Source organism: Phoenix dactylifera, unplaced genomic scaffold, assembly GCF_009389715.1.
Source record: "Phoenix dactylifera cultivar Barhee BC4 unplaced genomic scaffold, palm_55x_up_171113_PBpolish2nd_filt_p 000397F, whole genome shotgun sequence".
Taxonomy (NCBI): domain Eukaryota; kingdom Viridiplantae; phylum Streptophyta; class Magnoliopsida; order Arecales; family Arecaceae; genus Phoenix; species Phoenix dactylifera.
Genome location: NW_024067841.1, coordinates 1 through 120,675, shown reverse-complemented (window position 1 = coordinate 120,675; position 120,675 = coordinate 1). Strand labels below are relative to the sequence as shown.

Genomic DNA, 120,675 nt, shown 5'->3' with positions numbered 1-120,675 from the left:
GGCGAGGGTACCAGCAAAAGATAGCTCAGTACTACAACGCCAGGGTCAAAATCAAATCTTTCAGACCAGGGGACCTTGTCCTCAGAAGAGCTGAAGCCTTCCGACCTGCTGAGCAAGGAAAGCTGGCCCCAATTGGGAAGGACCGTACCGAGTCACGCGCGTTCGCCGGCCCGGAACTTACCAGTTGGAGTCTCCAGACGGGACGCCCATTCCGCGGAGCTGGAGCTCTGAAAACCTCCGCGTGTACCATCAGTAGAACCCTAAGGGGTTCCCCATTATTCAATTATTGAACCTCGTTTTATGAATTCCATTTTACAATAAACTTACGGTCCGTATACTCATTTTGAGCTCACCGATTTTTCCTGATTATCTCATGATGTCAGGTTTATCTCTCCTACCCTGACCACGGTCAGGATGCCCTGCCACAACGGGATGCCCCGATTCGTCGGGATGGCCCGATCGGCAATGAGTTAGCGGTCCTCTCTGACCGGACGAGCTCGGCTCGTGCTCCATCGGCAATGAGTTAGCGGTCCTCTCTGACCGGACGAGCTCGGCTCGTGCTCCTACCTTGAGATGTCAGGATGCCCCAATATATTGGGATGCCCCGAAACGTCGGGATGCCCCGGCTATAGGGATGCCCGAGACGTCGGAATATGAGTTAGCGGTCCTCTCTGACCGGACGAGCTCGGCTCGTGCTCCATCGGCAATGAGTTAGCGGTCCTCTCTGACCGGACGAGCTCGGCTCGTGCTCCATCGGCAATGAGTTAGCGGTCCTCTCTGACCGGACGAGCTCGGCTCGTGCTCCTACCCTGACCACGGTCAGGATGCCCCGAGACGTCGGGATGCCTCGATCCGTCGGGATGCCCCGAGACGTCGGGATGCCCCGACTATAGGGATGCCCGAGACGTCGGGATATGAGTTAGCGGTCCTCTCTGACCGGACGAGCTCGGCTCGTGCTCCATCGGCAATGAGTTAGCGGTCCTCTCTGACCGAACGAGCTCGACTCGTGCTCCATCGGCTATGAGTTAGCGGTCCTCTCTGACCGGACGAGCTCGGCTCGTGCTCCTACCCTGACCACGGTCAGGATGCCCCGAGACGTCGGGATGCCCCAACTATAGGGATGCCCGAGACGTCGGGATATGAGTTAGCGGTCCTCTCTGACCGGACGAGCTCGGCTCGTGCTCCATCGGCAATGAGTTAGCGGTCCTCTCTGACCGGACGAGCTCGGCTCGTGCTCCATCGGCAATGAGTTAGCGGTCCTCTCTGACCGGACGAGCTCGGCTCGTGCTCCATCGGCTATGAGTTAGCGGTCCTCTCTGACCGGACGAGCTCGGCTCGTGCTCCTACCCTGACCACGGTCAGGATGCCCCGAGACGTCGGGATGCCCCAACTATAGGGATGCTCGAGACATCGAGATGAGTTAGCGGTCCTCTGACCGGACGAGCTCGGCTCGTGCTCCATCGGCTTCAGCCAACGAGTTCGGCCCGCTCTTCGTCGTTGGATATCTCTGTCGACGCCATCCAAGAACGGAGTCCGAGTAGAGAAGCGTCTTCAGTCGCCTCGGCGCCAGGACGCACACGGTACAAGGTACCTATTTATTTAATGTCTTTACATTACCTATTCTTGGATTTCTCTGTCGACGCCCTCCAAGAACGGAGTCCGAGCAGAGAAGCGTCTTCAGTCGCCTCGGCGCCAGGACGCACACGGTACAAGGTACCTATTTATTTAATGTCTTTACATTACCTATTCTTGGATTTCTCTGTCGACGCCCTCCAAGAACGGAGTCCGAGCAGAGAAGCGTCTTCAGTCGCCTCGGCGCCAGGACGCACACGGTACGAGGTACCTATTTATTTAATGTCTACATTACATTACCTATTTTTGGATTTCTCTGTCGACGCCCTCCAAGAACGGAGTTCGAGCAGAGAAGCGTCTTCAGTCGCTTCGGCGCCAGGACGCACACGGTACAAGGTACCCATGTATTTAATGTTTCTACATCATTTTATCTATTTCTCTGCCGATGTCCTCAAAGAACGGACACCGAGCAGAGGAGCGTCTTCGATCACCTCGGCGAAGGAGTGCTCATGACACCGACACATTGTACTAAGTCCGGTGAATCCCCGTCACGAGCTGACGAGTATTCAATCCATTTGTAAGGGAAGAATCCGGTTCGCCCCGGCAACCCGAGGCTCGGATTCGAAGTTCGCCGCATTAAGAAGTCCAAGTCCTAACGACCGCCCTAGGGCTTGGTTGAATTCTGGACTAGGCTCGGAAAAACTCTCCGAGCCCAAATCCTTGGTATAAGCACAAGCGTTGCTATACCACTAGTCAAAGAACCGAGCAATGGAGCTCGGCAAGCCAAACTTAACTCAAACCCTGTGGCGGGAAAAGCTGAGGCCCTAGAGCCCATATCCTCGGAACCTAAAACGGATCCGAGCAGAAAAACTTAGGCTACGACAGACGAATTTCCAAAAAAGAAATGTATATTCATTTCAAAAAGGCCCGTAGGCCAAGTACAAAATCCGGGTTTGGCCCTTACAAGTATGGGAGGCCATCCCGACTTTACAAGAAATAACAAAAATTACATTAAAGGCTCGAGCTCGACCACCTCGGCCTCGGCAGTACCAGGAGTGGTTGGCTCGGCTGCCGGGACCTCTTCGATGGCCTCGGCAGCAATAGGAGTGGCCTCTGGAGCGACCTCGGTCACTTCGGGGATAGCTACGGCCGCCTCCGCCTCCGGAGTTTCTGCCTCTGCCTCCGCCCTTCCTGCTCCCGGCTGGAGCAGGTTAACATCAAAATCCGGGAGAAGCCGCCGCAACTGGTTGCGGAAATCTCGGAAGCCTTGGATTAGCCCGTTCACGCCCTCCTCAGCCATGAGCTCGCAAAACTCCTCCGACTCGCGGAAGAGCTTCACTGCGTTTTGGGCGTTCTCCCGGGCCTCTATCTCCCGGGCCTCGTGGTAAGCGGCTCTCCGCTCGAGGCCCCTCAGCTCCTGCTCGAGCTCTGAATGTCGGAGGCGGGCATCCCCACCTCCTGCTCGCGGGAGGCCAACTCCTGTTCGGCTTTGGCCAATCGAGCCTCTGCGGCGCGCAGCTCGGACCTCGCCAATGCGTGCGCGCCCTTCTCTTCATCGAGCTTAGCGTCAGAGCTCGAATCTTTTCATCAGATGCTCCGACTTTCCCTTGGAGCACCTGCTGTTCGGCCTCAGAGGCCTGGTATTTCTCCTCGGAGGCCAGGTACTTCGCCTCGGCGGCCATGTACCTCTTCTGGGCCTCCTCGTAGCCGCGCTGGCACCTCCGGGCTTTCTCCCGGTACTCTTGAACCAGGTGCATCAGCATCTCCGTCTCGTGCAAATGCTGTAAAAGAGAGACGTAAGGCGCCACGAGTAAAAAATCTCTACAAATCACGTAAGAGGAAAATTTTACTCACCCGGACGGTATTGCAGCGGGTAACGTCCATGAAAGCGTTGTAGCTCATGGACTGCATCATGGCCCGGTCGGTCGGGAGCAGCGCGAGCCGAAATATCTCGCGCGCCACTTGTGGGTTTTCGAGGGCTGAGTCACCCTCGAACACTGACCAGGTGGGTGCATAGGGCACCCGTTCCTCCGCGCCTGATAGGCCCGGAGGGCCAGCATCGGCTGGCCTAGGCAGAGCCGACCCCGGGGCTCCCTGACTGCTCCCCGTCGCGGAGCTAGGGGGCTGGGGTTGGATGAGCGGCCGATCTGACCGCCGCACGACTATAGCGGGGCGTGCAAGCACAGGACCCGCTGAACTCCTCCCCTGGTCGGCCACTGGAGCGTCCTGCCGACCAGGGACCTGCGTCAAGGGCGCCGGGCATGGGGGCGCCATCGGGGCTCTGGAGCCCGAGCCCCCGGAACCCGCGCCCTCTCTCCGATCAGCCTCAGGGCGCGCGGGCTGAGAAGGCCCCGCCTCGGAGTCAGCGGGGCGAGAAGGCCCCGCCTCGGGATGCGCAGGGCGGGAAGGACCCGCCTCGGCCACCACTGCCGCCGAGGGAGTCGAGGTTGCCGAGACCTTCTGCTTCTTTCTCGGCTCCGCAGGCTCCCCCGAGAGCTCGGCTGCCCTCTTCTGGAAGTGGGCGTAAAGGACTTCGCTCTTGGTCACCATTTTTGCGATGTCTGTAAAGATAAACAAAATTAGAACATTAGAACAATAAGGAAATAAAAAGTTGCTGCAACTATCCGTACCCTGAGGACGTGCCGAGCTCAGGCCCACGTTCACCAGGGCGTCCTCGCTAATGAGGCCGTTCAGCAAAATCCCGTCCCCAAGGCTGCGGATGGTGTCGAAGATCTCCTGCTCACGCGGAGAAAGCTGGGGGAGCCTGTTGATGGATTTAAGCTGGGCCGGCCTCCACCTGGGGTCAAACCCCCAGGACCGTTCAGAGCCCAGGAAGAAGAATTTCTCCTTCCAACCATGAATGGATGAGGGGGCACCATGAAAAAGTGGCCGACCCGCCCGGAGGGCGATGTAGAGCCACTCCCCGTCTCCCGGGTTCGACTTAAAAATAAAAAGTCGCCGGAAGACGTTGACAGAGGTAGGAATCCCCTGCAGTAAACACAGTGACAGAAAACCCATCACTGTCCTCCAAGCGTTTGGAGTGAGTTGCGCCGGAACCAACTGGCATACCGCCAGCAACTCATTCATAAAGCTATGGAGAGGAAATCGGAGGCCGGCCCAGAGTGACTCCGAGTGCACTCCGATCCGGCCTACCGGAGGATCGGTTACCCGATCCCTTCGCCTGGCGGGTTCCAAACGGAACCCGTGAAGAGGGAAAAACCACTCTTCGGCCATCTCGACCTCCAGGACACTCATGGTGGACACTACTTCACTAGGCAGAGAACCCATTGTAAGAGAGGGAAATCAAAAAGAAGGGGGACCTGGGAAAGATGCCGGAGAGAAGGGACTTCGGTCTGAGGAAGACTGGGAGAATAGGAAGCTGGAAGCAGAAAGCAATAGAGAGAGAACAGGGGGCCAGGGGAGAGTTTATATAGACCTCCCCAACGGCCCGGATCAGCGAAGAAAGCGCTGCGTCCTGGTTAGATGATAACACGTGTCGGTCTAAAAGACAGAACGACGCATTTAATTAGGGCTAGCGCTTCGAACGCCGAAGCGCCCCATCGGATCGTGCGGAAAGGCGTCCGCAATCGAAGATCGTGCGGCCCCATCATGAGCCCACGACGCGAGGACGCTTCGCAAAAGGTGTCCCAATAATGAGGCTTTTCGGGAAAGAAGAGACGCCGCCTATTAAAGGCACCTCGAAGCGTTCGATAACTCAAAACGCGCAACGAATTAAAATTTTCGGAACCCGTAATACCCCAACTAAAACTACTTCCCGCGCTCCAGCTGGAAGCCAACTGGAACTCGGAAGTCGGGGGGTAGTGTTGGGGGAAAAATCCCTAGTCATGCCATAACGGAGGCGCTCGGCCAAAGAGTGCCGACCGGAAAGGCGCCTGGCCAAAGAGCGCCGACCAGAGAGCTGCTCGGCCAAAGGATGCCGACCAGGAAGGCGCTCGACTAGAGGGCGCCGACCAGAGTGCGCGCCAAGAGGTGCCCAACCAAAATAAGCTGCTCGGTTAGAAAATGCCGACCAAGGACAGCGCCGAGGCGCTCTGCTAGAAGGTGCTCGCCTAAAGGGCGCCGACCAGGAGTACTCAAAGCAGCCCCGCCACAGGGCGCCCCATTGGGCGACCAGCTCGGCTCGGCACCCTTGCCGAGCCGATGCCTTAACCAAATGTTCAACCTCCGCCCAAAGTCCAAGGGACTTGACAACTCCTACGGCTTACGACCTGCCACTATCTCCAAGCCATCAAGGCATAAGATCTCCGCAGGCATTCGGCACGACCTGCCATTAATGCATGAGACTCCCTCAAGTCTCCGATGCACTCAGGCATTTAATGAACACGGCCCAAGACGATCTCCGGATCACTGAACCATCAGAGCGCATGGCTCTACCTGACCGCCGGTTCATTCGGTAATAAATGCACTTACCATCCACAGACCCCAGGCCCGCCACGGCCGGCGGTTCAACCACTCCAACAGGTCCGATCGACCGTGACAACTCCCTGGTTCCGGTTTGATTCGGCCCCGTTCTCCACTACGCCATAAATGGGCCAAATCGTGCCCAATTATTACGGACAGGGACAAATCCCCCGGTCACCTCCCAGGTAACGTAATCCCCTCCTATAAAAGGGAACCTGGGGAGAACCAAGGGAGGACAACAACAAAAACGGAAACAGACCCCCGGGACTGAACCCTCCGGGAAGCACAGACACAATTGATGACATCATTCCCTTCGTCTTCTTGATCTGATAAAATACTGTGTTTTCTCCATACACTTCCTCTTCCCCGCTCTCTCCACATACTTGTCCCCTCTGACTTAGGCATCGGAGGGCCGGCGCCGGGGAGCCCGGCCACCGGTTTTCCTTGCAGGACTTGCACACCCCCCGCGGCGGAGGACGCAGCCAGCCGGCGCACCGCCGTCCGCCTCCTGCAGCAGCGGAGCTCCTCCTTCCCCGGCTTCACGGCGGCCTCCGGGTCCAATTTCCAGCAACAGATACATTACACATATGATTCATTATGAATAATTTATGGAGAGCAATAATTCTAATAAACACCTCGAAAGTATCAATTAATATATATGCCCCAATCGATTGCCTTCTAATAAAATATTGACATTTATAATAGCAAGGACATTGAGCTCTAATAAAATATTGACACATCATTCACAATAGCAAGCCGATGTGCGCCGGTGCAAGGCAGCTGAATGATTTCTTTTCACGCTTTTCTGCGTTTTATGGTAGCCCTTGGGAAAAAAAAAATATAATAACCCATCCAGTGCTGCACCAATAATTTGGCAAAATAAACCGTTGGATCCCGAAAAGTCCGCTTCGAGATTTGTGCAGCGGATGAAGAGGAAGGTTGGAGTATTCCGATAGCTGTGCAAGATGCGATCGAACGGTTGATTCTTTCTCACAAAAAAAATAAAAAGACCGAGTGATGGTAAACACGAAGAAGTGCGTACTTTGACGCACCACTTTTTGGACACGCAAGATCACACCCATCCACTAATATGACATCCAGGAAAGACAGCGTGGGTGAGGCCCGCGTGAGTCTTTCTCCGTTCTTCAAAATTGGTGCAAATAGATCCATAACTAATCACGAGAAAACCGCATGGCTGTCCTTAGTTTCATCTGGTCCCTTCTTTCCCTCTCAGGTCTCATCTTTCCCCTTTATAAAAGAGTTCTTGGAGGGAGAGAGTTTTCTCCTCTGTGGGCGAAAGCCGAAAGGACGAGTAGAAGGACTAAAAACTCGAGCGCGAGCGAGCGAGCGAGCGAGAGAGAGAGAGAGAGAGAGGACCTCGTTTCTGCTCCCAGTGCCAAGCCCCATTAGTTCTCAAAAGGCCTATATCGCCTGAGCGAAGTTAAAGGGTGCTGCCGTTGAAGAATCGCAGATGGGGTCTCTGCTTGGCGACTGGCCCTCCTACAATCCTCACAACTTCAGCCAACTCCGACCCGCCGATCCTTCTGCCCAGCCTTCCGTAAGCCCTTCCTCTCTATTTGATCAGGATTGTTTCCCTCTGTCATCTTTTTTCTAGACTTCTTTCTCTATTTGATCCGGATTGTTTCCGTAAGTTCTTCCTCTCTATCGAACCGTTTCAAGATTGCTGTGTTGCATCAAATTCTTTATTTGGGGCTCTGTTTTAAACCTTTTTGGCAAATCTTGAGAGGTTCTACTAGAAAACCTTTAGCCGGCCGTGAAGGTTAGTCGGAACCGATTTGGATTCGATTGAAGAAGCTTTCCTCTTGGATTCAGATTTATTTGTACTTTGCAGGTAGAAATTATATTATGTTTTGGAAGAATAATTAGAAATTGCATATTGAGCTTCAATCAGAGAAGAAAAAGGTTGAGGAACAAATAAACGAGTGCTGGAACAAACAAATGTTCGATCAACCGAATCACCAAAAAATTTTCTTATTTAGATTCCTTTCAGCTAGTACTGATAATTTTTGCTTTTCTGGTAAAGCTGAACATGGCTGCATGTAAGCATGCGTGCGTGTGTGTTTTGATATGTATACATCAGCCCCCAACCATTGTTTACTATCTTCCACAAGAATTGCTCTATGCAAAATGTGGACATGGAAACTTCTCCTTCTATGCTGCTTTTATGTGGCGCGCATCCTTATCATGGGGTTTTCTCTTGTGTGCCGCTTCGAATATGATTTCTGCTTGTTACTAAATGAGTACAGCCTATGCTAATAGTAATGCCTAGGCTTACTTTGATAATGATCTCACCATCTGTTGTCTTTGGTCTCATAAAGCTATGATTTGGGAATGTTAGTAAACAGCCCAGATCTCACACCCCTCGAGATTTCATTAGGATCAAGTCCATGAGATATTAGTGTCAAGAGCATGCAACAATTTGGATTTGATCCAGCTAAAGAGCTTGCTTGCTCTCCAAACTCCTTAAGCGAACATTTTAAAGAACTTTAAGAGTCATTAGAAAGTACCTAGGTGTCATATTTAGGGTCTTTTGACTCCTAAATTATGATGCCTTTACTTACCTTTTTGGTTGTTATTTTTGAAGTTTTGAATGTACTTGGAGTTTTAGGTTGATTATGAGTTCCTTCTTGAGCAAAGTTTGTTGGAAGAGTCTTGAGAGACATAATAAGCAAGATTAGAGCCCTTTTAGGATTGAAAAATACTTTCACGGTGCTTGTCAAAAAGTATCATGAAGAATCTAGCTGTCGTTGCAACCTGACACATTCAAAAACCCAGATTTTAAAGTGCCTGGATAACAGTGATTTAAAGGTGCTGTGTGGTTGCATGATTAAGGACAAAGTGATAGAGAACCAAATGAGATGGTATGTGTGTGCACAACAAAAATATGAGGAGTCTTCATAAGGAGAGTTGCTTGAATTCATATTAGAGGGTCTAGAATGAGGAGAGGAATACCAATGCTTACATGGTTCGAGTAGCGAGAGTGCATTCAGAAAATGCTTATAGTAACACTGGAGGACTATTAATGTGGGTTTCTTGATTTGTTGGACACTTGAACCCTTCATCATAGTCCTTAGCACCAAACAATCCAACTATCATGTCATCACCATTCATGTCAATGTTATTACTTCTATGTGAAAGTCATTAATTCTCACTCAACGTTTTGCAAAGTGATTAATAGTTTTATCAAACTAGAGAACTATAGGGCCAACTAACTATATATGATCGTACATCTTTGCATGTTTAGAAAAAAAAAAGATATTAATATGGCCCACGTAAGTTTTCTTGAAGTTTCTCAGTTGAAATTCCTTGAGAAATCTAGACACCAATCGCTAATGTCGCTTAACACTGCAAAAGATTGTGCTTAATAGGAATAGTTGGTGAATGAGATTAGTCTTAGTTCTTAGATAAGCCATTAGAACTAAATGGTCTTATAATTAGAACAGATGAAGTGTTAAATTAGCTTCTCATTTTCAAGGTGCCAGGTAAAACCCTTCTGGCAATGAAATGAATAATGCCACTACTCTTAGCAACTAAAATTTTAGCTGCATTGACTGCTTTAAGGGCGAATCATCAGATGCTGTTGAATCGAGAATTCAAGTTAATTGGACGGATCTAGAGAAGCAAAACATGAGTAACATAGAGAAAACCAAGGTAACATTTGAAGTATAGGTGCAGTCAATGGCAATACTACTAGCACTGAGCCAATGGAAAGTATATTGCCCTTTAGTTTCATTACATTATGCTGCCCATAGGTTAAGTGAGTTAGCCAATAGAAGATTCCATATGAGTAAATGACATTGCTCAATGTTGTGTGACTTGTTTCCTTTTGCAAGAATACCAGTCACTTGGGCTTTGTAAGGTAATTTTTTGTGGTAAAAACTCTTTTTCTCCTACTTAGTCATTATTTAGTTTAATGTGTCTGTTTTGAGCATCAAGTAGTGTACTATTAGAAATTGTTAGAGCACTTAAAATCGTCATTTTATATATGACTAGGTGAGGCAAAACCATCATCTTGATGGACATGATGGTAGAAGTTCAGCTTAAGTGGTTTCAATCCTAGAACAGCTCAAGTTATGTGGACACTAGGCATGAGCATATATGATGTAACAGATAGCAATAGAAGTTGATTTTGAACATGTAATTGAGTTTAGATGATTAAATGTCTGGTTTCATAGATCAGGCACGGCATTAATTAAATACAAGCAATATGCCCCGCTATGTAGGGGGAGGAGGAGGAAATCTAACAGAAAATAGTAATTGTAACTACAACAAAAACACCAATATTAAGAATTGAAATAAAAATTAGAGAACAAATAAAATAAAATATCTTGCCATATTGAAGTGTTAAGAATAAAAAAAATAATGGTACTTAGAGCATTGAACAAAGAGTAAATAAAAAATTAAGTTTAAAAGAGTGAGAAAATTGAAAACAAAAATCATATAATATAATTTTTATAAAAAAATTCAAATGAATGAGAGAACTTAAAAAACTATAGGGGCTCGTTTGGTTCGCGGGAAGCATTTTTTTGATTCTTTTAGTTACTGATTTATGGATCGGATTTCATTCGACCCATGGTTGGGAACTAATGATTGGTTCGGTCTACAACGATTTTGGATTGGTTCATAACGATCAAATTATATCTACTCCTAAGAATATGATTCCTGGGAAGCAGATTTCTGGGAAGAAAATGTCTGAAAAAGTACTTTTGGCATGTTTGGTTGACAATAGGAAAGTGACAGATTTGCACAGTGCTTATGTTTGGTTGACCATCTATTTTTCTAGAAAAGTTGTGTAATTCCTATTATACTCTTAATAAAAATTAGGTCTTTAATGCCTATTTAATGCTGAAGGGTTTTTTGGGAAAAAAATAAAAATAGAGTGATTTCCGGCCCATGGGAAAGTAACTTTTCCACATTTCTCATGGGAAAAACTTCTCCATGAAACATGGAAATCATATTTCCATGGGAATATAATTTTTCCATCTCTTTCCTTTGAAAACTCCAACCAATGATTTTCATGGGAATATAATTTTTTCATCTCTTTCCTTTGAAAACTCCAACCAAACAAGAGGCATCTCATTACTTTTCCGTTGACCACACTCCCCCCCTTCTTTTTCCGTGAACCAAACGAGCCCTAGATTTTCTAGGAGGTGGGGAGGGGGGCGGTGGTTTCACCAGTTGGACAACAGAAGAAAAAGAAAATTAAGTAGATGATGGGGGAGAGAAATAATGAGTCTTCATTAATTGAATCTATTAAAATGCTGAATCTAATAGGAAGAAAGTTAAGAAATGATTTAGAGAAGGAATGAAACTGACATGGCATGTGGGTTTTTCTATGATTTTTAACCATTGTTATGGTGTTTGGATACAGGGGAACTTTATATGTTGATAGAGACCAATTGTTTAGGGCATCCTGGTTATGCCATTATTAATTTTAACCTGGACTGAAGTGGGAAATGAGCAAGGAATGGCTCTTTTAGGGTGTTACTGTTCATATTTTCTGATATCCAATGCTATGTATGTTAATGGAAGCAATTTTCTAGTCAAAATGTTTCCTAGTTTAGTTCCATACGGTGGACATTCCTGACTTGTCGGTCGTCATCCCACATAATGATATTAACAATTTCTTTAATTGCATGTAGGGTGTACTGAAGGGGCTGTTAGTCATTCTTGTGCACATTATTCACATACTTGGCTGTTGATCTGTAACTTTTGTTGCTAGACTTAGAGATTAAATTTTTTGCACAACCGTTCAAAGAATTTTCTTTTTGTGTTTTTCTGTAACAATTTCATGTATCTTTTCAGAAACTCACGCCTGTCACATATCATCCTACTCATAGCAGGACTCTTCCACCGCCTAATCAAGGTAATTTCAATGATCTTCTCAGAGAATTAGCTATTAGTGGCTCTTGTTTTGAGACATTGCTGCAAAAATTGATTTTAGATCCTATCTATTTAGAAAAAAAATCATGCAATTGCTTATATATCTCAACCACCATGACATGTAAAATATCTAATTGCCCTTGTCTTTGATTCCAAAAAAAAAAAAAAAGATACAATAGGATACAAGTGCTTTTATTGAAGCACCTATTATTTGTTTTTTTTTTTTTTTTTTGTGGGGGGGTGGGGGGGGAGGATTGCAAACATGCTAACTGTCCAAAGTAGTCTATGTTCAGATGATTCATGCTTCAACGATTGGATGCAAATCTGTCTCAATTAACCCATCTGGCTCAAGGGTTCATACTCCCCACATGGAACTAACAAGGGAAAAATTCTTCTTTAAAGAAAAAAGACTTCTTTTTTTTTTTTTTTGCTTAAAAATGCATGATTGAGTTGCCTTCAGCATCAAGGTCCTGAAAATCCTAAAAAAATTTTGCATTCCTCCTCAGCTTTTTGGCAGCCTCTCTTCCCAATTGTCAAGCTAGTCCACTGGGTTGTTTCCTTTTGCGCGAGTATGTTATCTCGCCATTAAAAACTGAGATTAAACTATCTGAATCCATTATTAACAACCTGCAGGATATTATTCTTAATAATTTGCATCTGCAAAAAGAAGACTATCTATTATTGAACCTGACTTTATGCAGATGTTCTCCTTTCTCTGTGAAGATGTATGAGACCTACTTAATTTCCCTAGCCTTTGCCACGTGGATTCTCACCTCTTAGCTGCAGTTCTGGATCTTTTTGTGATTGTTTCTGAGAGTAATACCAGATGCTCTATGGTTTTCCCCTTGAATACATAATGTACCAGTCTTTTTTAGCACAGCCTTTCATTTAACAGAAGCTTCTTTTTTGGTAGAAAGGGTTAGTATATTACCATGTAGTTAACTTTTGATATACTGAACCATTACTGTCAGCTGTAATGAGAACAAAAAGCTCCTCTGATATGGCTTACTCCCAAACTAGCTTCATTCCTTTTCTCAATCTAGATACCTTTAGCATATTAGCATTCTTCTTCATTCCTTTTCTCAATCTAAGAAAGTTTGGGCTTGGCGAGCGAGGCATTCGCTACTTCCGAATCGGAGTCTGAATTTTCCTTCTTTGGCACTCCCAGATCAGTTACGTCGATCGGCCATAGAACCAGTTTTTGATGAGTGATAGGTTGCCCCAAGTTCTATTCCTTTCTTAATTCAGGAAGTTTGAAGTTGAAATGGTTGGACAGAAAATCAGCTTCACATAGGATCGTGCCAGAATTTATGCGCTTTCGATTGAAAGCTCCTTCACCATTGGCACTGTGGGCTCATCTCAAAGCGCCTTAAGAAAGGACTTTAGCTCGGAATTGCCGTATATAAAGATATAGGTATACCCCATAGCTCCAACCAAGACATTGTTAAGCTAAACCTCGAGAATCAATTTCGTATGCAAACAAGGTATAGCAAGGGGCATGTCTGATGAAAAGTACCATCAGTACGTAGATGAGACGACACCCCCATCGCCCAATCATGCAAAGGCTAGCTTCTTAGTCAGCAGCATATGCGGTAGTAGTATCAGCACATCCAGTAGCATCCCTAGCTTGCTTCCGTAGCCACCGAAACAAGTAGCCGGATATGTATGGAAGATCCAAAGCTAGCATGAGTAGATCCAGGTCTAGATTCAGTCGTTAATCCAGCTGACCAAGCCAAAGCTTCAGCAGTGGCTTTTGTCTATTCCGCCGATCCAGTCGCAGCACTGGCTATAGCGGAGCATACTGTTTATTTATCTGCATTTCCTTGCCTTGGGAACTGCTATGAATTTTTGCTCTCCCACGGTATACACGATCCAAAAAATCTTTTTAACCGATCACGTACTTACCCCTGAGGTTGCAAGTACGTACATGAAGAGCAAGGTTTGATTTTCCAAAGGTAGGAAGATGGAAATTCTATCCCATGCCAGTTTCTGGAGGAAATGTTGTTCAACATTACTTGGATGTAGTATTAGTCTAATGATGACGGATTAGATTGCATTATAATTTATTTATTCATAAATAATTCACGTGCACTTCACATGCCCCAAACTAGTGTTCTAAGTATTCTGTACTTACTCTCCTATATCAGTGCCTTAACTAAAAGTTCTCTATGGGAATATATATCTTCCAAGCACATTTTCCATCATATGTTATCCACCATTTGGAATTGCATTACTCTCCAACATTTGACTAGGCAGTGGAAAGGTGACAAGGTTGGGCAGTGGACCTGCAAAAAAGTGGAGATTCAAACTTTTGTGCCCATGTAGATATTTTTATCAGGTATTTGGATAGTATCCATGTCCTCCAACATAGTTCTGAGAGATATTTCAGCTAAGCTGCATGTTCGTCTTTCTAGCAATAAAGAAATAGCCATTAATCGAAATTGTAGCATTTTGTCAGTCTAGGAGTTAGATACTGCTCCTATTTCCAATACTTTATTCATCTTCATATTGTTATTTCTGATTAGGACAGAAGGGAAAAAGGGTAGGGATTTGCTAATGTCGGTTTCAGATATTAAAAGAGGTCATCCATATGTAGATCAGGATCTGTCCTTGTTTTTCAGAGACATTGTTCCCCATCCAGGACTGGCTTCTCTCCTTCTTGCGGCTTTTAAACAATTGCTTGGATTCAGAAACATTGACTGGAGCAACCTCGTGTTTTCTTATTGTTATCCATATTTGGATATACTAAACTCATCCTATTCTTCTGGGCACATTGACTTGCAAATCTTCATTCATTCTGAGATCTTATGTTACATAAGGTCAACATAACTAGGACATTCTAGTTTGACAGAGCACTAAATAATGAGAATATAATTGCATTTTACATATGCTAACCTACCTGAGCACAGTCAAGCAGCATGAGTTGGGCAGACTGCCTAGTTTTGCTGAGCTAAGCCTTGTGAAAGACTATCTCCAATATCTTCCTTCCAGTTTCAATCGCTTCTGCCTGGATCAGTGCATATCCAGCTATCCTATCCCAACAATCACATATGTCAATAGAACTCAATGTTGTTGCATGCTCACATGTTTACAACAATTCTCTAATATTTAAAAATTACTACGTCGCTGTTAGCGTCAGAGCTTTGAATTTCATCATGATCTCTGAAATTTGAGGCATAATATTGATGTCATGTTGTATTACTGAGCAGATATTTCCCATTTTAACAGTTTTAACAGCCTTTTTTGTCCCTCTTTGTAGTCATATCAACTGAAACCAGAAATATCCTTTTGAGACAATTCTATCAGAAACCAGAGGAAAAGGTGAAGCTACATCTTAGATATTCTTTAAGCACATTTCTACATCTGCTCTGTGTCCTTAATTTCTCATGCTTTATCTATTATGCAGTTGAGACCAAAAAGGGCTGCCTCGGATAATTTGACTCCTGCTCATGGCTCCAAGCAGCTTAGAGGGGCCTTTGCAGATGGTTCCAACTAAGCTTCATCACATGGTCTAGGTTTTTTTTCATATGTCCAGTGTGCCTACTCCTACCTTGATATCTTCATCATATAGCAGTCTTGATGACCATTCTTTTTTTTTTGGTCGATGGATGTTGCATGCTTTGCAGGCATGTGGTGTATGTGAATAGTTATAGTTTCTGAATGGATGAATTAATAAACAGGGAGGTAGAATTCCCATTTGTGATATGTTGCACATCTCAGAGCATTCCAGTGTATTTTTTTTTCCCTTTCTTAGATTGAATTTTAACGGGTTTTTGGTTGTATACCACTTATCGGCATTTAATTTCCATCTGGAAGATCCTTCTAGGCTGTTATGACAATGGCTCATGTCCATGATACTCAGCAATATTCCAAGTACAAGAAGAAATGGTATGTAGGTCAAAGAGGAAATAGGCAGAGGAAACAACTACCCAGATTTAATCTACTAACATTTCATGGTCCATCCTTTATGGAACCATAAAGGTTAAACTGGACTACAGTCTCGAACTTTTGCAAAAGATTGTAGTAGTTTGATGATGCGGCTGCATTGTTGAATTGGGGTTTGCCCAATGCTCTGACCCCTGCTTGGGAACCGGAGATTTTGGTTTCAATGTGAGGTGGTGCTTCTCTAAATGTTAGTTGGTATCCAGGCAATTATTATAAAAAATAGTTATTTTTTTTACTTTTTCTGTAGCACAGTTCTCAACCAATAAAATAATATAGTATATAATAAAGGGCATAGCCTTTATTCGTATTTGAGATACTGATATTGTTAAATTTTCAGCCTTTGGCAAGGTATGGTAGCCACTAAGATGCTAATTACAATAAAGATTGAACCAAATGTATGATTCCACATCAGACAAGGCATACTAACTCATCACTTGGATACATAATTTTTGATGCTTGCAATAGTTGGGTGAGTCTATACGTTAAATAGCAGCTTGAACAAATTGTGAGGATCTGTGTGGGTGTGTATTTAGTTTCTTATTGATTATGCATTGGATAGATCTTGGTATTTGTACAGGACTAAAGAACCTAAATAACACCTTCCATCTAGCCTTTTTGGGTGAAATTCTGGATTGTGACAAATGGTATCAGAGTGGACTTGACCATAGCCTATATGAATTAGGAGACATTGTAGCACCGATTCATGAAGGCTAACCATAGATTGATCGTGGTGCTTGTGATTAGATTTTGAATAGATTTAGATTTTTAACCTGACAAGAATATTAGAGCTTAAGTAAGAAAATATGTGAGAATCCGTGCGGACATGCGTATAGCCCCCATATCGGCTATGCACCGATGGACCTTGGGTACTTGTACAAGGCCAAGAAACCTAAATAATACCTTTCGCTTAACTTTTTTTAGGTAAAATCCTGGATTGGGACACAATTTTGATGAGATTGAAGCTAATAAAAACCACAAATGCCTACCAAAATGCAGCCCGAACTTTCGGCCGGTATTTCTCGCCAGTCCACGGAGTAAAACTGCTTATAAAATAAAATATTTATAGGTTCCATCCTTCAAGGATTAAAGAGAAATGAGGTACATGCATTACTTTAGCCCAAAATACAAGGACAGATGCATAAAATAAAATGGTAACGGATATTAATTCTGTGACATTTTGTTGGGTTGAGTCATCTAACCTCGTTAACCCAGTAAGAATTAAGCACCCTCAGTCCTCCGAACATACGACCAGCAGCTATCCCCTCAGAGACTGACCTCAAGTTTCGTCTCTTTATATAACTTCATTCGTGTAATGCTCTGGTTCTTGGGCTTTTCACAAACAATACCCTTTGGGAGTGCGACTGCTCTCTTTCTGCCTCCACGTCTGACACCTGTACATATCCCTGCATGTTATGGAACAGACCAATTAAAAAAAAAAATGCAAAGGAGGAAATCCTGAAGACCTAAAATTGCAGTCGATGACAAATATATCTCAAGCAGAGAATAGAGTACGTACAGGTTTACTCCAGCAATAATAAAAGAAAAGTGCATGAAAACAACAACCATAAAACATATATTTATGGAGAACTGCAGCCAAACATAGTTTCTGATATGATTGAACAAACTCAAAATTTACTTTTAACATAAGGATGACTCTTAAATCTCATCTGAAGATGAGGGAGTGATATGAGAAAAGAAGTCCACTGGCTTTTGATTGTTGCTTAATGTGGTCCTCTATGCTTGTTACTGGGTGGCATTCAAATTTGAGAAAACTGGAAAATGGAACTGCTTTATATGAAAATTTAAAACCTGTGACTACTGCAACAGCCAATTGTCGATAGCTCCTTTTGATTAAGTTACATCATATGGAATACTTACAAATCGAAACTCCATCTCTAAATAGACAACCTATCAGAATTGTGGCTAGCATGCAAGTAACACACTGTTGGTTTGACACCCCACCTTGTTATATCATGAATTTTTTTTTCTAAGCACATTTCTAAATTCTACCTGATGTCTGGAAGATAGAGTTGTCCGGAAGAATTCTTTTACTTTGATTCCAAGACATCATCAGATAAGACTGCCAATTTTTGGCTATTTCATTTTAGGCACCTCCCTTGCAACAATATGTGTCCACCTTCAGTATGCACTACCAAGCGTGTTATCCCTTGATCCTAACCGAAGTGAGCAGCGTCTCATGTCGTTCAGGGCTTCAACAGTTATCTCCAAGCAACATATGTCCTCATGCAAGCTGAAAAAAATTTTATGTTCTTGTTGTTGCTTCATAAAGTCTTCTTCTTTTCCATGCAGTACCGGATTTTTATACCATTACCATAACCCTCAACTATTTGTGATCGGTTCTACAAATCCTCACTGACCAATTATTTCAATAAAAAAATCTGGAATATAAACAATTCATTTTGGATGGATTAAATCAATAGTTATTTTTATTCATTGATCTAAAACCTTTTCTTTATACATGGATTTCATAAATTTACAAATAATTACTTTTTAATTGTTGGGGGTACATGTGCATAAGCTAGACAGAAAGGTGCAAAAGTCCACAGTTCCTTAAGGATCCTGTAAGAAATAAGGGAGACTGTGACTCTCCCCCTTTATTTGTTCTATATCAAAGTAAAAGAGGGGCTCTAACTAGCTAAGATATAAATACTCCATGCCGGATGTTATTAAGCAGTCTCCTGAAAAAGGCTTGGCTTTTTTAGCAGTGCCCACCCATTCTGTCTCGCCTGCCTTTCCATTCCTTCGCAAAGCGCATGACATGCTTGTCTTTTCTTCCCCAAGAATTTTGCAATCTCTATACCATTCATTTTATGGCTTCCGTTGGTCACTAACTTAGACATGCTTGTCTTTTCTTCCCCAAGAATTTTGCAATCTCTATACCATTCATTTTATGGCTTCCATTGGTCACCAACTTAGACCTTTATGACTTGCTGAGACCAGATTGTCTTCATTTTAGTCTAAGGGGTTGGCGGGTTTGGTCCTTAGAGGGCCTCCTGCAAGCCAACCAAGCTTCTTTAGGAGTAGGTCTTTCTAGCACAAGCAATTTGTAAAAACAGGTAGTCCTTCCTTCTAATCTTCAAGCAGCTAGGAGGAGCTAAGTAATAAAGAAAATGCAGCTAGGAATTTAATGCAAGACATCGTGATGGTTGATATAATTACAACATTTGGTCAAGTACATGCTCTTTCATCTGTTTTTGGTTAAAAGAGTGATGACTTACATACAATCTTATGAAAGAAATACATATAAAATTAAGTACGGATCCTTACATACTCTTTCCGTATCTCCTAGTCCACATAAGCTATGGGCCGAGTTTGCTTTAATACCATTTGTAACAATTTAGGATCTCATCCAGAAAAATTAATCGAAAGTTTTTTTTAATTTTTTTTAGTTTTGTATAAGTATCCAAAAATTCTTCGGCAAATAATCATTGTAAGACTAAACATCCGTTCGTACGGATCCTCACACAAACTAACTGAAAAACCTTATTGGTCAGGAGATCAGCTGCCCGCCGCATGATATGGCGATAGGAAAAGTTTGAAAAAAAATGGCACATATAGTTCTAATATTTCGAGGTACGGGATGCTAAGAGGAGCCATTGCCATTGATCCAAGCCACCCCAATTTGCAAATCTCCCTCTAAAACAATTCTGTCATATTGAAAATTTATCACCGCTGATCTCAACCCATACCAAGCCCCTATTACTTCCGCCGTAGGCAGTGAATCCATTGAAAGTGGGAACTGCAGCGGCTGGAAGAGCTTGGCCATCCTCATTCCATCTCTAGGCGGCTAATGAGATAGCGTTCCCTAAAACTCTTGACCCGACGACCCACAAGCGGGCCGGACTGAAGGTAACATCCGACCGCGTGCATATGGCGCCAGAGTTGGTCTGAGCGGGTTCGTCTGCGTTCACGTCCGCTAGAATTTTACGCCGGCTGTTTTGAACCCGGACCCTACTTTACGATCACCATCGCTTTCCCTTCAATCATAAAAAAAACAAGAAAAGAAGCCGTGAGGCCCGTGAATCGTTTCCCCGATTGCCCCTCTCTCTTTCTCTCTTCCCTTCTCACCCAGTTGCCGAATTTGAGGGCAGGAACAAAGAACCCTCGTCGTCTTTTTGCTGTTCGCCCTCCTCGCCGGCGCGCCCTATTTCTCCCTTTCTATGAGACGCCACACCGCCTGATTTCTTCTTTCCGCCCTCAAATACCTCACTCCCCCCCCTTACCGTCGGTTGTGGAGCAGCGGAACCACTGGTAGTAACACACTGCACTGATCTTCTCCTCCTCCATAATGGCTCTTCCTTACTTGGAAGCGGTTTTGGGTAAGTTTTTCTTGCTCTTTATCCTTTTTTTTTCCTTTCACCTAATCTTTTCTCCCTTCGTTGAATCATCCACTGGTTGATGATGATGATGATGGTGGTGGTGATAATGGTTTCTGTATTCTTGATTTGATTTTTCTCTTTTCTTGGGTTTTGTGGTTTTTGTCAGGTAGTGCTTTTGGGGTATTGATTTAATTTGTTATGAATGTATGAATTTATCTGTTTTTCCGTTATGTTGTTTTGTCCGTCTCTTTCAAGAAAGTTTATTTGGGGTTTCATAAAATGATGGTCAAGAAGCTGTTGAAGGATCTTTCAATAATGTGAGCGAGTGATGAACTATGTATTAACTCCATCAATCACCTGGCTCAAAGAATCTCCTTTGTATTGGCAGTTTGGCACCGTCGATCACCTGGCTTAACGGGTCTTGCTGCTGAAACTGTTGATTTACTTATGTTGTCTTTTCTTTTCTATTGTGGTTTCCTAGGCAGTCCACCTAACCATCTCAGTGGGGTTTTGCACTGTTTAATTTACCTGGACTCCATCACAAAACACACACGCACATGGTTGAAGTGGTTAGGGTAGGATTCTGCCTAAAAGTAGTTGTGATGGGTAAGTGAATGATGTCTCGAGGTCGGAATAATGCTACGAAAGGTACTAAAACAGTTGAACCTAGCTGTCACTTACTAATAATGTACATGGGACTTTCAATCTGATGATCATTAAGTTCTACATTCTTGTCTGTGTGGTTAGTTAGAGTATAGACACTTTTCTTTATTAAAAATGGCATTCATAGAAAACAATGTTTCATGCAATTTAAACAGTAAATTTTAAGGAAAAAAAGACTTCCATGAATCTTCAAACCACTTTTCATTGTCAACAATTAAATTAATTATTGCAGCAAAATTATAGAATAAATAACAAGCTTGTTTTTTTAATAGATTGTACCCTTTCAATTTAAATTGTGAACTGAAGCATTATATAATTTACTAGTAATTTATGGCAGGGATCGAGCATGATTGTCTTATGTTCCGAATGATAATAAGATTCCATGACATTTATTGCAGAATTTTTTTTGTTTTGCTCGACATGGATTTTTTTTCATCATGATGGCATGAACTCATTTGATCTTAGTCTTCTTTGATTTTTAATACTACACTACTTTCTAATATTATTTGTTTTTTAGATCATGGTCCACTTCAATTATTATCCCACATAATTTCAAAATATGCATCCATATAACACTCATAATAAATAAATTAGTAAAATTATATGGTAAAATCTAACGAGCTTGGCCTCTGAATTTATGATGGACTAATGGGATCATAGCCAACCACAAATATCCCTTTCAATTTAGTTCAGGTAGTTCTTAATTTTCCTTCAATTAGTCACATGCATCAATAGATTTAACATAAATTGAAAACAATCAGATTTTAAATTAGCCTAGTCCCAAACATTTCATGTAATCATAGCTATTCATCTGTACTCTGTCTCAGATAAGTCATGTCGATCCCACTCCGTATCAGTCTATTCTCCAATCTGTTGGTGGTGGCAGTCCTATTCCCTTTCTATAAGAATGGAGATAGAGCAAGAAAGGGACTAGAGGAAGACAGGGAGAAAGCTTGTCGTTGGGTGGAGAAACGAATTCCCTGCTGCGATGGTGCTAGAGATGGGGGAATGTGAAGGACGGAGGCAAAGAAGTAGAGCCAGTGGAGAAGGGTGTTCTTGAATAGAGGTAGGGGAAGAGGATGGGGGAGCATGAGCAGAAAAGTTAAGGGAGGAGAAACCAAGCATTAGTGGACATTACTTGACTGTTTACAATTTGCTTTTCTTAATACAACGATCAATGGTCTTTAAAAGGAAAAAAAAACTAAGGGCCTCTGTTTTTTCGGTCTTACTTAGATCTGATGGCAATAAATTGCATGAATAAAAGTTAGAAAACTAATAGTAACGGAGGCCTGGTGCTAGAAATTTAATATATATTTTATCTCAATTACTTTCATCTGGACTTTTCTTTAAATTCAATGGAATAGAATCTTGACAGCAGTACTATTGATGCTATTGTATGTCATATCTATGCGCTATTAGATAGTGTACATATATGTCCATGTATATGTGCGCATATGTGTTGTAACTTAAATTTGACATATTACTACATGGATATATTCTTATCGTGGTTTTTTGTTTGAAAGAATATATGTGAAACAACATATTTATAAAATATAAGAACTATAAGATACATTTTTAACAAAATCTTATGGAACTCTAATCAACAGCCTTTTAAGAAACTTTGACCAATTATGTCAGAAAAGCAGAAAGAACATTGTCAATTTAAAAGAATATGAACACATCCTTTTTCTAGGACAAAATTTGACTGCCATGTGCTTTCTACTCTCTGTAGAAATATGATAAATTTTAATCTGACCGAACATATTTTCGAACTTATGATGATGCTTTCAGAACATCATTGACAAGTTCAAGTTCATATTTGAGCTACTCAAATTACAGGCACTATGCAGTGAATGCTGGCACCAGTATAATATGGTTGTACAATGTTGTCTCTGCAATATGTTCTCTTGTGTCCATATGGTTATTATATATGCAATCACCTTTCCTTTGGTTCCTTATAGAAGGTAAATAATTTTTGATAGCAATGGAGCAGGTGATTCATCATTTATGGTGTTTCATGATAGATATTATCTAGAAGTTGGAAATGTTAGGTTCATAAAGATTAAAAAGCTGACATTAAAAACTTGGGACAGGATTTGATGGTTGTGGTTATGGTTCTTGACTTCAAGAGTTGTCTAGCAAGTATCTTAGAGAATACATATCTTTTTGCAGGCTTTATGATCTTAATGTACATTTTGGAGACCTATTTAGACATTCGACAGCATGCAGCTCTCAAGCTGCCCAGCCTACCGAAACCATTGGAAGGTGTGGTTGGTCAAGAAAAGTTTGAAAGGTCTCGAGCTTATAGCCTCGACAAAAGGTTTGGTTTCTTCATTGATGATTATTCTTTTTTCAGCAGATCTGTGTTTGTGTGTGCTTAATGGCTGATCTTTTAATAGCATTTTACTCAAATGAGTTATGATTCTTGAACTAATTCAATAACCATCGCTTCTTCTACTTGAGAATAGGGTTTTGATGCGCTAAATAGTTCCCTTCATTAAATTATTATGATTACTATTATTATTATTATTATTTTTAGTTTCTCTCTTCTTATGTCTTTTGACTTTCAGCCACTTCCACTTTGTTCATGAAGCTGTGAGTATACTGATGGACACCGCAATTTTGTATTTTGGCATATTACCTTGGTTTTGGAAGGTAACTTAGCAGGCCTTGTGAATGTGTGTTTTAGATTTTTCACTTCCCAAATATTCATAATTCATTTTGCTACTTCTTTTTTTTGCAGAAAACTGGAGACTTAGTGGCATACATGGGCCTGAATGCAGAGAATGAAATAATACACACACTTTCATTTTTAGCTGGTGTTATGGTTTGGTCACAGGTCTGAATGAATTTTTCCATCTGAAAATATTGATCTAAACATCATTTTATTGATGAAACATCATTGGTGTTGTGTTAGTTTCTTATTCATGCTTGGTTAGAAAGTAACTTTGCACCTTCCCATATATTTTACTCAATGTTCATGATGTTTGCATTCATTGTAATGCCAAATTGATAGGGCGTCCGCGAAAATGTTCATGGGGATAATAGTTTTATTATAGACTTATTTGAGAAAAGTAAACTATTGTGGCAATTACCGACATCATCAAGATTATGAGTATGGATCCTTCTTGCCGCCGATTTGGTTTGAGAAACCTTCTTTTTTTGCCAACTCATCCTTTATCACATTTTTTTTATCTGCTTGACATGTGTAATAAAATCTTTATGTGCTTTCTTATGTCTTCCTTCATGCAATTGCCTAGGATTATTCGTCTACTTGATTTGTTTTTCCTTTCTCGCTTTTTCTAATGAAAACTTAATTCATAAGATAAATGTGCAGTTAGACTTAAAAAAATAACTTTCCTTTTATCATATTTCTTTGGCTTTGACCATTTTGCATTCATTCAACTCAGAATTCAAATCACTATATTAGTGACCAAATTTGTTTGTGAGTGCACTTGCAGCCGTCAGTTGCAACTTGCCTTGGGGGTAATGTGCAACCCCTCTTATCCACATTGCACACCTTGTATCAATGTAATATAATATATCAGTATACCAATATAAATTATTCTATTATGTAGAAGTAATGTAATAATATTATATTATCTATGCCAACATCCGAGCATGTGCAATGTAAAAATAAAAATAATGTTTATGATTATAAAACTAAAACAACTCTTCACATAAAATTTTGAATCCATTGGATGCTTTGTGGTTTTCTTGTTTCTCCTGAGTGGTTTCTTAATTATGCTTTATTGTAACATAAGATAGGATTGCATTGAAAATATTCCATCTATCAAAAATGTTGAATTATAGAAATAAAACAGCTCTTCACGTAAAATTTTCAATCCATTGGATGTTTGAGGTTTTCTTTTCTTTTTACCTGAGTGGTTCCTTAATTATACTTTATTGCAACATAAGAGAGGATTACGGTGAAAAGATTCGATCTATCAAACTTAATGACCAAAATGGCCATTAAATTTAGTTTATAAAACTTGTTAGAAAATGATATATTCAAAAAAACTTGCTAGCAAATGATATATTAAATAGGAATATTAACAGTTATGATGTGCACGCATTGAAAACTTTCTGCTAATGCAAGAATCCAACAGAACTTCCTTCCTAACAGCCTCCTCATCTATGAAACGCTCGAGCATCCTTGAGATTTTTATTTTTTAACAATAAAGATCCACCTTTGACCGTTAAAATTAATTTATTGGTTCGAGATCTGTTTTTAGTTGTGGATAACACCTAATTCATGTGCAGTGGAAAAAGCAAATTTTTGTCAGCAATTATCCAAGAATTAGTTAGTTCTGGGTTCTCTGGAAGTATGTGTGTCAGATGAATGTACAATTTGTTGAAAAATGAATACCCTTGCATGGAAGCGTCACCTAGTTCGACTTGTATTCTTGACAAGGATATATATATTGTATCATATCCACAATAGATAGCATAGCTGCAAATTTACAGCACGACACAGAGACATGCATTTATGTTAAGTTTATGCCAAATTTTATTGTTAGAGAAGAATCATTTTATGTATCTTATGTGGATTGATGATTAATTGCTGAACTTCAATTTTGTTTATTGTGGAATCATGGAAATGCATCACACATTGTCATTGTAAGCATCAATTTGGTTCCTTCAGGTTATCCTCATTGTACAATTTTTTTCTTTTCGTTTTGCTTCCTTGGCATTTTATGTATGTTAAAGTTGTTTTCTTTAATTATGATGGTTGAGAGTTATAAATTGTATGGCGAAGTTTCAACTTATTTTTTATCTTTTGGGAGTAATGTTTTTTTAGGCTGACAAGTTTCTTGGTACTATACAGATCACAGACCTGCCATTTTCTCTTTATTCAACATTTGTGATCGAGGCTCGTCACGGGTTTAATAAAGTTTGTCCACCTTCTTCTTTCTCTTCATATCTATGCTGCACTTGTTTCAAATTCCGAATTCCTCTAAAACAAGCTTCTGCCTTTGGTTCTTCCATTTTATCTTTATTGACTGTTTTAATTCTTAGCTGTCTTATTGAATGTTCAACAGCAAACGATATGGCTATTCTTCAGGGATATGTTTAAAGGAATTTGCCTTTCAATCTTACTTGGACCACCAATTGTAGCTGCAATTATTGTCATAGTACAGGTATGGACATTCTGGTATTGACTACTCATATAATCTTTGGATATACTTGTACATCCAAAGATGTTTCATTCACCTGCTTATTCTGTGGTTTGCTGTGTCCAGAACATTTTACTTCAAACCTTATTTCTTCTGTATTAATTTAGAGAATGATCTGCAATATGCATCATTTTACTAATTCTCTTTCCTCTATTGCTACAGAAAGGAGGTCCTTACCTGGCAATATATCTATGGGCTTTTATGTTTGTGCTCTCCATTGTAATGATGACACTGTATCCCATTTTAATAGCTCCTCTGTTTAATAAATTCACTCCTGTGAGTATTTGGTTTTCCACACAGCAAATTATTTACCTCATTTTTGCTTTTATATGTCAATTGAGTTTTATGCAATATAAAAAGGAAAATATATTATTTACCTATCTTTCCTTGCATCTCCACAACCGATATTTTCATCATTGTGCTTAAGTGGGTCGATATCATATCTTTCTGCTCACTACAAAGTGCATATTCCTCATACTTTTATGCAATTATGCTAAACAGCTTCCTGAAGGAGAGCTTAGAAAGAAAATAGAGAAGCTAGCAGCGTCGCTTAAGTTTCCATTGAAAAAGCTCTTTGTTGTTGATGGATCTACAAGGTCAAGCCATAGCAATGTGAGCATTTTTTTCTTTTTCTTTTTCTTTTTTATAAAGTTTGATTTCATGATTTTTTAATAGAGAATTATTGATGAAGTAGTATCCTTATAATTGATGATTACTGTGATTATTGATGATTATTAGTATAATCTTATGCTGCATAAAAAATTTATGGAAGATGGCTAAACATGATAATTGTGTGAAATAGGAAAGTAAGTCAGTTCTAATTATTTGTGTCAAAGAAACATAAAAAACCACAGGCAGGCACATTTAGTCATTGAAAACATCATCATCATTCTTGTTATTGTTCTCATCTTTAATATCTTCCATCTTTAATGCCAAATTTACCAATTTGGTATTCTCTGAAGTCTGAAAAGTGCCCAGATACTTTATACAATCAGCCAATCCAACAGGAAGTTATAATTTATAATTATAAATTGATCTTATTGCACTCCACGCTCTGAATGATTTATGCTATACTCAATACTATTTCTTTTGCATGGCAAGTTCTCACTATTACGCATCATTAGCTTTGTGCAGATGTCACATCTGTCCATTTCATCTGTTCTTGTTCAGTTCTCTGTGCTGTTAACTATGTTATGGAACAGCTTCTAATGGGGAAGGTGCCAGCATATCCTGCTAGAAAAGTCTCTTGGTGGTGGTACTAGATACCTGGCCACAAATCCCGCCTTTTCTAGGGCTTTAGGGGTGAGAGGGTTTTTCAGGAGAAGGCTCCTCCCTCATTGTAGAGCCACAAACTGCCATTATGATCTTAACGATCATCTTTTGCTGTCATTTTATTGCCCATGCATTGGCATTTCTATGTAATGTTTTCACTGCTATCTGTAGTGGGTTTCTTTTGTATCATTTCTATGAACTTATGTGTGGTTTAATATATATATATATATATATATATATATATATATATATATATATATATATATATATATATAAATTATTATGTTTTATCTGACAGGCATATATGTATGGATTTTTCAACAACAAACGCATCGTTCTCTATGACACATTGATTCAACAGGTATGCTCTAATCTTGCGAATTATGTGTATGCTTATTTGAGGTTATATAAATAACAAAATAACATTGCTATAATAAGATGACTATCGAGGTTTTTGTTTGATATACATAAAAACCTTTATGTCCGGTCTTTTTATTAAGAGTATATATATGCATTTTATTCTTTTGTATGATATCTTCTTAATTTGGGTTACAAGTCATAAAGTACTTATCAGAAAAGTTTTTTTTTCTTTAGTTGCTGCAACTTTTTGTTTCAGATGCTGCAATATGTGTCCCATTTCATCCTTGAGGATGCGATATAAACTTTTATTTTCTTGTACTTGCTTTTGCTAATGGCTCACCAATTTTAATTTTAACAATTTATTATTTCCTTTCGATAGATACTTGTTCACACTAACCATTAGGTAAGTTGTTTCATGATATTATCAAGTAGGACTCTGTTAGTGCAAATACTTCCCATCCTCTCTCTCATCCCATTCTTGCGTAGGCATGTTTTTCTATCATCCTCCTGCTTGCGCAGCTTTGTAACCAGCTTTTTCTCTCCACTGGAAAAACTAGTATAGTATGTGGAACCTAATGTTGGCCAAAACACCTTGTCATTCACAGTTTGTTTTGCAATTTCAAAGTTATTGCTATGATAGGTTTTAGGGTTTTAGTGCAACATTTAAGGACTAAGTAGAGGGTCCAAGTTTTTGTTTTCAGGAAATCATTATTTTCACTAAGTTATTATCAGTAGAATATAGGAATTAAATTCTTTTTGAATCAAAGTATTTTAACATAACTCTTAGGAACATGGTAACCTAGGTTTTAACCTTTTAGATTCACAATGTATTGCTCTAGGCTTGTTATGATGCTTCTAACTCAAGTGACAACTTTGTGCTGAGTGCTGACTAGTCAGTCAAATTGATTAAGTTTATTTTCAGTGATGGTGAACTCCCAAAGCAAGACCTGCCTCATTTGGCTGTTCTACATTCAGTATGCTTCTTCTATCCCTTCTGGCTTGTGCAAAAATAGGTTTCTTTTATAAAAACTGCAGTTACATTCAAGAATGTTGACCTAGAGTATGTAGGGTGTGATTTAGGTTAGAGAATAAGATCAACTTTGGTCCCGTGGCTGAATTCTGTCAGGCTGAAGTTTGCTGGATTGAACATGTTAAAGAAATTACTATTGATATGCTGGGTCACAGCAGGAGGGAGAAAGTGTCTTTGAGGTTGACAATGGAAAATTAGTCAAAGTGATAATTAGTATAGAGGAGATAGTAGAGAATAGAAGGGAAATTCTAGGAGTAGATTATGTTGGAAAATAAACTTTCTAGCAATCTCAAGATGTTTTGAGACTTTGAGTAATATTTGTATGTGGAGTCATCACCATCAAGAGACCTACCATCCTCACCACAAAGAGAGAGAAATCCACAGAGTGCAGTTAAATTCAATATTGAGCATTTGAAAATGAATCCCTTAGGAGACCCCATTCAAGGTGGCCACTGACATGACTGCCTCTTTTCATTTAATCTCTTATTTACATGCCTAAATAAAGAGTTTCTCTTCTTAAGTGCTAGTGGAGGAATTATAGTGAGAAGATGGCACTTAGATAGTGGATCTTGTTGCTTGAGAATCATAAAAGGGGCCATTCAGTAAGCTCCTTTCCATTGTAACATAAGCAAGAGCGAAGAAATAGAATAAATATAAAAGATAAAGCAAAATTCTGAAATGGAAAGGGATTGAATTTTATTTGTACTGTCTAAAATGCCCATAATGCCTTTACAAGAACGGAAGAGACCATCTATCGGTTGCACTCTTCAAATCCAGCGAATAACCTTCCTTAAAACCAACAAGCTGAGTATGCTCTTCCGTGAGATGTTTCTTTTCTTTCTCAGTTAGGCAGCAAATGAAAGAAAGACAGTGCAGGTTGGGGAGAGAATGAACGAATTATACAATTATAGATTGATTATGCTGGTTGGAAAGAGGGAACATTCGCTTAGACTGTTTGATCAACTCTGATTTCAGTCAAGTAGGGGTGGTGATAGGCTGGATTGGGGTTCGATTCAAGAAATTTTTTCTTGCATGCTTAACTTTTATCCTTGTCCTGCTTGTCATTTGGTTGGAATTTCTTGACCAGTAGCAAAAGCCATAGGTCAATTTCTTGGACTCCACCTGACATGATGTAGTAGTATCTTACATCATGTGACACAATCTAGTATTACCTTACTTCAGCTTATGGAAGAGAGACTCATGAGAAGAAGAGGCAATCTAGTATTACCTAGCTATTGGACTAGCATCCAATGGCCATAAAAGCCTTCTACACTGATAGATGATTTTAGGCCTTTAGTATTTAGAACAAAAGCAAAGGAAGAGGGAGCAATAAATGGGAAATAATCAGATTCTTCACTTTACTTTTCTTTGAGTTGTGGGCTTCAACTAAATCTTGATCTCTCTTTTTTCCTCTGCTCCTTTCTCCTTCTGGGATTGATAGAAACCCTCTTATTTTGTGAAAGGTGAACTTTATTTTGGAGTAGGCGTCTTTGAGTAGAAAAGTTATTTATGAAAAAATAATCAATCAAATATTAATTGCCTATGAGACATCATGTGCATATGAAGAAGTGGTCTAGTATTACTTAGCTATTGAACTAGCATCTGATGGCTATAAATGCCTTCTACACAAATAGATGATTTTAATCTGTATATTTAGAATAAAAGCAAAAGAAGAGAGCGCTAGATGGAAAATAATCAGATTCTTCACTTCACCTTTCTTTTTATTGTTGGGCTTCATCTAAATATTGATCCCTCTTCTTTTTCTTTGCTCCTCGCTCCTTTAAGGATTGATAGAATCATTTTCACAAAGATGAATTATATTTTGGAGTGTTTAAAAGGGGCATCCTTAAAGTTATTTATAAAAAATAATCAATCAAATACTAACTGCCTATGAGATGTCATGTGCATTTGCAAGTGCTTAACACTCAGATGGTGAATTACTGAATTTAATGTGCAAAAGGAAGAACTCTAAAGTCTGTCGATAGAAAACGAGTGCCACTTCATATTTATCGTTGAATTTTATCTTGTCAGAGAACAAAGCATCTTAAGAAAGTAAGCCTTCTTAATGCATGTTAGCAAAAAAATGGGTCATTACATTTGTTGCAGGAACTTGTCAAGCAAATGGTACCATTTGCACCTCAAACTCCACATGTAGACTTCCTCATTGCAGAAGAACAAAAGCATATAGCAGTTACCATGAAATCTATTATATCTAGAGAGACCAACAATGTTTTATAATTTGTATCTCCTCTTAATCCTTTTGAAGTATCATTATAATATGATTCAGTACAAATTGTGCCACTATTAAGCACATTATTGGACATAAGATTTCATGCACACATGCTAGATAATAAGATGCACCAAAACTATCACATAGACACGTGGACCGTTGACTAACATTAACACCAAAAGAATTTTTATGTTAGATGCATACAGGACCAACAAAATGGGAGGGCAAGGAGTGATGAAAGCAACTCCCAGGACTTGGGAAGCCGAATCTCCTGGTGGAGTGGAGGAAACATCTATTAGGACTTGGAACCCAGTACCTTTGAGTCAACGTTGCTGCATTTATTAGCGTTATGCTGTTTTCTCTGTGTTGTTGCATGTACCTCCATGATCATCATCACAAATGCAAGTCGTACAACAAAGAGCCAGCATGCATTAGACTTGGCTACTGTGGAGAGGTGCTATGAAGCAGCGAACTATATAATGGACTCTTTTAGTGTCTTACATGAGAGTTCCTTTTTTATTTTGTTTTTCTAAAGGATATGCAGATAAAGAGAATAAGCTGCATGATATTTTTATATCCTTGCATGCCGTGGTAGAACAATAACAAAATGGTTTGAACCTATTGTTAGAAGTGGGATTTTAGCATCGTAAGATGCCATAAAACAGAGTTCTTGAGAATAGAAAGCTAGTTGCTCATCCCATGAAAACAAATATAAAAAGTGATGTTACGTAGCAAATGCATCTCATGGGACCTCTAAGAGCTCCAATTATCCACACTCAATGCAGCATTGCCACAAAAAAAGGGAGAAAAAATTGCATGTTGAGAAATAGGTGTTATTATTGATGAGGGTGAGCATAAAATGAACACGCACACATGTTGGGTGGCATCTTCATTTTTGGATTGAAACAGGTTTAGCTCGATATATACTCCATGATGGGAATTTAACAGCCTGTGTAAATCTCTCTCATTCCATGTGTGTGACGAAAGCAATGCAATTTGTGAAGGCTATTAGATACTACTCCATGCCATGTGGCTGTCATCCACATCATGATCGTATTATGATGTGAGGTAACTTAATAAATAATAATACCACATGCATTGTACGTATCATGATGACAATTATTTATGGAATCATGTACCACATTGCATGATCGTAAATGATGTGATCGCTATTGTCCATCATTTTCTCCTTTCAATTGGATACATCACTGTGTTGGGATCATGGCCATCAATAAAATTAGTACACGCATCACATGAGGGATGAGGACACTGTAGGGGAGCTGTTGGATCCATGACCTTGTGGTGCACATGGACAAACATGAAAAGAAGATGCTGTCATCATGATATTTGCTGATCCTATGTTCATCTCATGCCAGTGCCTATCAACATCTCAACTATGCCTCAACAAACGATTCTTTTTGGCTTTCTTTGCATGTAAAATTTCCACGTGGTATGGACTATTATAACTCTTGATGCTCCAATGTGATTCATTTGGTCATTGCCACTCTTAATCTCCACTCTTCTGTGATGAGCAACTTGCTTTCTATTCCCATGAGCAGGGAACATTATCAGAGTGGTGGTGCAAGATCTAAACTTTCTTCACCATTCCATATAATTCCAAAACACATTATATGTCAAGTGTGGCGGACTTCTTTTGGACAGATTGGCGTTAGGGGAACTATAAGTTATTTTTTTTGACAGAAGGAGAAAAGCAGACCGCCCATTTCCTTTTCTTTGTCAAAACTTAACTATGAAGTGCCTAGTCTATGTTAAGAATTCACGATACTAGTTAGCCATATGCTCCTTTGTCCCTTTTTTATTTTTTAATTTTTTTTCTTGGTATTTGCACTATGTGTCTGCATATTATAACTTGACCAAAATGATCTCACAAGATAATATTCATGCTTGTTTCCAACCAGCATGCAGTAATAGAAGTATTAGGACCTTCATATTTTCTGCTGCAGATATATAATACCAGCAGTGCAAGCTGGTCCTCTTGTTTTAAGTATGTTAGCTTGCAATGGCAGTATGCTGATTGTGATGCAAGTGTAGAACAATTATCCATTTCAGCTGATCTAGGCTTTGAAATGTAGTTGTATGTTTATTGGATTATAGATATATGTGCAGTGCATATGCATGCATGCATGCATGTGTGTATTTAATAAGCATCGACTTTATGCATTTTAGGCTTCTAAGTTATCCCAACATTTTCAGCAACTGTTTCTTTTCTGCAATTTAATGTTATAGCCATTACCTTGCCAAATTCCGTATCAAACTTGCAACCACATTTACTCTTGTAGTGGTGACAAGCTGCATGTGTGTAGTTGAAATGCCATTTCCGTTCCTGTTTGGGCACCTGTATATCATTCAGATTACTGAATCCATATTCATATGACTTTTTTGCAGTGCAAAAATGAGGAGGAAGTAGTTGCAGTTATTGCTCATGAACTTGGACACTGGAAACTCAATCATACAATGTATTCTTTCATTGCTGTTCAGGTAATCCTGTTAGCTATTCGTTATAACTTCTGCACTATATCATGTCTAATCATGCTTCCTAGAATGAATAAGTTTCATGTTCAGAAGTTGGATATAATATCCTTCCAAGTCTATATACAAACTTTAGGTGATGTTAATGCATGGATAGATACTAGAATGAAGTCATGCACCAAGCTTGCAATTATCGAGTATCAAATTCATATCAAATCACTTGATCCTTCTATGTGCAGACACTGGTATCCGTGTCTTTTGTAGCTTCGGTAGGCAACAAGTACATAAATCTCTACTATTTACTGTAGAAGTGCATCAAAGAGGTATGCACACACATACATACATAAATGCAGACGTACATTCATGCATATATACATGCTCACATACGTACATGCATGCATACATGCATACATACATGCATGAATAAATGCATGCATGCATAAATACATATATGTATATATTTGTCTATGAGACTTGAAGAGCACTGAGTTTTATACTAACTAAAACGCAGTTGTGAATATTGAAAATTTACTTATCCTCGTTGCAGAAGTTAATTTTTCATTGTTGAGCAGATTCTTACACTTTTGCAATTTGGAGGATATACTCTTGTAAGGAATTCAAAGGATCTCTTTCAAAGTTTTGGCTTTGATACTCAGCCAGTACTTATTGGCCTCATCATCTTTCAGGTACCTCCTTGTTACTTGCTGTTCTATTTATAAAGTAATCATTGGCATCCTTCTCTTTGTTCTTCGTAGATTCAGTTCTACATGCAAAATTTATTTTTTATCAGTTTATGTTTCTTTTAGTTAGTTTCTATCAGAAGTTATTTTTATGACTTTTCATATCTACCAGTGCATGCCTTTATCATTGATGATAGTTTCTTTGTGGACACATAATATAATGATTATAAATTCTCATTTACTGGATTAAATGAGTGAAAGATTTTTTTCCTTGAACATGGATTATTGAAATTTTTCGATGTCACATGACTCTTTATGATGGGCCAGCTGAAAGTTATGAATTTCAAAATTTTTCTTGTGATGTGGTAATATTGATTGGAATGCCCTGTTGTTATCATGATTTCACTCTCGGTACGGGACTTTGTACCGGTAGCTTGCTAGTATTGGTCAGTTCGGTACGGAACACCTCTAATACCAACATAATCTATTGTGCTAGAGGTGCGATAACATCTGTAGCATGTTTCTGTACGATATCAAGCCTTTATAATGTAGTAGTACTTTATCGGGTCGGTATGGTATACATGGCATCGAGCAGTATAGGTTGGTGCTGAAAACTTTGGTTATCATAAAAGAAAGCTGGATTATCATTCAGTCATGCTGGAAAGGTGGTATATTGCTGATCATTGGTTCAGAGAGAGAGAAAGGGAGGGAGAGAGAGAGATTCTATCAAATTAATCAGATTCCAGGTTCTACTTTCTACCACTTATCTTTATGGCTTTTATTAAGGAACAAAATCCAATATATTGAATTTTCTGTCCTTTTTTATATGCCTTGCACTAGACCAGCTCCCACATATCGAACACCCTTCCCTTTATCAGACCCAACCACTGCCATGCCCACCCTTGCCTTTGTCCGTTCACTCAATCTACCACCGTACCCCATTCCATCCCACTTTTTCTATTTCTGTACCACAACCATCTTTCTTCAACCACTACTACTGTCCATAATATCAGATCCCTTACTAGTTCATCCACCCATCCCATTCTAAGCTCACATGCCGGTAACCTTTCCTTATTTTTCCACTCTTGTATCCTAGAATTATCATCAGTCGTCTTTAGCTTCCTTGCCCGTTATAGTTGCCTACCCCCTTCTATAGATCCCTTGCATGTGTTGGTGTTGGATAATAGTCTATTAGGCATGATTATGTTGCTTACTGCAGATGGTTCAGAATAGTCAGGGAAAGGAATGTGTATAAAGAGGTGGGTAAAGGAGGATATTTGTGTGGTTCAGTGACAACAATTGCAATTGGGTCAAAATGGGAGATGAGAAAGAGGGAGAAAGATGAGCCAAAATGAATCGAATTTTTAGGTTGCAGGGTGGAGGGTTGTAAAACAACGTTTATTTGTATTGAATCTCTTGGATTGCATGATCTAATGGCCTTTGGGTCCTATATGTACTTGGCAAATTCGTTTCTTTTTGTCCTTTTGCTAGCTGACTGAAGTGTTTCTTCTGGCTGTGACTACTCATTGTCTTATCTCATTACTCATCTTAGAATTATCCTTCCAAAGTTTCCCAAGTCAATCCTGCACTCTCCTAGTCTGTAATTTAGTGTGCTTTATTTTCAATTGGCAATGGGTGCTAAGGTGCTCTTTGTATCCTATTTAGTCAATTTAGTATTATCTATAAATAGCTTCATGCCTTTCTCTGTCTTTTGTTGACTCCTGACTTGTTTGTCAAACAAAAATGCTGTGCAAGTTGATTTTAAGCCAATTCACAGCTTGTTGGTTTGAAGGACATGTTACGCTAGTCCTGTTCAACGCTATTCTAATCCGATGGTTTTGATTTGCAGCATACTGTCATACCCCTCCAGCACCTTGTCAGCTTTGGTCTCAATCTTGTCAGCAGGGCTTTTGAATTTCAGGTATTTTGCGGTCTAACTTTCTTTGCATCATTTCTCAAATCTGTTCAGCAGATGGATTTAGTTCTCAGACAGGCTTATAGTCCCAAGTAACTTATTTGGTTATCATATTTACACCAACCCATGTGACTACTATGCTTTCCAGGCTGATGCTTTTGCAAAGAAACTGGGTTATGCCACAGCACTTCGAGCAGGCCTTGTGAAATTACAGGTTTTTTTTTATTATTCATATTGTTTGCTTCAGTTAAAAATTAATTACTTCCGAATGATCTAGTACCTAGTCCTCCTGTAGGCCATGACAGTCAAATTGCTATCTTTCAGTTATTTCCTGCTCTTCTAATCCAGATTTGCATCCATTCCTGTTGAACAAGGACGAGGAGTGCAGGTGGACTGTACTGATTCACTTTCAATCTGAAACTGGTCTGGAATTATTCCGGTCCAAACCCAAACTGAAGTGGATTGAATTAGGCTTGGATTCAAAAACATGACCCTTTCCAAATTTGGATTGAATTTGGATCACTAAATTCCTAATCCAATCCCAAACTGACCAAACTATTCCAAACCCAGGATAATATATATTTCAGAAATTAGAACCCTCATTGAATATAAGAAATTAGTTTTCTTTTCTACTATAGTTACTCAATAAATTGTGTTGTCAATTATACATATATAGCTATCAATCAAAACTTATGTAGAATGTGTTTTTGATAATGTATACATTTTGCTTACTATTATATAATTATGGCTTGTGTTTTGAATACAAGTTGACCTGAAAAATCCATTGGATTGATAAAATTAATATTATTCCTGATACAGTCCGAAGGGAATTGGATTGGGTTTAGGTTCTATGTTTTGACCAGATTCATAATATGGATTGTATTTTGGTTCTTGCGGCAACTTGATACACTCATCTATATGCATTATATATTCACAGTAATTGACATAAATAATTGTGTTTGTTTTCATTTTTGTTATTACTTTCAGGAAGAGAACTTATCTGCCATGAACACAGATCCATGGTATTCAGCTTACCACTACTCCCATCCACCACTAGTTGAAAGACTCGCTGCTCTTGAAGAACCTGACAGGAAGAAGGAAGACTAGTCTGAGGTAGGTACCTGTGATCTCATTGTCGAACAAGAATACGTCATCTTGGTGGGTGTACAATCCTGAGTATTTTACGGAAAGAACAGCAATCATGTGCTGGAGGTCGGGCATAAATCATTCTCCACTGATGTTGATTCAGAGGAAATCAACCTATAAGAGCCTCTATCAGGAATGTGTTTTATAAGTATCTTCTCCTGAATTTCACTATATTGCTTCTGACGCATGCCATACTTCCCAACTAGGATTCTGTATATGAAATTGCAAATCATTTTCTAATACATGTACCTGCACACTCTGATCAGAAAAGTAAACTCAGCTGCATGCATATAAGTGAGCACATCTATATACTTAAATCGTGCTGGCTTGCTCATTCAATTGTTTTAACATTCTTGTTAAATGATTTGCATATTTGATTTTTTATCTTGAAGAAATCATTAGGTGTTCTAGTGCTACCGGGTTGATGATTTTGCTGACATGTTCTTTATGTAGAACAGTGCACTAGATTTACCATTAACTGTCTATTGTCTGCTACCTATTCAAAATGTATGTTAATAATGATCACCAATTTTAGAGGCCTTTGTGATCATTGAAGTTGCTTCTTTACTCCATCCACCAGCTAATTCTCGATTGCAGTTGAGTTGCCCTGACAGATCATTTTGCTCTAGCACATTTGAAGGAATATCCAGAAAGTCAAACCCTTTTTAAGCCTTGCATACTATGTTAAACAAACATCATTTTAGAAGCGTTGTCTCCAGTAAGTAAATGGCTTTGAAATGACTTGAGATTCTCATTTCTAAACTATCCTTGCTGAACTGGGACAAACTAACCTTTGTAAAGGGCTGCAATGAGAATTTGACAATTGGCATAGATGAAATTAAAGAATTTATTTTCCTCAAAAAGAAATTTAAGAATTTACCGTGCACTAGTCACACTAGCTTTGTATCATTTACCAGATTGTGGAATATTGGATGGTTTTGATCCCTTGAACTCAAGGTTTACCATGAAGAGACCTGGCGAACTTTGCCTGCCATGAAATAAGGAGAGTTCTAGTCGTGATCGTATGCTTATTTCTTCACTACAAGTTGTGCCATGCTTATCATTTTTTTTCTGGGTTATTTGTAGTTTCTTCTACTGTCTTGTTATTGAAACGCCACTGGTGTGCTTATTTATATCAGGTTCTAATATTGGTGATCATTGCCTATGGAAGAGCAGCCAGCAATGATGCTTATTTGTGATATATATAAAAAGAGACTGCGAGAATCTAACATCGGTGATCCAAGCTGTCGGACATGATCCATTTTTGAACTGATTACACATTGAATAATATGATTTAGAGATTCTTACCAATATATATATATATATATATATATATATATATATATATATATATATATATATATATATATATATATATTATTTATATTATTTATATTATTTTATATTATTTAAACTGTTTTATTTTTTATTACTTAACGAATTTTTAAATTATATAATTTTTAGTGTGTAAATAGTACAAAAATAGTAAATTATATCTAGTAGTTTGAATCATCGATGGTAGTTCCTCATCATCCTATTATGATCTCTCTCTCTCTCTCTCTCTCTCTTAGTTATATACTTTTCTTCATCCAATTTTGATGTGATGTTGCAAGATATAGAAGGCGAAAAAGAAACTTCAGATTGGAAAGAATTCATTTTGGCATTATCTCATCATATGATTTGGAAGTCACGGGCTATAATGCTAGAAATCTGTCCTTGGTTAAATGATCTCTTACTATTTGAAGTTATGGAACTGCCCGTCTACAATCACGCTCCCTTGCATTATCTCTTCCTTCTAATATTGTCCAACTACAGAACTTCTTCTTTTTCATTACTTCCATGGTCGTGCCTCGTGGCACGGCAGCACCCGTACTATTGAAATGGTTCGAATAAAACCTTTGGAGCTTGATATTTATCATAAAATTGCTGCCCACTTATTCAACAAGATCTTATCAAAAAACTAGAATTGTTTGAGATGAAAAAAAATCCTTCAAATTTTGGGCTTTAAGACATACAAATAATTTTAAAAAGCATATGTATTATCATAATAGATATAGGCTTTTATTTACGTGATTCAATTTTAGGAAATACTTTTTGATAATAAAATAATAATTAGCTATTGATGCAATGGCTAGTAAACCTTGAAATAAGAAAGAAAAATAAAATATATGACAATCTTATTAGCTTGTGATTACAGATGAAGGTGAACTAGATAATATTCATTTGGATCCATTTTTGTATCCGAAACAATTCGAATATGGATAGAAATTTGAGTATCCGGCTAATATTCATATTCTATCTGTCAGAAAAAAAATGAATGTGGATATGGATAAACAATTATCCGATCCGTATTTGAATATCTAATTTTATTTATAACTCTATATAATTTTATAGAACATCCATAAACTTTTAAGAAAAATATATAACTACACTAACATACTATTAATTTGATTTACTATTTATCATAATAATATTTTTAATTTTATGATCATAAAGTTTAATTATCTATATCCGTTTAAAATAAATATAAATATGAATTTTTCATCTGACTAATATTTATATTCGTATCAGTATTCGTCAAACAAAATAAATATGGATAGAGATATACTGGTATCAAATCTGTATTCAATCTGGTTTCAGCCCTACTTGTGATCATTCAATTATTTGAATGTTATTTTATGAATTGATATCAATTAAATTTGAAAAAATCATTAAAATCATATGTTATGTGGATTTAAAAAAATATTTTATAATCATAATGTATATCATGGAAGGAGAAGAAAAATACAATACTAGTAAAATCTAGAAGAAAAAAAAAGAGAGAAGATATTTAAAGAGCAACCAGCATGGCTCAAGTTTTCTTCATCGACATGATGTCAACTTCAACTTGTGCACCCAATTGATGAAAAGTTGTTAATACATCAATTGTATCCTAATCACATGAATTCTTTTTGTAACCTATATTTTATTTTGGATTCACTAAAGTTGCCTAGTTGGTGGGGTTGTTTGGCTGGATTCTACTTCATTTTTCAGAAAAGATACGGTCATTAAATGAGCTTTTCGAAAAATTTCAGTAGGCTTGCTCATCCACTCTCTAAATTAACTCCTCTCTTAAATAAATAAGCACATAATATTTTCACTTTATTCTTATCTTTTTAAGATTAAAAAAAGAACATAAATCCACTTATCTAAAGAGGGGGTAAACTTATATAAATATTAGGAAATATTTGGAGATTAACCAACCGTATCCATCCTAATTTTTCATTGGCATTTTAGGTGCCTGATATAGTATATAAATTTTGCATTAAAGAATTCACTTACTCATTTTGCTAGAAAAGAATGGATACAATAGATACCCAAAGGATGGATACAGGTCCTTCAAAATGGGTCGGGTCGGGTTGGAATATGGGTCAACCCGACCCATTTGCAGCTGGGAAAGTAATAACGGGACGATGCGCATAAGTCAGGGTTTTTATTCTGTAATATAACGGAGTACGGAGGCTGCGAGGCCGTCATAACGACCGTAATTTTAACGATGCTCGGAGGTCACCTTCTTCCCGCCTGCATCCAACTCCATGAAATTTTACGATCAACTTCCCCCCTGATACGGTAGAAGTTCTAAAATACCAATAACATCCATTTCGCTTCCCCCTAAAACAAATCCAATGTCACCCATCTCTTTGCAGCTCCCGCCTTCTCCTCCTTCCCATTCCCGTCCTCCGTCTCACCCAAACAACCTCTTCCTCGACTCAGCTGCTGCCGTCCATCTCCTCAACTCCTCCGCTGCCCAAAGAGATCTGAGGCTTACCACCTGCCTTCATGCTGGCCTCTTCAAGTCTGGCCTCCATTCCAACCTCTTCGTCGCCAATTCCCTTCTCGATGCCTACTCCAAGTGTGGCCGTCTGGACTGCGCCACAGAGCTTTTCGACCGAATGCCCCAAAGAGATGTAGTCTCTTGGACCTCCTTGATATCCGGTCACTGCCACAATGGAGCAGCTCATGCCGCTGTCCGTGTCTTCTTGAATATGCTGTCAGAAGGAGCGGCCCCTCTTCCTAATGAGTTCACCGTTGCGGCTGTCCTTCGGGCTTGTGCGCTGCTAAAGGATGAGAAATTGGGGAGGATGATGCATGGTTTCCTGATCTCTAATGGGTTTCATGGGGATAACTTTGTACTCAACTCCTTGATTGATACTTACTCGAAGTTAGGGTATATAGCGAGCGCTGAGAAACTTGTTAATGGGTTGATCTGCAGGGATGTGGTTTCTTGGACTGCGGTGACCTCGGGTTGTGTCCTCCATGGGATGTTTGAAAAGGCCTTGGTTTTGTTTATAACGATGTTGGAAGATGGCATTCGACCGAATGAGGTGACGATGTTGAGCGTCATTCAGGCTTGCTCGTTGATGAGTGATTCGAGTTTGTTTGGTTGGGTTCATGCTTTGGTTATGAAATTGGAGCTGGATAGCAATGGTTTGGTGGTAAATTCTCTTGTGGAGATGTATGCGAAGAATGCGTTGGTGGCCGAAGGGATAAAGATTTTCTTTCGATTCTATTTCCCAAATGGAGATGTCTGTTCTGATCCTGATGTTGTTGCTTCCCTTGTCCATGGTTGCTCACATTCAGAATCCTTGGAGCGTGGGAGGGAGATCCATGCATATTTGATTAAGATGAATTACTTCCCATGCACTATTATTGCGAACTCCCTCATGGGTATGTATGCAAAGCATGAGCAGGCCGCGTCGGCCCATTCGATCTTCAGAAGAATGGAGAACAGAGATATAATATCTTGGAATACAGTGATCTCATGTTTTGTGAAGAATGGAAGCATTGCAGAAGCTTTGCAACATCTCAGTGGAATCCACGGCACAAGTGGAGGCGCGCTAGCGCCTGATCATGTAACAATGTTGAGTTCAATACAAGCATGCTCTGATATAGCATCGCTCCAACAAGGCCAGATACTACATGGATACGTGATTAGATCAGGCTTCGATCACGATGTATTTATCTGTAATGCTCTCATAGACATGTATGCAAAATCAGGCAGGATAGACTTAGCAGAGCAGATCTTCAAAGATATGGATATAAGGGATCTTGGCTCCTGGAATTCAATGATTGCAGCTTATGGGATCCATGGAGATGGTAATTCTGCCCTCAATGTTTTCGCTGAGCTTAAGAGCAGGGGAAGGCATAAACCAAATGGTCTAACATTTGCTAGTATTATTTCGGCATGTGGTCATTCGGGATCGACAGTGGAAGGCTTTGAGTGCTTCAAGAGCATGCATAGGGACTTTGGAATTGAGCCAAGCATGGAGCATTATGCTGCGGTAGTGGACCTTTTGGGGAGGTCTGGGAAGCTCGATGAAGCAGTGGAATTCATTAAAACTATGCCCATTAAGCCTGGACCATCAGTGTGGGGATCCCTTTTGGGTGCTTGTGTGCTTTATGAGAATGTTGAGATTGCGGAAAGAGCTGCGGAGGAGCTTTCTGTTTTGGAACCAGATGGAAACGTCTGGAGGGTGGCATTGTCAAATGTATATGCAGTGGCTGGAAGATGGGGAGATGTGGTGAGGTTGAGAGCTGAGATGAAGAGAGAGGGATTGAGAAAGGAGGCTGGATGGAGTTATGTCGAGGTTGGAGGCATGGAGAGCTTTAGGTTTGTAGTGGGGGATACAAGACACCCACAAACTGAAAGGATTTATGAAGTGTGGCACAGTATCAAGGAGCACATGCTAGATGCTTGTCCAAAGGCAGTTTGATGGAGTTGGATGGTAAAAATTGACGTGTTTCATGCAATCAAGTTTTGTAAAATTTAATGAAGAATTTAAACTAAACATTGTCAAAGTTCTCTATCATATTAGTGATGGAAGGGGGAGGTGGTTTGGTTGATTGAAGAAATGAAGATTGGAGTGGTCGAGAAAGCAGGACATGGCACCATTGAGGTAGAGGGAAAGGACACATGCATGTTAATTAAGAAAGGGAAACTATAGGCGCAATGATAAAATATGACTTAAAAAAGGATAACTTAGAAGAGAGCTTTTCATCACCATCCTTGGAATAGATAATCATCCAGACTACATGAAGGACCGAATGAATTCCACTTTCGGTTTGGACAGTTTTGAAAGTGTAGGTCATGTAAGATTCAAGCACCTAAATGTTACATGGGGTATGCCAATATTTTTGTTGAGAAGTTGGCTGTTTGTTCCTTGTCGATGTTTGCTTGACCATCATGCATGCATGATGCATCGTTGTACTGACTAGTGAGCTCTGTAGAACTTTTTGATTTGTGTCCATTCTCCAGCCATGCTGATGCTGCCCTGAGGTAACTTTGGTTTAGTGGACCTCTTGTCTGCAGATAGTATGATGGTGTTTTGGATGGTTGCATTAGAAGCAATTTATGGTAATTGATAATGCTAGATTTCTATTATGGTTGGAGGCTTGACTGTTCTATTCTTTTGTGGATAGGTGGTCAGTTAGGATGGCAAATTGTTCTACACTCAGAAGGATATCATGACCCAGACCTAAAACCCATTGATCATGACTGCTGCCTTCATTTACACGCCTCCGCGCCTTGAAATAACCCTATCCTACAATTATACCGGGTATAGCCTATCGAAAAATTATTAGATGGACCAGGTTTAGTGGACCGGTTCAAATCGTGGGGCACGTATAAGGTGGATAACAGGATAAATTCTCACCCCCCCCCCCCCCCCCCCCCCCCCCCCTCTTTTTTGATCTTGAATGGTTTAAATACTTGGGGCACATGCGGCGGATAACAGGATGAATTCTCAACCCTTTTTTGATATTGAATAGTTTAAATACATGGAGAGGTAATCTGGCAGGTGACTATTGGAGTGGTGCACTGGACCTGGTCCATCTAACAATTTTTCTAGCTTATAAGGTATTATAACTGGTTCATCATTCATATTCTTATTGCCTACATTGCGTTCACCATATGGTTGTGCATGCAGCCAATGATGCCTCCTTGATGCTTGATTCTCGATGCACCATCTTAGAAATTAGTATCGTGATTAGCTGCATGCATGGCTATGCTGGTGCACTTGGTGTAGGCAATAATTTCTCAAATGGTGGGCAGATTTCTAGTAAGCTGAGACATCATGTGGCAGTTTCACTCTGTGGATCTGGAATCGTAGAGGATCAAAATTGACGAATGGATTTAAAACAGTGGCACTTGGACAACTGCAAGTGTTTGTGGCTTTATGGCAGTATCTCGGGTAATAGTAATGGGAAGGTTCCTTCTTGTCGTGTCCTCTCGGATCAACCATCAGAGTACTTCGTGCACCTAATAATTACTTCAGAGTCTCTGTCGTCATAACAAATGGATGATTTCGTATATATTGTCGACAGAATTATTGCCAATTTTATGCTTCTGTTTTCCGTGATAGGAACAATTTCTACTTCGTCAAGCTATATGTTGTCCACAGCGTTGTTGTCAAGGGCATGCTTCTATTGCCTCGATTCCAGCAAGCTATTTTTTTATAATAGTTTTGTCCCCCTACCCTGCGCGGCCAAAAAAAAAAAATGGTTATCATCTATAGAACTTATAACCAAAAAAACGTAGTAGTTCGTGTCAAGGGCTAAAAGAAGTAGCTCATTACATATTTATTTATCCATCTCTTGTTTGCATGTGAATAAAGCATGCTTACAGATATTTTTTTTCCCCGTGCAATGAACTGCTTATTGGAAAACTGTCAAAATTGACCAATTTATATTCCCAAAATATGGAACCAGGTGGGAGATGTAGAACAAAAATCATGTGGCAGGATTATAGAATATCGTATCGGACAGAATTCTTATTTTGCTATATTTTCTCTAGCATTCATGTTAAAGTGAAAATTCAAAAATCAAATAGAAATAGGACTCCTACTACTAACGAAGTCCATCAACCTTATAATTTTTTAAAAAAATAAAAAAAAATTACACGCCTAGAGAGTTCGTTCATGGAGAAAGATTGTCTGCACCATTCTTCTTCCTTGTTCAGTCTCTCCATTTATCTTCTTCTTTAGAAAGACTGTCTATCCCATTCATATGGTCTTCCTTCTCCTTCTGAGTCCCTTTCTCCTGCTACAAATTTCTCTCTTTTCTAGGATCTTAGCACCCAAGATTTTATGGAATTTAATGAATGATATGTATATAATTTCTTATATTAGACAAAGCTAGAAAAATGTATATTGGTATTGATGAGTACTATGTTCTGAAAACTAGATATCAATTTATCTAGAGGTGTGTATTAGCTTGCGAGATGATTAATTTGATCACCTGACCATATAGTGAGTACTGGTAAAAAGTATATTTTGAAAACTGTGTCAATTTACCGAAAGGTATGTATTGGATCACTACTAAGTATATATCAAATAAGCTTGCAATCTATATTAAGAAGTCGACGAGTGTGTATATTCTAAAAATAATGTATTAATTTATCTATAAGTATGTATTGGCCTGCGAGATGATTAATTTACTTATGTAGTGTATATTAGTAAAATGCATGTTATGAAAATTTTATATCAATTTATCTGAATGTATGCATTAGATAACTATTAGGTGCGTATCAAATAAGCTTGCAGTATGTATCAGAAAATCAACGAGTGTGTATCGCCGGTCATGTAGTATGTATTTATGAATATGATATTCTAATAACTGTGTATAATTTGCTTGACAGTGTGTATTTGTTTGCTAGATAGTTAATTTGAAGTGTATGCCATTTGACTGTGTACTGTGTACCAGTAAATACTATGTTCTAAAAACTATATATCAATTTATCTAGATGTGTGTATTGGCTTGCTAAATAACTAATTTACTTGGTTGTATCACTTGATCATATAGTATGTATTGTAATTTTTTATTTTTTTTATTTTTTTAATCATAGGACTAATGACTCCATTGGTAAAGAAATCTATGACTTTTGGGTTTCTTTTTTAACATGAGTAACGGAGAAGACGTGGCAAAATAGGAAGCCTGCCCTATTCTTTTTCTCTAGTGCCTGCCCAATATATCTTTTGTTCGGAGAAGCATAGCAATAACGTTTCAAGATCTTGGGGGAAACATATGGGAAATGTACCCGAACATTTTAAAAGTAAAAGCAGCCATTATTAGCTAGTTCTGCTTAGGAAAAAAAAAAAGCAAGAGATAAAATATGATTATCAGATCATTATGTTTTCCCCCTCTCTTTTTTTATGAAGATATTTTCCTCATGTTGAACATTGACCTTTCCCATGTTCTAAATTAAAAAATTCTGCTTAACTTGTTCTCCCACTTCTAGACTGCATATTACCTCTCAAAACAATTTCGAAAGTTACAACTATGGAACATAGTAAACATACTTAATTGTTAGCATTCTATATTGTAAGTTTCCCATATCACAAAAAGGTGACCAAAGGTTACTGTCATCGTTTCTAGCACTTCTTGTCTCCATGGAAGTTTCCTTTACATGTTATTACTTGCTACAATCTTTTATAACTTCAGTGAGACAATGAATTAACCCTACCAATAATTATCCATTATTTTTTTTAACTTCCTGTGGCCAAATGTGGGTGTTGATATCTGAGAAGAGAAATTAATTAAGAACCATCAACTTCTCTAAAGGGGAAGCCAAAAAAAACCAAAAAGGAAAACCATTGACAGTGTTATTATTGTTGTTCAGGGTATATCACTGCAATTATATCACCAGCAAGATGATAGCATCATCACACCGGCTGTGTTTCTTGATTAACATACTGCTGACTCGGGGCTATCAGCATTCATTTGTAGTACAAATTTATCTTCTTGATTTAATGATGATAGCAGCACCACTCCCAATTGATTCCCAAGAATTCTTCTTATTTCAATATCATCATCGCCAGTTGTGACGGAGATCGCGAATTTCTCGTAAGCATCATCCAATCATGAATATGTTGAAACCTCAGTCTCTGGGACCGCAGGTTGGAGACCTCTTCGATCGCCATGTTTGCATGAAAAACTGGAAGCCAAAGTTTTCCAATAGAATTACTAATCTCACTTTCCGTTTGGCAAATCTCGTGACAGCCCGAGTCTCATCCTTTATGTTCTCTTCTTTTTGTCTCTTTTCTCTGTAACGCGCCGGTTGGTCCCTACTCAACCGAATTAGATCTGGAACTCCCCCCACCCTCCTCTCTTTTTATTAGTATTATTTTTTTTGCCGGTCCGGCAACTTTCGCCTTCTACTGTCACAGGAACATGTGGGACTTCTCACTTCCCCCCCCCATTTGATCCTAATTTATCCACAAGTGTCGAAATGTCTTCAACTCCCAGTTAAATCCCCACCGGGTGTACCCGAGGAGCATCACGTGATTGCATTTACCGAGGTTGGTTTATATTTAAAGAACCAGTGCTGTGCTTTTGTCCCATCTTGGCTGTGGAGTTTCCTGAGGAACGCTAGCTTTTTCCATAATTTTGGAGCACAATACCGTTATGCATTCGAACCCATCCATCGCAGATAAGGTCGAAGTGGGAAAGATTCTCCATCCAGCAGCCTCGACTGTAGTTCTGGTGGTGCCGGAAACTGTGGGATGCATCATATTATAGAGAAAAATGTTTCCAAGCACATGATAGGATGGCAGTGTGTATTAACCTTTCCACTAAACCATGAGAAGAACACAAAAAGTTTGTGAGAAATGGAATTACCTTCATTTTTTCCCAAAAGAACAGCAACAATAATAGATTTTTACAGTACAATATAATACACTGATCCAGGTATTCATAGCGTACAAGTTGTCGGTAGCCAATCTTAAGAAAGGTTAATAGTGAATGACTCCACAAGATACATCTCAAGAGAGGGGACCTAAAATATACTCTCTCTACTAAGGCTGAATGAAAGGGAAGGTGCTTCTGGTTGAAAAGTAGATCGACCAATACTAGTCGGAGGACTAATATGGAGGGTGCAGTGGAAATGTTAATCATTTTGTTACTTAAGGCCAATGAAGCAACCATGCATGGATACGATCCAGCCAACAGATACAGATGGATTTTAAATGTAGAAGGTCCAGGGACAACATGTGAGCACACATGCAGCCATTTATCTGTTCAAGGTATTCAAGCATAGAAGGACCAATTCAGTTAAAAGGAAATGAGGCACAATCAGAGAAGCCATTTATAAAACCCAGTGGCAATAAAACCACATGAAGAAACTCATTGTATTGAGAAAAAAAAAAATCAAATCAAATCAACAGCATCTACTTGTTGATCATCTATATTCCATATTACTGCTATAAATGATGTTTCTTGAAATAAGGGCACAGAAAGACCACTTGGAAGCAAGAGACAAAGCCATGAAGGACATTTTAGGTTCCAGTGGTGAAGAGGCCGCATGCAGAGGAGACCATGACAAAATAAAATTCGAGTCAGACAACATCCACTTGTAGATACAAGCTGAAAGATATCATCAAATATTATTTCCATAATTGGATGTCCTCAATAAGAAATCATTTTCTCAGCACAGTTCTGAATGCAAGATGAGAATGTAACGTGAAACGGACGAGAAGGGAAGAATTCCATTATTGTTGCAAATTTACAAGCTCAAATTGTCAGCCACCTACTTGATCCTGTCATCGCCAGCTTGTCTGATCATGCCTGCGGAAGCTTCCCTCCTCTCTTTGGTTGTACCGGTCTGATGGCTGAGAAGATGCTTCTCGCCCGAGTTTACGATCCTGTGACAGGGATGCAAAAAACAAGGAGGGGTCAAGCAGTGAAATGATTTAAACGATAGCCAAAGCAATGTTTTCTGAGTATTCTATTGCAAACGATTGAGTGGAATATGGAGCTGGGTCAGATCCATGAAAATAGATTGGGCATACATCATGAAATAGCAACTCATCCATTTCAAGCATATGGATCACATGTCCCATTTTAGGCCGTTTTTGCGCATCAGGGTCGACACACCGCAGGGCAACTAGAAGTGCCCGTTTGAGTGCTTTGGGAGATGGCTTCTCTGGCATCTTAGGATCCACAACCTGCTCAGTTTTCCTGCCTCCGACCATGGTCTTCAACCATTCAACCAAATTCACCTAAGAACAACACAAAAGGTTCAAATTTGGCTCAGTTGTTTTAACAGATGATAGCTTGGACAGATCAGTCTGGTGGAAGAAAGTAACCTCCCCAGATGGTCTTGTGTAATCCACAGGGGCTCTCCCAGATATGATCTCCATGACAAGCACCCCAAAGCCGTAAACATCACTTCTCTCATTCAGCATCCCAGTGCTAGCATACTCAGGTGCCACATAGCTGCAATAACCAAAGAGAATAAGGTCCCATAAATCTCTAAACACCGCAAGGAAAATGTAAACATATTGATTAGGAATTCAAACTAACCCAAAAGTCCCCATGACGCGAGTTGTTACATAACTCCTCTCAGAATACAAGAGCTTGGCAAGCCCAAAGTCCGACACCTTTGGATTCCACTGCTGGTCAAGTAGTATGTTGCTGGATTTGACATCACGGTGGACAACCTTTGGTTCAAGCCCCTCATGAAGATAGGCCAACCTGTAAGCCATGCCATCAATATCTTAAGATTGATGGTTCAATCTGACAACTCAATTGAACTCAAGAAAAAAAAATTGAATGATTATGACAGAAAAGTTTGCTCGCAAAAGGGAGCACCATAAAGTGTAATAATTGGATTGGCTTAATTAGTTATCTATAGATATTCAAAGACAAAAATAGGCTATCATTTAGAAAAAGGAGGCATGCTTTATGTACACAACCATGTAGGTTTTTCTCACCTAAACGCAGCACGAAGCACATCCTTCCCCTCTTATGTGCAAGCCCCATGTGATATACAAGCTTGGTCATTGAGGCTTATGCCTCATGTTGTTATGACAATGAGTATGAGTGCCATGCCCTACAACTTCACCTTTCAAATCTAGTACATAGTGCCTACAATATACTTCATTGGGTCATCTATATCCATTTAAATAAGTACAGTATATGATTGTTCTATCAAAGTATATGTGGTAAGATAGCATATTAGACAGTCTTTCTGATATTTCAGATATTTCTTATAAAATGCTCGTGGTTAATAACCCACTCCTCAATTTAGACTTTTTTTCAGTATATTGGCAGTAAGCTTCCTCTGTTAATTTCTATAGACAAAATTTTTGAAGGAAAAATTCTGTTGCTAATTTGATTCCCTAGTTGAAGATAAAAGGAAACAAATATCATGGAAGAAATGCTGTACCCTTTTGCCGTTCCCAGTATTATCTTCATCCTGATATCCCATGTTAGCGGACTCACTACTCCGACATCCCCATGAAGCCACTGATCCAGATTGCCATTGTCTACATACTCATAGACAAGCATCCTAACCAAAACAGAAGGATGTAGATAATCAATTAAAATATTCGGTCCACAGATACTCCATCTTAAACATTGCACCGAACTGCTTCGAGAATTTAAAATAATTTTAACAAAGTATGATTAGCAGATTGATCCAGGTAGAATACCTGTAAGCCCCCTCAACACAGTAACCAAGCAACCTGACCAGATTCTTGTGCCTAATGCGCCCAATTGTATCAACTTCTACTCTGAACTCCTTTTCTGCTTGACCCCTGAGAGAAGAGAGAAAAAAGAAAAAGGCCTTTTCTTTTTACAGGTCCTCAAGAAATTATGTAATTACACTACATTGAATGAAACCATACCACTATGTGCTGAGAGGCATCAATCACTTCAAAGAAAATTTTATGACAAAACAATTCGTCGAAAAGTTGAAAGAGAACAAAAAACTCAGCATTATTTTTAAAAATATATATATATCACAAACCTGCAAGCGAAATGGGGTGAATCCCAATCTTTAACTAAAAATCCGCCACCTAAGTCTAGAAACCAACAAGTTACCGAATTTTCTAGATAAACAAACAAAACAAGCAAGGTGACAGAACACCTAAGACACATAAATCTAGAAGTGAAATGTCAACAGATTTCCAAATTTATCCTAAAATTCATAACCAACCAAACTGTGATTTAGAAAGCAACAAACTACCGATGTTTAATCTACATAAATAAAGGAAGAAAGGGTAAACAATTAACTGAAAATTTTCACTTTCGAGTAAAAGAGAGCAAATTTCAAATTTTTATCCTATATCCACCAGCAATTGCAGAGATTCGTGATTCATCGATGCATATGTGGTTTTTATAAGTGCACGAACCTATTATTGAGCAAGTTCTTAACGGCGACCATGGAGTTATCGGCCAGGAGCCCCCGGTACACGATCCCATAACCGCCCTCTCCGATGACATTCTCCTCCGCGAACCCGCCGGTGGCACTCTCCAGCTCCCGCAGCGTGTACCAGTGTCCCCACCCCAGATGCGACACCTCCGGTGGGCCCCCGCCCACCATCGACGGCGTCGTCCCCTCCGTTGTCCCCCGGCTCTCTCCACTGGCCGTCCCCGTCGTCGACGACGAAGGTGGCGCCGGCGCCGGCGGCCGGTGTTGCTCGGCCAGCACCACCCGGTGCTCCGCCTTACCGCCGATGTCGATCTGGACATCGGCGAGGGCGGCGGCGGAGGATGGGGCTCGGTGGCGCTGCTGGTGGTGGTGGACGATCTCGGGGATGTCCTTGGAGACGGGCGGGGTGGGATCCTGGAGGTGGAGCTTGAGGGGTTTCCCGGTGGGGGCGGCGGGGCGGCAGCGGCGGGCGGTGAGGCAGAGGGAGAGGAGAAAGAGGACAAGGACGATGGCGGCGCCGACGCAAATGCCGATCACCACCCACAGCTTCAGCCCGAAGATGGACGTCGGCTTTGCCAGCTCGCTGTTCAGAAAATCGCCGTTCCAGAACGACATTCTTAAATTATTCTCTCTCTCGTTCAATGAGTTAAAGTAACAAGAATGAGAAAGAATTCGTGGAAGGGATATGACAAAAAAAGGAGTTTTGGAGAGTGAAATGGAGACTGGGGAGGGAGACGGGGAGTATGCGAGAACTGAGGGCGGAATGCTGGTGGCTGACGAGTGGAGAAGAAAATGGGGGCAGTTAAGAAGAGGAGGAGGAGGGGAGGGTGCAAGAAACGGCATCTCTCTTGTTTCGCTTTTGGTTTTTTGGCTTTTGGTTTTTCGAATGCAGGTGAGGGGGGCTGACTGCTGACGTGCGTGTCCAAAGATCCGGCAAAGCCGGTTAACGACATAATTTACTGTGGGGAATTTTGAGAGATTATGCTTGTACCAAATTATTATTATTATTTTGGACAAATTTCATGTCTGGAAATTATGGAGATCTCTCCTAGATATCAAATAATTGGCCAATATGATAAAATCAAGATTCGTTAGCAATTTTTGAGATTTGATTTTACTATTTTTATATCTAAATTATTTTAAAAATAGTAAAGAATATTTGATCAATATGTTGAGATGTTGAATTGGACAATATCCGAGAATACATTAAAATTGATGAAGATAGAAAAGGTCTAAGATTTGAGATATCTCGATAGGTTCATGTATTATGAAGATGATACTTAGGTACATCATCATTTTAATGCTATCAAATTGGTGCTAAGTGGGTTGTTGGTTAGTGGTGCTGGGATCTGGTGTTCAAATTATTTGTGTGTAGAAAAAAAGGATAGATTTGACCAAGATAGCAATACAAGTTTGAGACATGCATTCCAAGACACGTGACATGTTTTATTATCAAAGAATAATCATAGCAAGTTGACTAAATTTTGAATGGAGGATAGATATCAACATTTATCACTCCTATTGTACATATGTACTCCAAGTTGGCAATCAATCTCCACAGGAACTAGTCTTAGGAGGCTCCAGGTTCTTGAAAAAGGCTCATGTGAGACTTTCAACCTTTATCAATAATACTCAATTATGCACTTCTTTACCAAAAATTAACATTAAATTCTCAATTTTCGATAATATATAGCTTTTCCTTCTTAATTTGCTTAAAATGAATAAAAGATTAATGTGTGGTGGAAGCAATTTGTTTGTTTCTCCTTTCTCTCACTTTTTGTTTAGCCCATGACAATGGCTCTTCCTCCAAACCAATCAACTATTCCAACAAACTTGGTGACTAATGCTCTAACTTTTTCGCTCAGTTCAAGCAACCTCAACACCCAATTCTGCTTGTGTACCAATTTGAGCAATACCTAGTTTTGGCATCTCCTCTAGTCCTATTAGCATTGTCCTGTCCTAGCAAGTCATAGTTAAGCAGTGGAGCTTAGAAAGAAGATTCTTTTAGAAAAATTAAGAGATCTTATTTTGCTGATACAACTTTAATTTGTGATCCATATTCTCTGTCTTAAAAGTGACATCCTTTAGATTGCGCCACTGTATTCATACGTGCTTTATTGACAGTGGCCAATACTTAGATATACATTGATATGAGCTGTAGATACACCACCATTCTTTTACTTGGTTATGTATTTAATTTAACTGATGCTCTCGATCTTCATTGTTCAGTTGATCGCAAAGTTTTATTTGGTTGATACATACATCACGTTATCCTTCACTACAGATCATATCCACTTGGTATTATAAGCTCTAGGTGTCTGTACAAGAAACTTCAGATTGAATCCCAGTTCTGTCAGGGTTAAAGGGTTCGGAGTTATCAAGAAAGGATGTTACTAACCTGAAACTTTGTCTATGGAACTCAACTACACAAATATGGAGCAGCGAAGGGCAGAAAAATCTGCAGATGTATCCTAGAATGGATCACTTGAAAACAGGACATAAAAGTTTTAAAGATACCTACCACAGCTTGTAGTGCATCAGAACAGCTTGCAAGCAATGTCAAATTTAGAATTTCTTTTTTTTTTAAAAAAAAAAATCCATCTTTAAGTACAAAATGCATGCTATTTTGGTCAGACGTGCATCTTGGCATGATTTTGCAGGTAAGCACAATATGTAAGATCTAGTGCTTTGATCTTCTCCTTCAGCTTGGAATGATGTTTTTTATGGGAATCTGAGTAATCCAGACTTGCAAAGCAAAGCCAGTTTCTAGATTTATCAAATTATGGCTTTGGAATCACTTTCAATAAAAGGGTTGATTCCTGTACTTTTTCTCTCATAATTTGAGAAAAAGTTGATATCATATTTAAGCCATCCAGGATACCTTCAAGCTCAAGCAAATTAATATTCTGGCACATTATCTGCTTGAAGGTTAGACACATATTATCACCCCAGTATTCAGCAGTTCATGCCTGGAATGGGATTCAGAGAAAAAGGGGCACTAAAAAACTAAAAACGAAAAAAGAAAAATGGCTAGAGTAGAGGTTTAGGATTAAGATTGCAGTCCCACTTCTCAACAAGAATAACACTAACTGGCTTGTGATTGCAGGAGTACAGAGTTCATAGCTGAGGACTTATTCAAACAAGAATCCAGTGTCTAAATGACGTTCCTGATTAAAATGTTCTAGAAATCACTCATATCTGTAACATGCCGAACCATACTTTGACTAGAGAGAAGGTCATAAATGTTATGCCAGAGGATTTACCACTGTAGATGCCTGATTGTTAGGCTCCCGTCCCTTTAATTCCTGAATTCAAGTCCAACAATCAGATTTGAGTTACGGTTCCTCAGAATTCATATAAATAGCTTGAAGTTCCCTCGTGAGTGCATATTCATAAGTGCTGAATTCCCTGATCATCACATAAGCAGTTGCTTCTGATAGGCATCTCTGGATCTGATGTTTGGAGGAGCTAATATTCTCATGCTAAAATAGGAGGAAAGAATATTTGAGTTCTTATCAACAAATGCACAGGCAAGCAAATTGAGATTAAGGAATTACTTTCTGGGGGCAAAAATAAGTTCAATCAGGTACTTTTGTTATAGCTCTAACTTACTGTCAGGGACAGCCTGTCAGAAGAGACTAAGAAATCAGTATGGCTGATTACTTTTAAGTTAGGCTGACAGTACCATGCCTCAGATTATTCAGGAACAGGGTAAAAGTTAAGAAGCAAAATCATTCAAGCTATTTGATTCAAGAGTTTTAATACAGTAAACATGAAAATTTTCTGAGCAAACAGAGTGATTCATGATGCTTCTTTACCATCAGAGCAAGGGCAGTAGCGTCCAATACCTAGTATATGACTGATAAAAACATGCAGCATCTTCCCTTGTTATGCAATGGCATCACTTCCTCATCAGAAGAACCACAGTATGCGCTGCTATACTTCTATTTTCTCCAAGACTATCAACTTTCTCGTGTGTTTTTGCTTTGAGGTTTATGACTGATGGGTTGGCTCCAAGCAGATCACATAAGTTGGTCCTGATGGCCTCCTTATGTGGGCTCAGCTTTGGCTTTTGCAGAATTAAAGTGGCATCCAAGTTTCCGAGCTCGTAACCTGCCTCATGCATTAGCTTTACCTGGCAGGGAGTCGTATTAGTGAGAAACAATATTTCACCAAGTTATTTTGATTGTTTGACTAAGAAGAAATAAAATTTGATAAGAAGATTCAGTAATTACTTCAGTTTTAGATGAAGCCATGAAGGTAAGGGGGTCAAATACTGAAGGTGGAAACAAAGATGATTACAACAATACATGTGAGCATCCTTTTGGCGATGGCAGAAAAGTCTAAACTGAAGCATACGAGAAAATAAATACATGATTTGCGAGATTACACAAACAACATTGATCATCAATCGGTAGTCTTCCACCTAGCGGGAAAGTACACAGTGAGAAATGACAGCTTTAATTCTTTCCAGATAAGAGAACACGAGTACCGTGGGAGTCCTGCTGAAGCAGTCGATTGACTGCTTCAGTTATTAGCAGTTTCCTAATGCTCCCAACTCACATGCACCTTTTCATATTCAACTCAAAAGACCCCCGGAAGAATTTACACAGTTTCCCTTCAATACACACAAAATTATACATTCCCACCTCCCCAATCTGAATTGGCAATGCAAAGCAGCACATTTATGCCAGCCATAACACATAGCAGGCAAAAGCCCATCCTAGGAATTAATGACTACTAAGAAACATTTCACCAACAAGCATGTACAACCATAATCAAGCTCTAGAACAACCGTCTTATGGCATCTTAAGAGTGTCCTTGTGCACGAGGCTCCCACCACTACTGGGTCTAGGGAGGTCAGATGTACGCAGTCTTAGCCTCACTTGTGAAGAGGCTATTTCCGTGTTTGAACTTCTGAAGCCCAAGTCACGTTGGAGCAACCTGACATTGCGCCAAGGCCTGCCCTCAAATGTCTTACTGTTTCTTGTTGCCTTAAAATAACGCATGGAATAGTTTACCATTTCATGATCAGTTTTGGTCATTCCAGGTGTAATTAAAATAATGTTGTCTAAAACTTATTAGTTGATGTAAAAAATAATATACACTGTATGCAGCTTTTTCTTTTGCCTTTTCACCCGTCTCTTGGAAGAAAAGTGGTGCAAATAAAGCCAAAATCATCTGGTTGAATTGGACCTTAAGAGCTCCAATCTGAAGAATAGGAGCTCAGAAAAAGATCAATTTCACCCTAGAGAAGCCCAAACATGCAGATATGGAACTGTTCATATGTTTCTGACTATTAAAAATGCCCAAACACGCAGATATGGAACTGTTCATATATTTCTGACCGTTAAAAAATATTAAAAATAACAAATCTTCTTGGATATTTTCAACGAATGAAAAGTTATTAATATGAACACCAATAGTTATGCTTGAAACATTAGAACACTTGCATATAAGCTCAAACAATAGTAGCAGATGAGAACATATTGGTGGTAGGAAGAGTGAAATATAGAATTAAATAAATTTCATATACAGTTTGAAGCTTCCCTTGAAACTGAACCAAAACTATCCCTTAAAGTGGTTTGATACCTTTTATTGAGCATTATTTAGTTGATTATCATATGTGTATCATATCTTCATTTCTTTAATGCTAGAAGCACTTCTTCAACTTAGAGATGGATTTTTGCCACTTTCAGTAAATCAAAAGAAGTTAGGAGTTGGTTATAAGCAATTCAAGAGAAATATAATTGGCCTCCATGTAAAAGACCTTTTCAGGTTTCTGAAAGATTTTTTTAAGGGGAAAGTGGAGAAGGCTCTATGCAGTAGATAAGCCACTCACCCACTATATTTGCATTATTTAAGTTCTTATGAATCATGAACTTGACCCTAGCTTAAACCAAAATTGTTTACCTCATTACTAGCTATGAATGCCATTGGATTGAATGCCAGTGCACTCCCATAAATTGCACCAGAACATGCCCCAGAGATTGCAGTTCTTAGGAGAATTAACAAGTGCTCATCTAGATCCACTAAGGTCTACACCTAGATCCCCCAACTCATGCACTTGCATTCAGTGGTGATTGTCGGTAGCAAGCTAAAACTTTTTTAAGGTTGCCCACTACATGTAGAACGGCATGCTCCTCGGTGTAGATCGAACATACCAGTTCATGATCCAAAATAATCACCAATTAAATCAAGCAATGGTGGTGGAAGAAAAATTTGGAATAGAAACAATTTATTCAAAAGAAAATAAAGGCCGAAACAATGAGTTCAGCTCCCACTCTTAAAGATGCCTCAACTCACCAAAAAGAATTCTCTTACTATTCCTCATGCAAATCTCTCCCCCTCTTAATAAAACCGAACTCTCTCTCCCACTACAAGACAAAAACACCATCATCTCCTACTAAAAGGAAAAAAACATCACTATGACTGGATCAATACAAGACTCTTCTACATGATTTTACTCCTCAACATGGATCTCTATGACCGGATCAATTCTAGCGTCATGCTTGTGTGTGTGTACATGAACGTATATGTCTTTATCTGTGTACCCACATGTATGCATGCATACATGGATTTCTTCACAAAATAGTAAGTTCTTCTATGCAAACATTTCATGGAGGTTGAAGCATTGGACACCTTGAAACAGCTCAACACTCAATACTGGAGTGTAATGAATCATGCCTTTGAAATGTAGAAGAATTGACAATACAATACAAAACACAAAACAGGATAATGCTAGTCAGGTAGTAAATTTCTTTGGGTCAAGCAGGGGACCGGATCTATTCAACTATATATGGAAAAACCATGGTCCGTTACTGCAGGTTGCACAAGGTGTCATGAGCCTTTATCTGATCATTAACAGACAAATTCAATTCAGATTTAGGACAACGCATTCCGCATGCAGTACTAGAAGCAAGCCACAACTCTAGCACAGAATCATCACATCAAGATTGCAACAAAATTCTATGGTAAAACCAATAAAAGGAATGGAAACTCACAGCTTCTCTCACGAAGACGGAAGAAGCCGCACCCCTCCACTTTGGGTCCGAGTCAGGAAAAATCTGGCCTATATCGGGAAGCCCCAGCGCCCCCAAAATCGCGTCCACCACACAGTGAAGCAACACATCCCCTGCAACAGAAGCAATCAATAATAAAAAAGCCATAATCAAAATCAATCTAAAAACCCTAAACGAATCTCACCCCCAACTGTAACCAATAATTTGTGCTAATTACCATCGGAGTGGGCCTCGCACCCCCGGTCGTGAGGTATATCGATGCCGCCAATGATCAGAGGGAGACCTGGCTCGAGGCGGTGGAGATCGAATCCGTGCCCTATCCGGAAAGGGAGGGCAGGAGGAGGAGAGGAGGGCTGAGCCGCGGGTTTGACGGAGTCCTGCTGCTCCACCGAGACGGCGGCGACGGCGGTCAGCGGCCGGGAGTTCGGCGGCGGACGCCGGAGGGATCGAGGAAAGGCCGAGATGGAACTGGGAAGAGAGGTGGCGGAGGGAAGAGAGAGGGGTCGTCTTTGGGCGGGTTTGGAGGGGAGGATTGGGGAGGCCAAGAAGACGGAAGAGGAAGCCATGGTCGAGCGGTAGGAGCCTGAGAGGGAGGGAGAGAAAAGTCGCAAATAAGGGGGCAGGTGGTATATTTTAATTGTGGAGGCGAGAATTCCTTCAAGTTTTTCTTTTCTCGGTTCGATATTGCTGTCGCCGGTTCGGGGGTTCGCCCGGTTCACGCCTTTTACGGGACGTGGTCACCGCGCCTTGAAGTATTGGTCAAATTGGACGTGCAGACATTTCAGCTTCCTGATTATTTTAGCTGCACATTTTCCACGTTCGCCGCTGGAAAACAAACATGGATGTCACTAATTGTTACTTGTTAGCAAGGTATGTTTGAATGTTTGACCAATATAGCTATAAAAATTCTTGCTATATTTCATATATATATATATATATATATATATATATATATATATATATATATATATATATATATATATATATATATATATATATATATAACTTGTACTTTGCATGGAATACTGTTCTTTTTTTAAACTGTTATTAAAATATAATACAATAGAAAGGGTACAACTCTTTAAATTTTAAACCAGTAGATAGCATGAAAAAAAAAAGATACAATTAATCTTGAGGGAGAAAAAATGAATTTGATACAATGAACTAAGACTCAAATATTGAAAGAGCATAATTTCTCGAATCTAAGCCAATCAATCAAAACCCATAATAATTTTTCAGTCGCTTGGATAGAAATTTGACTGAATATAGCAGCAATTTTAACATTTGCCAAGTTAAAGCTTTCGTCATTAATACTAATATCCATATGACAAATTTTATATATATATATATATATATATAATATATATATATATATATGTATGTATGTATGTATGTATGTATGTATGTATGTATAATATATTATAAATAAAAACTTTTGTAAATAAATAATATTCCAACTATCAGCGCCAGATAGTAACTGCCTCATTATTTTCAATAAAAATAAATAAAATTGGCATAATTTTTGTGATTTTTTTTAAAAAAAGGATACATATTGGGAGGTTTTGCAAATGATTTTTCTCTGGATAAAAACAAGAAAGACAGATAATGACCTCATATATTAAATATATAAAATATATGAATTATATGGATTGAATATTCAATATATATATATATATATATATATATATTATTGTGTATTATCCATATATCATTAGATGCAAGAAAGGGGAAGGTTGTTCAAAACTTTCTAAATATATATAATCTTTAAAAAACAAGAATTGATCTTAGTTTCTAAAATTAATAATTAAATATTTTCTATCCAGAACTCACGAAGACTTCGCAGCAGAATTAACTTTCCCCGTTTACACAGTTACTTCTAGCCTCTCAAAATTATGCTGAAGTTAGGATTTCCGTCCAGATATCTCATGCAATCAACAACCAAAACAAAAAAGAGGACACTTTCTACGCATGTAAGTTTGGAAGGGTGGCTGAACTTCATATTTTTTAAGAAGGGTGCTGAAGTTTGGACGTCCTCTGAACCGATGGCTGCCAAATGCCGCGAGCCAAGGTCGCAAGAAGCCACCATGTTCTTTCCCATTGGTCTCCGGTGACTCATTTAATTTACCCTCACCATCTACCCAAAACAACCTCATCCTCGACCTCTCGGCGATGGCTAACAGCTCTCTGCCTCTCACGCATTTCCGACCTCAATTTCCGCTACCGTTACGGCGCCTCTCGTTGGACAAGGCTGGCTCAACCTTAGGCGACTGAAGTGGTTGCCTAAGACTCCGGCCCACATATACATTTCTTATAGGGAGTTCAAAGATAAGCATCTAAATTCATTGAGGCCCCTAATACATCTGGGGGCCTTAAATGCTACGTATCTCAACGTAAGCAAGAATTTGCTTTACAAAATGTTCTCCATTCAATGTGCCAGCATGCTATCAACGAGCTTATAATTACATAGTATCTCCATACCTAGTGCTTGCCTTTGTTCTTACCTTGCTAAACAGTCCAACCACCAGAGAAGCATTCGACAGAGGCACATAGGTTTGGTAATTCTGTAACAAATATGATATCCATATCAAAACATCATAGCTATTTCCAAAGCATATAAATTCTCAACATCCATCAATTTGGCATAAGCTGACCAGTCTTACAATTCTAAATAAGAGAGAGAGAGAGAGAGAGAGAGAGAGAGAGAGAGAGAGAGAGAAACTGCAACAGATGGTTCTATTAGCTGAAGAAATTGATTGCAGCAGGTAGGATTGAACATTTTGTTGGAAGAAATCCTAAATGTTCCCCATCAGACTGAACATAGATGTCATCTCTGCACATTTCCTCAGCAACTTCAATGGACTTCACACTGCACCCACAATGGCATCAGATGGATGTATCATCAGGTTGAAATGTTGGATAAGCAGTCTAATTCAAAGGCACCCAAATGTAACATTAAGTAGAAACGGACAAATCAAATGGAGGCACATAAGCAAAAGCTATCAACCAAAAAGTAAAGAAACTACATCAGTATAAATGTTGCATCATAGCTAGACTATAGTTTTTTGAATCTTAGGAAATACATTCTACCATCCCTCCCTCACTCCCTCCAAAAGCAAAAGCATCAAAACGATTGAAAGAAATTGCCTGAATATACATAATGAATCATAACTGCATCCAACTACAGTTATTTGAATCACAGGATACGTTCGTCCAACTATTGAAAAAAACAATGAAAGAAAAAAAACTTTATATCCCTTGTCTAAGAGAAAAACACTTCATCCCTTGTCTATTGTACTCTAAGAGTTCATCTGATGTACACGCCCTTTAAATATAGCTTCATAGTTTTTTTATCATTTGTCCGACATCACCATTTCCACTAAATTCACCATATGATATTAGAATCCAATTAGTCTGATAGTTTTAGAGCAAGCACATTTTCAATTATATCACTGTTATATCATAATTACAATCATAATCATCTAGCATTTTTCTAACTATTTGGTGTCTGCTTTATGGATCCTCATTTACCAAGTATTCATATCTAGGGCCACCTTTGATGCTATACTTCCTGAAATTTTGGCCGTGCAACATATAATAATAGGTGCAACAAGCATAGACCTTCATTTCATCAAACTTCATTTTATTATGCTGAAAATTGTAAAGGGGTCGAATCAGAGTATCAGACATCATCAAGCTCATACATAGAGGCAAGTGTCACACCTTTTGCGATACATGCTGAGATTAAAAAGCTAAAATTGCACTTGGCATCATTGCCTGCTATTGTATTTTGTCTTTGTTCTCTTTTTTTTTTTGGTTGGTTTCCAATATTCTGAACATAAAAACATGTTTGGTGGCCATAGTTGTCTCTCATTTTCAAGGGTGAGAAACAAATGAACATGTTTGGTGGTAGTGGTGGTGCTGGCAACAGTGGTCAGGATGGCAGCAGCGAGATAGAGTTGGAAGGAATGGTGGTCTTAGTTGCAACATTGAAGGTTGCTAAGGTGCAGGCGGCGGTAGTGGTGCTGGCAGCAACGGTGGCAGTTGCCACCATGGTTTTGGTGGTGATGGCAGGCACAGGTTCTTATCAATGTTACCTGGATTCTAGATCCACTAGATCAGTCCAGGTCAAATACATATCCATGAGTCAAATGTCTCAGAATTTTGGATACTGACCAAATTCCTGCATTGTAGGTTTTAGTAGCTTTTAGTGATATATAGGTTGGTCTTTCAAGCAATGAGTTCAACCCCCCACAATTGCATTGGAAGTAAGATTTTACTACTTTTAGAGCTCAAGATGCATCCAATAAAAATAATTTTGTGAAATACCATATACTAAAACACCTTAACAAGCAATACTTCTAATTGTTGTCCATTATAAAATATTTTTAAAAATTGAATTTATACTTTATTTAAAATATAACATAAGCCACAACTCTTTTTTCTCATTTACTGATTTAAAGACTTGGATACATCTCAGAATACTAATGTTGCATCATTTTGTTTTCTTTGTGGCAACATTAGTTGAGGAAGTACCTGATGGCTATTGCAGGAGTGGTGGCAGTGGCAGTGATGACCGCAAAGAGCTAGTGTGATAGTGGCAATGCTGGTGGTGGCTGAATGATGGTGATCACAGAAGCATGTGTTAGTGGTGGATATCAGTGATTGCTGGTGACTGTCATAGTGGAGATGGTGAACAAGTGGTGGTGTTAATAACAAGACTATGGTGGTGGTGGTAATGGTGGTGATGGTGGTTGTGGCAATACTGGAGGCATGATAGGCGTATAGGGATGTGGCAGTGGCCAAGATAGTGGCAACAGCTTGATGTTTTCTTGTTTACTTTAAAAATTTCCATTCTAAAAAATCTAGAAATCTATGGATAATAAAAATGAATACCAAACATTTTTTCTGCCTCATGTTTCCTCTCAATACTGAAAAACAGAAGAAGAATACCAAACGAGGCCTATATAACTAGCAAGTCAATATTTGTCAGTAGAAATAAAATAGAAGAAACAAATATTTGTCATTATTTAGAATAAATAAAAATAGACCTCAGAACATTATTTAAAAGAAACCCATATTTGTCAAAGTTGATAAATCACTAAAAATGAAGAATATCTTTTTAAATCAGGAGAATTTTATGTATACTCACTACTTTACAGGAGTTGCCAATGAATAAATAAAATTTAATGAGAATAAACTATATTCCCATGCATAGGTTGCTGTAGGTGCATTTTCAATAGAAAGAACTCTTTCTCTCATATTCTTATGAACTCTGAGATCAAAACATGTTAATGTTGTCAAGGTGATAAAAGACAAGCTGAAGTTGGGAACTACAGATATATAGATATGATTGTCAACCATAACAACAAATAAAGTCTCAGAAGAAATATTATCAAGTAGAGAAAAAGTACTTCACTGCAAATCATGCAATACAAGACAAGAGTTCATGTGAAAAACTTACCTTCTTGAAGAAACATTTCTCTCTGATAGATGTGTTCCCTTGTACAATTTATGCAGTTTAAGAACAAAATCATACCATTTGAAGTCTTGAAGAATCACCACCTAAAACATGAAACATTAATCCAGTTAACCTATGCCTTATAATCAAGTCCAAGATGAATACGCCACCATCGCAAAATTGAAGCACCTCTAAGTTTCCACTGGAAGGATCAGCTGTTGGTGTTATCTTCATGCCACCACCAAAGAATTTGGCATTTCCTATGCAAAGGGCGGTGACTTTATGAAATACTTCCCACTCTCCTCCATTTACCTATAGTATAGCATGTTGTAGTCTGTAAAATTGCTGATCCATGTAGATAGCAAGTCATCATGCACAAATAGCATAATGAATTTGACAATGTATTTCAGATTAATACTGACCTTGACTTTTAGGTCCCAGTTAGTGTGTCCAATGAATGCTCTCAAAGCCCCAAAAACATAACACAGATTTCCAAATCTTTTAAACTTAGAAGCATAATAACCTGCTTTTGCACTCCTGCAGAGAAGCTCAAGAAATATAATTATTTTTTTATCAAAAAATTTATCTAATCAAATACTTTGTGAATTAACCTTATGTTCTTACAAGTGAATATCAGCAACATTAATGAAGAAATGTTGCTCTCCACTTTGTCCAGTAATAATGCCAACATCTAGTTTTGATTTAAATCCTGCATAATTGATGTCTGCCGTGAGTATGCAAGATGAAAAGAAACTCGAGTTCAGTTTGTTTTAGTCTACTACACCAACTTTGATATACAACATCTATACTATTGTTACATTATATTGAAGCCTGATGATTTTTAAATTGCATAACTTTAGATTAATACCTAGTCTCTCTTAAGAATAAGAATATAAAAGTTACACCAGAAAGATAATCAAAGCGTATGTAGGTTTTATTACGGGGGACGTGCAATAGCTAAGTTAGTCTTCTAACGCATACAAGTCAATGTTTGACTAAGAAACCATAATATGAACCATTTAGTTGCTACTAGTGAGCAAAGAAAGAAAGTACATGTCTAGGTTGTCTTTTGCTTTTTGAAATCTTAAATCTCTTTTCACTAAGTCAACTTGACATAAAATATATGTATATATATCTATATGGGGATAAAGCTGCTAAGTAATGTCCATGGCCTTGATAAAGTCAAGTTTTATCTTTGGTAATTGCATATATATACATAAAATAAGAAAAAAAACATTTCATTAAAAAATGAGAGTGCAGTGGCTATAGAAAATTAATCAAACATTAAACCTAAAAGAAGTAGCATAAGTGGAGGAACCTCTCACGATCCGTTCTACCGCTTCATACGGATCATTTTTCCTGATTAAACAAACCACACAGGAATTGTCAACAGTTAATAACAGCAAAAAACCAATATACAACTGTCATAGATATGGCAGATATGGAAGGAAAGCAGACCAGCCAAATGTCCTAGCAAAATCTGAACCAGTCCCAAGAGGAATGAGCTGCAAAAGAAGAGTTTAATCAAAAGAAATATCCTACTGACTACTTACAGTGAAATAGTCAAGGTTGTGATGCAGATGAGATGATTAAGTGGAACATAATACAACTCACGCCTAAAGCAGTTGAATGTTCAGGCCTGCGGTCAAGAGATGGGACCAGATTTCCTGCCCAAAAGAAGCCATTTACCACCTGAATTCCAAGAGAAGGCATCCAAAAATGATCAAATTATCCAAATTATCTCACTAAAGCTGGTAACTTTGAGTGTCATGAGTGTGACCATAGAGCTGAAAAGTATGTGAAGTTCAAGAATTATACAACTGAGAAATCTTTTATGTGTCTGTCTGCATGTGTGTCGAGAAATGAACCTCTTCAAGGTCAAAGACAACTTCCTATCAGGAAAGAAGGAAACCAGGTTTTGATACCTAACAAGCATAGTGTGACCATGTCCTTGATAGAATACCAACTATTCAACTTTATTCGAGAGCTCAGATATGTTTAAAAGAATGATCTTGACCACCAAGACTTGTCCTCAACATAGGAGGTTGGTATTGTTTGGATGTGCTCAGGAATAGGCTATCATAATATTACTTCATTATGATTCTTAATTTTTTTTCTGACTAAACTAAATTACTGGAAAACTGTTGCATCCAGTTCCTTTTTGGTCAGTTTAAAGGAACCAGCAATGAAGATCCTGAAAAACAATGAAGATTTAGACCATTTATGTGTGTTTTGTTTCCCCTTCTGGCAGAATTTCTCTAGGCATCTAGTGGATTGTACTCCTCTTTACTTGCAATAACAGGATTTCACCAAATTCCATAGCACTTATCATGCAGCCACAAACTATGATAAACTACCAACATGATAATCACAGCCAGGCTACAGTGGGTAATGTCGGACATCCAATATCTACCAAAAAATGTCAGACATCCAATCAGTTGGATAACCATATAGCTACGTCTTTGATTGTATAGTCTGCGACTGTATAGTTGTATGCACTACAAAGCAGTGCAGTTTTGAAACGTAGAGATTGTCTAGAGAAGATCATTAAACTAGCTTTTCGGAGTTTTGCTAACAAGTTGGGCATTTGAACAAGATATGACATAGCCAAGTGACTTTTTTTACTTTAATATGGTTGTTACATTAGCCATAAGTGTCAATGTTTATTTTGGCATTCTTAGCAGGGTAAAGTTATAATACATGCAGGGTGTGAAGAAAAAACTTTACACCCACCACTAGATTAAATTATAGTAGTTGAAAAAAAAGGAACTTTAAACCGTTGGATGTAATTTAGAAGGCCTAGAATATCTACTTACAAAAAATCATATGCTTTGGAGACTAGTAGCCTATGCATCAGGTCATCCCAAAATTAATGCTCTATATCGTTTCATTACAACTATATATTTGGGATGACTTTGATAGGTTAGAGATTTCCAGATTATATGATTTTTGTATGTAGACATTTTAGACCTCTTAGATCACATCCACTGGTTTAGAGTTTTCTTTTCCAACCCCTAACATTGAATTTGGTGATGGTGTAAAGTATTTTACTTACACACTGTGAGTAACACACCCACACCCTTCTTAAGTATCTTTAAAAAGATTCTTTACAGCGCAGGTCATGAGATTCAAGTCTCATTACTTTTAAGTACTAAAAACACATCGGCCTAAAGGGTGTTTTTAGACACTTCAGTGAGGAGTTACACTTTTTTCCAACATACCATAGAATGAAAGGCAGGTTTTCCAATACGAATCACTAAAAACCAATCAATTTAAAGTAATATGAAATTCTTATGTTTAAAATGAATGTATTCTGTCAAAGTCTGTCAGCTGTTTGGAGATTGAAGTTTAATACTCTTTATGATTCCTAGATTGCATCAACCCAAAGTGAATAGGTAACATGGTCATAAGGAAGTTCCAAAGAAGTAAACTTATATTAAAAAGTAAGAGGAGGGGAATGTTTTAGATCACATGAATTGAAGTTGCGAAAAAGGATCTGCTAAAGCACAAAATGACAGCAGTTGTATCTAAAGCCATGCATGAAGAGAGCCGTCCATGAATAACTTGAGATTGGCTCATTTAGCAGCTGATTCAAGTTCATTCAGTTAGAAAACAAGCTAGGATCAAGCCAAATTCTAAAGCTTTGCAACAAATGAGTTAACCATGAACCATAGTGTGCTCACAATAATAACTATATGCTAGAAGCTTGGCTTGGCTTGATAGCAGCCCTAGGCATATCCCTGAATAGGAATGATTGGTAAGCAAGTACAAAGCCAACCTCAAACAATTCAACATAAGGCTTGATGGATATGCTATAGCTTTCATTCGAAGCAACTCTTTAGGGTAATGATGCATTATGGTCATATATTTCCTAGTTCCAACCTTTCTAACCATTCCATATCAATAAAAGCTAGTCAACGCCACTATTATCTTTGTCAATCAGAAATAAAAGACCTTTCTTATCTAGCCCACCTAAAGCATTAACATAAACATATGTTTTTTCCTTGCTAACTGATAAAATTGGCATCCCATAGCAATAAAACTACTAATTTTTTTGGAAAAATCATAAGAAATATGTCTCTCAAATGTATGGATCCGCAGTTCCATACCAAGCCGTGCCAATACTTGGCATGCACCAGAACAGTTTCATGACAAAGACTGGCATGCAGCCAGTATCATGCCAGTACCACTTGCCAGTAAGGCATCTTATAGTGCCTATCATGCATGCCATGCCAACTAGCACTTAAATTCATGCTATGCAATCAGCCTAAAGCTAATGGCATCAGCCATAGTTGGTCTCTTTTTCTTCTCCCTACCATATCAATCATGTAGGGCATGTAGTAGCTTCATGATCAAAAGCTTTGGAACAAGTACAGAACATGAGTTTCTAAGTAAACTCAACCTTTAAATTCAGCACAATGCCATATCTAAACCATAATGGAGCTACGAGATGAAAAGTTAGTCCTTACTAACCAAAGATGCTTCCAACCTTTATAATTCTACTATCATTTATGTCCAAAATAATGTGTCAATACCAACATTACTTCCTGCAATAAATTTGCATATTTTATGCATTATTTATATTCCTACATTCTTTCAAGCCTATGCCAACCTGAGACAGCCACTTCCTAGTAGCATGAGCTCAAACTATTAAGACTAACAAGGTAAGTCAGCCTATCACCAATTTTCCTTCAAGCTTTGCACAAAGCTCTCCTGGTTAGGAACTTAGTATTAGGGTTGATCCCAAGTTAAGCTTGTAAAGTGCTATTAAACTTTGACAAATTATCCCTTATTCAATAGAATCAATTTCATAAAAATGAGAAAAAACCTGTCAATTCATGTGATCCTTCAGTCTTAACCATCACAATACATTTAAAGAAGAAAAAACAAAAGGTGAAGTTCTATTAATATTTAAATGTTACAATGAATAAGCATGCATCTTCTTGGTTCCCATGAGTATAGGAAATCCCACTTCCCAACTATACACCCTCTCATTTCATGCAACTTAACGATCAAATGTATCATCCCCAAAATAAACTTATGAAGATGCTAATGTCCGCTTAGTCAGGCTAGCTATCTGGGTATTGCAATTGCACTAGTTAGGCAGCCAACTAAATTTTTGAACTATAGTGACAAAGCAAATGTGGGACATAGGAAACTGCTGTCATTGTTGCGAACTCATAACACTCATTAGAGAGCATTAGACGCATGTACAAGAATTCAAGGATAAATTTCAAAGCCTTTCTTGTTTACCTTATTACAACTTTTTAGTTAATTGCTAGTGCATCTTATATAATCTTTAGGCCTTAGATGTAATAAATAATAGAAAATGAATGACTGACTATATACTTCAGTGAAGATTTAAACAGACAATGAGTGACAAATGTTTGGCAGAACCAATACATAACATATTGGTAGTTACGATAACAAAAGTCACATGTAATCCTTCAACATTTGTTTCATAAACCTGGTTTTAAGATCACAATACATGCACGGAAAGCAGGACAAACATAATATCTGATTGAGGTATGTTACATCATGGGCATATTCTAACCTCATGAAGTGTACCGTCACCTCCTACAGCTATCACAGCATCCGCCCCTTCCCTTATTGCCTACATCGCTCAGCCATAGATGGACATAATTCAGAACTTCTCAAAAGCATGTATACGAAATAAATTTTAACAAAAAATAGAATCATGTATCATACTTCCAATGAAATTTTCTACCTCCCGTGTTATGTCCATGGCATGAGAGGGACCTGAAGTTATCGACTCGCATATCTGGTCACAGCACATATACAAGCAATGGTACAAAGATAAGAATAAACATAAATGGCACTTGATAAGTGAAATTATACTAGCAGTGAATCAACTAAAACATCACAAGGATATCTATGCAAGTCAAGGCCTGAATCATCTTGGAGTGACACAGGTTAAACTTTAGAAATCTTAATACACAAAGGAATTAAGGTAATTGCATAATGATCAAACACGATCACAGGCAGAATGAATGGGTCAGGTGCCGAACATTTGGTAGGCAAAAATGAAGTAATAAGATCTCACACCGTCAAAAAATTAAAATAAAAAAAGGAAGCCAAAGCATCAAAATCAATCAAGAAAGATCAATCATCTGCTTGTGGGATGATAACAGTTCATCTTCAAGATCAAATAAATAAACAGTTAAGGAAGAGAGCTGACATTGCAGTGTCCGCCAAGCCGAGTCCTGAGATAAGGAAGCAATTTCTTCCACTCCTTCCCGGTCCGGCCATTGGCACCTGAATCCACCCAACGATTAAAAGAGAAGAAATAGGAAAATAGAACAGAAGAGAAGAAAGAATAGTTGATGAGAGGAATACCCTTGGGGTTGACTACGAAGACGAAATCTCTCCTCGAGTGAGAGGCGAGGCCGCTTGTCGCATCGGCAGAGAGATCGAGGGCGCTCGACTGCTCCGCTCTCAGCGAGAAAGAGGGCTTCGGCATGGTCACCGCCGCTATCCCGCACACCATTCTCGAGACCGAGGAGAGGAGGTGGTTTATATAGAAGAGGGAAAGAGGGATGGCTGCCGTCGTCTTTTTCTTGCGAGCAGTTATGAGGCTTTGGGCTGTAGGCCTAAAAAAGGGGCTGCGGATTGAGTAGGCGGTATCGCTTCGCAGAGGATGGCGGTGTCGCTCGGATAGAGCCTTGGGTGCGGCCCTGCCACGGAGGACATTCTCCACTCTTTGTATCTCGGAGCGCCGGTGAATCTTAAAGTGACAGCTGCCAACGGAATAAGCGATAAAAGCGTATTTGGCGCTACGGTCACTGATTTTTAGCATTTGTCTGATTTATTAGGGCCCGTTTGATACTGTTTTTGTCTGTGCTGTTGTTTCCCTGCCAATTTTCCAACGCCTTGTGGTTGGAACGCCCGTTTGGGTTGAGATAAGGGGCGAAACAATGGTTAAAAAAAATCTGTACTCCATATTAAAAGGCAGTTCAGTGTTTTTTTTTTTAATCAAAATAACGTTTCAATTTATATAATTGTAAAAAGTAAAAATCTGCTAAATTATGTAAAAGTAAACGGTACAAAAGGTGTGGAATACTAGCTAAGCTTGTCTAAATGACCTTTTCGAAGTGCCGAGCGACATAAGAGGCGACATAGTCTGCTACATTTCGCCTTCCGATATACATGAGCTATTCGGAAGGAGGTCAACTCACTTGCCAATATGCAGGTATCTCGTATCAATGGATGACCATCTCTGTACCTATCCGCTCTCTGAATCCAGTCAATCACCGTCGAAGAATCACCCTTGAGGAATAAGCTGTCGGCTCCCAGCACCCGTTTCGTATAACAAATACTCTCCCATGCTGCTCGTAGTTCCGCTCCCACTACAGTCAGACCTAGTGTGCTTCGCCCTCCAACTGCTATGAATCTGCCCCTATAGTTCCGGATCACAAAACCCACTTTCTCATAGGCGCCATCACCCACCATGCCTCCATCGAAATTCACCTTAAGATAACCAGGAGGTGAGGGTACTCAAAATAAGTAGATAAACCTGGATGCCGAGACAACGGAACAGCTACCCCAGATATCCCTGGCCCTCCCAGATGAGGACGACGTAGCCAACATAGTAACCTCTGTCGCACCCTGCATGGCTCTGTCAAGCACAATACATGGGGACGATCTCTTGCCCTCAAACAGACGGTCGTTCCTGTCCAATCAGATATGATAGGCTAAGTAAACAACTATGATCCCCATCTTTGCAGTACTCGGCCTTCAGAGGGAATCTCTCAGATACCGAAGCATATCCTCTACCAACTCCCACGTCGAATGGATTGGTGAACATCTCTAGGTATGTACGGCTGTAGGGCACCGAAGAAGTACATAGTTGATGGTCTCTTTAGCATCCAGACATACCTCATAGAGCGAGGTCATTTGCATTCCCCATCTAGCAAGCATACTTCCGATCGGTAGGCAGCCCAAGCCACCTTCTGAAGAAAAAGCGCCACCCGGAGATGCACCCTCATCCTCCAGATCCATTTCCCGTCAATCCGTCTATCTCACTCCTTATTGGTCCATGCAATTCAATGTTCGTCCTTTTCTTTCGCCTCATGATTTTTCCTATGGCCGTTCAATCGAGTATGCGTAGATCTTGTTAGATTTTTGGTTAAATAATGATTTTTTCATACTTTAAACACTTATATATATATATATATATATATATATATATATATATATATTTATATTTATATTTATATTTATATATATATTAAGGTGGGAATATGGCTCAGTTGGTGCGTTATTTTGTTTTGGAGGAGGTCATGGGTCGGACTCTTCATTCCCTCGATTTTATTCTCACATGGAGGATTTATTCACGTTTGGCTACTTCGTTGCTTATCCGGGGCCTCTTGCGCTTGAGCTCGTCCGAGGTGGGAGGGTCCCGCCTCGCGACACGAGCCTCTGAGGTGCGAGGAGCCGAGGCACTTTGCGCTTGTGCTCATCTGAACCACCTCGCGCAAGTACTCGTCCGAAGCGCGAAGAGCCGAGGTCGTATCTCGCCCGTGCTCGTCCGAAGCGAGTGGGAGCCGAGGTCGCACCTCGCACCAGAGATGCGAGGAGCCGAGGCCGAGGTTGGACCACAGGTGCGATGAGTCGAGGTGCGTGGGTTGTGCCTCACACCCAAGGCGCGAGGAGCCACGTCGCTTCCTTGCTTGCACCGCTTTGATTGGTTTTTGATTGCGTCTATCCCGAAGAAAACTATAAATAGATCTCTACGGATTCGACAAAGGATAGGATCGAAAATAAAGAACTTTTATTCTCCCTTTCTGCTATTTTTCTTACAATCAACGGGCTTGTTACATACTGATTCTGGTTCGAAGGCTTCTTTGATCCGTGAAAATCATTGAGGCCGAAGGAACATTGCCAGAGGCTGTTGTATCTCAGGAGTAAAACGCCATCCAAGCCTAGTGTACTGTAAGGCGGCGAAATCTACTTCAAGGAAAGTGACCAACATACTACGCCTCAGCACCTCGGGTTCCATTTTTTCACTTTCTCTATTTATTTTCTTCAAGCCTATTTCTGCCTATTATTTGTTGAAACAAAATAGTTTAGATTTTAATTTTTTTGAGACAGTTTCTTCCTAACAGATCTCCAGCTATAACTAGCAAGAAAAAAAATATGGCGCTAATTGGTCTTTGGCTTTCACGATGTGTCTATTTCTAGGGCTGGCCAATCGTGTCCGCACAAATCACCAAAGGTGGATCCAGGGTGGTGGCAGCGGGCGGCTGCCAGTTGTTTGACATGTCGGTTTCCGAGACGGAGTTGCGGGCTGCCGGTCAGGTCTCCGACATGCGTGGCAGGTGCTGCAGGGCAGTTCGATTATTCTGGAAGGTGATTCAGCCACGATTATCGGATAGATTCAGGGGGGCCGAGGGGCGAGAGCACGGACCACCTCCTGATCCGGGACATAGGGATGATGATGAGGGATGGAGTGGCTTTCCAGGTCAAGCATGTATTCAATAAGCCAACGAGGCAGTCGACTGGGTGGCTGCTTACGCGGCCCACCACTCAGGGTATACTCTGTGGTCAGGAAAGGAAGAGTTGCCACAGGCACTCCGTAAGTTTGTATTTTTTGATTTTATTGAATGTATTCGTACATGCATTATATGAAGTACCCGTCTAAAATTATGTAGGAAGGCCTACAAATTTTTTCATGGTTTGCAATTATCGACCATCTGAATTTTTCTTTTTTTTCATTCTTTCTTCTTGCTCTCTGCGTACTTTTAATAGTTTTTGTTACGAAATATCTAATGTAAAGAAACAAAAGAAATGCACAAGGAAAAATAAAAGTGCATTTTCACTTAAATAAGTAAAAACATTGAATCAATGGGATTAACAGAGTCCCATTTATTCAAACACGCATCATATTTGCCAAAAATGGGTGGCCATAACAAGAAAAAACTGGAAAATGTATCCTTTAAAAATTAGGATTGTTTACTATCGAACTACAAGATTAATACAAAGGAATCAATTAGGCTAGAAGAAGGCGATATAATTTAGATGGTTGTGGGTCAGATTGGATCAAGTTGTGGTTGGGATGGGAAAAAAATTTAAAAAAAAAACCTAAATTCATACTTAAGCTACTTATAAGGTTGAAAAACTGAAGTCATATTCAACATATTTATTTAATTTGGACACATACCGCACTTGCCATCCCAATTAGCATGTTATCTATCAATTATTTATCATGGCCAATAAAAAAATAAAATAGGGCCAACACTAAGGATAAGGGCTGGGCATCAAAATAATACGAGAAAACTAGCAATTAGAAGCTCAATGGGTGCTATGGAGCAAAAGAAACGATTTTTTTTTTTCGTACCCCTAAAACTGGTTTCTTTTGAATGGGTTTGGAGACGGGTTGCGGGTTTGGATCCAGAAGCTTCGAACCCAAAGCCCGGTACCATGGTACTCTCGTGCACGGCACGTGTCAGACCATATAGATGCGCCGACTCGCCGCTCGTGAAGCCAGGAAACTCGATCAGCGTCTAGGGTTTTAGGGTTCCCGAGATTGGCTATAAAAAGGTTACAGGGGCGGCTGCTCCCACTCAACTCTCCTCGATTTCGTCCCTCGCCCGGCTTCAGGGGTCAGGCTCTTTGCTTCTCTGGCTCTCTTCGGGGAAGGCCATTGCCCTGGTTTTGTTTCCTATACTCCCTTCCTCTCCATCCTTGCTCTGTTTTTCTTTTATTCGCTTCCTGGAGATCGAATGGTTTATTTGCGATCCTAGAAATAGGGATCAAGTGATGAGCAAACTGCAACAATATGAAGCGCTAATCTATGCTGTGATTCTTAGTATTTAAGTCTCTGATGATCCCTTCCTCTGTTTTATTCGATCTCATCTTCTTCTTTTTTATCTTTATATTTGTTATCGTGTTCTTTTAAATGTTTCGAATCATCTATTGAATGATTTCATCCGTGGGAGATGATGATGAGAATATATTGGTCCGTGTTTCTGATTTTACCGTGACTGATACTTTTTTACCAACCTCTGATCCCACACAAGGAGAAGAAAAAAAAGGTTCTCAAACTCCTAATATTATCTACTTTCTCTGTAGTTCCTTTTCGTATTCTTTCTTTGTAATATTTCTAATTGTTTTAATTTCTGATGCTATGATGATTTATGAAATACAATCTTCGCATATCAGACTTCAGAGATGCTTATGCATCTATGAGAAGATATTTCATTTTCTGAGCAAGATTTCGTTTCTCATACCTCTTCCCGGCTCTTTGCTGACATGGCTGGTGCTTTAATCTTAAAGCATCTATTTGTTTGGCTCTCTATTTTTAATTCATGGGGATGACGTTTTGGATCTAGACGGGGGTGAGTCAGATCCACTGGTTCGCGAAATTTTTATCATCGGTTTACAGTTTAATGTCGGTTTCCTGGATTTGTGTTAAATCTGTAACAAAGATTTTTTTTTTTGCTAAAAGAGTAATCTGCTCCGGAACCTGCTAGTCTGTTAGGTGAAGATGTAATTAAATGTTTTTGTTTGGTTGTTGCGAGAGTGAAAGTATGGGAAAAATTTATTTTTGTTCTAATAAGAAATTTCCGAAAAAAATAATGGGCTAGGTGTTTGTTCAGTCTATGTGTATGTCTCTCTTCTAAGATGGCTTACTTTTGAGAGAAATTTAACAAATTCGGAGATAGTTCATCGTATTCATTTTTAGACAATGTTGTAGGAAACAAAAAATTAATTGTTTTTTTCTTTTCATTGATCAAAATGATTGGTGGGTCAGTTTATGGGACAAGTCTTGGGGCAAGTCTTGTGGGATAAATGGTTGTGCATTCTTCTTCATCGGCATGGCATTAGTTGGGCTCACAAAAGATATTATAAAGTTATTTTTTGTGAATCCTGTTAATGTCAGTGTATCATTATCTCGTGAAACTTGTTCTATAAAATGATCTACCTTACTTGAAGCCAGCTTATTTGATTCTTTGCCAAACTATTGCGCTTCATGAAATAAACAATTGCAATTCAAAAATATTATAATGAAAAAACATTTCAAAGCAGATTATAAACAGTGAATCTATAAATTTACTTCCTTTTTGTAAAAAAAGAAAATCAATTAATATGATTCGGCATTGACAATGTCCATCTTCTTATGAAAATTTATGAATTTTATGTTTACGTTTTATGCCTAGTGCTTGGGTCATTATTATTGTTTTCTCTATTATTTTCAGCTTGTGGTTTGGTTTGGTCCTTTGTTTGGTTTGGGGGGGGAGTTCAATTTGTTGACCTTTATGATCAATGTTTGGGGAGTCAAATTAGGTAGGATTCGAGTTTTGAACTCAATTTATGCACAAAGCAGCTTTTAAGTTTTCTTGGCTTAAATCATATAATATATAGATTGAGAATCTAAAATGAAATAGAATGTTTCCTTATATTTATGAGTGCTCATCATTTTATTTGGCTACCAGTGTTTTATTCATATGATCAAGGCATGCTTGGGATCCACCAGTTTGGGAATTCTTTAGTATTATGTTACAGTTTAATGTCTTCCGCTTGCATTATATTGAATCTATAACATAGACATTCTGGACAAGAAAGATTATGGAACTTAGACTGCCAGAGGTCTTTGTCTTTAATGAATTTTTATTCTAAGTGAAGATGGAATTACATGTTAAAGGCATTTTTAGTCTAATAAGAAAATTAAAAAATGATAAAGGAAATAATGGGCTAATTTTTTTTGAATCTATGTTCGTTAATCTTTCCTAAGGAGCTTATTTTGATAAAAAAAATAGCGATGTTGAAGGTGCTTAATACAAACCAAGAAAACTTGAAAGCTGCTGCTGTACATACATTGTCTTTGTCTTTAATAAAATTTTATTCTAAGTGAAGATGGAATTACATGTTAAAGGCTTTTTTTGTCTAATACGAAAATTAAAAAAATGAAAAAAGAAATAATGGGCTAAAATTGTGTTGAATCTATGTTCGTTACTCTTTCCTAAGGAGCTTATTTTGATAAAAATAGCAATGTTGGAGGTGCTTAAATACAAACCAAGAAAACTTGAAAGCTGCTGCTGTGCATACATTGTCTCATTTCGCTCTTCATTTTGTTCTTTATCAGTACAATTTTCCAGTAGTTATTCAAATCGCCAAAAATCAGTTCTACAGGCAAGCAAATCGAACCAAAGCACAAGTTCAAAATAATCCAAACACTGATAATAACTTGAATGCAAACATATAAACAATGACTGTAAAATTTTGTTACACAAAAACTGAGACAAACAGAAAATGTCTTTTTTTTTCTCATTTCTGGAGATTTAACAGCCACTAGCTCTTTTATGTTTCGTCATATTGTATCAGATATAATTGAAGTCACAGTTTCAGGAGCTGCCCCCTGGTAATGCCAAATAAGAAATCTTGATTGAATCAGTACAGGGCAAAATTAAAAAAAGCATGAGAGAGATTTTGGACTATGGTAGTCTACTTGCAGGCTATCACTAAGTGTCACGCCCCGGATCCGGATCCGTGACACGGCCGTGCTATTGTCGACTACCGTCCACAATAGCACGCAGCCTCATACCTGGGTAACAGGGTAGTCAAACCAACCGAATCTTTTCATATGAAAGCATTCTTAGTACAACATGCTGGTCAGTACCCAAATACAGAGCTTCTATGTAGTTTATGTACACAAAAGTATACTTGCTTTACCCCAAAAGAAAGAAGCCCTGATACCAAATTAACGTGTCTCTGGCAGCTATCAGTGGTAAGGATCTGAAAGAAAAAGTAAATGAACGGATATGAGCTACACGGCTCAGTAAGTAATCATACATAATCTTACCGGATCGAACATAAGGGTAACCATGTTTATGCAGGGTTTGAGAAGATGACATGCATATTTATCTAATCATCATCATGGCATAATATGTATGCAATTTAAAGGAGATAGTGGTTATAGCAAAATACAACATTTCATAAGGATATATTCAAAAATCCGTTATAAAACAATGTATGCTTTGGCCATGCACGTTCATAGATGTCACGGCCCGCCTGCGCAGGGCACGTGACTATCGGGCCCACATGAGGGGGAAACACGGGGCTCCCCTGCCAGATGTTGGCCGGTTCCGGGGCTTCACGCAAGCGTCCTTCACCCCTCACCGATTTTGCTTCTTCCCAAAAACGCATCTGCAGGATTTGGAAGCACCCGCCTCATATACCCAGGCTCTGAAACGAGCCTCATGATCATGCTTCAAATATCATTTTCATAAAGTATGCATATGAACCGTGCCCCCGGCATGCTGTGGTCGTGCTCTTAAATGCTACTGCGAAGTCATTCTTGGCCACTGGCGAGACCGGCTCAGTTATTAGGCGGCCACTGGCGGGGCTGGCTCAGTCATTCTCGGCCACTGGCAAGGCCGGCTCAGTTACATTGGGTCAGTAGCTCTTAAGAGTAAATAATGCTTCGTATAGGTAGTACCTCATAGATGCTACGGCGAATTCATTATTGGTCACTGGCGGGGCCTGCTCAGTTATTAGTCGGCCACTGGCGGGGCTGGCTCAGTCATTATCGGCCACTGGCAAGGCCGGCTCAGTTGCATTCGGTCCGTAGCAATAGGAGTTCTTAGGTACCCCTTTACAAGCAATATGCCGCTAGAGCAAATCATTATCATTCTTTACACTCATGCTAATAAAAATCATAATATGGAATTCAATTCATTTTGCATCTATCACAAGAGCTATGAAAACATAATATGTGCACAACTATGAATTATGTGACTGACATGTACCACCCATGTTCATATTTCATAACTCATATCTTAGCATGTAATGTAATCCCAGTATTTTGTAGGCATAACGGAATATAAAGCATATATCATCATATCTTGTGTAACTAGAGCATGTCAGATACACATATCGTTCTTAGCCTACAGTATATGCATAACATGTTAAATTTCATGTATGATCCATAAAGATTAGGGCAGGCTACTTACATACATGATTCACAACAAGATTAAAACAAGTTACTTACCCATCATAACATATCATGCATGAATAACACGTTAAAAACTTAACAAACATAGTAACATGATCCACAATAAGATTAAAATAGATTACTTACTTTCTTTACAAATCATGTATACAATTCAAATTGTATGAAAAATACTGGTTCATCTTATAAAACGTAATACAAGATCTACGATAAGATTAAGGTAGATTACTTACTTTCTTCACAAATCATGTATATAATTCAAATTGTATGAAAAACACTGGTTCATCTTATAAAACGTAATACAAGATCTACGATAAGATTAAGACAGATTACTTACTTTCTTCACAAATCATGTATACAATTCAAATTGTATGAAAAACACTGATTCATCTTATAAAACGTAATACAAGATCTACGATAAGATTAAGACAGATTATTTACTCTCTTCACAAATCATGTATACAATTCAAATTGTATGAAAAACACTAGTTCACCTTATAAAACGTAATACGAGATCTACGATAAGATTAAGACAGATTACTTACAGTGATTCGTTTTCTCCCAAGTTTCTTACGTCCTGGTGACGGATCCTGAGTCACCTAAAATCACATTATAATAAGCATATTATTTCCTTTTTACTTGTTTGGATCCTACCCGAAATTTAGCCCAAGTCTAATGTGTTCATATTGGAGCCTTGATTGGGTCCATATGGGTTAATTGGCCTTCTAATTGGTCATTAGGCTTAATCCCAAGTTTAATTGGGTCTGCTGGAATTAACTCCACTCAACTAGGTTCGGACCCAAATCAATTTGGGCCTAATTTGGTTCGGATTTGACCCAATTTGTAGTTTGGGCTCTCCAGACTTAGCCCAACTAAATTGGGCTCGGGTTTAGGTTCAATTGGGTTCAGATCCCACTCAATCCCTCATCCGGGTTCACCCAACTAGATTGGGTCCGGTTTAATTGGGTTTACTTAACCCATTTCGATTTTTAGGCTTAACGGGTTGTGGGTTCGGATGCGGATCCGACCCGCGAACCCGTTATCCGGGTTTTCCCCCCCTTCCAGAGGCTTCGCCTCTTCGTTTCCCGGCTCCCCTCTCTCTCTTCCGGCCGCTCTCTCTCTCCCTCTTCTCTCATTCGTCTCTACCGACAACCTCGGTTGCTCCGGCCGGTCCTTCGGCCTTCTTCTTCTCCTCCGGCCGGATCTACGGCCTCTTCCTCCTTCCGACCTTTCCCTCTCCTTCTCTCTCTGTCTTTCTTTCTTTCTTCTTTGTTTTCGCCGAACCCTAGTTTCCGGCCCTTCGTCCCCCTCCGAAACCCACTCTCCTCCCCTTCTTCTCCTGCGGCAACCGGGGAGACGAGGCTCCCCCCGATCCACCGACCGAGGTGGGGGTTTCCCCCCCGGTGCACCGGCGGAAGGGAAGGCCAGCCCTTCCTCCCTCCGAAGTGATGCCGGAGAGGGGAAGGGCTCGGAGATGGGTCGGGATCCGGCTATACCCGAGAGCCTCCACCCGCTCCGTCCACGGCAAGGCATGGCCGGAGGGGATGAAGCCTCAAGGTCCGGTGAGTTCATTTTTCTCTTTTTCTTCTTCCCTTCTTCCTTTTCTTTTCTTTGGTCCTTCCCTCCGGCACCACCGCCTCTTGCCGGAGAGGAGGCAGTGGTCCGGCTGGGGCTGGCGGCCTTGTGGCCACGCCGGTTGCCGGCTCGACCTGACTGGCGGCCCGGGGCTGCCCCCCGAGCCCTAGAGTAGCCGCAGCCGAGGCTGCGGTGCCCTGCAGGCGGCTCGGCCCGAGTGGTCATCGGGCCTGGCCTTGGGCCGCGGCCGTTCTCAGGCCGGTCCGGGGTCTATGGGTCCGGCCCGTGACCCTTCTCCCTTCTGCCGGTCTCCTCCTCTCTGTCCCATAGTTGAAACAGAGGGGAGAATACCCCACAGAGGGTTTCTCCACTCCCTAAAATTTTATTAAAAGGGGCCACTTACCTGGATTTTTGCTGGTTGCCGTTGGGCAGTTCTCCCCCTGGTAGTCCCTCCTTCCTCTTGGAGCTTCAGGGCTCCTTTGCCTTCGGCTCCAAGGCTTCGGCTCTCTCACTCTCTCGTTCAGTATTCTAGGGGTCTGTCACTTGGGATTGCCGGCAGAGGCTTAAATAATTTGTTTAGAGGATGAGACCCCCCCTCTGAGAGGTCCCATCCTCTCCACTCCTCCCTGCTCCGGGACTGGCCGCCGCCCCCCCTGTCTCCGGCGCGCCGGCATCGGCTGCCAGCAGGGGGTGAGGTAACCCTTCCCTGTCGGTCTTATCCCTTCGTTTTTTTTTTTTAACCATTATAATAACCATTATAATAATACTGCCCACAGTGAAATTTGGGCCCAAACCTTTAACTGGGCCTACTTCTTATTGGGCCTAGTAGGTTCTGGGCCCGGACATTACACTAAGTATATTTATTGGTAAAGGATACAGAATGCCTTCTCTGGTAGATCGCTATCGAGAATTTACATAGATTATGGATCTCAGAAGTGTTATAGAATCAGAACTTGCCCTCAGAAATGGGATATGCAGAAATGCACAGGAATACCCCCATAATAACACATCAAGTAAATAACTGTTAGTCACATATTTTGAATACCAAAGCCTTTTGTGCTTCAATTATACCGGCGGCCGAAATGTTGATGAATTCTCCAATCGCTTGCCTTGAGGACAAATATAAACTCATATCATTAAAATAGCATTCCAGGGCAGAAAACTCCTCCCTCGTATGAAGAGGCTACTTCCATATTACAATTTACAAATATGTAATCCATGTCATATTAGAGCAATCTTAGTATTGCACATAGACTTACCCTCTTATCAGCAATTTGTTGATAAGAAAACATTTAAATATACAAAATCGTTATAACCACACTTCTAAGGAAAAACAAATAAAATATAAATAATCGGTAACAATTTTAAGACTTCAATGGTGTTAGATTGAATAAAACATAAATAAGAATAATTCATGAAAAAAAATATGAATGGGTACAGAAGAAGTCAAAATAATAATCACAAATTGATTAGTGTTGGGAGAAAAACCCCAAGTCATACCGCCACGGAGGCGCTCGGCCAAAGGGCGCCGACCAGAAAGGCGCTCGGCCAAAGGGCGCCGGCCGGAAAGGCGCTCGACCGAAGAGTGCCGACCAGCAGGGTGCTCGGCTAGAGAGCACCGACCAGAGAGAGTGCCAAGAAGAGGCGCCCAACCAAAATGACCAAGTAGGGATGCTCGGCTAGAAAGAGTCGACCAGAGGACGCCGACCAGAGAAAGCGCTCGCCTAAAAAGCGCCGACCAGGAAACCAACCAAAGAGCGCGAAGACGCTCGCCCAAAGGGCGCCGAGCAGAAGTACTAGAAGCAACCCCGCCACAGGGCGCCCCATTGGGCGACCAGCTTGGCTCGGCACCCCCGCCGAGCCGATGCCTTAACCAAATGTTCAACCTGCCGCTATCTCCAAGCCATCAAGGCATAAGATCTCCGCAGGTATTCGGCACGACCTGTCATTAATGCACGAGACCCCCCAAGTCTCTGATGCACTCAGTCATTTAATGAACACGGCTCAAGACGATCTCCGGATCACTGAACCATCAAAGCGTATGGCTCTCCCTGACCGCCGGTTCATTCGGTAATAAATGCACTTACCATCCACGGACCCCAGGCCCACCACGGCCGGCGGTTCAACCACTCCAACAGGTCCGATCGACCGTGACAACTCCCTGGTTCCGGTCTGATTCGGTCCCATTCTCCACTACGCCATTAATGGGCCAAATCGTGCCCAATTATGACGAAAAGGGACAAATTCCCCTGCCACCTCCCAGGTAATGTAATCCCCTTCTATAAAAGGGAACCTGGGAGAAGGGAAGGGAGGAGACCCCAGGAGAACCCTCCTAGACCGGGAGGAGAGAACACAGCACAGACACAATTGAGGAAACTGATCCTCCTCATCTTGTCCAAATATTTCCTCTGTCTTCTCCACACACTCTCTTCCCTGCTCTCTCCACATACTTGCCCCCTCTGACTTAAGCATCGGAGGGCCGGCGCCGGGGAGCCCGGCCACCGGTTTTTCTTGCAGGACTCGCACCCTCCAGGAAGACGCCATCAGCCGGCGCACCGCCGACCACCGTCCCTGCGGCGGAGCCCCTCCTCCCCGGACGGGACAGGACGCCTTCTTCACCGCTCACCCCACTCTCCACAGCCTCCAGGAGGACGCGGCCAGCCGGCGCACCGCCGACCACCGTCTCTGCGGCGGAGCCCCTCCTTCCCCGGCTTCGCGGCGGCCCCCGGGTCCAATTTCCAGCAACAGTTGGCGCTAGAGGAAGGGCCCGAGTTCGCTGCCATGAAGCTAAGAAGCAAAGGGGCTTCCAACGCCTCTCGACGTCAACGTTCGGAACTCACCACCTCCGGCCGAGTCAGCGCCTCAAGTTCGACCGGAGCAGTTTGATGCCCTGGCGCAGCAAGTGCAGGCGTTGGCTACTGCTGTCCAAAGCTTGCAACCCAGGGGCATCCCAACGGCACCGCCTCCTCGGGCTCCAGTCCAACCGGAGCCTCCTACAAGCGGACTTCCCCTTCGAGGTCAGGACTCTCAAGTCCAGGCCTCCCTCTGGAGAGAGCACCCAGCCAGAGGCCACAGAGGCTGGCCACAGCCTTCAGAAGCTGAGTGGGTTCCAGGGCAACCTGCGCTCGAACGAACCGCTGCAGCGATCCTCCAGAATGATGAACTCGACAAGGAGGTCGAGAAGCATGGAACGCCAAATCCAGGCACTCCACGGAGGAAGTCAGGACATAACGGCGACTTCGAGTTCAATACGAAGTCGCCCTTCTCCCAGGAGATTGAAGATGAACCGGTCCCGCTACCGGTTCAAGATGCCCCAGGTGGAGCCTTACAACGGCAAGGCTGATCCCCTGGACCACCTGGGAAAGCTACCGGGTCCTGATGGCCCTGCAAGGAGCCTCGGAGGCCATGATGTGGCAAGGCCTTTCCGGCGACACTCCGAGGACCGGCCCGGCTTTGGTTCACCGGGCTGAAGTCGAGTACTGTCTTCCTCTTTTGAGCAGGCTCGGCAGACAGTTTGCTTGGCAATTTCGCCGCCAGCCAGCCCCAGCGGCGGACATCCGACTCCCTCCTAGACATCAAGCAAAAGGAGGGAGAATCCTTCAAGGAGTATTTGGACCGGTTTACCGCCGCAACATGGGAGGTCCGGGAGCTTGACCAGTCCATCGCCATGTCTAGCACTAAAGACTGGAGCCCGGTCTTATAGATTCCTCTTCTCGATCGAGAAGAATTTCCCTGCGGACCTCACTGGATGTTCGCCCGGGCGCGGAAGTACGCCAAGGCGGAAGAAGCCGTGGCAGCTAGGCGGGGCGGAACCGAGCAGAATCCCAAGAAGAGACGCCGCGAGGAGCGCGGCCAGCCCAGAAGCCCGTCTTCACGACGGGCTAGGAATCCACCCCGCCCGAAGAGTCCACCCCGGTTGAGGGACCGCCACAGCAGAGGTCACCACTCCGTCCGAGGTTCCCACTGCAGGCCCGTGCACCCGAAGGGAGGTATGAAAGATATACTCCCCTCAACGCTCCTCGGGCTGAAATCCTCATGGAGATTGAGAGTCGGGATCGCATCCGGCTCCCACCTCCGAAGCCAGACACCAGAATCCGGCGTGATCCCCGGAAGTATTGCCGCTTCCACCGGGATCACGGCCATGATACCGAGGAGTGTTACCAGCTCCGAAATGAGATCGAAGCACTCATCCGCCGAGGGGTGCTCGATCGGTTTGTGCAAGGCCGGCGTGAAGGGAAGAAGCCAGCCGAAAAGAGCAGCACAGTCTGAAGGTTCGAATGCCAACAGGCCCCATCGCCGGCGTCATCAACACTATCCGAGGCGGGGCCTCGGCTGGAGAAGCTCCGGAGGAAGAAACCTCCTCAAAGCGCCTGCGCGCCTCTGAAGCCATCTCCTTTTCAGATGGATGACCTAAAGGGAGTCGAAACTCCCCATGATGATGCCGTGGTCATCTCCATGATCATAAATAGATTTGATGTAAAACGCATCTTGGTCGATAATGGAAGCTCGGCGAATGTTTGTACATTGGTGCATATTGTAAAATGGGGATGATAAAAGAACAGCTACGGAGGATGAATGCTCCGTTAGTTGGATTTACTGGAGATTCAGTCCCAGTAGAGGGCGAGATCGACCTTCTGGTCACAGCCGGGCTGCGCCCCTCGTGAAAGTACCGTGGGTATGAGCTTCCTTTGTAATACGCCTGCCCTCGGTTTACAATGCCATCCTTGGAAGGCCAGGCCTCAACGCCCTCCGAGCAGTGGTCTCAACTCACCACTTGCTCATGAGATTCCCCACCAGCCAGGGAGTCGGCGAAGTTCGAGGAGACCAAACGTTGGCAAGGCGATGCCTACCCTGGCAACCCACGAGGCAAAGCGACCAGCTGAGGTGCTTGCCCCAGCAACTGACCAGCCCTCAACCGAGGTTATGGAGGCACGGGTCAACCCTCAGAAAGAGCGGGTAGAGCCTGGTGAGTTACTGATCCAAGTTCCCTTACGAGAGAACTTTCCCGAGATAACCGTGCCAGGTCGGCTCCGGCCTCGACGAGCACGAGAGGGGTCACCTCGTCAACTTTCTGCTGGACAACATGGATGTTTTCGCATGGTCGCCTGCAGACATGCCGGGGATAGATCCCGAGATCATGGTCCACCGGCTCCAAGTAAAGCCAACCAGCAAGCCCGTGCGGCAGAGAAGCGAGGCGCTGCCCTGAACGACAGCAAGCAGCAGCCGAGGAGGTCAGCAAACTCCTTGAGGCCGGCTTCATCCGGGAGATAGCCCTACCCGGAGTGGCTCGCCAATGTGGTCCTCGTCAAGAAAGCCAGCGGGAAGTGGGCGTATGTGCGTGGACTACACTGACCTGAATAAAGCCCGCCCGAAGGGCGATGTAAAGCCACTCCCCGTCTCCCGGATTCGACTTAAAGATAAAAAGTCGCGGGAAAACGTTTACAGAGGCCGGAATCCCCTGCAGTAAACCACAGTGACAGGAAGCCCGTCACTGTCCTCCAGGCATTCGGAGTAAGTTGCGCCGGAACCAACTGGCATACCGTCAGCAACTCATTCACGAAGCCGTGAAGAGGAAATCGAGGCCGGCCCCAGAGTGATTCCAGGTGCACTCCGATCCGGCCTACCGGAGGATCGGTTATCCGATCCCTTCGCCTGGCGGGGCTCGAAACGGAACCCGTGAAGAGGGAAGAACCACTATTCGGTCATTTCGACCTCCAGGATGCTCATGGTGGAGACTCGACTTCGCTAGGGAGAGAACCCATTGCGAGAAAAAGAAATCAAAAAGAAGAGGGACCTGAGGGAAATGCCGGAGAAAAGGAATTTCGGTCTGAGGAAGACGAAGGAAAGCTGGAAGCAGAAGGCAATAGAAAGAGGACAAGGGGCCAGGGAGAGTTTAAATAGACCTCCCCAACGGCCCAGATCAGCGAGAAAAATGCTGTATCCTGTTTGAGATGGCGACGCGTGTCGGTCCAAAAGACAGAACGACGCATTTAATTAGGGCTAGCGCTTCGGACACCGAAGCGCCTCATTGGATCGTGCGGCCCCCATCATGAGCCCACGACGTGAGGACGCCTCGCAAAAAGTATCCCAATAATGAGACTTTTCGGGAAAGGAGAGACGCCGCCTATTAAAGGCACTTCAAAGCGCTCGATAATTCAAAATGCGCAATAAATTAGGATTTTCGGAATCCATAATGACCCAACTGAAGCTACTTCCTACGCTCCAGCTGGTAGCCCAACTGGAACTCGGAAGTCGGGGGGTAAGTGTTGGGGGAAAAACCCCAAGTCATACCGCCACGGAGGCGCTCGGCCAAAGGGCGCCGACCAGAAAGGCGCTCGGCCAAAGGGCGCCGGCCGGAAAGGCGCTCGACCGAAGAGTGCCGACCAGCAGGGTGCTCGGCTAGAGAGCACCGACCAGAGAGAGCGCCAAGAAGAGGCGCCCAACCAAAATGACCAAGTAGGGATGCTCGGCTAGAAAGAGTCGACCAGAGGACGCCGACCAGAGAAAGCGCTCGCCTAAAAAGCGCCGACCAGGAAACCAACCAAAGAGCGCTAAGACGCTCGCCCAAAGGGCGCCGAGCAGAAGTACTAGAAGCAACCCCGCCACAGGGCGCCCCATTGGGCGACCAGCTTGGCTCGGCACCCCCGCCGAGCCGATGCCTTAACCAAATGTTCAACCTGCCGCTATCTCCAAGCCATCAAGGCATAAGATCTCCGCAGGTATTCGGCACGACCTGTCATTAATGCACGAGACCCCCCCAAGTCTCTGATGCACTCAGTCATTTAATGAACACGGCTCAAGACGATCTCCGGATCACTGAACCATCAAAGCGTATGGCTCTCCCTGACCGCCGGTTCATTCGGTAATAAATGCACTTACCATCCACGGACCCCAGGCCCACCACGGCCGGCGGTTCAACCACTCCAACAGGTCCGATCGACCGTGACAACTCCCTGGTTCCGGTCTGATTCGGTCCCGTTCTCCACTACGCCATTAATGGGCCAAATCGTGCCCAATTATGACGAAAAGGGACAAATTCTCCTGCCACCTCCCAGGTAACGTAATCCCCTTCTATAAAAGGGAACCTGGGAGAAGGGAAGGGGGGAGACCCCAGGAGAACCCTCCTAGACCGGGAGGAGAGAACACAGCACAGACACAATTGAGGAAACTGATCCTCCTCATCTTGTCCAAATATTTCCTCTGTCTTCTCCACACACTCTCTTCCCTGCTCTCTCCACATACTTGCCCCCTCTGACTTAAGCATCGGAGGGCCGGCGCCGGGGAGCCCGGCCACCGGTTTTTCTTGCAGGACTCGCACCATCCAGGAGGACGCCACCAGCCGGCGCACCGCCGACCACCGTCCCTGCGGCGGAGCCCCTCCTCCCCGGACGGGACAGGACGCCTTCTTCACCGCTCACCCCACTCTCCACAGCCTCCAGGAGGACGCGGCCAGCCGGCGCACCGCCGACCACCATCCTGCGGCGGAGCCCCTCCTTCCCCGGCTTCGCGGCGGCCCCCGGGTCCAATTTCCAGCAACAATTAGCAATCATGCGATGAACTAGAAAAAATTAGACTCAAGTTGTTGAGGTATGTGGTATGTATGTGAAAGTAAAAGCATATACCATCTGCATTGAGGGAAGAATTTCTTGATGTTTAGTATGCATAATATAGCTTACACCTGTCTAATGCCAAGAAAGCAGCATACATGTACGAACGCAGGCAGGCTGCAAGGTCAAAGGTGGACATCTGTCAGAATTTTTTTGTCCTTTATTTAGAAAAACATTGGAAAAAGCCCAATCCGATTCGTCTTATCACACTGGCTGGCTAGCAGCCTTATCATGGGTAATGTTAGTGATGTTGTCCGCTCGTTATAAGCCTACCGTTTTTGTATAGAATAGAAAAAATTCCATTAGAGAAACGGAGATCTCCTCATTCCCCCTCCCGTCTTATTCCAGTTCCTCCTTATCATCTCCTCAAATTGTCTCACTTTCCTCTTGATCCTGATGCAGGGGCCATGATGGGCCCAAGTACACTGGTGAAGCAGATATTGTTCTACATTGCTGCGATCAATCAGAGGTTTGAGGTATGATGACACATGATTAGATCTAGATCAATCAGAATTATCTCTATACTTGCAGATATTCCTCTGTTAGTTATCTCTTCTCTGGGATATTTAGCGTTTCAGCTGAAAGTTTTGTGGTTGTTTAATGTCGATTGCTAGATGATTTTAAGATGTTAGTCTTAGCTTTTATTCATTCTTTTTTCTTTGTTTTCTTTCTGCTTTCCCATCTCTACAACTGTCAATGCTCAGCTCACTTCGATCCGTTTTGGGTGAAAGAGCTAGGTTAGTTTCAACCAAAGGTTCATTAACTGATATAGATACTGTATGGAACTATTACTATGTTGTGGTAATATTACCCTCTTCTGGCAATCAAGAAACTCATCAAAAATGCCAAATTGCTTGTAATAATAATACAAGTCGCCGAATTGCTAACTTTAAAGAATGTGATCGGAAAATGGACTCTGCCAATAGAGCGATTGAGTGAAAAAAATTAAAAATATGTAGCTTATTGATCATAAATCGGTTATTTTTGCCTCGCCCAAGTTGGGTCTCACTTGGGTCGTGCGTAGGCGAGCCCAATCCTTTCTTCCAACACTATATCTACATGCTACTACTCAGTCCAAATAGAATAGAACTATTATTAGTTTAGAGTGATTTTATATGAATGAATGGCATTATTTGAGGACATAACGCATCTATAAAATCATATCTTTAATATACATAATTTGGAGCTATATATGTCGCACCACAATCTTCCACATTATATGACAATTGACAACTATGCATTTACGATGTAAAAGGTAGGCAGCAATGTACAAATTGCAAAAGAAACACTCAACTTGAAATGTCCTGTGCTATTAAATGGAGCACATTGAATGATCATAGGCGAGAATGAATCTATATATCAATACATGGAGAAAATATATCATATTTGCATCAGCATTATAGCATAAATAGGTTTTCCAAAAAACACACTTAAAAATATATTAAATGAAAATAAATGATCAAATAGCTTACACTTTACGAAGACAAGAAAATCGCAAATCTGAAGTAACTATCATTTAACATATCATGAATCCATTTCCTAGAATGTTAATCGATCCAGTTCCTTTTGTTTCATGTGTTCTTGCTTTATATATATATGAACTGTACGAAAAAAAATTCAATGCATGAGGCATTCTAGCATTCATTCAACAGCATCCTCACCTTACAATGTCAGTTAAATCTCTATCCAGCTAGATATAACATTCGGACATGCATTTCTAGTAAAGTCACCAACTTTTAATTTCGGCTTCGTTCTTCTCAACCGATGAGAAAATGGCACAGTTCAGATAAGAAAATATCATATCACTATTAACTCTTAGGTTAGCATGGGAAAATGGAAGAGGATTGCAAAAATTGTTGCAACCATACTTTAGAGAATAAAACATTCAGATAAGAAAATATCATATTGCCATGCAACCAGCGCCGGCTCGAGCCCTAGGCGATCGAGGGGGTCGTCTAAGGCCCCAGGCCAATGGAAGGCCCTCGGGAAGCTGACCAAAAGGAAGCAAAAGCCCATATAAAATGGGATCTGGAGCTGGCTACGAGTCTTCCCCCTTGATGGAAGGGAGGTGGAGAGTTTCCTGGCCTGCAGAGGGGCAATTTGGGAAGTTGGGGACAATAGTTTTGTTTTGGGTGGGGAGAGAGAGAGAGAGAGGAGGGATTTGGTTGGCTTGATAGACGCCTGAAGCACTCTTATCTTTCATCCCTTCTCTTTTTTGGTTTTGGTCTTGGTTTTCCTTCCCTCACATTACTCCTGATCCAGCTGGGCCATCCGGAAGAAAGATAGGGGGATTGGAGATGGACTTCTTGGAGGGTGGAGATTCTTTAGTTTTCTCCTCTCGGTTTCTTCTCCCCTCTTGGGTGGTAGAGAGAGAAAAGGAGGGAGGGGGTTGAATGGCTGCTGTGCTGTGATGTTGCAGTTGCCGCTTGGGTACTCACTTGAAGGGGAGATGGTGGGATGGGGTGAATTTCCATAATGACCCCTACTTTCTCTTTGTAGAGAGGTTCCTTTGGACAAATTCTTTTCTTTACTTTGACCATGAAGTGCCATGGGATGACCTTTTCATGGTAAATAGTATTGCCAAGCATTATCTCAGTATTTAATTAGTTTCATGGCCCTTCATTTAAAGTAATTACTTTTATGTGTTTCCATTCAAGAATTATATTAAATTGAAAAGGCTTCTTGTCTATATTTATTAGATTCATGTATCTTTGTTGAAATAATGTACTTGATAGCTATCTATTTTTATATAATTTTTTTAAGTATTTTATATTTATTAAAAAATTATTATTAAAAAAGAGGTCTCGTTCATTGGATTCGCCTTAGGCCCCAGAATGTATTGAGCCGCCCCTGCATGCAACAATAACATCACAAAAGGTGATGGAATTTAATCAAGCGGTTCCTTTGCTGGCCGCTCATTGACGAAGGTGAGACCGAGGCCCGATCGACTTCACGGTTTGTTAGGGAAAGGTAAGAGAGGAGATAAAAGGCTAAGAGGGAAAGGTGGTGGTTCCCTGCTGCCTTCTAGAGGCCAAGTGCAGTCGATCAATTTCACGATTGGGACAACTGCAGGGTTGGTGAAGTCATTCGGAGTTAGGTTCCAGAGGTCTCGGTTCAAGTCCCATTCCCGCAGAAGCAATAAAAGTAGGTGGAATTTTGATTCCATATCTTCTCTGTGATGGTTTAAACATCCCAATAGCTCATTCATGTCAAATTTTGATGAATGGATGTTTAATATAAGGTGGTGTGATGGTGCCGTGATGGCTCCATGGGGTGGTGATTAACTTTGCCGTACGTAAATCTTGAGATCTACCATACATGACATGTTATTTCACACTTGCAACATACCTAAAATTGCTCCTTTCCATCGCTCTGCAGTTTAAGAATATGTGGGACCTACAAGAAAAAAAAAGAAGCTATCCATTGATTCCATGTTGAACATCTAGCCGCCAAAGATCTTCCATATGTTGGTGCCTATTAGAATTCATTTGGTTCGCAAAAAGAATTTTTCTTTGTTCGGAGTTAGGTTTCCGAAGGTCTCTGATGAAGTCCCATTACCGCAGAAGCAATAAAAGTAGGTGGATTTTGATTCCATATCTTCTCTGTGATGGTTTAAACATCATAATAGCTCATTCATGTCCAATGTCGATGTATGGATGTTTAATGTAAGGTGGTGTGATGGTGTCATGATGGCTCCATGGGGTGGTGATTAACTTTGTCGTACACTCGTACATAAATCTTGAGACCTACCATACATGACATGTTGCCTCACACTTACAACATACCTAAAATTGCACCTTTCCATGGCTCCACAGTTTAAGAAAATGTATGACCTACAAGAAAAAGCTATCCATGATTCCATGCAGAACATCTGGCCGCCAAGGACCTTCTAGGTTGGGTGACTATGGCTGTCCAAACTTCCCATCCTCAAAGGTTTGGTGCTGGAGCGATTGGCAGCATCCTTATGCTTGCGTTCTCTGTGGTAACTTTGATGAAATCGCCGGCGACCTGTCCTGAACAAACAAAGTTCAAGGAATATAAAAGCGTTGGTTTGCAATGCACAGAAAGGCAAAATAATTAGCGTGGGCTTGTGAAGGTGCCATGGAAGCAAATGTAGACAGCCCTTCGCATCTATGGAGATGCTCTAAATGTTGTTACATACAAAAGTGGGAGTGACCGGAGAACAAACATTTCCAAGTCCCTCGTGTCTAGTATCTTCAAAAAGCTACAGCAATGAATGATGGAAGAAAACTTGAATTAAGTGGTGATGTTGGATAATAAACCAAATTATTTTTTTAACTCAGTTGAGTCAACATACATGTCATCCTACAAGGCATCCTATGCAGCATGGTCAAAGAGTCAATAGTCAATAATTCTAGTCAAGTATCATGGCAGGTAGGAGTCATATGAGTTGAGCCATTTAATAAAGTGAATAATATTATTGGGTACCTTTGAAGTTGCCAAGTAGACATATCTTTTAGAGTTTCTACAAGTGTCTCCTAGAGTCTATGAATAATTTAATGCTAGTACTCATGATGTATCTTTAGTGTTTCTAAGAAGTGTCTCACAGGGTTTAATGTAAGTTCTAATTATTATCTTTTTGGAGTACTAATTATGGATAATATGACAATTTGTAGGATTTTTTTATTTGAAAAAATGATTGCAGGGAAAAAAAATTATATTTGGTTGGTGAAAAAACTATGCTGAAAAATGACACGAGAAAAAGATTACATTGTTGCTGAAAAATGACCCTACCTAGGCGTGCCTATTACTGGGCCGGAGGCTACGGGTGGCAGAGTGCTCCGGTTTGGTGCAGCGAGTCCAGAGCAGGCTGGAGGGATGGAGGGCGTTCTTATTATCCATGATGGGGAGAGTGGACACTGGTCAGGGCAGTGCTGGGATCTCTACTGGTGTATCTCATGGCCAACACAGTGGTTCCCAAGACGATCCTGTTAAGGATCGAGCGCCTTCTTCGGAATTTCCTGTGGGGGTCATACGGTGGAGGTCACGGAGTGCACCTGGTCGCTTGGGAGCAGGTTTGCCGGCCCACCAGTGAGGGTGGTCTGGGAGTGCAGTCCCTTATTGAGTGGCGCGAGATATTCATTGCTCGGCATGCAGCTCGGTTCATATTAGAGCCACACGGCCTCTGGAGTCAGGTGATGACAGCCAGATATGGCCGAGGGGCTTCAGGGGTGGCACAGCGGGGTCGCCGAGTCTCCTTCATGTGGTGTGAGATCGAGAGATACCTGCCGTCAGTATCGGCACACATCAGGGTTCTGATTGGCGACGGCCGGAGTATTGATGTGACTAGCGACTTATGGTGGACTCCTAGCTTGGCCTTGAGCTGTTGGCCAACTATGTTTGACACAGAGGCAGTTGAGGGGTTACGGGTGTGCGACCTCCTTGCACCAGGAGGGGCAGTATGGGATGAGGCCAGACTCAGGCTATTGTTCGGGGTACACCTAGCTGCGAGGATCCGATCCCTCCCGTTACCAGGATGCGGGGGGCCAGATGTCAGGGTGTGGGGCACCTCGAGCCAGGCCAGTGTCAGGTAGGGAGACCTCATGCACGCCATTCAGCCAGGGCACGAGCCGGGGCCGGACTGCACTTGGATTTGGAGGTCCGGACTTCACCCGAGGGTCGCTCTCTTTCTATGGAAGGTGTTCTGGAACCGACTTCCTATGAGAGTAGAGCTGAGCAGGCGAGGTTTGGGGGGTCCCAGCTGAGTGCGGGACGTGTGGAGCTGAGGAGTCAGCGGACCACGTGCTCTTCCAGTGTACATGGGCGAGGTCGACATGGCAGTGGGCTGGGATCCCGCGGGGGGCCCGGAGTGAGCGGCTACAGTTTCTCAGGGTGATACGGCAGTGGTTAGCCAGTTTACGAACCCGCGAGGAGGGCATTAGAGCTACTTGCACAGCACTTCAGATCTAGCTGGCAAGGAATGCCCGCACCCTTGGTGAGCGCAGGGTGTCACGAGGTTTGTGGCAGAGCTCGCTCGAGCACAGGCCTCGGAGTTCAGACCCGTCCCTCATACAGATAGACCTTTAACAGCTCGGGACACTGGGGTTCCCCCCTGCTTCGGCAGCCTCTCAGTTGGTGTTTTTCACCTGGGAGCCCCCACCCCTGAGCTTCCTCAAGGTCAACTTCGATGGGTCGGTTCTGGATGGCGGCACGCGAGGCGGTGCGGGCTTTGTCTTACGAGGCCCGCATTCCAGGGTAGTGGCCGCAGGTGGCTGTCAATTGTTTGATACATCGGTGCCGGGAGCAGAGCTGCATGCAGCCTGGGCAGGCCTTCGACATGCGCGGATAGTACTACGGGCCAGCTCGATTATTTTGGAGGGTGACTCGGCCACTGTTGTCCGATGGATTCAGAGGGGATTGGGGGGTGAGAGCACAGACCATCCTTGATTCGCGATATTGTGATGATGAGTGAGGAGGGGCCATTTTGGCCAAACATGTATTTAGGGAGGCCAATGGGGGCAGCCGATTGGGTGGCTGGCCATGTGGCCCACCACTCGGGGTATGCCCTCTGGTTCGGGGGGAGACGGAGCTGCCATTGGCACTCCGTGAGGTATTGTATTTTGACTTTATTGGGTGTATTCGTACCCATTCTGTATGAAGTACCCGTTTTCAGCAAAAAAAAAAAAAGATTACATTGTTTGGTTATATATAATCTTGTATAGAATACTGCCAAATTTTCAACAATACTCTTGAATAAACAATTCAAATAATAATATTTTTTCTTAGTTCATTTGTTGGCCATTCTTGGCATGCTTACATAAATGCTATCAATATTGGTTATTTTGAATATTGATAAATATTTTTAAATTAACTATGCATATATTAGAAAATATATTTATTATTTAAATAAGTTTTACCATGTTTTGGTATATAAATAAATATAATACTTATCAATAAATCCTACGTTAGATTTATTGATAACTCATATTTTTTAATCATTTATTCATAGTTAATATTTATAAATAAATATATTAATATATTAAATATATTATTATTTGTAAATATTATAATAGACATATATAATATTAATATAACATTGATACAATTAATATTAATTGTGTAATATAATTAATGTAGCATGATTATAATATATGTGATGGTATTTCCATCAAGAAAAGATATTTTCAAAATTACTTTCACTCAGTAATCCAATATAGAAAAATAAATTCCACCCCTTAGTAGTATTTGTTTTATCTTGTCTCTTAAGAAAATAAGCATAGGACCTACTATTTATTCTACCATCTCTCTCATCCATTTTTTGTACCAAATATAGTAATATGATATGGAATTTATTTTTTCATGCTAGATTATTTCTAATCTAATGGGCCCTTAGATATAAGTACATTATGTAAGAGGTATATTGAGACTCACTGTGTAACCATATAAAGCCATGTAATGGCTCATCTTGTAAGTAAGAAGAACTGATCGAATAAAACAATATTATGATGTTATACTGCATCTACCATAGTACCACTCTTTTCCACCATGTCAATTATAGAAATATTAGATGCTTTCCACTGCTCCAAACGTGGTATCATCAGAGCTCAAATGTGTGAGCCTGCCATACATCTAGAGGTAACACAAGGCATAAGTCTTCTAATTTTATTACTTTTACTGTCATTATTATTATAATGGTTGTTGTTGTTGTTGTTGTTATATCGTAATCAGCATTATCATCATCATTAGTCTGAAGAACCAGCCAAAAGTTGGCAAATACTTTGGCAAAGTCCGCAACAGTTGAAAATCCTATAGATAGCCACCTCACAGCGCCACACCCTTCCCGCAGTAATGCCTTTTCTTTTTGAAGGAGCAAGGTTATGTCTTTTCATAACAAAAGTTGGACCACGAAACCCACCTTATTCAGACGGAACGGGGCGCCCTACCCAATCCACCATTCTCCAGCTGCAGCCATTTTCAGCTTCGCCTAAATTCTATGGCCAAGAGGGGGCCGAGCTGTTACTTTAGGTCAGTCATGTCCAAAGAACCCTATGTGGTGAGGGCCCGTTATGGTCCTTAAGATGCCTTTCTTGTTTCTTAAAGCTCCTCCGATGATCATGAATATTTTATTTGATGTAATACTCTGAAAAAAATTTAGTTGGGTGGTTACTTAGCCTAAAGTATACATAGGAAGTTCCAAATTCAAAGATTAAATAGCATAAATAGTTATCAATTGGGTGTGCAAGAAAAGCTGTCATTGGAGTTGAGCTCCATCAAGAGCACAGTGGATGTCTTCTCCTAGAGGCCCAGCGATCCCATCAGACACTGACATCTAACCAAAATGTTTCCCTTGGCAAGCTGAAGAATCAAGATAAGCATAACATGTATGTGGACTCTAGGCATGAGGTTTGTGCAAGCATGCATTGAATGGAGTCTTTTCTCTCTTTTCTTTTATTAGAATAAAATTGGTGCTCATAATTAAGATGTAAGTTCGCGTAGAAGGTGTTCAAATTCGACCAAGGTAGCGAAACGAATCCTGTTTAACACATTCAATATGCATGACTTGCACGTACATGTTTAGGCTTCATGCATCATGTTTAGGCTTTCACAAGAAAATTTGAGAGTGGGAGCAGTATAACGCATTAGTATGAATTGGGATGCAGAAGTCGCGTATTCTATGGGTGTAGTATAACTAATATTCAACTTGCAACAAAATTGTTTATGGGTTGACAAATATATATGCACAACCACACGTGCAAATCATATAAATGAGAGCACATTTAACAATTCTCATACACTAAGAATTTGAGTGCAAAAATTCTAATTGCAAACATCTCACCAGTCCATGGACTCGCAACCATTGAACATATATACTCTTTGCTTAATTCAGTCAAAGTGCATTTCAAATTTGATCTTGTATACTTGCTAATAGGCTTTGTCTATTGATGCATGGCTTACTAATGCAGCTCGAATGAATCATTAGTTCTGCATATAATGTATCGTGAGCAACTGAGCATAGCTTCCATTTGATCCCAAGTCCCTTAACACCAGAAGTTTTAACTCAGAAGGTTTAGGATACGAGATGTACTGCAGTGGAGAAAGTAACAATGAGGAATAAAAAATGGATATTTTGCATGTCATGATCCGCATGCATTCTAGCATGAGGTATCTCTCTCTCTCTCTCTCTCTTTCCTTCCCATCCCTCCGGTCTTCTATAAATACCGTGAATCTATGCCACCTTCTCAGCAGCGCCGGGAAGACCCAGAATAAATAGACTCATCCATCTCACAGAGTGCTACAAGATGAGTAGAGGTGGGAGCTTCGGGGGTGGAAAGAGCTCTCTGGGTTACCTCTTTGAATCGGATGAGCCGGCAATCTCGCCCCCTGGATCTACCAAGGCTACCGAGCCTCCATCTGATGAAGGTAGCAAGAGCAAAGCAGCAACCCAAGAGACTCAACCAGAAAAACCTGTCTCCAACAACTACCACAGAGCGCAAGGCCAGAACTCAGGGAACTTCATCACTGTGAGTAGTATTACATCCCTTATGCTTCTCTATTTCCGTAGTTCCTTAATATGTGATAGCACAAAGTTCTCATATTCTTTTCCAGGGTCGGCCCTCCACCAAGGTCCTCTCAGCTCCTGGTGGAAGCTCGTCTCTTGGCTACCTGTTTGGGGATAAATGACCTGTGGTTTGGAGTGGCTTCATTAGTGGTCTGAAATAAGGGCATCGTGAGCCCGGCTGTGAGTGGATTTTATGAAGGTTATGATGTCAAGACTATAATAGCTAGGTGACAGGTTCTCTCTTTCAAGGAGGATTACATGGTTGTGAGTCTCCTTACGCTGCTGCAGATGGTGAGAACTAGGAGATGTTTATAGCTTTTATTTCTTTTCTGGAGAAATCCATCCATTGCGGATGAGGTTTGGCGGACACCTAGTTGTATACTACTATTACCTGAGTCTAATAGCTGTGTGCTGCTTTGAGTAGTATTTGAAGTTTGGTACTGCTGTTTGTATAGTTTGCTCTACATATTAATTTACTAGATCTCTTAATTTGTGTATATTCTGCTAATTGATCTGAATCTCTAGGGAGCCAAACAAGAGATGTTGGAATACGTAATGGTTTAGTAAATAGAACGATGACTGTAGAAACTTGATGGCGATCTTTGTTCAGATTTCGATTGAGGAAGTATCAGCGATTCAAAAATGACAATTGTTTTGTTTGCAAAACAGATATACAATTGTATACAGACCATAATTAATGCTTCCATAGAGATAATGTGATAATTATGAAGTTTGGAAACTGGACAATTTTTGATTGATCCAGTTAAGCCTCTCTTATCCATGACCTTGACATTATTAAGAAGCTTTAATAACTGAATTATGTTCTTATTTGGGCAAAATCATTGTAAATTAAAACTTGGTATCTCCTTTTGTCTTTTTGCACTCTCTTGATACAAATAGGAATGTTCTGGTCCGATAGGATATAAAAAAGGGTAAGAGATACCGCTCTCAAAAAATGAAGAATAAGGAGGAGGAGAACAGCAAGATCGAAGATGAAGTTGTTGGTAATGTGAAGATTCTCCCCCCCGCATCATCTCTGTACCAACACATGATTTTTAAAATTTATAAAGAACAATATGCTCACCAAAGACTGTGTCAAGAAATATATACCTAAATAATGGATGGAAATAAACACCGATATCCTTTATTGTAGCCAATAAAGATATGCGGTAAGGATCTTTCGGAGAATTTATTCTGGCCAAATTCATGGATAAAATGATAGCATCTGTGGCCAAAAACTCCAAGTGATGGATAATCTGGCTCATAAACAATAAGAAGCTTGAATGGTTATCCATATTTAATATTAGAGAATGCAATTTGTTTATACCATGAATAGCAGTAGTAAAGGAATCCGCTAGTAATCTTTTTATGATACCTTCTTGTTCTGGTGTCTTTGCTAAACTCACATCCACCATTACACTGGAAGATCATGATAAGAACATCAAATTATGTTTAGACCATTTTCTAAAAACATATGAATGCAGGAAATTTACATGTGTTTTGGTGGATATAATAACCACACATAGTAAGTAAAATCGTCAATTAATGCCGCATAATATCTGAATCCTTGAATAGAAGCAACTGGAGTAGTACCATATAGATCACAATTAATTTCATTAGAAGAAGAATCTACTAGTATAGCCAATAAAAGAAAGTTTGTAACTTTTTCCAAGTTCACAACTTTCACAAACAGAACTTTAAGTCCAATTAGAAAGATTCATGCAATTTGATTTATTCAAGAAGGCTATTTGCATATTCAAGCCTTTGGTGCCTGATAAAAAATAGTGCTGCTTTTGGTGCTCCATGAGAGTAGATTCTTCCATCTCTAGTTCCAGAAGCTACCATCTTCCTGGTTATTACCTTTATCTGAGAACTTAAAAACACAAGAATTTTTATATGCAAATTGCCCTATTGATAATAAATTCCTTTTGATTTTAGGAACTAGTTGAATGTTATTAATATGAAAAATTTTCCCTCCACTTGCTATGATGGCATCACCAATATGAGCAATATTCAGATGATTTCCATTCCCAATAATTATTTTTATCTGTTCCAAATTAAGGCCTCTAGGACTAAAATATACCTTGATTAATTGTTATGTGAGAGCTTGCATTTCTATCTGGAAGCCACTCTAGGTCTTGTGTATTTGCAATTGTTATGGCTGCCAGTGTTGATGGATTTCCTTCGGCTTGATAAGCATGATTGAAATGGTTCCAGCAGTTGAGAGTAGTATGGCTACGTTTGGAATAAATCTCACATCCTACTAGTTGGCTTGGATTTGTATTTCTAGGTTTGAAGCCTTGACCGTAACCACATTGATTGCCATGAAGGGAGTTATCATCTTTTATGACATTTTCTCCTTGACAAGCACTTCCAGCCTCCTATCCTTGGGCTGCTTATGTGAATCCACGCCCTTGAGAAGTAAAGGGAAAAAGTATGCATGCTTCCAATTTCTTGTTCCGTTGATCACTAAAGATCATTTACTGATTAATCGGTAAAAATAGTAAGTAGTCATAAAATGTGTTCTTCATAGTTCCCTGCATATATTTTCTTTTTTCCCTTCATTTTTTTATTGCATATCTTGGAAATAAGCAGTGCTTTTCTAGGGCTTGTTTGTAGTCTTAGAAGAGAGGAATGTTATCATGAGTGAGACAGAATGCTTATGGTGCTCAATCCTGGATTATCAATGCGCTGCTTGTCTGATTTAACTGACATCAGTTCGCAGGCAGGTGCCAATGGTAATTATATATCAGTTAGATTTTTTCTAGTCAGTAATGCATCAATTATCAAATGGTGGCATCTACCTAAATTAACCTGTTATGAAGGAAGCGAAGCCTTGTGAATTCCTATTTGGAAAACTATCGTATTATGACTATCTCAAAAAATATCCTTGTTACTTGGACTATCATTATATAAAAAAGCTTATTGTTACCAAGTGTATTTCTCCCACCATGTTATTCCGGAAATTCTCACATAGTAGGAGTATAAACTCAACGAATGATCATGCAGGTGATATTTATCTCACTATCTTGGATAGAGCATTTTATGTATGTTTCCATAGTCTCTAGTCTCTAGTCTCTAGACATATGTAATTGATCAAATGTGATGATCAACCCATGTCCAAGAACTAGAAATAATCATTCTTATACATTCGAGTTTCATTTCTGAAAATGAGTGCAAGGCTTGATCTATGTTGAAGAAAACCTGATAGTGAAAAGAAGAATTTCAAAAATCAGTTATGATGAAATCATTCTGCAACGAATGCAAAATGTGAAGCAAACATCGTCAGAGACTCAGAGAGGTTGCTTGTTCACTGAATGTGAGGTACCTTCGGAGCATAGTTATGCTGCACAACTCCAGAGTGAACTACCTAAATGAAGAGAACTATTTTTTTTGGAAATGATGGTGATGACGGCCCAGAATCTTAGGCTGAAAGTTTGGAACAATTCTCTCAAATGACAAAGACGGAGCTAAATTTTTGTGTGAAATCTCTTTTAAATGTAACTTTGTGCCCTATTTGTAGAATCACAAGCTAAAGATTTGATGGGCATGGAATAATTAATAACACTTACCTCTCTATGTATAATGCAAAGGCAGTGGTGATGATACAAAAAATCTCACATAACGGCATTCTTTTTATAATTGCTCCATCCATTTACTATCTATACGTTTTCCAGGACAAGCTGTCAATTAATGGAGTTATTGACAGGGTTCTCGGGCTTGTAATATTATGAAATGACAAATGAATAGAAGTAATATATAATTTGTGAACTTACGACGGATATGAACGAAGGATCTACCTGTCACGCTCCGAATTCAGTTCATGACACGGCCGTGTTATTACCAAGTTAAGCATATAATAATACGCAGCTACTTTAAAACTTCAAATTGTAAACAACTATATTCATGAAAGTCATTAAATGTTCATGTATTAAAATCCATACAAATCATCTAAAAACAATATCAACATTTAACATTCGTCTTTCCCATAACCCTGGAGCATGTTACGCTCCTTGTTCCTAGCATCTCCTATTCATATGTAAAAACATAAATAAAATGGTGTGAACTATAAAGCCCAGTAAGTAAACAAGCATAATCTTATCGGATCAAGTATAATGTTATGTATGCTAATGCATTTTTTTGAAAAACCAATAGTTGTAATAAGAAAGCATTTTCTATAATCAAACCAGTCATAAAACTATGCATGTCCATTCATGTAACTTCATAAACATGATTATGCATCACAAAACTTTTGCCATTATTCCATGCTTCGAAATCCATACTCTCAGATGATAGTGTAGCTATGGCCGCTCTTATTCCCATGGCAAGGCCTTTACCACTATAGGGTCATCTTCCAGTTACTACCCACTGGCGGGGGTCGGGTCGTACAGCCAAATTATTTTTACCCACTGGCCACTGGCAGGGGTTATACATAGCAATCTGAGAGTTCTTAAAACATATCATGCTTTTCATAAATCTTATTTCATAGAAACATTGGAAAATGGATAATGACATCATCATAAATAAAATTCATGATCATGCTGAAAACATTGATTTTCGTGCATCTTTCTACATCATCATAATCATGTGTACATAATATAATAATAATCATGATGGATGCTATTTATTCAAAATCATGCAACTATTGCTAACACATGCTTGATCCTAATTTTGTAGAAGCATAAATAATCATATACAATTTCATAATCAAGTAATTACAAGTATTTGATAAACTATAAGATTATATCAGGGTTACTTACCTTAGTTTGCCCACCAACCTTAGGTTTGAGTGCCAATTCTTCAATTACCAAAAACATCATTAAATTACTTGTCAATTGTACGTTAACTTCATTTAATTACAATTTTTCTTAATTACCCAATTTACAATCCATCTATAGAAACTCAATTTCATTCTTAGGTCTCTAACCTGGTTCAGTTTCTGATTTAGGTTTATTCAAATCCTCAATTTGGGTTTGACCCAATGTCTGATTTTGGTCTAACAATTTTTTGGTTCAGGTCTGACCCAAGTTTCTGGTTCAGGTCTGATCCAAGTTTCTGGTTCAGGTATGAGCCAATTGCATACTGGTTCAGATCTGACCCAATTACTGGTTCAGGTCTGGGTCAATTACATACAGGTTCAGATCTGACCCAATTCTGGTTTAGGTCTGGGTCAATTGCATACTAGTTCAGATCTGATCCAATTTTTGGTTTAGATCTAGGTCAATTGCATACTGGTTTAGGTCTGACCCAATTACTGGGTTTAAGATTATTGGGCTCAGACCAGGGCCTAGCCCGGTCTCGGGCTCCTAAAGCCAGATTTATTTGAAGCCCAACCCGAAATCAGGCCCAATTCAGCCCACCGAAATTTTTATTTTATTTCTCTTTTTCTTTTCTTTTTTTCTCTCCTTCTTTTCCTCTTTTTCTTTTCTTTTTCTTTCTTCTTTTTCTTTTCTTTTTTTTCTTCTTTTTCTTTTCTTTTTCTCCTCCCTTCCCGAACCTTTCTTTCCTCCTTTCTTTCTTCTTCCCTTCCCGAGCTCCTCTTCCTCTTCTCCTCGAAAGGCGCTCGGGAGGAGGCCGGCCCGAAGCCGGTGGCGCTGCGGCCAACCGGCGGCACTTACGGTGGCCGCGACCCAACTGGCCGCTCTCCTCCTCCACCTCCGGTGGAGGAGACGGGGTGCGGCACCCATCGAGAAGCAGAGGAGCCCAGCTGAAGCCGATGGTGCCCGCGTAGTGCACGGCCGACGTCTGCAGTCGGCTCGACGGCGTCCACAGTGCCCCGAGCCGGCGGCATCTACGGCCAACAGGGAGATCTCCCTTCGGCCCGTCTTCTCCAATCCCCTCCGGCCAAGATCAAACCGGTTCCACCCATGGAAACCCGATCTGTCCGAGCCGAGGACCCTTCCGTGCAACAGAGGTAGGTTGACATCTTTAGATTATTAGATCTAGGGTTTTAATGGAAGGGGGAAGTCATAATCGGGTGAAGGAGGAAGATCCTCGGTCAATGTCGGATCACAGCCGATCATTGGTTAGAACTTTCTCCTCCCTCCTCTTCATCTTCTTCCTACCCTTCTTCCTCTGTTAATCCTCTCCTAGCTAGATTAGATCTAAGCTATTAGCATGTAAATCATGAATGGAGAAAAGGGTTAAGGGTTTACCTAGCTCCGATGAGCCGTGAAGTATTCTCGGCGAACTACTTTGCCTGCTTCGGCTGCACAGGATGGTGACGATTAGTAAGTCCTTCTTCCTCCGGCGCCGCTGCTTCCGATCCAACTCCTTGCACAGAGAAAAAAAGAGAGTAAGGAAGGTAAGAGGGTGATCGATGGAGTCCCATACAGCGGACTCCAAGGCTTTTATAAGCCTCCATCCAGCTCGGACGGGTGGGAATCACGGCTGTTAGGCGGTTAAAACCGCCTCAACAACTGCCGATCTCCACCGCCCTTCTTCCAAAACCCTCCAGATGGACCACCGACTTTGGTCCGAGCCGGTCCATCTGGTCTGGGGTTTACATTACCAGACAAGAAAGGAAATATTCGGTAGAACCCAAAACCAATCACAACCCCCTTACAATAACTGGAGCCAATGTAACGTACATCATATTGGTTAATTCTCTATGCATGCGAACACAAAGATGGTCACATCTAGATATGTATCGATTGGCTCGTGGTCAACCTTTATGAATTCATAGTGCAGCATTTCCTGATCCACATACATTATGGTCCGAGTTCGCTCTGATACTATTTGTCATAAGATAGGACCTTACCTAAAAAAACTAACTAGAAGGTATTTTTTTTGAGTTCCTTAGTTCTGTATAAATACCCAAAATCTTTTTGGCAAATAACCAATGTGAGAATAAATATGCTTTTGGTACGGATCCTCATATTCTCAGCCTAGGATTTGCATCATTTTTTTTAATCTTGTTTTCTTCAAACAAAAAAAAAATAGTTGCAAGTTTGGAACCCTTTGCTTAGCTATTCGATGGAGAATCTTCAAAATAATAATAATAATAATAATAATTCTGGATATGGGTAATAGCCCTTCTTTAAATCTTATTTTGGGGGGGGGGGGGGGGGGGGGGGGGGGGTGTTGGCTTCTAAATCAAATTTGCATCCAATAAAATGCAAAATGCGACTTATGGAACAAGGTTAAGGGACAATCGAAACAGAATTAGTTCAGTTGAAAATTCCATCCCCGAAGGCAAGTCATGGGATATTGGCCCTTCCTCACTAGACCACAATTATTTAAGCTATACCACTAATTTCGAAATGATTTTATAAGGATTAGTTTTTTTTTTGGGTGGAAGGATTAATTGCTATTAATTTGTTAGACTTTTCACCAAGTTTGTTTAGGATCTAGTCAAGGTCAACTGCCTGGAATATGATCTGAAACCTATGTGTTATGATCCAATAATTTGACTGTTACAAATAAAACCAAAATCTATAACATTGAAATCATATAAATATATAACATCTATTTAGATAACAATTAAAAAATTTGATTGGATTATCATAGATTCAATCCCAAGTGTAGTGCGCTTATTGGATTGGGATTTGAGATCTGACCCAACTAGTCAATCAAATCCACTTCGACGTGCCTAATTATATTTTCTTGCATTCTATCAATCTTATTTTAGCTTTTCTTTGCCGAAACAACTCGAGCAGCTTCCTTCGTCTTAAAAGAAACGAGACTTGGCCGGCAATGCAAATGAAGTATTTTTCTTTCTTTAGGCAAAATTATAGGATGTTTTTTTCCCGAAGGGAAAAAACCATGAGGTTTATTCACCAGTAACAACTGCTACCGAACTATATATATATATATATTATATAAACACTATTCGTGAGTCAATCCACCCAAGTCGAGTGGCCTTTCGTCAGTGACCCATTAATTGGGTCCAAAATGGCCCACCAAGCCGTCCCATCACTAAAAGTTCCATGTCCAGTTCTTACAGGTGGCTCGGTAGCAGGCTTTGGGCGGGTGGGTGGCAGCGAGTGAGAAATTATTAAATGGATCAGGTCCAATGAACGAGCCCAATATTATCTTCTTTGTATTTATTAGGGGAAGAATTCATTCTATTATCCCGAGGTTTTGAACACGACCAAAAGAGTCCAAGCGACAAAACATTTGAGCATGGGACGGTGGAGGAGAGGAGAGGAGGCGTGGACGTGTGTCATTTCCACGCCGCGTGAAGCCCGTGGACGTGGGTCATTCGACGCCGCGTAAAGCCCACAAGGAGACCTTCGGCTCCACTCGACGCGTGGCTTGGCGCCCGGTACATGAGTAGGGCGGCCCAACAACACTACCGTACCCTTGGACTTGGGAAAAACTACCAGGATAGTCTGGTCCGACAGGGCCGAAGGTGGACTGTTTAAGCTGCTAAGTTAGCCTTAGTTGGCAGAACTTTTTGGTGGACCAAAACATATTTTTTAATTTTTTAAAAATATTTTTGGAGGGTATAATAGTATTTAGAAAAAAAATCAAGAAAATGTTTTAGTTTTGTCAAAAAAATAAAAATATCTATTTAGAAAAAGCTTCAAAATAAAGCTTATTTCAAAAGGTACTTTTAGCATCTATTTTAGATTTATAATTTTTTTTTGGGACCAAAATACTCATCATAGAATTATATAATTATAGTAAGAATGCTTCTATTTTTTTTTCAAAAATTAGATTCTAAAAATATTATATTAATAATTGTTAATATATAATGATGATAATGATAATATTTTTATCAAAATATTGTATTATACTATAAATATTATATTATATTATTTTATAATACATTGATTTGTTATATTATGTAATATCAAATTATGTTATATTATTATGCTGTAGTATACAATACTATATTAACTATATTAGAATAATATTATATTGCATTATAGTAACATTATACTATATCATATTTATGTATTAATATATATTATATTTTATTATGCTCTATTGTATAATACTATGCAATGTTTTTTATGGTCATTTTGTCATTTTAAAAGTATTGTTTTAGTTTGTTTGTCAAACACATATTAAAATTTTACATCGCTTTAGAAATATAGTTACTAAATAATAAATGGCTTTTTATAAAAGTTCTAATTCAAAAAATTGTGCTTTTGAAAGCTTTACTATTAATAGCTTTGCCAAATGGAGCTTTAATCATGTGCTTCAATGGTCATCACTAAATTTTTATTAAAACAATAATATAGAAGCACCGTGACCCTCTCTCATTGAACTTTATGAATTTGCATGAGGTGACCAGTAATATGATGATTATTTTGTGATTAGACATTGCAACTTATCCAATATTATTCATTAATTTAATTTTTGGATACAAACCATTAATTTAATTCATTCATTAATTTATTTTGTGATTAGACATTTCTTTTCAAGAAATACAAACCATGCAGAGTATATGGATATTTTAATCAACATCATCATCATAATCATTGATTTTGACTTGCTTTTTCTATCTCAATTAAATATATGAGCTTGGGCGGTGAACAAAAAGTGTTTGGATGCTGATATACATACATATGTATATCTTCAAACCTCGAATAGTAAATCTCCAAATATCTGAACCTGCTTTAATTATCATGGGTGGGTCTCCCAGCTTTCTCTCAAAAGATTTTACAAATTATATTAGAAATCCAATGTTCAGAAGCTGAGGAGCTGGAGAACTGACAAAGCTTAGCCCTTTATTATTGCAATCAGCGGCCAATAATATCTTATATGATGTCAATGTCGCCATGTATTGCTTTTTGTTTGCTGTTGCACATTTAGGTGTCAAAAGCTAAATTGGTACAACTTTTAGGCCCTGTTTGGGGAACTGTTGGCAGTAGAGCTGTTAGAAGTAGAGCTGTCTGAAGTAGAGCTGTTATAAAAAACTGTTTGCTGTTTGGTAACTACATTCGTAAAGTGCTGTTGTACTTTGTTTTGTGTTTGGTAAACAAACTGAGAAAGTACTTTTGTATGACAAAATTACCATAAAAGACATTGCATAGTATTATACAACAGAACATAATAAAATATAACATAAATTAATACATAAATATACAATATAGTATAATATTATTGTAATATAAAATAATATTATGTTAATATAGCATAATAGTAATATAATTATTAGAGTAAATTAATATTTGGTAATATAACATAATATTAAATTATTTAACATAACATATTAATGTATTATGATATAATAAAATATATATTATATTTATAGTATAATACAATAATAAAAGTATAAAATATTATAATTATTAGTATAAATTAATTTCTCATAATATAACATAATATTAAATTATTTAAAATAACATATTAATGTATTATAATGTAATGTAATATAATACAATATTTATAGTATAATACAATAATAGAGGTATAAAATATTATAATTATTATTATAAATTAATTTTCCATAATATAACATAATATTAAATTATTTAAAATAACATATTAATGTATTATAATGTAATGTAATATAATATAATATAATATTCATAGTATAATACAATAATAAAGTTATAAAATATTATAATTATTAGTATAAATTAATTTTCCATAATATAACATAATATTAAATTATTTAACATAACATATTAATGTTTTATGATATAATTTAATATGATATTATATTTATAGTATAATACAAAAATAAAGGTATAAAATATTATAATTATTAGTATAAATTAATTTTCTATAATATAACATAATATTAAATTATTTAACATAACATATAAATGTATTATGATATAATATAATATGATATTATATTTATAGTATAACACAAAAATAAAGGTATAAAATATTATAATTATTAGTATAAAATAATTTTCCATAATTTTTCATAAAATAATTTTCCGCGGTCCAGGGGCTCTTCTTCGTGGTCCACGCTCGAGGAGGACCTCAGCGTGGGCCGCAAGGTTGATGATAAAAAAAAAAACAATAGATTGATTTTGGAAGGTATGGAAAAGGATTAAAAAAATTTTCTTCTAAAATGTGGTTCAAGAGATGCATACAAAAATTGAAAAAAAAATACCTTTTCTTATGGAAGGGAGTCTGACGGCTAGGGTTCTTGGCTCCAGCAAATTTTTAGGTTTATAAAGGGACAAACTATGTAATTATGTTATTTTAATATGGGCATTTTTGTCAAAAATATAGCTTTCCGAAAAAGCTGAAATAGCTTCCTCCCATAAGCTCCAAATTGGAGCTTCCTCCCAAAAGCTGTTTTTAGCTTCCCGCAAAAGCTGAAGCAGCTTTTTGAAAAATTTATTAAACACAGTTTTTCATCTAAAAGTACTTTTGGAGGGCCAGAAAGTGCTTTCTGGCCCTCCAAAAGCTCCCTCAAACAGGGCCTAAGTGTTTTCAGCAACAGAAGGACGTTGCAGAACCAATTATCCTTAAATTTTAGGGATAAATTAAATCACCTTTTGACTCAAGTTAATTATATATCCAAGTTTTCGGGATAGTCAGTGTTGTCAGTCTTTTGTGCTTATCAAATAATATATAAAGAAGGATGTATTTAAGGTGTTTGTGTGACATATAATGGTGGAATTAGCTCAAAGCATATGTATGTATGTATGTATGCATATACATGTAAAGCTTTATTGTGTTTGATTAATCAAAGTCAAAATACTGTGAATAAAAAAATTACCCCTGCTCTAGCTGATGGGAGGCGAAATGGATCGTCCAGCCCCCATCAAAAGGGGCACCCAATTTTGGCCCAACGGACACCAACACCGACCGAACATGTCCTCGGTCCGGCCCAAAATCAGCCCGACCTCGGACTCCGCCGAAAGTTCATTCAACCCCGGATATTCGCCGACGCGCCCAGGTCAAGCTCGGGGCATATTCCTTATTCGCCGACGCGCTCCGGCCAAGCTCGGGGGCGCCTTCCTTACTTACTAACGCGCCTCAACCAAGTTCGAAGCGCCTCCTGTATTCATTGATTCGCCTGACCAAGCTCGAGCGCTCTCTCTAATAATGCACCCCGACCCTCAAGTTCGAGGCGCTCCACCGAGCACACCTCGGAATCCGGGATGCTAGGCTGGCCTCAGCACCCGTTTAGCCGACCTCGCCGAATGCCTGATGCGACCTCTCGACGAGCTCAACTCTGCCAACCACTGCACCCATGTGTGTGCCTTCTTACGTGGCCGTACATTGCGATGCCACCACGACGTGCTACTCCGGCCATGCCCTGACACGGCTGTCAACGCCTTACCGTTCTCAAGAACGGACTCCACCGTGCGCCACAATCAAGCTCTAGCTGCGCGCCACTCCCTCTCATGATGGAAATGGGCTATACCCTGCCACGGCTGTCAACGCCTTACCGTTTCCAAGAACGGACTCCACCGCGTGCCACAATCAGACTCTGGCTGCGCGCCACTCCCACTCATGATGGGAACGGCCATATCTCCGCCACCAAAGCGCTTCTATCGAGACTATAAAGAACCCCAACAGGTAACGCTTAAGAAACTTTTCGACTAGACCTACTAAGCTCTACTCTAACTTGAGCGTCGAAGAACCCTCACCGAAAACACTGGTGAGACTTTATGCAGGTACACCATTGATCGTGGGAGGTGGCTCTTCTCGTCTTTCTCCGCACTCCCGCAGCTCTCTCAACTCTTCCGATGTGGCCACCCTCGAGCCAGATTTGAACCACAACAGAATCAATTTATCTGGCGGATTAATCAACCTTCTAGGCTTTCTTTTTTTTTTTATCTGGGAACTTATTCCGAACAAGATAACCCCTGTTCTAGCTAACCAATCAGCACCTTCAGTTCTCTTCTTATTACAATGAGGAAAGCTTCCATTGGATGTATGTATGTATATACTTGATAGTTATCTTTATTGTGTTTGATTAATCAAGGTCAAAATACTATGAATATACTCGTATAGAATCAATTTATCTCACGGATTAATCAACCTTTTAGGCTTTCTTTTTTTTTATCTGGGAACTTATTCCGAACAAGATAACCCCTGTTCTAGCTAACTAATCAGCACCTTCAGCTCTCTTCTGATTACAATGAGGAAAGCTTCCACTTGCTCATAAGATAATTTATTATAAAACAAAATATATAATTTATCATCTATTTTATTTATCAAACAATATATAAAGAAGGATGTATTTAAGCTGATAGTGTGACATATAATGGGGGAAATAGCTCAAAGCATGTATATGAAGGCTATATTCATTACCATACTCTATTACCGCCATCATTACCATCACTATCATAATCTTGAGATGTTTTATGCCATAATTATGGTTTTCATATGAGTTTGTTTAAATTGTTAAGATTAGTGTGCTTGCCATGATCATAATAATGCAACTCATTATTATTTAGATGAGCTTATGAAAAAAAAAGTTAGCGTTTTGCTAATGTTGGCTTTTCATGCTTCTTCTCACGTCTTTGTCTCTCTCTCTCACCGTTCTCAAATAAGATATTAATATTTCGCCGGTGGTCATCACGACGTGGAACCAAGGGGCGCGCCCACCTCGAAAGCGTGATCCTCGGAACGCAGTCACAATACCAATAAACTTGCACACAAACTTGCTCCCCACAGTCAATGGCACTCATTGTAATTATTTATCTTTCTAATGGCAGTGTCATGAAGCATGTCACTTTAAAAGGACCAGCTCAGTGGCTCGAGTCTTCATTCATTTGATCGCTTCCATTCTCTCCCGGTGACCGCTCGTCCTTTCTTTCCCGAGGTTCAAACCCCTTCCTCTCTCCTCTCTCTCGATATCTCCGTTCCTCTTTGCTATCATAGAGAGAGAGAGAGAGAGAGAGAGAGAGAGAGAGAGCGAATTCGAGGTCAGTTCTGAAGGCAGCGGAGGAAGAGAGCGGATGGCGCCTGGGATCTCCGTTGCTGTTACTTGCGGCATCTTCAGGAACCCCTTTCTCAGCTCGCCGCACCGCTGCGCCATGGCCGACGACTGCGTGCTGCTCTTCGCGCCCCTCCGCACCAATCGCTGCCTCCGCCCGTCTACCATAGCCTGGGCGCTCCAGCCCTGGCAGCGGCGGAGGCGGTCCGCCGCAGTCTGCTTCGTCTTGGGGCAGAGCCGGGGTTCGGAGATGGAGGAGGCAGAGGAGACAGCGATCTCCGATGCGGCGGTGGCGGAGGAAGAGGAGCGGCGGATCTTGCTGGACCGGACGGCGGAGAAGATCGCGAGGAAGCAGTCGGAGCGGCGGACGTACCTAGCGGCGGCGGTGATGTCCAGCCTAGGCATCACCTCCATGGCCGTCGCCGCCGTCTATTACCGATTCTACTGGCAAATGGAGGTCGGTTGCATCCTACCTGAAATTTCTCCGAGCCATATTCAATTCGGTTCGTGATGAACTAAAATTAGTAACATCATCTTCTTGGCGCAGGGAGGAGCGGTCCCGATGACGGAAATGTTCGGCACCTTTGCTCTCTCTGTGGGCGCAGCGGTAAGCGATGATTAAAATCTTTGTTTATAGTTTTACAAGACTAAAACAATGTATTAATTGGTGTGGGTTAGGTGGGGATGGAGTATTGGGCGCGGTGGGCGCACCGGGCGCTGTGGCACGCCTCGCTGTGGCACATGCACGAGTCCCACCACCGGCCGCGCGACGGCCCCTTCGAGCTTAACGACGTCTTCGCCATCATCAACGCCGTCCCGGCCATTTCCCTCCTCTCCTTCGGCTTCTTCACCCGCGGCCTCGTCCCCGGCCTCTGCTTCGGCGCCGTAAGTCCCCTTCCCCCCTCCCCAACGTCATCCCGATCTTTCTTGCAGCGTGATCTGAGGTCCACGTGGCCGTGTGTTATAGGGCCTGGGGATTACGCTGTTCGGAATGGCCTACATGTTCGTCCACGACGGGCTGGTCCATCGGCGGTTCCCGGTGGGCCCCATCGCCAACGTTCCCTACTTCCGTCGAGTCGCGGCCGCCCATCAGGTGTGCCTCTGCCGCCCCCTTTCCCTACCGTCCGTTTTTGCGCCCCGTGTCTCCCACACGGCCGCACCACAATTAATAGGGATTTATTATTTATTTATTTTTAGTTTAAATTAATTTATGTGCATGGTATTCTTTTCAGATACATCATATGGACAAGTTCGATGGGGTGCCATACGGGCTGTTCTTGGGACCGAAGGTGGGTGGTGGTTTCTTGTTCTTTTTCACTGTCCTTTTTCTTTAGACATATCTTTTAGCAGTATAAGACAATGGTGAAAAAAAAAGGCTCCAGTGTTCCGGATGCGTCCGTTTTTTTAGAAGTTGTTGACGAATTGCTTGTTTTTTATGTGATCTCAGGAACTGGAGGAGGTGGGGGGAGCGCAGGAGTTGGAGAAGGAGATTAATAAGAGGACTAAGCTCTATAATAGCAACACGGATACCAGTTGAGGATTTTTTTTTGGATGTAATAACATTTCTTGCATTTAGATTGGAATGTGAAATGATGAAAACATTATGTGAAAAGGTTTCCACTGCAGCGTATTTACCATGTTTCTGCTAGCTGCAGTGCTGTCGTCAGGGCAAAATTTTGTAAGAATTTTAATGAAATTAAAATAATACTATGGAAAAAGCTAGGCTATTATATGAAGGAAAATGTTTCATCGCCTCTTTAAACCTCCTTAAATCATGTTCAATTCATGACTTTTTTTTGTTTTGTTTTTTGGGAGCTACAAGAGACAAATTTGGCATTTTGATCCTTAATTAACCAATGATGCATGCATAGTGGTGTGACTGGTTCGGCGCGCATAAAAAAGTGCTAAACATCACTTGCGACGCATCGCATGAGCATTAAATAAACAAGAGGTTTTTTTTATTTTTCTGTTGGCTATATATAAAAAAACTCTTATGCAAGATTGAGGTGGATATGCTGATGCATTAAGAAACACAGACCATTAGGATGCTTAAGAGCTTCTGAACGATAGGTCTACTAATATTGACTCCCTCGTCTAATTAATTCAAGCGCATAAAAATTGTCACATCGTTTTGCGATAAAATAAAGTGCCGCATCCTCCCATATACAGAACTCTAGCATGTTACTTGATGGGAGGCAAGTGGATCGTCCTGCTCTAGCATGGTACCACTCAATTTTTGCCGAACAGGATCCAGAGTTGAACAACTCTTGAGCAAGTAATGACGCCTTGACCCAAGCCAGGGCGTCCTGCAGAGTCGGCTAGAGGAAGGCCGAGCTGATCTCACCTAAAAGACTCTCACGACTATAGATATCTTTAATAACGTCGGCCCCCTCGGCCAAAGACTAGGCTGACCTCGGACCTTGCCAAAAGATGAGCTAGGAAGGCTGAGCCGACCTCGCCCAAATGTCGGGCTGACCTCAGCGCTTACTGAGCTGATATCGTCAAGGATATGCCGCGGCCTCCGAGCCTCCCTGATCTCACCCGCGGCTGCACCCACATGCACGCCAATACTCGTGCAGGCGGCCGGACATCACAACCTTACCACACCATGCCTTGCTTACTGGCCACGCTATGACGTGTCAACTAGGGGCATACTTTGCTGCCCCAGCCATGCTTACTGCTAAGGATCGAACCCTGCCACACCTGTCAACGCCATGCTGTCCACAAGGACTACCCAAATCATATGCCTCGAGCAAGCCTTGGTTGTACGTCACTTGGCCAAAGCCATCTCCTTTCATGATCTTTGTAGGAACTATAAATAGCCCACATCAGGTAACGCATGAGGACTTTTGGATCCACTCAAGATCTACTCTAACTTAAGCATCAGAAAGTCTCACCAAAATCTTCAATGAGGCTTTGTGCACGATCCCGGAAGCATAGGAGGTGCGACCCTTTCTCCATTTCGGCCGGTGGCTTTTCCGACTTCTCTAGGCCAGATTTCAACCATAACATCACTCTTTTCTTGAAACTTTACAAGATATCAAACCTAAGAAAACGCGACACTTTGTCCAAGATATCCCACCCACCCCAGGCTCCTCCTGTTCCACCCGTCACATAAGGCCGCTAATTTTGAGATGGATGACATCCTCGGCTCTCTTGACGCCATGGCAGACGTCAAACTATTTAATGGCTCAACATGACCCAACAAACACCGCTTTTTTTTTTTTTTTTTGGGCTTAAAAAACACCGCTTTCGTAGTGCGCTTTTTGCTAATGTACAATCGCAGCGTGCGCATGCGACTTTATTAAATGTCTAAAGACAGCAGACTTGCCTTGAAAATTAATTTTATCAGAACGAACCCATGGTCTCAATAGTCACTTTGCTCGCTACTTAATTAGTTAGGGGCCAGATGCCTACTCTACGAGTGCCGGTTAGAATAAAAATTTTAGAGCTTTTTTTTTTTGAATAAATATATTTTTTTAAAAAAATTAAATTTATATAAATATTTTTTAAAAAATTTATATTTATTTTTGTATTCTCATAAAATACTTGTTCTGCATTAATATGCTTAATATAACGGTTCTTCTAATACCGTTAATATAAATTATATTTATTTTAATAAAAATAAAATAAAAATTTAAAATTATTTTTTTGTTTTTCATTGTGATTGTCTTATAATTTTTTTTTACACATCTATCCATTAAAAGTATTCTAGTTATTTTAATTTAAAACCGTTAATTTTTTAATGGCGTTAGATGGCATGGGTATACATGCAAAAACAAGAATAAAAAAGGTATTAGAATTCATTGATTGATTGGTTATGCCAAACTTAGTCGGCCTTACCAAACATCGTCAGCCTCCTAATATATATATAAAGATTGCTCGTGCACATTGTAAATGATGAGCAGAAATATAATTCTCTTATTTTCCTGTTCTTCCCCAAATGTTTCAATATGGCATTAGAGCCACCGATCATGTAACCTGCTGCCTTCATCTTTTTTGCCTTTGTTGTGATCGTCGTCATCGCTCGTAGATCCTCTGTTTCTCCTACCTCGTTTGGAGGGTAGCCAAGGCTCCGGTCTCGGCAGCAGCACGCCAAACCGTACCGTCAGAAGCTTAGCGGGTAAACTTGGCATGCATGATTCTGCTCCAAACCTCAGCAATAGCGCGCCACACCGCACTGTCAGAAGCTTGGCGGGTAAACTTGGAATGCGCGATCCTGCTCCAAACCTCAGCAACAACGCGCCACACTGCACTGTCAGAAGCTTGGCGGGTAAACTTGGTAGGCACGGTCTCATTCCAAAACCCAGCAGCAGCGCACCAAACCGTGTCGTCAGAAGCTTGGTGGGTAAACTTGACGGGCGCGATCTCACTTCATACCCCAGCATCAGCGCGTCAAATCGTACAGTCAGAAGCTTGGCAGGTAAACTTGTCAGGCACGGTCTTGCTCCAAACCTCAAAGCAGCGTGTCAAACCGTACCGTTAGAAGTTTGGCGAAAGTAAACTTGGCGGGCGCGGTCTCGCTCCAAACTCTAGCAACTCCTACTCCTACTCTTCATCTAGTACGTCAGTTTTTCAGTACATTCGTGATGTAATTTTCATGGCTAATCAGCTTGCAAATTCAAGTTGGTGTCACGTTACCACCTTGAGTTTGAGGGGATGTTAGAATCCATTGATTGATTGATTATGCCAAATTTAGTCGGCCTTATCAAACTTCATTTTTATTGATTTGTGATTGATTGTGCCAAATTTAGTCGGCCTTACCAAACTTTGTCAGTCTCCTAATCTATATAAAGGTTGCTCCTGTACATTGTAAGAGACGGACAGAAATACAATTATCTTATTTTTCTATTTTTCCATTCTTCCCCAAATATTTTAATAAAAGGAGTAGAAAACAAAACAAGTATTTTACAAGAATATATATGTAAATATTAATTTTAAAAAGATATTAATGTAAAATTTGATATTTAGAAAGATATTTATATAAAAAATCTAAAATTTTATGGGGTTGGAAATGGAGCAGAACCTGGGCCAAGATACGAGTGCTCCTCGCCTCAAAAAGAACACGTGGTGGTCGGATCGAAGTTATTTTGTTCGCCTTTTTTTATTTTTTTTCCTCATTAGATGAGAGCATTCGGGTCAAGGGTGGCCCCATGGATGCATGACCATCACTTGGAATCAATAGCCGTCATGGGTGGGATCATTTCTTCACATGCAAATGTCTGCGGCTATTATTATTTACAGAAATGTCATGTTTTATATGGAAAGGTTGGAAGAGAGTTGACTTTTTTATTTTGGGTGAATCTTGAAAATGGTTAGGATGTCATGCCATGGTGGAGTCTTGATCAAAGGTGCACAGGGACGGAGCCAAGGAGGGGCCAGTTGGGGGCATGACCTCTTAGTTTCTCCAAACCCCATACTCATTTTTACGCATACGGCCCCCACAATCTCAGTTGATTAGATTTATTTTTTTTACAAAAATATTTAAATTAGTAAGAAGCTTGCTTTCTTTAGTGACACATGGTAGTTAAGGTCTTTTATCAAATTATAAAGTCAAAAGGTCATAAAAATATCCAAGACTCTATATTTCCTAATAAAATAAATCTTTTTATTTCTTAGATTTTCAACATTGTATATTTCCTTTCATGGCGTTTGTTTTCATTTCATCTCTCATGGCATCACTCCTTTCTCCATCTCTCCTACTAGCAGTTGGCTTTTTAATTTGGTATCGAGTCAAATCCATCATTTTTGCTCTTTTGTTTTACTTATACTATGGTTGTTATATATAACATTATATTGTGCAGTAGTTAGATTAGATCTATACTTGCTGAGATATTTATTTCTTATTTCAAAAAACAGCTTTTTGATATTCAAAACATCATAAGTGTATGGACAATCTAACTTGAAAATAATTTCTGTAGAAGCTGTCTGTATCAAGATTACAAAGATACATTAGTTTTAGGCCATAACCTTGCATAGCAATGGCAACACTAGTATATTATTTCATTATTACGTTTTGCACCTTTGTATTTGGCCTTCCAAGGTTATAATCCCTATCCCTGATTAGAAAATCTGAGAGGGTCGGTTACCTTAGAACAAGTACAAACTGAAAAGTTATATCATTTTCATCTTCGTTTGGTTACATGAAACCCCTCAACAATCTCACTTACATCCCATAATTGTCTCCAGAGGCTGATTAAACTACCAGATATGTCTTTTTCATTCCGTCGAAAATCGATTTTACGGTATAGGCGCTTATGACCTCCCCCTCTATGCCTTGCAGTAATGATTCCTCTGGCATTACGACCTTTACCACAACGATGCTGTCCATAGATCAAATTATTTCGTGGATTGGATTTCACTTGACTGTCTACGGCTCCATTGCGTGTGCTCGGGGTAGAAGTTTTGTATAAATGTAACTGTTGCTGGTGGTCCAAACCGAGAACGATTGGCACTGCGGTGTGAACGGGGTTCCGTCTGAATTGTCTTGGTTGGTGTTGGCTGCGCTCCACCTTCCGCCAAGAAACCTGCAAACAAGCCTTGCACCACCACCAGGGTGGTGATGGCCCTCCGACGGTCAAGTCAGAGGAGATTGGAGGAGGAGGAGAGGTGATAATCGCAAGTAAGAGAGTGCTCTGGGAGATATTGCTCACCTCCCCCCTTTCTCCCCCCAGCCGCATATATACCTGGCTGGGGGGTCTCTCAGGGGGGTTCGTTATCGTGGGGCATGATGGTGTGGCCACTGACATGGCCGTTACAGGGCGTCGTGGAGCAGCACCGGGTACGGCCACGTCAGGGCATAGTGGGGCTCCGCTTTGTACGGCTGATGCAGGAGATCGTGGAGCAGCATCAGATACAGCCGTTGCAGGGAGTAGTGGAGCAGGAGGCCGCGGCGTGCCTCTGGGGAATAGCCTGTCGTTATCAAGAGATCTCCGACTCGGGGTCGGAGCGCTGGATCAAGGGGCAGCCGACTCGGGGTCGGGCTGCGGAGCCGAGGATATCCGACTCGGGGTCGGATTGCTGGATCAAAGGGCAGCCGACTCGGGGTCGGGCTGTGGAGCCGAGGATATCCGACTCGGGGTCGGATTGCTGGATCAAAGGGCAGCCGACTCGGGGTCGGGCTGCGGAGCCGAGGATATCCGACTCGGGGTCGGATTGCTGGATCAAAGGGCAGCCGTAGTCTTCCTGGGCGCGCGTGCCGGTCACGTGGGGCATGGCGGCTTATTTCCCCCGTAACAGTAGCCCCCCACTTCCGAGCCTGGAACCAGAAGGGGAACAGGTGAAGGGAGTGATGTTTCGGGATTGCCGCCGTTCCTCGGAGAGGCGCGCGCGCTTCGAGCTCCCCGCCCTTTTTATGGCGTATGGCGGTTATTGCTGACCCGGCAGTCTGAGGATTTCGGCGGACATCCTTCCTTAATGGTGTCGATTCGCCTTTGGGGCGCGAGCGACCCTTCGGCAGCCAGGCGTCCTCTGGCGTCATTGAGGCGTCACTTGCCTTTCCGCCTATTTAATCGGGGGCCTTTCCCCGTCCGTCTTCTTCTTTACAGATATTTTCAAGTTTCCCCTTTGCGCCGCTGTTGCTGCCGTCGGACTGTTCGCTCGTTTCTCCTTTGGCGCTCTCGGAGCCGCTCTTACCTCTTTTCCGGTGAGTTTTCCCCATTCTTCAGCTTAGGGCTCTCCATACTTTCCCCTCTTATACTAGTGTACTCCAGTCGCTCCGGTCTTTCCCCCCTTCCTGTCCCCGTCCTGACCGTAGGTTTATTGGCCATTAGGAATGGGCGAAGTGAGGGCAGACCAAATTAAGTCGGAGCTGGTCGCCACAGACTTAGACAGACTCGTGGCTCGGTACCACCTTCCCGAGGCCTGCAACGCCACGCTCCCGGGGCCTGAGGAGAGGATGTCCCATCCTCCTCCAGGGAAGATCGCCATCAATGAGGGCATTCTCCAGGCCGGGTTCCGCTTTCCCCCTTCGGACTTGGTCATGCAGGTGCTACGGGGTTTAAGAGTGGCACCGACGCAACTGGTGCCGAACTCGTGGCGGGCCCTGACGGTCTTCCAGGTTCTCTGCCGTATGCACGAGATCCCCGCCACCCTGAATGTTTTTTGGGAGTTCTACAGCCTGAGCGGCCACCCCCAGGACAAAGGGTGGTGGTGCTTCGCAGCGCGGCGAGGATGCGGCCTTGTCAAGGAGGCTCCTACCTCCATTCACAAATGGAAGGAGCGCTTCTTTTTTGTTGATGCAGATCCCTCTTGGGAAATCAGGGCGACCTGGGAGACCCCGATGAAGTCTCCGATCGGCCTATCGAGACTGTCAAGGGAGGAGTCCGATGGCTTGGCCGCCTTGAAGGGGTTGGTTGCCGAGGGCCAGCTCCCCCCGGTGGCCCGCCTTATTTCCGAGGATACTTTGGTGAATGTCGGTCTGAGCTCGGTCCCCACCGACCGTGAGTCCGCCACCGATTCTTTCTTGACTTTTTTCCTTCTTTCGTCCCGTTCTTTCCTTTGGTTTCTCCGTCTCCGACTATCCCGTCCTTTTTGCAGAGATCGACGACGTCATGCGGTCGGTGAAGACAAAGGCTGTTGGTAGGGCGTCCCTGCTGGAAGCAGCCCAGAGGAGGAAACGAGCTCTTCCGAGCGGGGCCCCACCGGCGAAGAAGTCCCGTAAGGAGGTGCCTCCGACGCCGACCGACGAGTCCGGGCCCACCGATCAGGGAGACGTCGTGGGCACGGACCGGCAGCTGACGCTGTATCAGCCCTCCGGTGGTAAGATTGCCGCTACTCCGGAGGTATCATCCGAGCCTGCCCGAGACGGACGGGTCGGACGTGATCGGTCCCCGACCCGGCCTTCGACTCGGTCGGCTCCTGATGACTCGAGGAGGGACGCGCCGAGGCCCCGACCGAGCGGGACCCTATCAATTCCTGGGGTGACCCCCGCCCCGAGCGCGATCGGCCGGACTCTTCCCCAGGCGATGGATAGGGGTAAGGCTGCAGAACCACCGTCCGGCTCTGGGGAGAAATCGGGGTCTGCCTTCACTACCGATGGCGCCCGAAATCTCATCGAAACAGTGCTGCTGGAGAAGGACCGTCGGCGGGTCCGGGAGTTGGAGGTCTCTGACGTTGGGGCTGCCAGCTGTGTCTGTCTTATGTCGGTGAGTGTTCTTCTGGCCGCTTTTCACCATTTATTGGCTCTGTTGTTCTCCGCCTGACTCCCTTATTTTTCCTATTTCTTAGCTCGCCCAGTACATGATCCGTCTGGAGGAGTGCTACAAGGAACAGGCGGGGCTTCTGGCGAAGGCCGAGGACCGGCTGAAAGCAGTGGAAAAGGGAGGCCAGGCTGTGGCAGGCAGGACAACCGGGGACTTCGAGGCGAGGCTCCGGGAG

At 41.0% G+C, this 120,675-nt stretch overlaps 8 protein-coding genes and 3 non-coding genes across 13 annotated transcripts; 8 read left to right on the top strand and 3 right to left on the bottom strand.

Annotated features, from left to right (window-relative positions):
- Positions 1-7,264: 7,264 nt before the first annotated feature.
- On the top strand, positions 7,265-15,603 carry LOC103718489 (DET1- and DDB1-associated protein 1). Its single transcript, XM_008807343.3, has 4 exons — positions 7,265-7,552; positions 11,821-11,881; positions 15,158-15,219; positions 15,305-15,603. Exons 1-4 carry the CDS (start codon positions 7,466-7,468, stop codon positions 15,392-15,394), a joined length of 300 nt encoding a protein of 99 aa, XP_008805565.1. The 5' UTR covers positions 7,265-7,465; the 3' UTR covers positions 15,395-15,603.
- A 4,278-nt stretch (positions 15,604-19,881) lies between these two features.
- Positions 19,882-38,461, top strand: LOC103718488 (CAAX prenyl protease 1 homolog). 2 transcript variants are annotated; one of them, XM_008807341.4, is made up of 15 exons: positions 19,882-20,183; positions 23,019-23,166; positions 23,417-23,501; positions 23,590-23,685; positions 25,675-25,740; positions 25,889-25,987; positions 26,186-26,299; positions 26,525-26,635; positions 27,594-27,656; positions 33,322-33,414; positions 33,978-34,091; positions 35,935-36,006; positions 36,149-36,214; positions 36,988-37,113; positions 38,286-38,461. In XM_008807341.4, the coding sequence occupies exons 1-14, from the start codon at positions 20,153-20,155 to the stop codon at positions 37,105-37,107; spliced, it is 1,278 nt and encodes a 425-aa protein (XP_008805563.1). In that variant the 5' UTR covers positions 19,882-20,152; the 3' UTR covers positions 37,108-37,113; positions 38,286-38,461. The 2 variants fall into 2 exon arrangements, with proteins under 2 accessions (XP_008805563.1, XP_008805562.1); XM_008807340.3 differs by lacking the exon at positions 38,286-38,461 and having other exon boundaries at positions 19,883-20,183; positions 36,988-37,530.
- A 2,350-nt stretch (positions 38,462-40,811) lies between these two features.
- Positions 40,812-42,899, top strand: LOC120105918 (pentatricopeptide repeat-containing protein At4g21300-like). Its single transcript, XM_039118696.1, has one exon. The coding sequence runs from the start codon at positions 40,812-40,814 to the stop codon at positions 42,897-42,899; it is 2,088 nt and encodes a 695-aa protein (XP_038974624.1).
- Positions 42,900-48,533: 5,634 nt separating this feature from the next.
- LOC103718485 (probable serine/threonine-protein kinase At1g01540) lies at positions 48,534-53,128 on the bottom strand. Its single transcript, XM_008807337.4, has 7 exons — positions 51,315-53,128; positions 50,613-50,717; positions 50,348-50,470; positions 49,483-49,653; positions 49,266-49,395; positions 48,969-49,178; positions 48,534-48,821 (listed from the first exon to the last, which is right to left on the bottom strand). The coding sequence occupies exons 1-7, from the start codon at positions 52,175-52,177 to the stop codon at positions 48,720-48,722; spliced, it is 1,704 nt and encodes a 567-aa protein (XP_008805559.3). The 5' UTR covers positions 52,178-53,128; the 3' UTR covers positions 48,534-48,719.
- Positions 53,129-55,046: 1,918 nt separating this feature from the next.
- Positions 55,047-58,979, bottom strand: LOC103718484 (2-C-methyl-D-erythritol 2,4-cyclodiphosphate synthase, chloroplastic-like). Its single transcript, XM_008807336.4, has 3 exons — positions 58,574-58,979; positions 58,339-58,469; positions 55,047-55,469 (listed from the first exon to the last, which is right to left on the bottom strand). Exons 1-3 carry the CDS (start codon positions 58,920-58,922, stop codon positions 55,236-55,238), a joined length of 714 nt encoding a protein of 237 aa, XP_008805558.1. The 5' UTR covers positions 58,923-58,979; the 3' UTR covers positions 55,047-55,235.
- A 1,931-nt stretch (positions 58,980-60,910) lies between these two features.
- Positions 60,911-70,532, bottom strand: LOC103718483 (sphingoid long-chain bases kinase 2, mitochondrial). Of its 2 annotated transcripts, none has more exons than XM_039118697.1 (12): positions 70,172-70,528; positions 70,014-70,090; positions 69,543-69,596; positions 69,369-69,428; positions 65,429-65,506; positions 65,273-65,319; positions 65,133-65,173; positions 64,439-64,523; positions 64,237-64,351; positions 64,004-64,126; positions 63,818-63,918; positions 60,911-61,222 (listed from the first exon to the last, which is right to left on the bottom strand). In XM_039118697.1, the coding sequence occupies exons 1-12, from the start codon at positions 70,320-70,322 to the stop codon at positions 61,093-61,095; spliced, it is 1,062 nt and encodes a 353-aa protein (XP_038974625.1). In that variant the 5' UTR covers positions 70,323-70,528; the 3' UTR covers positions 60,911-61,092. The 2 variants fall into 2 exon arrangements, with proteins under 2 accessions (XP_038974625.1, XP_008805556.1); XM_008807334.4 differs by lacking the exon at positions 60,911-61,222 and adding an exon at positions 61,229-62,969 and having other exon boundaries at positions 70,172-70,532.
- A 4,051-nt stretch (positions 70,533-74,583) lies between these two features.
- LOC113463489 lies at positions 74,584-74,663 on the top strand. Its single transcript, XR_003387778.1, has one exon. It is a non-coding gene; the product is annotated as a small nucleolar RNA Z199 (small nucleolar RNA).
- A 104-nt stretch (positions 74,664-74,767) lies between these two features.
- LOC113463488 lies at positions 74,768-74,846 on the top strand. Its single transcript, XR_003387777.1, has one exon. It is a non-coding gene; the product is annotated as a small nucleolar RNA SNORD18 (small nucleolar RNA).
- Positions 74,847-74,952: 106 nt separating this feature from the next.
- On the top strand, positions 74,953-75,047 carry LOC113463490. Its single transcript, XR_003387779.1, has one exon. It is a non-coding gene; the product is annotated as a small nucleolar RNA R64/Z200 family (small nucleolar RNA).
- Positions 75,048-97,155: 22,108 nt separating this feature from the next.
- On the top strand, positions 97,156-97,984 carry LOC103718482 (protein SPIRAL1-like 5). The gene is made up of 2 exons (XM_008807332.4): positions 97,156-97,449; positions 97,535-97,984. Exons 1-2 carry the CDS (start codon positions 97,228-97,230, stop codon positions 97,607-97,609), a joined length of 297 nt encoding a protein of 98 aa, XP_008805554.1. The 5' UTR covers positions 97,156-97,227; the 3' UTR covers positions 97,610-97,984.
- A 13,145-nt stretch (positions 97,985-111,129) lies between these two features.
- On the top strand, positions 111,130-113,051 carry LOC103718481 (beta-carotene hydroxylase 2, chloroplastic-like). The gene is made up of 6 exons (XM_008807331.3): positions 111,130-111,754; positions 111,845-111,904; positions 111,976-112,182; positions 112,265-112,390; positions 112,530-112,586; positions 112,745-113,051. The coding sequence occupies exons 1-6, from the start codon at positions 111,320-111,322 to the stop codon at positions 112,832-112,834; spliced, it is 975 nt and encodes a 324-aa protein (XP_008805553.2). The 5' UTR covers positions 111,130-111,319; the 3' UTR covers positions 112,835-113,051.
- The last annotated feature ends 7,624 nt before the right edge of the window (positions 113,052-120,675 follow it).

Bases quoted from the DNA above. Each gene is read 5' to 3' on its own strand.
- LOC103718489 (XM_008807343.3), top strand. From the start codon at position 7,466: ATGGGGTCTCTGCTTGGCGACTGGCCCTCCTACAATCCTCACAACTTC. The intron at 7,553-11,820 runs GTAAGCCCTTCC...GTATCTTTTCAG, and splicing joins ATCCTTCTGCCCAGCCTTCC to AAACTCACGCCTGTCACATA. The intron at 15,220-15,304 runs GTGAAGCTACAT...TCTATTATGCAG, and splicing joins ATCAGAAACCAGAGGAAAAG to TTGAGACCAAAAAGGGCTGC.
- LOC103718488 (XM_008807341.4), top strand. From the start codon at position 20,153: ATGGCTCTTCCTTACTTGGAAGCGGTTTTGG. The intron at 23,686-25,674 runs GTCTGAATGAAT...GGTACTATACAG, and splicing joins GTGTTATGGTTTGGTCACAG to ATCACAGACCTGCCATTTTC. The intron at 26,300-26,524 runs GTGAGTATTTGG...TATGCTAAACAG, and splicing joins TGTTTAATAAATTCACTCCT to CTTCCTGAAGGAGAGCTTAG.
- LOC120105918 (XM_039118696.1), top strand. From the start codon at position 40,812: ATGTCACCCATCTCTTTGCAGCTCCCGCCTTCTCCTCCTTCCCATTCC.
- LOC103718485 (XM_008807337.4), bottom strand. From the start codon at position 52,177: ATGCCGTTTCTTGCACCCTCCCCTCCTCCTCCTCTTCTTAACTGCCCC. The intron at 50,718-51,314 runs GTTCGTGCACTT...CTCTTCTCTCAG, and splicing joins AAGAACTTGCTCAATAATAG to GGGTCAAGCAGAAAAGGAGT. The intron at 48,822-48,968 runs GTATGCCCAATC...TCCCTGTCACAG, and splicing joins ATGAGTTGCTATTTCATGAT to GATCGTAAACTCGGGCGAGA.
- LOC103718484 (XM_008807336.4), bottom strand. From the start codon at position 58,922: ATGGCTTCCTCTTCCGTCTTCTTGGCCTCCCCAATCCTCCCCTCCAAA. The intron at 58,470-58,573 runs GTAATTAGCACA...CTTCTGTTGCAG, and splicing joins GTGCGAGGCCCACTCCGATG to GGGATGTGTTGCTTCACTGT. The intron at 55,470-58,338 runs GTGAGTTTCCAT...ACTCCCTGCCAG, and splicing joins CCGTCTTCGTGAGAGAAGCT to GTAAAGCTAATGCATGAGGC.
- LOC103718483 (XM_039118697.1), bottom strand. From the start codon at position 70,322: ATGGTGTGCGGGATAGCGGCGGTGACCATGCCGAAGCCCTCTTTCTCG. The intron at 65,507-69,368 runs GTTAGAATATGC...CTTGGAATTCAG, and splicing joins GTGACGGTACACTTCATGAG to GTGGTAAATGGCTTCTTTTG. The intron at 64,127-64,236 runs GTCAGTATTAAT...GCTATACTATAG, and splicing joins ACTGGGACCTAAAAGTCAAG to GTAAATGGAGGAGAGTGGGA.
- LOC103718482 (XM_008807332.4), top strand. From the start codon at position 97,228: ATGAGTAGAGGTGGGAGCTTCGGGGGTGGAAAGAGCTCTCTGGGTTAC. The intron at 97,450-97,534 runs GTGAGTAGTATT...ATTCTTTTCCAG, and splicing joins ACTCAGGGAACTTCATCACT to GGTCGGCCCTCCACCAAGGT.
- LOC103718481 (XM_008807331.3), top strand. From the start codon at position 111,320: ATGGCGCCTGGGATCTCCGTTGCTGTTACTTGCGGCATCTTCAGGAAC. The intron at 112,183-112,264 runs GTAAGTCCCCTT...CGTGTGTTATAG, and splicing joins CCGGCCTCTGCTTCGGCGCC to GGCCTGGGGATTACGCTGTT. The intron at 112,391-112,529 runs GTGTGCCTCTGC...TATTCTTTTCAG, and splicing joins GAGTCGCGGCCGCCCATCAG to ATACATCATATGGACAAGTT.